At 39.1% G+C, this 144,179-nt stretch overlaps 2 protein-coding genes across 4 annotated transcripts; one reads left to right on the forward strand and one right to left on the reverse strand.

Moving 5' to 3' along the window:
• Positions 1–5,419: 5,419 nt before the first annotated feature.
• LOC122615323 lies at positions 5,420–111,551 on the reverse strand. 3 transcript variants are annotated; one of them, XM_043790365.1, is made up of 9 exons: positions 111,420–111,537; positions 39,262–39,342; positions 14,557–14,751; positions 13,884–14,502; positions 8,874–9,005; positions 7,025–8,821; positions 6,701–6,962; positions 6,015–6,622; positions 5,420–5,962 (listed from the first exon to the last, which is right to left on the reverse strand). In XM_043790365.1, exons 2-9 carry the CDS (start codon positions 39,279–39,281, stop codon positions 5,765–5,767), a joined length of 3,831 nt encoding a protein of 1,276 aa, XP_043646300.1. In that variant the 5' UTR covers positions 39,282–39,342; positions 111,420–111,537; the 3' UTR covers positions 5,420–5,764. The 3 variants fall into 3 exon arrangements, with proteins under 3 accessions (XP_043646300.1, XP_043646299.1, XP_043646301.1); XM_043790364.1 differs by having other exon boundaries at positions 13,884–14,751; XM_043790366.1 differs by lacking the exon at positions 39,262–39,342 and having other exon boundaries at positions 13,884–14,751; positions 111,420–111,551.
• Positions 76,935–77,755, forward strand: LOC122615324 (rho GTPase-activating protein 39-like). The gene is made up of 3 exons (XM_043790367.1): positions 76,935–77,277; positions 77,349–77,403; positions 77,475–77,755. Coding segments are annotated over exons 1-3 (189 nt in total). The 5' UTR covers positions 76,935–77,275; the 3' UTR covers positions 77,607–77,755.
• Positions 111,552–144,179: the final 32,628 nt, after the last annotated feature.

Consider the following 144,179-nt stretch of genomic DNA (forward strand, 5'->3'; position numbering starts at 1 on the left):
GATGCAAAGCCCAACCGCCCCAGAGGGACCATTGGCAGTCGTAGATATAGACATATATTTCATTAACAATACTTGTAACCTCACAATTTTCGATAAATTCACCAAGCTAGCGCAAGCTTACCCCCTTAGCAATAGGAATTCGATAAAAGTCGCCGATGCCCTACAACAATTCATAAGTCACTATGGCGCACCACAGAAAATAATTTTCGACCAGGGCGCGGAATTTTCCGGCAGTCTATTCAACGACCTCTTAACTCAATTCCAAATAACAGCTCATACAACTTCATTCCAACAATCTACGGGAAATGCTTCTGTCGAGAGACTGCACTCCACCTTAACCGAACTATACAGGATAATCATGAACAAAAGAAAAGAAGCACGCCTAGAACGCGATCATGTCCAAATACTCTCAGAAGCAATAGCAACTTATAACAATGCAATACACTCCAGCACTTCCTATACCCCTTGCGAGCTCTTCCACGGAAGAACTCACATATTCAACAAAACAATAACATTCGACAATCACCACGATTACCTTAAGAAATTAAACGAATTTAGAAAAGACATATACCCAAAAGTACAGGAATATTTAAACGCGACCACAGAAAGAAGACGGGCTAAATTAAACGAGGACAGAGAGACACCAATCCAAGTCGAGCCTAATGATAAAATATTTAGAAAAGAAAACCGTAGAAACAAGATAGCACCGAGATTTTCACTACACAAAGTAGATAGAGACAAAGGCATCACTTTCCTAACAACTAAAGGTCAAAAGTTACACAAACAAAAATTAGGAAAACAGTTAAGAAAACAGTGGAAGAAACATAAGATAGACAAGCACTTTTCAATAAATATATTATTAACAAGAAACAATCTAAAAAAATAAAAATCTGAAAAGGCACAAACATTTTTCATTAACGAACTTAGGGAAGTCAGAAATAACACATATTCATTATAAAATAAGATAAACTACAATATAGACACTGTCTGATAATGTAAACAAAGTAGTAGTTATTAGCCAGTAAACTAAACATTATCCCTAAACTGTTATTTCATAAAAAACAAATAATAATATAAGATAGATAATAAGTAAACAAAGTGTAACTTTAGCATAAGATATAACGCTTATAAAAACAACACTCATGTTTAACATTAAGATACACATTTAAAAAAAAAAAACTGTCAAATTCAAAATGTCGTCGGAGTTCGTGGCATACACCAACAACACGTCACCTAATCACCTTTCTCCGATCCGGCCATTCCCCTTATGGCCTTTCTCTTCGGACTGGGGGGGAGGAGTTAACATGCCCCTCTCCCCGGCCACAGGGAAACAACACCGACCCGGCAACAAAACCAGAGCCGAGGAGTTTTAACGAAGATCGCCAACACGAACTCGGTCGAAGAGACATTTTGCCTAAGCATACCACTTTTTGTAATAAAGAGATTGATTCTCGTTTCATACCCCGAACTACACAGTTGTTTTTTTGAAAGCTTTTCCTCCCCCGACCACAGGATTGTAACTCGAGCACTTGCTGTTGTTTGGTTTTTGCTGATGTTCAAATTAACGGCCTGCACCGGTTCACTTGATCTTTTAATTGTTTTGCCGTTTGTATTTTTAATTAAGCACTTTGCGGGACTCCGGAGACAATTCTGTCCAGGACATGGTGATGGGCCCTCCTCCGCCGTACGGATCTCTTGTACATTTTTACGATCTTTAACAGAGCCAGGAAGATCAGTATAGCAGCGATGAATTCCAGAGTATGTTGTACTCCCTCTATTTCCTGTTTGTGGTCGACAACTCACGGACTCACGGTAGCTAACGGCTGCCTCCAGGCAATCGCCTGGTGTACGTAAGCAATCTCCGACACAGTCGACCGGGTCCACACCACAGTCCCGTCGCGCAATCGGGTCCTTGCTAGGATTGTGCATGCCTGTTCGAACGCTTTTGGACTCGCCGGAGCAAGGCGTCTCAACCTAGCTGAACTTTGTCTCAGCTACATGTGTCTCATTTCGAAGACTTTCCTCGTCCCGAACGTTTCGACGTTGCGATCTTGCTCCTTGCTGACTTTCACGGCAGTAGCTCCCTTGTATTCCAATTCCTCTTGACTGTCCAGCTTCCAGCGTTCCAGCCACCTCTAACCGTCATTTAGCTTGGTACATGAAATAAACTTGCTTACTTTATGAAACATTTGGTATCGCAAAACAACTAATTATATGGCATATCGATTTTAAAAATACAATTACTTTGAAAAAGGGTCTATTATAAGACTTAACAATCCCCAATACAAAGCAGATATGATACTCATTTCCCGTAGGTGCAGCAAGCAATAGAACAACAACCTACTTGAGCGTAGTAACGGCTGTGCGACACAGAGAGGTCGGAGAAAGAGTGTTTGAGAAAGAGAGTTTGGAGAAACGAAATACGTACAGAGTTTGGAGAAACGGAATCTCTAGAGAGTTTGGAGAAAATTAAAAATATCGAAATGTGTAGTACACTTGATCAACTCTCCATTGAATTTGGATGCTGATTCTGGGCAAGTGCACATCTTTTTTGCTTGAAGTGTTTTATTCCCTAAAACCAGTTGAGTCTCCACCTCTAATCTATCGGAGGATATCATATAACACCCTCCTTTAACTGGTCCATCATATTGTACCAGATTACCGGTCTCTGAAAGTTGTAATGGAATCGAGTATACCTCATTTCACAAAGTTCGCGTCCCACGTTGGGTGCAATTTCGACCGGGAGCGTAAGTTCAAATATGGCTTCTGTGACACGTCCCAGAAGGCCTATGGTGAGGCGAATTATTTTCGCATCCAATACATAAGCATTTCGTCAAAAATTCTAACGTCAAAGACCTAAGTCGCCCGTGTCAAAACCGTCTCGCTCCCGCGTTTAGTGTTTTGTGCTGTTCTTGCAGACGAAAAGAATCGTTTTTCTGGACTGATTCCACTATTGTGCTGGCATGTTTGAACAAGCCACCTTGTCAAGGGACAACCTTCGTAGCAAATCGAGTGACTAAGATTGCTCAGCCAAAGGTCGCATGTGCGTTCCGAGCACAACCCTGCAGATATTGCAAGTCATGAAATAAAGGCTGAAGAGTGAACTTGGGCGGCATGGCCTTGCGAGGCTAAATCAGTCACAAGTCTCCTGGTCTGCGTCTGCCGAAGCGGTGTCAGACCTTGATCTCGAAAAAATATCTATGCGATGCCATTTAGCGTGCCCATTTAGGGACCTCCTAGAGCGGTTTTCAAATTTAGATCGCATGCTGCGAGTTATGGTTTATCAACCGGTGAAGATGTATCTCTACGTCCTATCCTACCGACTTGATCAGTAAATAAATCGCACAGAATTAACTCGTAGTTATTAGGCAAACTCAACGTTCCGACTATTCAGAGGAATTAAACTTTTGGCAATCCAAGAAACAGCTTCCCACGTCCAGTTATATTTGGATTCTGATGGCGTCATGAGGTCATGCGGTCGCTTGACTGCATCTGAGTCGTTATCCTAGAATGAACGTCGTCCTATCATTCCAAACTATTCAAGATTATGTTCACTTTCACTCACCGTATTTCCATAAATGGCGGAAATCAGCTTATCGCACCTGTCAAATTACCAAAATCTATGTGTGCGTCTTTGTGTGCTTCAGTACGAAGATCATTTATTTCGAGGCCTCTGACTTGACCACGTCGAAATTTCTCGGAGCCTTCTTAAGGTACGCGGCTAGAAGAGGGTGTCCTTGCCATGTCACTTCTACAAGGCGACGGGTAACTATAAATATACCCTTGAAGAATTATCCACTCTACTGTGTCGTATAGAGACATGTCTTAACTTCAGACCAATTCCCGCGATGTCAAAGGATTCACTGATATCATCGCGCTCTCTCCGGGACTCTTCTGTTGGGTGGACCTCTACTCGTCCCCGCCGATCCTCCCATCACTGACGAAGCCAGTTTTATCCTAAACCGGTGGCAGAGACTCAAAGCTGTTAGCTAGCTTATCGCCTCGAGATGGAAATACCTAGATGAGTTTCTGAAAAGGAGCAAGCGGCATATTCCAACCTGGAGCCTTTTGCAATCTAGGACATTGCAAGGCGGTCGGGATGATTACGCCAATTTTGTGTGCCAGTTTCAGGCGTCCCAAAACGAAGGAGGGAATCCATCCGCTTTCATATCCAAAGGGAATTCTTTATTTTTCTTTAAATGACCGCTGGCCACACTTTTCCTTAATTCACTACTTTTATGATATACTTGTGTGACAGCACGAATATTGAATAATAGCTGAAATAAAAAAACGGTTCTCGAAGACAATCTCAACCTCCTCGAAACCTCCGTCTTTTTCTACTGGGCATTTACATTGGCAATCACTCGGCCCTATCAAATCACATTCGGAGTCCAACGCTATACTTCATTTAATTTTTAAACTTATCTTACACACAAGGCTGTGTGCTGGTAAGGAAGGCCGTGTCGCATCATTACTAGTTATACCTGTTACTCGTAGAGTAAAATGGTATACTAGATTCGTTGAAAAGTATGTAACAGGCAGAAGGAAGCGTTTCCGACCATATAAAGTACATATATTCTTGATCAGGATCAATGGCCGAGTCGATCTGGCCATGTACGTCTGTCCGTATGACCGTCAAGATCTCAGGAACTATAAAAGCTAAAAGGCTGAGATTAAGCAAACAGATTCTAAAAACATTGACGCAGCTCATGTTTGTTGACCCTTGTCGGCACGCCCACAAACAGCCCAAAATTGCCACGCCCACACTTTTGAAAAATGTTTTGATATTTTTAAATTTTATTAGTGTTGTAAATTTCTATCGATTTGCAAAAAACTGTTTGCCAAAAATCTTTTTGCCACGTCCACGCTAACGCCCACAAACCGCCAAAAAGTGTCATTGTGGAAATTTCTCTGTCTCACATTCACTAGGTGAGTAAAGGGTATCAGATAGTCGAAGAACTCGACTATAGCATTCTTTCTTCTTTTATATATATTTTTGTTAAGTTCCATCTCCATGGAATTATGTCATATTTAATAAAATAAATAAATATTCGCATCGAGTTGTTCTGGGTATTTTGTTTTAATCCTTTCGATCGCTTTTTTCTGAGTTCCGTTATTGCGAGGTCATCAGATTTCCCTCTATTCTACATGGCCCCGGACGATGCGTTAAAGACAATAGCTTGTCACGTGATGAATTCACTTCAGTATGTATCAAGAAATATTTAGCAATGTGGAATAGTGAAATAACTTACTTGCATTTTAAGACAGACAGAGTAAAGACGTCCAAGTATGATTCGCGTTTGGAGCACGGTAACAGAGATTTCTTGAGCAACTATATTATTACGCTTTTAAAAGGTTACTAATTTTAAAGCTAAAAAAAGGAAAGTTTTAGGAGTCAAAAGTTCAAACAATAGAAAAATATAGAAAAAAATTGTAATTGGTACTGGGAAGGTGATATAATCAACAAATTTTGTGGATTTGTCCGAACGTACGGCAGCCGCTGTATTTACAGCCGATTCATTCGCTATCCCTGATTTTCTTTACAAGCAATTCTTAACAGTATAAAATATTTATATAATACAATTTTTTACAATAAAGTTAAAAAATGTTACTTAACACAGAATAAATACAATAAATGAAAAATACATTTTTCTTATTTGTATTCCTACGAAGTCATTTAAGTGTATCAATATATGAGCACATTAAATAAATCTTAGTGCTATTACAATAAGAATTATTTTGACAATAGGCTTATCACTTGGTATTAAGCTATTTTACGATCGTGATTATCAAAATTAAACAATTGTCGCTTCAAATTTTCATTTTTTGAAATGGTGTATGGTGAAAGTATGTTGGAAAACGGTTTAGTTGTTTTAGCCTTGGGAAGTCGAATGTTAAGTATGTCATGACTAGGCTGTTCCGACCCTTTGCTCCAAATGGGATCGATCCAAAATGGTAATTTCTACTTAAAAAGAAACATATTAAAAAAGATGTTGGATTTTTTAAGCTTTTACCTCTTTTGTTAGAGCCCCATGCTTCGTTTGCTCATAAATGGATCCTAGTGCGATGCAATTTCCCATGATGCAAGGACCGTCATTTCCATTATCTGATTTGGGAAAATTTAATGAATGGCGGTGATTCAAGTTTTTTTGACGTCTACGCCAAAGTTCGGATGGTTGATCATATGAAGTGTCAGCTGGGATAGCTGTTTCTGCAGATATGTTTGTTAAATCTCCTGCTCCTAGAGTGACATTTAGCTCGCTAGACGAGTTAAATGAACTGTTAAATAATTGAAGAGATTTCATAGAGTTTTCCTTGTTGCTGTAACTATTGGAAAGACTACCACTTTCCAGAGCTGATCCGATACTATTAGGCAACGATGAGATGGTTCTTGACGGAAAACGATTTTCTGGCAAATTAAGTAGGTCGCTATCGGCATGTAATGTTTGAAATGTAGAATAATTGTTGATTGTTGCGCTTCGTTTCTGGGGGGGCTGACTGATTTGAAGTCCATTATACTCGCCAATGTGACTATGAAAGCTCCGTTGTGCTCGATTTTTATAATATGGTTGATTCTGGGATTCCAGCGTGTGCTGGTCTATGCCAAAGGAACTTTTTCGAACTAGCGGGAGGGGTGGGGTTGGCAAATTACAATCATTAATTTTGATATTGTTTAATAGGACACCTAGATTTTACTTACGCTCACAGTTAGTATTGATGGAAACCTCACTTCTCTCTTGCGTTGGTCCGTTGTTAATCCTGAATAGTTCCTTATGTGCTGTAATCACTGAATATAGGTTCGGGAATCCGAATTCAAATGTGGTGCTAAGGCCACAGTTTAAACCATTCTTGATCTCATACAGATACATGCTTGGTCGCTGTTCAAGCATACGCACAATGGCAATTAAAAACCTCATGAAACGGGTAAGGCGAATGCACTGTATGCCACCATCATTGTATATCTGTAGTAAATAATGTGTGTAAATACGTTCTTAAAATACAATAAATTATATAATAGTGTTACCTCAATCGCATGTCGCATGGCTAAAAGAGCTGACTCTGACAGCTGGTCCTTATGCTTAGCATTGAAATCTCTAACTAAAGCGCTTTTGTGAATCGCTTTTAAAAATTGTTGAGATGGAGTTAACTTAACTTCTCCTCTAACGTTTGTTAAAGCTGGTACGCAAGTATCCCTTTCAATGACATACTTACACACCCTGTAGCAAAGAATACGAAACTCAAGATCGTTATTGTGGCAAATAAGCCAAATGGTCTGCTCTCTTTTTTTCAGCTCGACGTAAGGCAACAACTCTACTGCCATAGCCATATCCGAAACCCCCAAAGTTTTCGGCTTAATTTGGTAGCCATATTTCTTTTTGTGCATTATTAGCACCTGATCTAGCTTCATACATTGCGATGGGTTTCCTGTTGCATTGCGAATTAGGTTCTCACATTGTTCAGAGAAAACTCTTCTAGCCATTTTTGGCGAGAGAACAATTTTCTTGTCCTCATCACTTGTCAACTCCATTTCCACTAAACCATTAATTGCATCTAAAAGATCGGCTAGTTTTAGAAAGCCGTAGTCACTTAGACGACATTGATATGCAAAGTGATAATGATAGGAGCGTACAAACTTCTGAAATGAAATTGTGTACTGAAGAGCGTTTTGAAAGAGCTCGATCATTTCGCCAGCGAACACACACGTTTTTTCCATTTCACTGTTGGTCTGTTTGCGTTTTGGCATTGATATCAGAATATCTTTTCCGTTCTGTACAGTGCCTAAAGTTACGATATTGGAGCTTACTAAGCCGTCTAGAATGTCTATAAGGTCGCACACTCCATAATCAGTGATGTCAAAAGTCCTATTTTGGGTCTGCGTAAAAACTAACGGCAACTGCGAAAGCAGAACTGAGTTGTTACCATTTACGCGCAAAACCCGCAATAAGTCTGATGTAAACCTGCGTATTTGAATACGGTGGGTAAGCGTAATTTGACGATTTTCGCCGTCTCCCATAATTTGAACAACGTTTGACAATGCCTCAAACAGTTCGATTAATTTTGTATAGCCATAGTCTGCAACTCGACATTGCTTTCCGAAGTGATTGTGATAGGCTGGAATAAAACGGTTGAATTTCATAGTTGATTTTGGTGACATCTTTAACAGCTCTATAACTTCGCGGGAAATTTGGAAAAGCGGATCGGCTACTGTGTTTTTGAAATAGCTTCCACAATTCATGCGATCACTGGCAGTTAGGTTACATGAATTATAACTGGCATTAAAAGTTCCTGATTGCATTTCTTTGTTTATTTCTAACCATCCGAGAATTTTAATGCCAAAATTGTTTGCCCGAACTTGAATGCCCTGAACACAGCAGATCAAATGCTCCATGTTGACGCCATTTTCATTGGCCATTATTGATACATTAAGTACTTCTTTGATACAGTGAAGAAGGGTAGCCACTGGAATGTCGCCCGTATGTACCTTTAGGAGTGGATAAATTAGTTTCTGAATTTCCGAAATGCTCATGAAGACATTTGGTAGTGGCTCAATTTCCTGCTCGGCCCATCCTTTGTGCTGTTCCTTTTTAAAATGAATACTACAGTAAGGAACACTATGTTGGAGTCCTTCCATTAAGGGGGATATGTCGAGTGTGTTTACCAATTCAGGATTTAAGCTGATAAACTTTTCCTCATTGTTGTCCGAGTTAATGGTACATATGTCTTGCATTTTGTATAAATCTAAAACACTGATTGAGGTTTTAAAGCGCGACTGAAAGAGTTCTCTGAACTTATACATAGGGAGGGTGTTGAACGGGACATCCTTAAATATAAGCATTGTTAAATAATTGACTAATGAGGCCATTAATATTTACCTTTAGAAGTCCTGCGACCTGGCAGCGTAGTGTATTGACCTCTGTTAGGGAGGAATCGCGAGTATAACTGACCAGCATGCGCTTGTGACCAATCTTCTTACGGTGCAAATTAGAGACGACCTGCTTTGCGAACTTAAAAAAAGAGATGGTCAATGGAAAAAAGAGTAAGTGCCTACAAAAGGAGAGTACATCCTTAAACTAACTAACTAATTAAACATTATAAGTTCCACCTCTAAAAGTTAATAGATAGGAAACGAAGTTATCCTTTCTTTAATATTATAATTATTAATGGAATTAAAACCAAAAACAAGAGAGAATTTTATAGTTGAGTTCCCCGACTATCAGGTAGTAGATGTGCGAACAAGAAATTTTCTAATTTTTCTGGGACTTTGATATAAATAGAAAAACACAAACAATTAAATGAAAAAAACTTAAAAAGTGTGTCCGTGGAAGCTTTGCGCGGTTTCTAGGTACTAGAGTGGGCGTAGGAAAAAGTTTTTTGGCAAATCGATGAAATTAAAAAAAATTTCAAAACTGTGGGCGTGTCAGTTTTAGCCAGTTTGTTAGAGTAGGTTTGACAAACAATTTTTTTCCACATTTTATACGGACTGCTGGACAGACGGATGGACAGATCAACTCCGCTTTTGATCCTGATCAAGAATATACCTTATATGGTCGGAAACGCTTCCTTCTGCCTGTTACATATTTTTCAATGAAACTAGTCTACCCTTTTACTCTACAACGGGTATAACCAGGGAGATAGGTAAAGTCGAGATCCACGCATTTCAGCTTGTGAAAATGGGAAAGAGAAAGTTCAACATTTTTTTGGAATATCAGTTGAAATAGGAAAAAAAAAATAAAAAAGAAAAAGTAAAATCTTTCTACAATTGTTTGCGTAACAATGGTGAAAAAAAGTTTTTGGTCAAATCGATAGAAAATTAAAAGACAAAAAAATATCAAAACATTTTTTAAAAGTGTGTCCGTTGCAGTTTTGGTCGGCTTGGGGCAGTAGACTAATTCTACCCATGCGATTTACTATGTGTGATATGTAATCAGACTAATTCTGATTTGGGTGTTTCTCTTTTCTTGGTGTAAGTTTTAAAAATCGAATTTAACTATATCATATCATCTAAAGACGACATTGTTAAGCTATTGATCAGCAACATTAAAAGCTAACCACAAAAAAAAAGATGTATTTATTAAAAGTGTATTTGAACCTAATAAAACATAGGGAAACGCAGACTTCTTTAATTTTTTAGAGAAATAACACATTTTCCCACAAATGCAGATGTCAAATGCGGATGACCTGCCCGTTGCCAGTTACGTAACAAATCAGAGCGTAGGAACAGCTAGAAAAACCGAGTCTGTAAAAAGAGAGTTTTTTGGGGAACAGAGCCTGAGGATCGTTTGGATTGCGAAAGGAACAGGCCGTCGAAACTAAACAGGCGGAAGAGACCGAGCACTGGACAGGAGGTAGCGGCTAGCACAGCATTCCGGAGAATGTAGGAAACGGAGGTAAACGCGGAATGCAGCTGGATCAGAAATATTTGTGGGAAAATAAATGCACATCCCCAGAAATTTCCGAATTACGTATGGGAAAGCAACACCTGTCTAAGCAGATTCCGTATAGAGCAGGAAACGAAGTTGTCCGTTCCGCGGCAACTAAGGGAAGCCGTCCTGCGAGAGTTCATGACTCTCCATGTGGATAGTCGAAAGACAATAGCACAACTGGTAGCCCGGTACTACTGGCCGGAATGTAAAGGGACATAAGGACATTGTGCACGGCTTAAACCGAATCAGCGTCAGGCGGCGGGAAAATTGTTGACACAAATGCCGAAAGAGGTCTGGCAGCAGTCTGGAAGCATGAAAGCAATGGTTCTGCTGCAATTGGTTCTGCTCGACAGATTTTCTAAGTGTATGGAATTGGTGCCCATGCACCAAGTCACGGCTGAAACGTTACAGAAAGCATTTAGAGAAGTCGCGGGGTTGGGAACTCCAAAGGTTCACGGTCGGCGACCTTGGCCGTCGGTTTAGGCAATGCAAAAAGTGCACCAACAGCGGAAGATGAGCTTACGGCGTCCATCAAAGGGATTAAGATCCAAAGGACCCCTCCCCAGAAAACAGGCGATGGCAACCCCGAGAGGCCACTAAAGCAGACCGCCCTCCTCACCAGAGTACATCCAGCAAAACGGATCAGGACTCCGCTGCTGAAAATCGAGGCAATGGGAGCGCCTACAGCGCGCATCGCTCCAAAAAAGCTCCAGCGACCGGTAGATACACGCAGGAAGAAACCACCCGAGAGAGCGTAACCAGGGTGAAGGAGATGCCCTTATTGCTTCTTAGGTTATGCGCCTCTTCCCAAGAGAAAACGCAAAAGCTCATGGTAGACGTGAAAAAATATAACAATCGTAGACTGGCACTAAAAGATGGCAACTGCCGGCGAAAAAAACCAGTTAAAACCTTCTTTAGCAAGGAACAATAACTGTTTTGTTTTGTTTTAACGGGCGTGTCCGACGTCCACACCTCCCACCCAACCGACTCAGATGCACTGCCGTGTATTGTACGGCTCTATTCGGGATAAGTTATACGCGATATAGAAATACATAGAGAACAAGAAAAAAAAATGTGAAAATAAGTAAAATCTTGGTTGTCTAGTCGATGATTCCTACGCAGTGTAGTACGCTCCGCCGACCCCGCCTCAGTTAGGCCCGACGAAGCACCCGACACGGTCAACAACGAGGAGAACCTTTAGTTGGAAAAGTCAGGAAAGCAAGGCTGTGCACTCTAGCTCTCTCCCTTTAGCCAGCCATTTTTGGGAAGGCGTTCACCAAGTGCCTGACTAATGGCGTCTTCCCAAAACCTCTGGAAGATCCAGACCTCTCATGGTCTCATTTCGGCTTCAGGAAAACGCGGTCTCTGTCAACAGTGTGGGTGAAGGAGCGTCACAGCGTGCCCAAGGGGAGGTAGAATGACACGCGGCCATCAGCTTTTCTGCAGCGGTAACGACCGAGTTTAGGAGAGCTGACAGAATCAGGAGGGAACACGAGTAAGCAGATCCAACATTTCCTCTAAGCAATGCTTCACGGCCATAACCCTGAGGGTTCTGGATTTGAGTCGACAAAACCCGAGAATCGTGGGAGCCGGTCCACCGATTCTGCGTCAGGCCAAAGACGCAGTGAAGGGAGACATGCCGCGAGCAAGCCGGAATGCTGCGTTATACAAACTCACCCGAGACAGCGAGATCTGGAAAGCAGAGGGAGCAATAAAACTGTTTCTTCGTATACCAGCCATCAGAGTCAACATGCTCTACCATCTAGGATAGATAAGAAGATCACAGTCGTCGGAAGGGAAGGAATCGACAGGAGCCGACGGAGCATAACCAAACTACTATTTCAGCGTCAGGCCAAAAACTGAGTCAACGGGGATATTTAGCGATCAAGCGGGGTACGGAGGTGTAATGCACTCAGCGAAGTTAATGGGCCAAAGAGATAAAGGAAGCATTTAAACCGTTTATTCATCCAGCCCAAAGCCAGAGCAGGAGACGGGCACACACAGCAGAAGAGAACTTACATAATAAGCCAAAGAGACAAAGGAAGCATTCCAACCGTTTATTCATCCAGCCCGAAACCAGAGCAGGAGACGGGCACACACAGCAGGACAGAAGCAACCACGGAACTTAGATAATTCTGCAGGAAAGGAAAGAACAATGACAAAAATAAAAGGTTTTTGGGGCCTCAAGCTTATCGGCAAATAAATTTGTTTGTAGACACCAGTGTTTTGGACAGGGGGCGCCTCGTTCACAAGCCGCTCGAATGACACTGGACGATATTGTCGACAGCAGAAATACTAAGACCTTCGAGTGGCAACGCCGCACCAACGGAAGAAATCGGAAGGTGGCTATAATAGATGGATGTAGGAAAAAGAGCGGTGGTGAAGAAAGGGGCGCCTTCACGGAAACGATACCGAGCGGCAAATTTAAAAAAAATCAAAACATTGCCTTCAGAGTGTTAACCCAGGATATCAAAAACAGGTTTATTATCTCCGGAGTTACAACTACGCACAAATGTAGATGCGAACTGAAGAAGGTCGAGCACTGAGCGCCGAACAGTCGAGGAGAAGCAGAATACTAGTGAACAACATGAACCGCCTTCAAAGTCAACAAGGAGCGAGATCGCTATGTCGAGTTTCCGGAAAAAATAAGTCTGAATTGTAATACTGAGGTTTACGAGTATTAAGAAAAAGCACGGCTATGTTGAGACTCCTTACTACGCCACTAATCGAGACCAGACCCTGCGTTGGTCCGGCGAGTACGATAGTTCTTGAACAATCCTAGCAAGGACCCGTGCAGGAACCCAGATTACGTAACGTGAAACGGGCAGTTTTCCGGAGCGTTTGTGAGAGCCAAACAGGCGTGGTACTTGCGCGACCGGAAGAACAGACGTGGGGTTAACGTGTTGTTGTTTCGCACGGCGGTTCCCAAGACCCAGCTGTGAGCTACCTTGTCTCGATATACGACAACAATTCCTAGCCCAAGTGTATAGCAACCAGTAGCGCAGTCCGTAGCATCCAGGACGACAAGAGAGGCAAGGCAGCGGTAACGAGGCCGTCGAGCAACCCCAACCAGGTACGTCCACCCCATCTTGAGGCTTGGGTGGAACGATCGTATTTAGCTGGGCGTCTTGCTGCAGCGTCTTGCCACTATGGAGCAAGCCGGGCGATTGCACGAAGAGTAAGTGGAAACTCGGGAAAGGAGCTTGCGGCTAGCACTGCGTTAGCCTTGAAGCCCTGCACCCTAGCTTAGGAGCCCAACAGCCCATTACCCAAGCGAATAAGAATTTGGCAACGGACCAATCACTCAAATTGCAAAAAACGTAGGGTCAAACAATGAATCGAAAAATTAAGTCAAGAGTTCCTCGATAAGGAACCGTCACTTACAATTCGAAAATAAATATATTTATTTTCCTGTGGGACTTTAAAAAATATCTTTTTTGAATTAGCATTGACTCTTACGTAAAGATCAGGAACAGTGACTTTGGCATAGGAGCTTCCCTCAAAGAGAAGTGACACAACGGGCGTAATGGGCTTAAGCTGATTAAGTAGAAAGCTGCGTAGATGTGATTCGTCAAGCGAGTAATCCAAGTTGGTTATCTGCAAAGTTACCACGTCGCTCATTTCTGTAATCTTGGCAGAAGAATGACCTTCCTTATCTCCACCTTCTTTGCTGGTTGACCTTTGGATGGCCACCGCGGTTTTTGTAGGCCTGGAGCAAGGCAACAATACATTAGTCGGAATCGTATTAATTTTAATGTTGTGAGAGGCAATGTCGGCCATGGAGCAAGTGTTGCTTTCAGCGAATGAATTATCTAGAACTGGAGCAACCGATGACAATTTTGTCTGTTGCTGCGCACAGTGGCTTGTGGGCTGATAAAACGGAACAATCGTTTGGTAAGACGCTGCACCTTGTTGCTCTTGGATCTGCGTATGGCTGTTGATCAGGGGATTACACGACATAGAGAGAGCAGTTACCGAAGAGGTGTAGGAACGATTGTTATAGTACGGAATATATCGGTTGCGGCTGTTGAAAGTGGTGTTCGCCATGGTTCGAACATATTGGTACAGATTCAGGTGGCTGGGAAAAGATAAGAGTTCAGAAACTTTTTTCACTTGACTTTCGCCTACATACGGGCTATGGACGTGTGACCCAGTTTTATTAAAACGTGGTCCTTCTGCTGTTCCTGGATCCAAAGGGTTATTAAAGTTCGAATATAGGGCGGTGGTCGGCGATAATGTTGGTAGCTGTTGATGAAGCATGGGCTCGGAATGCTCCATTACGTAAAATAAGTTTTCGCCTTTTCCGTTTCTATCACACGGCCAGCATCTAGTACGGTAAACGACAACAAAACAAAGAAACAAGAACAATATATTAAACAACTATTTAAAATTTAGCTTTAAATCTATATAAATATAAAATATGTACATGTTTTTAAGTATTTAATTAAGTATACGAATCTGAAAATCTAACTTACATCGAAAGATGGTAGGTGTTATAAAACTCTTTGTGAAGCACTTAAATATCAAAAGTAAAAATGCCTAAAATAATATTTTGGTCAAGATGTGCGCAGTACAATACAAAACTCAAGTAGCGAGCCGTAAGGAAACTGCTTCAGGGATTGCAAAAGATTCGATATAACTTGGCTTTGTGGGTGTTTTAGTGGGTGTGGCCGCGATTTAAAAGGATCTCAAGATCTCGACGCTTATACTGACGAACAGATGGGCATATAGACGGACGTTGACAGATCGGCTTTGGTTTTGTATTTTAAATTAGTAAATTTGTATGAAAACTGTTTAAGTTTAATCTCACGGCGAATGGTAGGTACATAAAAGTTACAAATTTGAACGGCATAGAAAATGTTATAATTCATTATAGTTAGATAATGAATTTTAAAGGGTGGGCAAACGATAAAAACCATTTTAAAGGGTGGTAAAACGATTTGGTTTGAAAATATTTAGTTTTAAGAGGTGGCAAACAAAAATATTAGGATGTATCCATGAAGATATTCATAAATTCTTTCTTTTCATAGGAATTGGAAGAAAAAAATAATAAATTGAAAAAAATTAAGAAATATTTCAAAAATGTAGGCAGTCTTAGTCAGTTTGTGGGCCTTGTGGCAAATTTACAAGAAAAAATATAAATGAATTTTTTCAAAAGTGTGGATGTGACGGTTTTGGGGGGTTTGTGGGCGTTAAAGTGGACGTAGAAACATGGGACAAAAAACATCCGTCCGTCTGTCTGTCCGTATGAACGTCGAAATCTCAGGAAGTATAAAAACTAAAACGTCTAGATTATGCGTGCAGACTCCAGAGATATAGACGCAGCGCAAGTTTGTCGATTCATGTTGCCACGCCCACAAACCGCACAAAACTGCCTCGCCCACACTTTTGAAAAATAATTTGATACTTTTTTATTAATATTGTAAACTTCTATTGATTAACAGAAAAACCACGCCCACCCTAACGCCCACAACCCGCCCAAAACTAAAAATTTTTTGTTAGTAATGTAAATTTCTATCGATCTGCAGAAAAACTTTTTGCCACGCCTACAAACCGCCCAAAAACTACCACGCCCACACATTTGGAACATTTTTTAATTTATTTCATAGTTTTATTAGTGTTGCAAATTTCTATCGATTTGCCAAAAAACTTTTTTTCACGCCCACTCTAACGCCCACAAACCGCCAAAAACTGTCAGTGTTGGAAAGCCTCCATCGCACTTCCACTAGATGAGTAGCGGGGAACTCAACTATAGCGTTCTCTCTTGTTTTAATTAATCCCCATTCAGTTACATGAATTCATTACGGTGACTGCTTATGTACGGCGATTTTATTTGAAACATAATTTAAACAATATTTGAAACATAAATTTAATACGAAGTCAATAATAAAATCGGTGTTAGCCTATATATTTTTAGACAATGAGTAGAAACCAAGAGAAACGCACTTAGTTGAAGACTTATTCTTATTTGCCCCAGCCAATTTATTATTTGATACGCCATCAAAATATTTTCAGAAACAACTGGAAGTGTGTTAAATGATACCGCAACTTTAACTGTTGTGGCGATATTAACATCGTGCTTATTGTGTTTATTATATTATTTATCAATTTCAATCAGTATGCCAAAAGTATTTTGGCTATGCCCCCTCAAACGTCCGCAAACCGCCATTTGGAGTATGTCCGTTAAGGAAATAGCACTGTTGTGATAACGTGAAGATTACTGTGATCAGACGAGAGTGAAGACAGTGACCGAGAATTCAGTACTGCTTTTATTTCGTTGACGTCATGTTGGAATATGTTGACTTTACACGACCACGCTCATTGCGGTTTTGACTGTGGCTTCCCTGAGGCCGCCGAATTATGGATCGGAGCCCTTGGTGAAATGTTATTTCTTGATTGGAATAATAAGATTCAATGGCGTTTTAAACCCAAGAGTGAACTATCAAAACTCGAGACTCGAGAAATTTGTTACGCCATTCACGTATTAAAGGTTTTAACGATTTGTTCGTTGCTAGGTCAAAAACAAGAGAGAACGCTATAGTCGAGTTCCCCGACTATCTGATACCCGTTACTCAGGTAGTGGAAGTGCGAAGGAGAGTCTTCATCGCTGACAGTTTTTGACGGTTTGTGGGCGTTAGAGTGGGCGTGGCAAAATCGATAGAAATTTACAAGACTAATACAAAAATGAAAAAATATCAAAACATTTTTCAAAAGTGTGGGCGTGGCAGCTTTGGGCGGTTTGTGGGCGTCAGAGTGGGCGTGGCAAAAAGTTGTTTGGCAAATCGATAGAAACTTACGAGACTAACACAAAAATGAAAAAATATCAAAACATTTTTCAAAAGTGTGGGCGTGGCAGTTTTTGGCGGTTTGTGGGCGTTAGGCTGACGGCAGAGTGCGCGCGAGAAGCGAAGCGATGCGATAATATTGGGCGAGAACGAGCGATAAAGCTCTGCAAGCATTTTTAAGTGAAATCGCTCGAAAGATGTCAGAGTGAGAGCGAGGCGAGTTGCGAGCTCAAGCGATAAAGCGAGAGCAAACCGAGAGCGCAGTTGGCAACCTGCTTTATCGCTTAAACTCGCTCAGAGCGTACGATTGTTTTGTTCCGTTCTGTGCTTTATTTACCATACATGCGGAAAATGGATCCGAAAAAGAAATTATTATGCCGAATGGGAATTCAAAACACAATTTTAAATTTTTCTTTTGACGGTATTTCCGATACAAACAAACTATAATACACAATAAATATATTAAAAACATACCTCAATGTTATTATTAATTTTTGACAATGCAGTATAGGGTGTATAACAAAATTTGGCCAATTCTTCATCAAACGACTACTAATTTTATTTAATATATATCCTCGAAATAGAAATACGCGTATAGTTAAAGAACCTATCTGGGTAGTTTTGTAAATCATTGTATAAATTGTTAAATTCCCCTTTTTCATTTCTGTTGGTGTTAAGGGGGTGGACGCCGGTTTTTTTTTTAATAGAAAGTTTATAGTTGCGCTTGATGCGAAAAATTCTTCGACCGAATCCATCGCGTTCACATTCTCGCCTCGCTTTCACTCTGTCATCTTCTCGCTTAGCTCATTGCTTCTCGCTTCGCTTCGCATCGCTTCGCTTTGCATCTCGCGCGCACTCTGCCGTCAGCCTTAGGGTGGGCGTGGCAAAAACTTGCACTTTCTAGCTTTTGTAGTTCCTGAGATCTCGACGTTCATACGGCCATATCGACTCGGCTATTGATCCTGATCAAGAATATATATACTTTATATGGTCGGAAACACTTCCTTCTGCCTGTTACATACTTTTCAACGAATCTAGTATACCCTTTTACTCTACGAGTAACGGGTATAAAAACTGCTTAAATTGCAGAAACAACACAGAACTTCAGCACAGCCCAATCGACCGCAAATGCCCTACTTTCACATTAACATCCATTAAAACCAAACAAAAAGTTGACCATAAAACTGCCCAACGCATATATTTCGAAAGACACGGTTTCCAACTGAGAGACACGTGTGCCAAAAAACTTACAAACAGCACAAACCAGATGGCAACAAACACTCAATCACTGATTATTCACACAAATACACTCACAAACACAACCCAATCGCAGCATCAAAATTCGCACACCACACCCACATCAATAGCACAAAACATTTCATCTAAGACACCAACAACTGGACCAGCCAAAACAACTCTACTATCAAACCAACCGCTCCAACACCATCACCACCACGGCTGCGACAAACTAGAAGACATGGACACTGACCCCACACCTACCAGTCGTTGAACGTCGAAGTAGTGTTGCGTGAAGTTACACATTTGTCTTTTCTCTTAAACTTTGTTACATGAAAATGATCAACAAACTATAACCAATATTTAAATAAATATTACATACATAAATAACATTCGAACCAGAGAACTGCAAGAGTCGCTTTTTTTGGTTTTGTATTTTAAATTAGTAAATTTGTATGAAAACTGTTTAAGTTTAATCTCACGGCGAATGGTAGGTACATAAAAGTTACAAATTTGAACGGCATAGAAAATGTTATAATTCATTATAGTTAGATAATGAATTTTAAAGGGTGGGCAAACGATAAAAACCATTTTAAAGGGTGGTAAAACGATTTGGTTTGAAAATATTTAGTTTTAAGAGGTGGCAAACAAAAATATTAGGATGTATCCATGAAGATATTCATAAATTCTTTCTTTTCATAGGAATTGGAAGAAAAAAATAATAAATTGAAAAAAATTAAGAAATATTTCAAAAATGTAGGCAGTCTTAGTCAGTTTGTGGGCCTTGTGGCAAATTTACAAGAAAAAATATAAATGAATTTTTTCAAAAGTGTGGATGTGACGGTTTTGGGGGGTTTGTGGGCGTTAAAGTGGACGTAGAAACATGGGACAAAAAACATCCGTCCGTCTGTCTGTCCGTATGAACGTCGAAATCTCAGGAAGTATAAAAACTAAAACGTCTAGATTATGCGTGCAGACTCCAGAGATATAGACGCAGCGCAAGTTTGTCGATTCATGTTGCCACGCCCACAAACCGCACAAAACTGCCTCGCCCACACTTTTGAAAAATAATTTGATACTTTTTTATTAATATTGTAAACTTCTATTGATTAACAGAAAAACCACGCCCACCCTAACGCCCACAACCCGCCCAAAACTAAAAATTTTTTGTTAGTAATGTAAATTTCTATCGATCTGCAGAAAAACTTTTTGCCACGCCTACAAACCGCCCAAAAACTACCACGCCCACACATTTGGAACATTTTTTAATTTATTTCATAGTTTTATTAGTGTTGCAAATTTCTATCGATTTGCCAAAAAACTTTTTTTCACGCCCACTCTAACGCCCACAAACCGCCAAAAACTGTCAGTGTTGGAAAGCCTCCATCGCACTTCCACTAGATGAGTAGCGGGGAACTCAACTATAGCGTTCTCTCTTGTTTTAATTAATCCCCATTCAGTTACATGAATTCATTACGGTGACTGCTTATGTACGGCGATTTTATTTGAAACATAATTTAAACAATATTTGAAACATAAATTTAATACGAAGTCAATAATAAAATCGGTGTTAGCCTATATATTTTTAGACAATGAGTAGAAACCAAGAGAAACGCACTTAGTTGAAGACTTATTCTTATTTGCCCCAGCCAATTTATTATTTGATACGCCATCAAAATATTTTCAGAAACAACTGGAAGTGTGTTAAATGATACCGCAACTTTAACTGTTGTGGCGATATTAACATCGTGCTTATTGTGTTTATTATATTATTTATCAATTTCAATCAGTATGCCAAAAGTATTTTGGCTATGCCCCCTCAAACGTCCGCAAACCGTCATTTGGAGTATGTCCGTTAAGGAAATAGCACTGTTGTGATAACGTGAAGATTACTGTGATCAGACGAGAGTGAAGACAGTGACCGAGAATTCAGTACTGCTTTTATTTCGTTGACGTCATGTTGGAATATGTTGACTTTACACGACCACGCTCATTGCGGTTTTGACTGTGGCTTCCCTGAGGCCGCCGAATTATGGATCGGAGCCCTTGGTGAAATGTTATTTCTTGATTGGAATAATAAGATTCAATGGCGTTTTAAAACCAAGAGTGAACTATCAAAACTCGAGACTCGAGAAATTTGTTACGCCATTCACGTATTAAAGGTTTTAACGATTTGTTCGTTGCTAGGTCAAAAACAAGAGAGAACGCTATAGTCGAGTTCCCCGACTATCTGATACCCGTTACTCAGGTAGTGGAAGTGCGAAGGAGAGTCTTCATCGCTGACAGTTTTTGACGGTTTGTGGGCGTTAGAGTGGGCGTGGCAAAATCGATAGAAATTTACAAGACTAATACAAAAATGAAAAAATATCAAAACATTTTTCAAAAGTGTGGGCGTGGCAGCTTTGGGCGGTTTGTGGGCGTCAGAGTGGGCGTGGCAAAAAGTTGTTTGGCAAATCGATAGAAACTTACGAGACTAACACAAAAATGAAAAAATATCAAAACATTTTTCAAAAGTGTGGGCGTGGCAGTTTTTGGCGGTTTGTGGGCGTTAGGCTGACGGCAGAGTGCGCGCGAGAAGCGAAGCGATGCGATAATATTGGGCGAGAACGAGCGATAAAGCTCTGCAAGCATTTTTAAGTGAAATCGCTCGAAAGATGTCAGAGTGAGAGCGAGGCGAGTTGCGAGCTCAAGCGATAAAGCGAGAGCAAACCGAGAGCGCAGTTGGCAACCTGCTTTATCGCTTAAACTCGCTCAGAGCGTACGATTGTTTTGTTCCGTTCTGTGCTTTATTTACCATACATGCGGAAAATGGATCCGAAAAAGAAATTATTATGCCGAATGGGAATTCAAAACACAATTTTAAATTTTTCTTTTGACGGTATTTCCGATACAAACAAACTATAATACACAATAAATATATTAAAAACATACCTCAATGTTATTATTAATTTTTGACAATGCAGTATAGGGTGTATAACAAAATTTGGCCAATTCTTCATCAAACGACTACTAATTTTATTTAATATATATCCTCGAAATAGAAATACGCGTATAGTTAAAGAACCTATCTGGGTAGTTTTGTAAATCATTGTATAAATTGTTAAATTCCCCTTTTTCATTTCTGTTGGTGTTAAGGGGGTGGACGCCGGTTTTTTTTTTAATAGAAAGTTTATAGTTGCGCTTGATGCGAAAAATTCTTCGACCGAATCCATCGCGTTCACATTCTCGCCTCGCTTTCACTCTGTCATCTTCTCGCTTAGCTCATTGCTTCTCGCTTCGCTTCGCATCGCTTCGCTTTGCATCTCGCGCGCACTCTGCCGTCAGCCTTAGGGTGGGCGTGGCAAAAACTTGCACTTTCTAGCTTTTGTAGTTCCTGAGATCTCGACGTTCATACGGCCATATCGACTCGGCTATTGATCCTGATCAAGAATATATATACTTTATATGGTCGGAAACACTTCCTTCTGCCTGTTACATACTTTTCAACGAATCTAGTATACCCTTTTACTCTACGAGTAACGGGTATAAAAACTGCTTAAATTGCAGAAACAACACAGAACTTCAGCACAGCCCAATCGACCGCAAATGCCCTACTTTCACATTAACATCCATTAAAACCAAACAAAAAGTTGACCATAAAACTGCCCAACGCATATATTTCGAAAGACACGGTTTCCAACTGAGAGACACCTGTGCCAAAAAACTTACAAACCAGATGGCAACAAACACTCAATCACTGATTATTCACACAAATACACTCACAAACACAACCCAATCGCAGCATCAAAATTCGCACACCACACCCACATCAATAGCACAAAACATTTCATCTAAGACACCAACAACTGGACCAGCCAAAACAACTCTACTATCAAACCAACCGCTCCAACACCATCACCACCACGGCTGCGACAAACTAGAAGACATGGACACTGACCCCACACCTACCAGTCGTTGAACGTCGAAGTAGTGTTGCGTGAAGTTACACATTTGTCTTTTCTCTTAAACTTTGTTACATGAAAATGATCAATAAACTATAACCAATATTTAAATAAATATTACATAAATAAATAACATTCGAACCAGAGAACTGCAAGAGTCGCTTTTTTTGCCTCCCTAATCACACTCAACAAATTTGAGTGTCGGGTGCCACTCACACCGGTCACCGCGGGTACTTACAAACACCCGCTCAAAATATTCGGGTTTCTGCGAGCACCCTGGTGTCTGCGCAACTGGATGAAAGCGGCCACTTTACGTCGCGGGTGCCGATCACACTCGCCACTCATAACGACGGGTAGAGAAGGCAAACAGGCAGAAAAAGGCAAGTGCCCAAAAGGGATGAGTGGCAAAAACACTCATTTATGCCTCGGAAACACCCGGGTGTCTGGTAGACACTCGAGTGTCTGTGGTAACAAATTTACTGAAAAACGAAATAGATTATGCCCAAAATCTGTAGATAGCCTCATTGTTTTGCATTCTTTTTACAGAAATTTAAACAACACTAAATAGACATTTATTTTTTTATATATTATATTATTTGCTTCGTAAAAATTTTTGATATTTGCTTGCCATATTTCACTTTAGAAATGTATAATTTTTCTTTTTAAAATGATAAAAAATGATAAATGATAAAATGCAAGTAACAAAAGACACCCGGGTGTTTACCCGGATGTTTGTCATTGCTGAAAATAGAGTGTCTACAAACAACCCGGGTGCTGAGACACCCAGTGTTTAGCGGGAGCACTTAGAGTGCCGGTGGCTGGCTGCATTTCTCTGATTCTCTGAAAAACTATTAACAAATATAGCCACCAACAGATTTGGGGGCGTAGCACTACTAGAGCACAAGTCAATTCAAAACACACTCCTCAACATCAAAAGCGATATAGAAGCAATAGCCATAAATATACAATCTAAACTAAAACAAGAGAGAACGCTATAGTCGAGTTCCCCGACTATCTGATACCCGTTATTCAGCTAGTGGAAGTGCGAAGGAGAAATTTCAACACTGACAGTTGTTGGCGGTTTGTGGCCGTTAGAGTGGGCGTTGCAAAAAGTTTTTTGACAAATCAATATAAATTTTCAAGACTAAATCAAAAATGAAAAAATATCAAAAAATTTTTTTAAAATGTGGAAATGGCAGCTTTGGGCGGTTTGTGGGCGTTAGAGTGGGCGTGGCAAAAAGTTTTTTAGCAAATCGATAGAAAACTAATACAAAAATGAAAAAATATCAAAACATTTTTCAAAAATGTAGGCGTGGCAGCTTTGGGCGGTTTGCGGGCGTTAGAGTGGACGTGGCAACATGAATCGACAAACTTGCGCTGCGTCTATGTTCCTGGAGTCTGTATGCTTAACTTTCTAGCATATGTAGTTCCTGAGATCCCGACGTTCATACGGACGGACAGACGGGCAGACTGACGGACAGACGGACATGGCCATATCGTCTCGGCTATTGATCCTGATCAAGAATATATATACTTTATATGGTCGGAAACGCTTCCTTCTGCCTGTTACATACTTTTCAACGAATCTAGTATACCCTTTTACAAGTAACGGGTATAATTAAACATATTTTTCACATACATTTCTCCGACCAGACACAAACACATTTAATATACAACAAACACCCTTTCTAATTACGGGAGATTTTAATGGATGGCACCCATCCTGGAGCTCTCCAACAACAAATACACGAGGGAAAATAACTCAAAAATTCATTGACAATACGCAACTTATTCTGTTAAACGACAAATCTCCCACACTCTTTTCAACACACAATACTTACACACACATCGACCTCACACTCTGCTCTCCAATCCTAGCCCCCCCCGCCAAGTGGGAAATACTAAAAGACCTTCATTGTAGCGACCATTTTCCTATTATCACGACCCTATTCCTATCAACTAATACACAAAAATTCAGCATACCCTTTTTTAAACTAAAACAAGAGAGAACGCTATAGTCGAATTTTCCGACTATCTGATACCCGTTACTCAGCTAGTGGAAGTCCGCAGGAGAGTCTTCAACACTGACAGTTTTTGGCGGTTTGTGGGCGTTAACGTGGGCGTGGCAAAAAGTTGTTTGTTCGATAGAAATTTACGAGACCAACAAATTACTGAAAAAATATTAAAACATTTTTCAAAAGTGTGGGCGTGGCAGTTTTAGGCTGTTTGTGGGGTTTAGAGTGGGCGTGGTAACATGAATCGACAAACTTGCGCTGCTTCTATGTCTCTGGAGTCTGCATGCTGAATCTCAACATTCTAGCTTTTATAGTTCCTGAGATCTCGACGTTCATACGGACGAACAGACGGACATGCCCAGATCGACTCGGCTATTGATCCTGATCATGAATATATGTATATACTTTATATGGTCGGAAACGCTTCCTTCTGCCTGTTACATACTTTTCAACGAATCTAGTATACCATTTTACTCTACGAGTAACGGGTATAAGAAGCCAACTGGGAACAGTACAACGCGTAAACGTAAGTAAAGAAGCCGCCCAAAACCAATAGAATTATTCTTTATAGCGCAAACCTTTCCATCCCACAAACCTCACCAAACACACATCCATACAGGGTTCCTTGGTGGAATAAACACCTCGACCAATTACAAAAACAAAAACAACTTTCCTGAAAAAAATTAAACCGAACAATTACTGTAGAAAACATTATCGACTATTGACGCAAAAACGCAAAATTTAGGTTCGAATTAAAAACAAGAGAGAACGCTATAGTCGAGTTTCCCGACTTTCTCATACCCGTTACTCAGCTATTTGAAGTGCGAAGGAGAGTCTTCAACACTGACTTTTTTGGCGGTTTGTGGGCGTTAGTTTGGGCGTGGCAACATGAATCGACAAACTTGCGCTGCGTCTATGTCTCTGGAGTCTCTATGCTTAATCTCAACTTTCTAGCTTTTGTAGTTCCTGAGATCTCAGCGTTTATACGGACGGACAGACGGACATGGCCAAATCGACGCGGCTATTGATCCTGATCAAGAATATATGTACTTTATCTGGTCGAAAACGCTTCCTTCTGCCTGTTACATACTTTTCAACGAATCTAGTAAACCCTTTTACTCTACGAGTAACGGGTATAAAAAGGCAAATCGAATTCGGACTGTCTATTCTATGTAGACTGTGGCGACCGGCGTTGCCAACAACCAAGCATCGGGAGAGCAGCGACGGGAGAGACGCTACCGATGGCCTAGTGTCTGAGTGATTACTCCTTATTACTCCTGAGCGGACCGTCAAGCAGCGTGGATGTGCGAATACCATAAATCGGAATAAACGAACTGAATATATATATATATATTATCTATAAATCATAACGCGTGTTACTCTTAGTAAGCGGGTTATTACATTGGCGACGAGTGAAAAAATCGATAAATGATAATAACTAAAACTTTGGTAAATTTGATGAATTAGGAAAAAGGCGTGAAATTACGGTAAACGAGTGGCGTGATATAGGCTGTGCGTGAGTGTGTGTGTGATGGAACGTGCCTACCGGCATATACACACATAAAAATGTGGAAAAGAGGAGAGAAGGAATAAGCTGCGCGAGTGCAGATTGCACGTGGCCAACATAAAATGACGTTAAGCACAAAGCAGAATGAGTAAATGCACAATTTTTCGCTCACTCTCATCCAACACACATGCACTACGACAGATAGGCTGAGTGAAGAGATTACTCTTCGCAAGCTTAAGAAAAAGTGAGTTAGAGAGACACTCTCTAGCAACCAGGATATAAGAAAAAAACAGAGTGGGGAGTGTCCCAGATGTGGAAAATTCGGACACACACACAACGACCCATCATGTCCGGCAAGAAATGTGACTTGCAATAAATGCTCGAAGCCTGGACACTTTGCCAGGAAGTGCCGAACTAACTTGAACGACCGATTCCTTAAGTCCCAAAGGAATAACCTGAAAAGGCCCCGCACGTATATTCGCTCTGTCGAAGAGGAGGCCACCAGCTCCAAATTCAAAAAGGGCGAAACACATTGCTTTAAAGTGTCAAGTGAAGATGAAGAGGAGTTCATACGATGCCGAGTGGGAGGCCGTGAAATTTCTTTGATTATTGACTCGGGGTGCAAGTTTAACCTTATCAGCCACGCGGACTGGTCTCTGCTAGTGAAGAGACAAGCCACAGTCTTTGACGTAAGAACTCATATAGAAAAGCAATTCCGAGCCTATGCCTCTAATAAATTACTACGAGTAATGTATATTTTCGAGGCCCCAATTTCCGTTGAACCGGGTACCGAAGAGATTGCCTCATTTTACGTGATTGAAAATGGAGAACAATCTCTGCTGGGCCGAGACACGGCTATAGAATTAAAAGTCCTCCGACTGGGAAGAAACATTAACCGTATTGAGGAAATTGAGCCTTTTCCAAAATGGAAAAACATTGAAGTAAGCCTTTCCATAGATTATGATGTGAAACCCGTTCAACAACCAGTGAGACGAATCCCGGCAGCGCTCGAGGACAAAATCATGAAAAAACTGGATGATGCCCTGAGTCGAGATATAATTGAACCAGTCACGGGCCCGAGTGCTTGGATATCTCCCATCGTGCTTGCGTTTAAGGAGAACGGGGACATCCGCTTATGTGTCGACATGCGACTGGCAAACAAAGCAATCCTACGGGAAAACTACCCATTACCAACTTTCGACTGCTTTATGACCAGACTCAAAGAGGCTAAATTCTTCGCACGCCTAGACCTCAAGGACGCCTATCACCAACTGGCCCTTGATGAATCGAGCCGGGAAATAACAACTTTCATAACTCCAAGGGGACTTTTCCGCTATAAGCGTTTGATGTTTGGAGTAAATTCTGCTCCCGAAATTTTTCAACGCCTTCTCGAGCAGATGCTATCTGCGGTACCTAACGCCATGAACTTCATCGATGATATCATCATCTTTGGAGCAACTGACCTCGAAATCGACAGCGCCGTAAAAGAAGTATGCCAGATCTTCCAGGAAAATAATGTCCTACTGAATAAAGAAAAGTGCATCTGGAAGACAAGCAAACTAAAATTCCTCGGACATATTTTATCCGACAAGGGAAAAGAAGTCGACCCTGAGAAAATTGACGTCATCCGATCTTTCAGAGACCCAAAGAACAAAGAAGAAACGCGGAGCTTCCTCGGTTTGGTGACCTACGTCGGGAAGTCCATTCCGGACCTTGCAAGTCACACAGATCCTCTAAGAAAACTGCTGAAAACTGAAAGCAAATTCACCAGGGGCGAAGCCGAGAAAAATGCTTTCAGCAACCTAAAGAATCTTCTATCCAAGGTACCCAAATTATCATATTTCAATCCAAGGCATCGAACACGGGTGATTGCGGACGCCAGCCCGGTTGCCCTTGGGGCTGTGTTATTGCAATTCAAAGTCGACAACGAACCTTTAATAATTACCTTTGCTAGCAAGGCCCTGTCGGAGGTGGAGAAACGCTACTCCCAAACGGAAAAAGAGAGCCTAGCGCTGGTTTGGGCAGTGGAGAAATTTTACTACTATCTGGCAGGCCTGCACTTCGAACTCGTAACTGATCACAAGCCCTTGGAAGCCATTTTCAAACCAACATCCAAGCCCCCAGCTCGCATTGAAAGGTGGCTGCTGCGACTCCAGGCATATACGTTCACCGTTATCTATAAATCCGGAAAAGAAAACATATCAGATGCGTTGTCTCGACTCTGTCAACTACCGGCGGTAGAACCAATCGACCACAAGACGGAATACAGCATCCTTGGCGTCGTACAGAGCTCTATCCCAAGATCTATGACAATTCATGAAATAGCAGAGTCTTCCAAGAGGAATGAAGAGATTATGGATGCAATCAGTTGCCTGGAGAACGACTCCTGGAAGCCCGATAGTTCAGTGGGCTTCTACCCGTTTCGATATGAACTTTCAGCGGTTGGCTCGCTCCTTTTGAGGGGAAACCGTCTAGTCGTGCCAACATCTCTGAGAGTAAAAATACTGGAGTTAGCCCACGAAGGACATCCCGGCGAGACAGCAATGAAACGCCGCCTGCGATCCAAAGTATGGTGGCCACAAATAGACAGAGAGGCAGAAAAGTTTGTCAAAGCTTGCAGAGATTGTTGCCTGGTATCACAAGACATCAGGCCTCCCCCTATGGACAGGAATCCTTTTCCCACTGGCCCTTGGATTTGGGTAGCGTCGGATTTACTAGGTCCGCTTCCCAACAATGAATATGTTCTAGTCTTCATTGACTATTTCTCACGATATATGGAGCATAAGTTTCTTAAAACCATATCTTCAACGACCCTGGTAGAGGCAATGAAAGAGATCTTCTGTAGACTGGGATATCCTGAGCACCTACGAACGGATAATGGGCGCCAATATGTTAGCGAGGAGTTTTCTAACTACTGCAAAGCGTGCGGCATTAAACAAGTTCGAACCCCACCGTATTGGCCGCAAGCAAACGGGGAAGTTGAAAACATGAACAGAGCCCTTGTAAAACGCTTAAAAATAGCATACGCAAATGGGAAAAACTACAAAGAGGAAATCCAAAAATTCGTTCTTATGTACAACGTAACCCCACATGGAACAACAGGGTCTGCGCCCACAAAGCTGATGTTCAACAGAGTCATCCGTGACAAAATACCGGGCATTGGGGATATCTGCGAGAATACCTTAGACTCTGGAGAGAGAGATAAAGATATTATTGAAAAAAATAAGGGAAAGCAGGCAGCCGACAAAAGAAGAGGGGCAAAGGAAGTCGATATAGAAGTGGGCGACAAGGTGTTTTTGAAAAACGTAGTGTTCCCAAACAAACTTACATCAAACTTCGACAAGACGGAATTTACGGTTTTAGAACGACACAATAATATTGTGGTGATCGAAGGGGGTGGTAGAAAACTAACAAGAAATGTCTCACATCTTAAGAAAGTTCCAGCTAGCCAAACGTATCCAGCCTGCTGCCCAACGCCGCAACCAGATGACAGCTTACCGGAATCAACACCTACCCCGGAGAACGCAGTACTCCAGGCCACAGAAGGAAGCCTCGGGATCCAGCCACCCCTGCCGCCATTAAAGCTAAAACTTGTTAATAAAGGAGGGATGTGGCGACCGGCGTTGCCAACAACCAAGCATCGGGAGAGCAGCGACGGGAGAGACGCTACCGATGGCCTAGTGTCTGAGTGATTACTCCTTATTACTCCTGAGCGGACTGTCAAGCAGCGTGGATGTGCGAATACCATAAATCGGAATAAACGAACTGAATATATATATATATATATTATCTATAAATCATAACGCGTGTTACTCTTAGTAAGCGGGTCATTACATAGACTATCTCATAACGAAGTCAAAAATGCACCTCCCTCTTCACTCTTGATTTTTTAAGAGCCTTCGATCGAGTAGGAGTGCACCAAAAATCCCCAAAATAATCAACTACATAAAAAACTTCATGTGTAACCGGAAAATAACTATCCGCGACGGTCCGCATCGATCAAACTCATTACCCCCATTGAACGGATTCCCCCAAGGTTCACCCATATCCGTAATACTATTCGTCAAAGCTTTCAATAAACTATCTAACATCATATCCCTACACAAAGAAATAAAATTTAATGCATACGCCGACGATTTCTTCCTTATAATAAATTTTAATAAGAGCACAAAGACAAACTTCAGCTAGACAAGCTATTAAACGATATAGAAAATTGGGGCTCCTACTCAGGAACAACTCTATCCCTATCCAAATGCAAACACCTCCACATAAAAAAGCTTCTAGCTTCAAAGCGAACGGTCGTGTTTTTTTTTCTGCGCTCCGAATTTATTTTTGTTTTGCTAAATCCAGCGGTGGAATTTACCAAATTCTTTAATAATTCAATTTCGTAATCCGTACTAGTTAAAGTTCCGTTCGCTTCGCGAGTGAATCTTTTGTGATATGTGCATTATTTTAATAAATTAATTCAATCTGTTCTCTTTCTGTCTTTGCGTTTTGTTTACTCTCTTTTTCGTGCGTTGTCCGTAGTGCTGTTTGGTATTGTTTTTGTACTTAACTGCACGGTGTACCCGCTCTCTCGCTCTCCCACACAAAATCCTAAAGTGCAGACTGCGCTCTTGCGGTACATTTTCTGATTTTGTCTTTTGGTACAGTGGTCAAAACCCAATTAAACATGGAAACCAATGTTGTCTGCTTCCATAACAACTGCCGTCAGGTAATAAAGCCTGAGCAGTCAAAAATGACCTGTTGGCTATGTGATAGAATGGTGCACACTAAGTGCGCTGGTTTTAACGGCCGAACAAGTGATGACCTAGCTAAAGGCCCTAATCTAAAATACTGTTGTGATACTTGCCTAGGAGTTGCGAATGAAATGAAACTCTTTATGCGCCAAACTAAAGGTGGCTTGAATGGACTGATCAGCAGTTTTGGAATGGCTAGATATAGTTTTCGACGAGCTGATGATCTTCTTTCTGCACTTGATTCACAATTTATTAGCCTCAAACTATTAGAAGAATCTCCAAAGCGCAAGAAAGCCGCTGGTGGTAGGCTGCCTAAGGGGAAAGCCCCGCAACCTTCGCAAGTGATCAACAGGACTCCACAGCTGATCAGTTGACGATCGCAGCAAACCCTCAAATGTTGCTTAGATCGGCAGCTAAAAAAGATTCGGTGCAATCCAATCAATCGGTTGTGGAGGGAGTCCAGCCTGGGATTGCTACAAATTCCGTTTTGTCCGCACTGGTTTCTCAACCGGTGATGCCACCCGTCCCGAATTGTTTACCACCACAAAGGAATATTGAGTCCGGACTACCGGCACAAGTTGGCACTTCAGAAATACAACCTGCAGTGCCAAAACCCCTCTCGGTGGTTCCACTAAAGAAACAAATTTTTGTTTCTCGGCTTTCCCCTGATCAAACATCATCTGATGTACTGTCTTATATACAAGACAAAACAAAAGCCGACAACATAAAAGTGGAAAAATTTAACTTTTCTTATGCTAGGGACATCTCATCTTTCAAGATAACTGTCCCAAATGAGCTATTCTCAACCATATGTTCTGGTGATTTTTGGCCGGAAAGTATGATTGTGAAAGTGTTTGAAGCTAAGATTAACAAGAGAGAACGCTATAGTCGAGTTCCCCGACTATCTGATACCCGTTACTCAGCTAGTGGAAGTGCGAAGGAGAGTTTTTGGCGGTTTGTGGGCGTTAGAGTGGGCGTGGCAAAAAGTTTTTTGGGAAATCGATAAAAATTTACAAGACTAATACAAAAATGAAAAAATATCAAAACATTTTTCAAAAGTGTGGGCGTGGCAGTTTTTGGCGGTTTGTGGGCCTTATAGTGGGCGTGGCAAAAAGTTTTTTGGCAAATCGATAGAAATTTACAAGACTAATACAAAAATGAAAAAATATCAAAACCTTTTTCAAAAGTGTGGGCGTGGCAGTTTTAGGCGGTTTGTGGGCGTTAGAGTGGGCGTGGCAACATGAATCGACAAACTTGCGCTGCGTCTATGTCCCTGGAGTCTGTATGCTTAATCTCAACTTTCTAGCTCTTGTAGTTCCTGAGATCTCGACGTTCATACGGACGGACAGACAGACGGACAGACAGACGGACGGACAGACGGACATGGCCAGATCGACTCGGCTACTGATCCTGATCAAGAATATATATACTTTATATGGCCGGAAACGATTCCTTCTGCCTGTTACATACTTTTCAACGAATCTAGTATACCCTTTTACTCTACGAGTAACGGGTATAAAAATAGAAAAAAAGGGCCCGTGGGAATTAAACTTCCCACAAGTGGCCAGATCACTGCCCCATCCTCCTCTACTACTTCTACTTCTTTATCTTCAAAAAACTAAAATCTAGTCTTACTACCTGTTATCAAAATGTAAGAGGCTTGTGTAGTAAGCTAACTAATTTGTATTCTAATAGCCTTTCCTTTGCATCCCATATTATTGTGTTTACAGAGACTTGGTTAAAACCGGAGAAACTTAACTCTGAAGTTTTACACAGTCCCATCCCTCCAGGCGGGGAGGTGGAGTCCTAATTGCTGTTAGGTCTACCCTCACGTCAGAGGAGGTACTTTTTGACGAGTTCCGTAACTTAGAATTCTTATGCGTAAAGCTGTCATTTTCTGATAGCTATGTTTATATTACGTGCTCGTACATTCCGCCGTCTTCTGAATTTCCTGAATATATTAACCATTTGTCCGCTATTCAATCCGTTACAAACAGACTGTCCGATAGGGACCAACTAGTTGTCCTAGGTGACTTTAATATACCAGGCACTAAGTGGTCCACAGAGGAACAGTCAAATATTCTTCTGCCTATAGCACAGCATGACTTTATTGACGGCTTGCTTGACATATCGTTGTCGCAAGTTAATTCTATTCGAAATTCTCTTGGTCGTTTATTGGATCTATGTTTTGTTTCAAGTCCTGAATGTGTGTTTCTGACTAGAGTAGCACCTCTTAGTCAACCAGAAGATCCATACCATCCAACTTTCGAGGTGACAATCGACACAGGTACCGTAATAAAAGAAAGGCCAGATAAGTCAACCAAACGAATTCATTGTTTTCGTAAGGCAAACTTTCAGAGGCTAAATCTTTTTATATCTGGCTTTAATTGGTCCGATCTATATTCTTGCAACATAATGGCCGATGCCATAGATATTTTTTATACTGCAATTACACTGACGAGCAAAACTGTAACACGAGTTGCATATTCTAACTTCAACGGTCAGTATCTTCTCTCCTATTTTATGTACGATAATAATCTTAGTCTTGTTTTGTTGCTACTATATTTGACTATCGCTTGTGAAAATATGAAGCGATTTGATAATCTGGAATAAATATGCCGAAGCAAAATGTAAAAGAAGTCAAATGTTACAGTTTTGCACTGGGGTGATATACGTATTAAACGAAAATTTTTTTAAAAATTATTTTAATAATGAGTCCACAGCCCTTTTGATTTTTTTAGCTCCGTTATGCGATTTGGCATACTTTGGGTATACCGTAGCACCATTTCAGGACGAATAGCGTACCAGAGGTCCTTTGTTCTTTCCCACAGCTCCATCATTCTACTTGGAGGGCCTGCATATTTTGCCAGTTGGGATTTTACATGGCTCCACAAATTTTCTATGGGATACATATCAGGAGATTGCGGTGGCCACTTCAGCGATTCAAAATTTTGCTTTTCCATCCAATTGTTGACCAAAATCGATGTGTGTTTGGGATCCTTGTCTTGCTGAAATATGCATTTTTTAGCAGCAATACCCATATTTTGAATTACTTTTGGAAGATTTTGTTGCAAAATGTTTAAGTAATGTTCCTTCCGCATTATACCTTCAATTAACACCAAGGGACCAACTCCGTTTTTGTGTATACAGCCCCAAACCATTATTGATCCGCCACCTTGCTTCACGGTTTGCTTCACGTTACTTGGTGACTGGACTGTGGGATCTCTAGTCCAATACCAATAAGTTAAAGCAATCACAACAATTTGGTTTTTCAGGTTATATGGTCAGATGAAACCAAAATTAATCGTTTCGAGTCAGATGGACGCTCTTGGTATTGGACTAGAGATCCCACAGTCCAGTCACCAAGTAACGTGAAGCAAACCGTGAAGCAGAATAACACATGTTGATGATCTTGGTGTTCTTCTGGACCCTAAACTTAAATTTTCAGACCATATTTCGTCTATTGTCAATAAGGCCAGGGTTTTATAAAACGGTGGTCAAAGGAATTTGATGATCCTTACATGACCAAAACCTTATTTATTTCTCTAGTCCGTCCGATCTCGAGTATGGATCATCTGTTTGGAGTCCACAATATGAAGTTTACTCGGACCGCATTGAATCGGTTCAAAAGAACTTCTTACTTTTTGCCTTACGGCGCCTTAATTGGGATGCAAACCTTAGACTACCTCCCTATTCGAGTAGATTAATGTTAATTAACTTACCCTCCTTAGCTAACCGTAGAACGATGCTTGGAACAGTCATTATTTTTAACCTTATTCGTGGTGAAGTGGATAGTCCCGACTTGGTTAGTCGGCTAAACTTCACTGTTCCAAGCAGATTCACTAGAAATTACGTACCTCTAATTTTAAATCATTGTAGATCTAACTATGAGTTGCATGATCCCTACAGAGTTCTGACTATAATAGATTCTATCCTATTATCTCTAATTCTGACTCTCTGCCGTTTTTAAAGCGATCAATACTAACGTACTTAACGAATTCTTAGATATTACTACTACTATACATATATTTCCTCGTCCTTTACTGTCTTCTATATCGCGTCTATCTTCCCGCGATTCGAGCCGTAGGATACACGGCAGCGCCCCTCGGTCGGTTGGGCGGGAGGTGTGGCCGTGCGACTCGCGTCAAAAAAAAAAAATATATATATATGTAAGAAGCACCACTGTACTTACATGATATGGTGCAACAACATCCAAATTCCTACAGTTACTTCCTTAAAAATTCTAGGAGTGACCATAAACAACAAATATAAATAGAACACGCACATAAACTTACTTCTACCCAAACTCCACAATAAGCTAAATATAATAAAATGTCTATCTAGTCTTAAATTTAATTGTAACACGTATACACTACTTAATGTCGCGAAGTCAACGGTCATAGCCGAAATAGAGTATGGTTTGTTTCTATACGGCCATGCTCCCAAAAGCATTATAAACAAAATAAAAACACCATTCAACTCAGCATTCTGTCTAGCCCTCGGAGCCTATCGCTTTAGCCTAGAACTTAATCTACCCTACAAACCAGGTTTGTGGGCGTAAGAGTGGGCGTGGAAAACAGTGTTTTTGCAAATCAATAGAAATTTACAAGACTAATACAAAAATGAAAATATTTCAAAACATTTTTTAAAAGTGTGAGCGTGGCAGTTTTGGGGTTTGTGGGCGTTAGAGTGGAAGTGGCAACATGAATCGACAAACCTGCGCTGCTTCTACGTCTCTGGAGCTTGCATGCTTAATCTCAACTTTCTAGCTTTTATAGTTCCTGAGATCTCGACGTTCATACGGACGGACAGATGGACAGACGGACGGACAGACGGACATAAGGACGGACAGACGGACATGGCCAGATCGACTTGGCTATTGATCCTGATCAAGAATATACATATATACTTTATATGGTCGGAAACGCTTCCTTCTCCCTGTCACATATGTACATACTTACTACTTTAACGAATCTAGTATACCGTTTTACTCTACGAATATAGGGTATAATAATGGGGATTCCTGGACATTCAGGTATTAAGGGGTTATATATGTTGCGGTGCGGGAAATTGGGGAAAAGTTTGGATTTTTGTAGAAGTATGTAGCCATCTTTTTATGAAACTCTTGTTATTTGTTTTGAGTAGTAAAATGTGTAAAAAATCAAAAAATATTAATTAGCCACGTTATTACAATTCGCGCAAAACATGTTTTTTTGAAGAGGTGACTTCGTTGCCAATCCAACAGCTTAACTGAAAGCATAAAACCAAACCAATTTCATTAGTATAGCCTCTTGTAGTGTACTTGAACGATTCATTCGAATAAAAAAATTGTTTTTCATACGGAGACGATTTTTCAAAAAAGTCACTGTTTTTCATGTGACAAAATTTATTTAAAAATTCATAACGTTAAAATGAAAGTTTATACGAAATAATTGAATCGTTCAAGTACACAACCAATAAATTACGAACCATTAAGAAAAAAACATTAAAATCGGTCGAAAACTCGTTCCGCAATCCTAGTCACCGTAATGACGTTTTCGGAAAAACATAATTTCGAGATAATCGCGCTTAATCGCGAGACTTGACGCGCCAAGCCTTTGTAACGGAGCAAGATGAAACAGCTATAACTTCGCTTCTACTGCTTCAATCTTTGCGAAAATTTGGGATAACATTTTTAGAAACATATACTTTAAGATGAAAAAATTTTCGATTTTTTGCCCGACCGCAACATATTTAACCCCTTAAAGGAAATGAACTAGCTGATTACGCTGCAAAATCAGCAAGCAATATGCCACTTATCCTCACCCCAAACATAATTAACACAGATATAAAAAAAACATCTTAAGGCTGAACTTGCGACAAAAAAAGAAAACATAATAAACTGCAGTCAATGGTACCAATCAATTAATAGGAATAACTCAGACACCTGCGATTACCTTAAACAACCACGACAAAAGTAAAAACAAGAGAGAACGCTATAGTCGAGTTCCCCGACTATCTGATACCCGTTACTCAGCTAGTGGAAGTGCGAAGGAGAGTCAACACTGACAGTTTTTGGCGGCTTGTGGGCGTTAGAGAAGGCGTGGCCAAAAGTTCTTTGGCCAGTCGATAGAAATTTACAAATCTAATACAAAAATAAAAAAAAAAACTAAACATTTTTCAAAAGTGTGGGCGTGGCAGTTTTGGGCGGTTTGTGGGCGTTAGAGTGGGCGTGGCAAAACGTTTTTTGGCAAATCGATAGAAATTTACAAGACTAATACAAAAATTTTAAAATATCAAAACCTTTTTCAAAAGTGTGGGCGTGGCAGTTCTGGGCGGTTTGTGGTCGTGGCAACATGAATCGACAAACTTGCGCTGCGTCTATGTCCCTGGAGTCTGTATGCTTAATCTCAACTTTCTAGCTTTTGTAGTTCCTGAGATCTCGACGTTCATACGGCCGGACAGACGGACGGACAGACGGACGGACAGACGGACATGGCCAGATCGACTCGGCTACTGATCCTGCTCAAGAATATATATACTTTATATGGTCGGAAACGCTTCCTTCTGCCTGTTACATACTTTTCAACGAATCTAGTATACCCTTTTACTCTACGAGTAACGGGTATAATAATACGACTTTGACTAGGACACACAAACATAACCCACCAACACTACCTAAATCCAAATTCAATAACAATTGGCCCGTTTTGTCAAGGTGATATCTCAAAATGCCATATATTAAAATCATGACCATCCCTCCTACAAATCAAAAAAGCCATATATGGCAATGCTAACCCGCTTCCCACCTTCTTAGCAAACCCAACCCAGATAACATACAAAAACTTATAATTTTTCTCAAAACAACCGAATTATACCAAAAAATCTGAAAATAATAAGACAAATGTACATAACAAACACAGCAATTTAGCCCATTAACCATTAACTAGATTAAGATACAAACCCATTGTAAACCAACATAGCCATAGGCCCTGCAGCCAGTGCTATACCATTTAAGTTAGTTGTTCACACTATAATCTAATGCGTACACTTAATGAGTTCAATTCGGGTGTTTGAATCTAACTGACTCGCTACTGCGAGGGCATCGCCTTTTATTCATTCTTACATAGGTTCTTATCATCTAATTATATAATGCAGCGCTTGTAAGACGCTGCAGTCTGCGTTGGTCAATGCAGCTGAGATTTATCTTAAATCTATATTTGTGACCTATGACCGCGCTAATCACCTCCCACGTGCTCATATCTCTTAACACTTCGGCAATAGACCACTGCAATCGTACTTATCTGTAGTTGCCACTTATGTTGTCCCGTCCCATGTTTATTGCAGCCCATAAATAGAAAATATTTATAGTTTGTCTACTTATCATGTCTAAACACATCTTTAGACATTAGTTTACTTTTGAAAACTACTCTATCTATTACAATAAATAAAATAAATTTCGCCAATATCTCTCCTACATGTATTTTTTATACCCGTTACTCGTACAGTAAAAGGGTATAATAGATTCGTTGAAAAGTATGTAACAGGCAGAAGGAAGCGCTTCCGACCGTATAGAGTATATATATTCTTGATCAGGATCAATAGCCGAGTTGATCTGGCCGTCTGTCCGTCCGTCTGTCCGTCCGTCTGTCCGTCTGTCTGTCCGTCTGTCTGTCCGTCTGTCTGTCCGTCCGTATGAACGTCGAGATCTCAGGAACTATAGAAGCTAAAAGTTGAGAGAAAGCATACAGACTCCAGAGATATAGACGCAGCGCAAGTTTGTCGAATGATGTTGCCACGCCCACAAACCGCCCAAAACTGCCACGCCTACACTTTTGAAAAATGTTTAGATATTTTTTCATTTTCTTGTTAGTATTGCAATTTTCTATCGATCTGCAGAAAAACTTGTTGCCACGCCCACCCTAACGCCCACAAACCTGCCAAAACTGCCACGCCCACACTTTTGAAAAATGTTTGAATATTTTTTCATTTTTGTATTAGTCTTGTAAATTTTTATCGATTTGCTAAAAGACTTTTTGCACCGCCCACTCTAACGCCCACAAACCGTCAAAAACTGTCAGTGATGAAGACTCTTCTTCACACTTCCACTAGCTGAGTAACGGGTATCAAATAGTCGGGGAACTCGACTATAGCGGTCTCTCTTGTTTTTTCATTTGAAAGATCAAGCGCTCATGATGAAAAACATTTTATAAAGCGGTGATATCAACTTTTGTGAAAAAACATGTTTATGTTTACAAAGTAAATGTGTGCTAGTTTCTTTAAGAATGTTGCACGCGCGCTCTAACGCCCAGAAACAGCCAAAAATTGTTACGCCTACAGCTCTATTTTTTTTTTTAAATTGAGTAAGTGATTTTTTATGGACAAGAATTTGTAAGTTACAGTCTTAGCTGACCGAGCTAAAGATGGGCATCACCGGATCTTATTGGTTTCACCTAAAACATTTCAACGAATCAAAATAAAAGGTGGTAATAGAATACCGTGTCCAAGCGGTAAGCTTTTGTTCATGGATTTCTAAAGAAGTTAATTATCTTCCTGAACTGTTATTTTATTAAAACACTGTATACGAAGCTAACATTTACATTTACATTAAGTTTATAAAAATTACATTTCTTACCTATAGAAACTCTCACCCATTTTGTACGAATTTTAAAATTGTGTTCTTTTCTTTGTTAACCGTGGATTTTTTTTGATTTATCTGAAAAAAAAAACTGTCAGTAGTATCTATAAATTTGAATTTGTATTAAATCAAACAAAAACACCTGTTTAACTATGCATTTTGTGACGATTTTTAGAAACATTTACAAAAAACATTACAGATAACTGTACCTGTTTTTAATTCAAGCTAGAAAGATATTTCAACATTTTTTTTGGCTAAAAATTGTCAAATTTATTTATATGGCTAACAAACTGATTTTGTAGGTCTGTTCGCTACGATATATGAGCGGAAAGCTCACCAAAATTTATATTAAACGTGATCACCCAGTTACCATTAACAACACTTTGTAGTTCTTGATTCGTTGATCTCTGCCTGCTTACATTTTTAACCGTTTTTCCTTGATTTTTCAAAGTTCACGGTTTAACTGTTTGTATGGTCCAAAATGCAGTTTAGTTCCGTTCCTTCCTTGAAACCGTCACGAAGACACTTTCTGTTCTTCTGTTGTCTTGCTCTTATTCGTGCTGCCCATTCCGTTCCCATGAAGCCGTTCCTTGCTTCACAACCGCTCTTCTTCCGCCGTCTGGTTACTCTAGCTTTTCTCGATCGACTATTGCCACCTTCCTATATCTTCTGTTGGCACGGTGTTAAGCTCTGGCTTTGGGCTCGATAATTAACGGTTAAAATTTTTCATTATCTCTTCGTCCCATTTACTTCGGTAATAAGGGCTCTTGGCCCACCTGCGCTGAACTGGTCTGTCGATGTATTCTTCTTCCAATTCTGCCAAGATTTCTGCGAAATTTGGATTGTTTTCCGTTTTTGCGTAATATTGATTCCTTTAGCATGTTCTCTGTTTTATCCGACATGGATATGCGCAATCTCTGTGTGAAATATGCCAAATCTTAATTCTTAATCCAACTTCTACCCATACTGCTTGTTTTTTGTCAACTGCCGGGATATTCACGTTTTGAGCGCCAGATATAACCAACTGATTAAGTGGGTCTACGGTACCGTTACTTTCTTGAAATCGGCATCAGACACTCCCTTTTCTTCTGTCTCATTATTATACCCGTTACTCGTAGAGTAAAAGGGTATACTAGATTCGTTAAAAAGTATGTAACAGGCAGAAAGAAGCGTTTCCGACCATATAAAGTATATATATTCTTGATCAGGATCAGTAGCCGAGTCGATTTGGCCATGTCCGTTTGTCCGTCCGCCTGTCCGTCCGTATGTACGTCGAGATCTCAGGAACTACATATGCTAGAAAGTTGAGATTAAGCATACAGACTCCAGGGACATAGACGCAGCGCAAGTTTGTCGATTCATGTTGCCACGCCCACTCTAACGCCCACAAACCGCCCAAAACTGCCACGTCCACACTTTTGAAAAATGTTTCGATATTTTTTCATTTTTGTATTAGTCTTGTAAATTTCTAACGATTTGCCAAAAAACTTTTTGCCACGCCCTCTCTAACGCCCACAAACCGCCTAAAGCTGCCACGCCCACACTTTTGAAAAATGTTTTGAAATTTGTTCAATTTTGTATTAGTCTTGTAAATTTCTATCGATTTGCCAAAAAACTTTTTGCCACGCCCACAAAACCGCCAAAAACTGTATTTGCTGAAGACTCTCCTTCGCACTTCGAATAGCTGAGTAACGAGTATCAGATAGTCGGGGAACTCGACTATAGCGTTCTCTCTTGTTATACCCGTTACTCGTAGAGTAAAAGGGTATACTAGATTCGTTGAAAAGTATGTAACAGGCAGAAGGAAGCGTTTCCGACCATATAAAGTATATATATTCTTGATCAGGATCAGTAGCCGAGTCGATCTGGCCATGTCCGTCTGTCCGTCCGTCTGTCTGTCCGTCTGTCTGTCTGTCCGTCTGTCTGTCTGTCCGTATGAACGTCGAGATCTCAGGAACTACAAAAGCTATAATGTTGAGATTAAGAATACAGACTCCAGGGACATAGACGCAGCGCAAGTTTGTCGATTCATGTTGCCACGCCCTCTCTAACGCCCACAAACCGCCCAAAACTGCCACGTCCACACTTTTGAAAAATGTTTCGATATTTTTTCATTTTTGTATTAGTCTTGTAAATTTCTAACGATTTGCCAAAAAAATTTTTGCCACGCCCTCTCTAACGCCCACAAACCGCCTAAAGCTGCCACGCCCACACTTTTGAAAAATGTTTTGATATTTTTTCAATTTTGTATTAGTCTTGTAAATTTCTATCGATTTGCCAAAAAACTTTTTGCCACGCCCACAAAACCGCCAAAAACTGTATGTGCTGAAGACTCTCCTTCGCATAGCTGAGTAACGGGAATCAGATAGTCGGGGAACTCGACTATAGCGTTCTCTTTTGTTTTTTTTATTTGATGATCATTATTGATCACACACAAAAGGTCCAACTCACAAAATGCACAAATCAGGCTGTATTTGATCGAATGATGTGGCGTATGTTGACTTTTAGGGAATCGGTGGTTTGCGTCTTGTTGGCATAGACCTGCGACTTACAAAACCCCACAAGAACACCACAAATCGCACGATCTTGGTGGCCAGTTCAAGTCGCCTCCGCGAAACCATGTCCGGAAATTGCACGTGCAGAACATTCATCGTAGCGTGTGCTGTGTGGCACGTAGCACCGTCCTGTTGAAACCACATGTTGTCCAAAACCATATTCTCGATTTCAGGCTAAAAGAAGTTTGTTATCATCGACCGCTAACGCACACCATTGACGGTGACGGTCACTTAAGTTTGGAGATAATTAGTTTAAATGTCCTTCCAGGCATTTTGTACTTCAATAATGGTTTCATCTCTTGTCCTTGTAAAATCAGCTGATCGTTTATGCTTTATATACGACCACACATTTTCAATAATATTCAAATCTGGACTTTGGGGTGGCCAATCCAGCGTTTCCACTCCAACTTCTAACAAAAACTTTTTGATTCATTTGCTTGTGTGACATGGTGCGTTATCCTGTTGGAGGACGAATGCTTCCCCGATCAATTTATCGCCAGAAGGAAATGCGTAATTATTTAAGGTTTCTAAATATTTGTGTTGGTACATGGATCCCTCGATAGGAACCAAATCTCCTACCCAATTAAACGATACGCTACCCCAAAACATAACACTTCCGCCACCATTACTTACTTTTGGGGTAGCGTGTCGTTTAATGGGGTCTCCTACCCTACTACTACTACGCCTACTACTATTCTAAAATAAAATACCTAATTGTTTTCATCTATTTTCTGAATTAATTGAAAAATAAGGAAAAACATTACCATGCCCAAATACTTTTGCCGACGTGTGTAAATCTGAAAATTCATTGCCAGTTATGTTGACATGGCTGGGAATCCACAAAAGAGTGAGTTTTGGAAAGTGTCTAATAAGTGATGGTAATGAATCTGAGCAAATTATGTATATACCACGATTAGTTTTGAAGTGTCATAATGACTTCATAAATGGCTATTATTTCTGCTGTGTAGACGGTAGAAGAAGTTGGAAGAACTCCCATTTTTAAGATGCTAGAACTGGTTGCCACTGCAAAGCCAGTGAGATCCTTTATTTGTGACCCATCCGTGTAAAAATAGAATGTTTTATTGATACTGAGTTCGGTTTGGATTCTGGCAAATTCTTTTCTGAATGTTTCGGGGGACGTTTTTCTTGAGGTAGCTGAGGGAGGTATTTATGGCTTTTTGGTTCAGTGCCCAAGATGGTGCTTTTTGGATACGTTTTTCTTATTGATTTAATTGTAGTTTGAGGTGTTTTTGCGATAGATTAGTGATAAGGGGCTTTTGTCTAAAACGAGAGGCGCAATGTTGGCCTCGAACAGCAAATTTCGTGTTGGTGTTGAACGAAGGGCACCAAGAGCTACACAGCTTATAGCTAAATATAGAGTTGAGTTAACTTTATTTAGAAATATTTTTGGAGCAGTTCCGTAGGTACTATGTGGTACTAGTGGTTCTGATACTATAAAAGCTTTCCCCACAGAAATTAGTGTTAATGTGCTACAAAAGGCATTTTAAAATATTAAGCCGTTTTAGAGGAGCATTGACAAGATGGTCTATGTGTTAGTTCCACTTGAGTTAGTTGTTGAATATCAGGCCTAAAATTTTTAGTGAGGTTACATTGGGAAGTTGAAAGCTGTTATATGATTCATCTCATCTGCAATTGTGTTTCTTCCATTATTGTTTTGTTCATTTTAATAAGCAAGTTGACATCGACAGCATAGTATTTGTATTTCTTTTTGCAATGCTATCACCTCGACAAGATTTTGGTAAGCTATAAAAAGTAGTACCACTGAAAAATGCGATCCTCCCACAATTATCCCACAATCCCTACCATTATCGACGGGCAGTGTGTTGGAGAAATGTTTGCCAAATCGAACTTTTATCTTCCTGTTGGTCATCGAGCGAGATAATAGAAAGATTGTTCTTGGCTGCCAAGGTTTTCTTAAAAAGGTAGTATATGAAGAGAAGACTGTCCATAACTGATTTGCCTTTCCTTAATCCTGTTTGGCTTTTGTGGAGAAGTTTGTAGTTAGTTAGAAACCACCATAGCCTTCTAATCACAATTTTTTGTCAAACTGTATTAGGAGAGCTCTTTTGTCGGGTGTGTGTCGCGAGTTGTCTTGAATTATTTTAATTTTGTTTGCATTGAATGTTTGGGAGAAATTGCGATCGAGTGATTCAGATGACAGATTTTCGCAGAACAAGTCCGATTTGTTGATGGGTGATTTATTGGTTATGATTGCGTGGGTGATTTAGGTAATGAATTCGTGATGATTTAAAGGTGATCACTTCCGAAATAGTTGGTATATATTTTCCACTCTGCGTGTATTTCCAGCTCAGCTGAGCAAAGAGTGAGGACTATGTGTGCTCAAATGATCTCTTTTCGTTAACAGTTCGGCTGCATAATGAATTTTTCTATGATGACTCCTTATTTGTTGTTAATAAGGAAACCCCAGCTTCTATGCCAAGAGTTGAAGTCCCTAGTAACTAGCGTTTGCTGGTTTTTTGCTACTGCTTTTTTTCTACTGCTTGTAGATTTTTGCTATTAAAAGATGGATTTTGGTTAGAGGTAAGTGATGATTATATACGAGGGTCGTTTGATAAGTCCGTGACTTTTTGAATAAAATATATTTTTTTCGTCAAAGAAGCGTTTTATTTCTCAACATAATCTCCTTTTAGCTCTATACATTTAGTCCAGCGTTTTTCCAATTTTTTTATTCCTTCCAAATAATAGGTTTTCTCAAGGCCCTCAAAATAGTCGTTTGTTTCTGTGATGACCTCTTCATTTGACCCGAATCTCTTACCGCCGAGCCATTTCTTCATGTTTGGAAACAAAAAATAGTCACAGGGGGCTAAATCTGGAGAATATGCTGGATGGGGTAGCAGTTCGTAGCCCAATTTATGAAATTTTGCCATGCTGACTACACACGTGTGCACCCGTGCATTGTCCTGATGGAACGTTAAAATTCACGAGATCGTCTGCTTTCAATGCCTATAAAACGCAAACCAAAAAACGCAGCTTTCTCAAAATTTTACAGTCAGCTGTTAATCGATAACTGCTGACAGGAGCAGTGTTGTATTTAGAGCAGGTGCGCGGCAAATACAAAAAGTCACGGACTTATCAAACGACCCTCGTACATTTTTTTCTTTGAGAGCATATCTTAATGCAGATTACACCGAAATCAGTGGCGAGGGAAATTTCTTTAAACTGGATTATCTTGTGAATAAGTATTCCAACACCACCATAATAAGGGGATGAGTTGAGTGTGAGAAAGTTGTGAGTTTGTGGGTAGGATAGGGTGGATAGGGTATATTGAGTTGAATCTAAGATAAGTCTCTTGCAAAGTTAATAATCCGATGACATCTGAGTCATCCGGTGACATGGAGTTGACATCGTTCGTCTTGTCATAGCGTGTAAGTGCATCTGAAGATAAATTCTTTTTTAAAGTGTTTACTTGTTGTTATTCTTTCGCCTTAAGTGGGGTTCTCGCACGATTAGATAAGTTTTTGGGCAATATTTTAACGGCGGAGTTGAGAGAGGTATTTGTAGGTGAGATGGAAAAGTGTTTGGTTTCGCTTGTGGTATTTATACCCGTTACTCGTAGAGTAAAAGGGTATACTAGATTCGTTGAAAAGTATGTAACAGGCAGAAGGAAGCGTTTCCGACCATATTAAGTATATATATTCTTGTTCAGACTATTGAGCCGGTCGATCTGGCCATGTCCGTCTGTCCGTCCATCTGTCTGTCCGTATGAACGTCGAGATCTCAGGAACTATAAAAGCTAGATAGTTGAGATTAAGCATGCAGACTCCAAAAGAATAGACGCAGAGCAAGTTTGTTGACCCATGTTGTTACGCCCACTCTAACGCCCACAAACCGCCCAAAACTGCCACGCCCACACTTTTGAAAAATATTTTGATATTTTTATATTAGTCAGTTAAAGATCTATTGATTAGCAAACAATTTTTTTGGCACGCCGACTCTAACGCCCACAAGCCGCACTTCCACCAGCTGAGTAACGGTTATCAGATAGTCGGGAAACTGGACTATAGCGTTGTCTGTTGTTTTGTTCTTTAGTCTTTGTGTCTTTTAAATAATCTTCCTTACTGAAAACCAATCGTGTTTGGAAGTACAATTAACAATATTTTAATAACAGACCAACCATATTTTAAGAATTGTGTATTATTTTTCTCAAACTCACTGTATCGGTCGCCTAACTCAAAATTTTCTGCAAGTATCTATATATATCTATTTATACATAGATGTGTAATATCCGCACAGGAGTCGAGAGCCAGGCAGAATTTCATCGAACTGTTGAGGCTCAAAGCTCTAGGTTTTTACGATTCGACCACAACTAGTCAACCGCGAATATCTTCCTAGGGGGTGGGCGGATGACTTCCATAAAGTGGATGGACTCATATCCAATTCCTGTGCTTGATGGTGGATAGAATTATTCCGCTCTTCTCTAATAAAATAAAACGATGGAATAGAAGAGAATGTTTGGGTGTTCTAGCGGCTACTAAAGGCTAGATATTACTAAGTTGGTATTTTTTTGGGGGACATGTCATAATAACATGTCATAAATATCGAAATCATAGAATCGTCCGGTGCTGGATACATCTGTCTATCGCTTAAGTCAAACCCATTTGCATCCGTTCTATTTCTTCTCAAACGATCTGCACAACCAAATAGTTTTGTTCTCCAGTTACCATATTTTAATTGCGACTGTTAATATTCGTAGAAAATCAGTAAAGTCTACGGTTTTGGTTTTGACTTGTTCTTAACCTTTTGCTGTCTATATCCCAGGATGGGAAAACTTAATTCAATGACTGCTTTTCGGGAAATAGATACATTTTTTTTAAATTAACGAAATTTTCCTCAGAAAGTTTCCCATTACAAACTTTTTACCCCAGTCGAACAACCGGCATCCATGTGGTTACCTAGCCTCTTTCAAGCGCTTCCAGCAGAAACTCTGCCGCCAAACTAAAATTGATGAGTTTCGAACCCTAACTAATGATATGTATTTACTAAAAAGTAAGAAATCTAGCTACCAAATTTTATATATTCAAATATTGAAGAAATATATTGTATATATTTCTTTTTTCTATACACTAGTGCTAGTTAATATAATTATATGTTCCACAGATATTCCGATATTATTATATACCTTATTATATTATTAATATATCTTTATAAAATTTATTACTCATGCTTACTGTTCGGAGCAGATCACCACCGCCTAATAATAGATGTACAACTGTAGCTCTTCGAGTCTCTCTTTTCGCCCTTCTTTCTTCTCTCGCTGAGAAGAACGCTGTCGCGTTGTCTAAGCTAAGCTACTTTGTAAGCTTATAGGTTTATATTTTAAAGCCAAGCTTTCGCTTAGTCTGCATCTCCGAATAAAATAGAGCATACAAATATGTACATTAATATAACCTATTTGTGCATTCTTATTAATTATAACCCTAGGGGTGGCATATTGATTGTCTTCCCTATATAGATTGGGTGACCCCGACGTGATCTCAGTTTTTACCGGAATTTGTAACTCGGTCTTGTTATTGTTTAAGGTATAAAATGCACAAAATAATCGGAATGTTTGAGAACAACATAACTACTCCAGGTGACAGCCACACAAGTGGAAATCCACCCTCGGCTAATCCCGAGGCTAGGGCACGGATTCTGAAGGCCCTAACCTGCCCCGACGGCGGCTGACTTGGCCGTTGGATTAAGGGGGTCGTCTACTCTCGCTCTCAAATTTTGGGCTTCTAATTCAAAGATAGATTGCAAAAACACTACACATGATATTTGAACAAAATTCTTTTTATCTGATAAATTAATACTTAAACTCAAAGAATATAAAAACAACTGGATGAAATTGTCGTGAAATTTTCAATTTGCGCGTCGTTGAATGCACCACTGCCTGTGCGACGAGGTCAAACGAGGTCAATCTAAAAAGTCAATAAAAAATCAAACAAAATTTTTTTCAAAAAAAGCTTGTGTCATGCCATAGCCAGATGTTTTGTGTATAAGTGACGCTTTACAGATTTAGGATGTTCTTCTATAGATTCGAAGAAATCTTGACGACCGTTTTGAAAAACACTACACTTGTTCTGATGAAAAATGTGTAATCTGGACGGCCCAGATGGATTTCGACACTATTGAAGGGATTTACAAAAGGAACCACTTATGTTCCTTAAGCGGAATTTCGATGGGGGATCCGCAATGAATTGAGAAGCGTTCACTTCTTCTGGAACGCTTGATTTGGCTTTCACAAGCTCACGAATGAATAATGCAAAATATATATCAGTATTGGAGGAGCGTCTTCTGCCATTTTTTGAGCAAATTGGGGAAACAAATCGTTTTTATGCAAGATAATGCATCAATACACCGGAGCAGAGAGACCCAGCGCTTCATAAGTGGATTGGCCAGCGTGCTCCCCGGACCTAACCCCATTTGATAACATCTGGGGTATCTAAGCAAGGCGAGTTTACGCCAATAACAAACAATTTGAGAGCGTCCAAAGCCTTTAATCTGAAATATTGGCACAACGCCTAAGAGGCTTTTTGAAGTTTCAAAGGCTCAAGGTGACCCGATTAATTATTAAAAATTGTTTAAAAATATTTATAAAAATAAAAAACTATTATAATCTAACAAATTGGCATGTGTCGTATAATTTTGATACAGTTGCAGGCATGACGAAAATCGGGCTTTTGTGATTTTACTGCTGATTGCAAACGAAAGATGCAATCAGAGATAAAAAGATATTTTAAGCAGAACTGATAAAGCTTTCATCCTGCATACTAGACTCTGTTGTACTATGCTTCCCCAACGACCTACGAGGACTGTCGTATAATTCTGGGCAGGAGTGTATATATCGAAATGACCTTCTATCAAACGCAGCTGATCAGCGGGCACGGCTGCTTTCGCTATCTGAAGCGCACAGAGCACGTTCTCTTCTCGTGTAGAAAGTTTGCTAGCGAGAGGAGATTCCTGGAAGCCGTACTGAGCAGCAGACTGAGTGCGGATAACCTGTCCCATTCATGCTGCAGGGGGAGGTGGATTGGCAAGCAGTCAACAGGTTTGCCGCAGCGGTAACAACCGAGCTCAGGAGAATTGAGAGAGCCAGAAGGCAACACGAGTGAGCGGATCCAAAATGTCCTCGCAAAGCAATGCTTTAAGACATACCGCGGGGGCTTTTGGATTTTCCCGCCCAGTGTTTTTATACCCGTTACTCGTAGAGTAAAAGGGTATACTAGATTCGTTGAAAAGTATGTAACAGGCAGAAGGAAGCGTTTCCGACCATATAAAGTATATATATTCTGGATCAGGATGAATAGCCGAGTCGATCTGACCTTGTCCGTCTGCCCGTCTGTCTGTCCGTCCGTATGAACGTCGAGATCTCAGGAACTATAAAAGCTAGAAAGTTGAGAATAAGCATACAGACTCCAGAGACATAGACGCAGCGCAAGTTTGTCGATTCATGTTGCCACGCCCACTCTAACGCCCACAAACCGGCCAAAACTGCCACGCCCACACTTTTGAAAAATGTTTTGATATTTTTTCATTTTCTTATTAGTATTGTAAATTTCTATCGATCTGCAGAAAAACTTTTTGCCACGCCCACCCTAACGCCCACAAACCGCCCAAAACTGACACGCCCACAAACCGCCCAAAACTGCCACGCCCACACTTTTGAAAAATGTTTAGATATTTTTTAATTTTCTTATTAGTATTGTAAATTTCTATCGATCTGCAGAAAAACTTTTTGCCACGCCCACCCTAACGCCCACAAACCGCCGAAAACTGCCACGCCCATACTTTTGAAAAATGTGAAATTTTTTCACATTGTTGTTTGTCTTGTAAATTTAACTCTATATACCAAAAATCTTTTTGCCACGCCCACTCTAACGCCCACAAACCGGTCAGTGTTGTAATTTCCCCTCGCACTTTTACCAGCTAAGTAACGGGTATCAGATATTCGGGGAACCCGACTATAGCGTTCTATATTGTTTTTTTTTTTCATTTAGCAAGGCGAGTTACAGTAATAATCAGTATTAACCGGTTGCCTACTTTTTCGTACATTTCGAGCTGTGAAATAAAATTATTAAGAAAAGTGTATCGCATTTATCTGCGCATATATCGGCGACGCTTGTTACCTCTAAAATTTCATGGTAAAAGTAAAGGGTGTTTCGTGACTTTGACGCGTTCGGACATTTTATTTTATTTTTTCTCGTAATTGAAAAAAGGGGCTCATGTTGCCGCAAATGAACTCGATTAACTTTTATTTAAACGCTGATTCGGTTAATCAGTTTGATGAAGCTGACTTACTGGCGCGAGTGAAATTGATCAATTCCCTAAACTTGGCGTTTGATTGACATCGTTGGGTAAATTGGATTTTGCGGAGACCTCGAGTGACCATCGGATTGAATTTTCTCCAGTTTTCATGGATGTGAAGGCGAAACTAAACCGAGGAGTAACTGCTTATTGCAAGTCGCCATTGCTGGCTTCAACCGCTGCCAATTCAACATCTATTGACATTACTAACAATGCGAATCTTTCTTTTCGAACTAGGAAGTCTAGGCTGCTAAATCTGGAATTTTCATGGATCCTAATCTGATTGGTCGGGTTTTCTCGCAACTTTCACCACGGTCATTGAAAATGAAAAATTATAATATCTACGGTCGAGTTTAGGCGACGTGGCAATGGAAACCATACGGTCGCTCAAACCCTCGAATGCCAATTATTAAAAGGCTATAAATAAATTGTTTAATCGATTTGATTATAAAGTTTTTAAATTTCAGGCACACGTTCAGGCAATATTTGGTTTAAAAGGTGTCGAGAAGGGATCATCAAAGGGTCTTCGAAATCTCTGTGATTGCATGAATTCGGATCTGCGGGCAATTCAAACCCAATAAATTTTGGATGGACTTTTGATTGGAATCGGCAATCGAAAACTGGATCAGAGGACGCGGGAAAAATGGGAAGAGGATTCATCAATCCATGAGCTGTCTACCTGACTACTATGAAGTCGTTTTTGGTGAAAAGCTGCAGGATGATGAAAAACTTGGAACAAGCCTTGGTAAACACCGAGCCAGCAGGTGGGCAAAAACTTGCACAAATATAACCAAAGTTCTCTTATTGCTTCTGGTACTAACTAAAATCAACCGTTATGTTTATTTTGCGATGCGAGGGATCATTTATTTAAGTTGCACCTTGGCCTTCACTGTTTGCGCAAGGGGCATAGTTTGCAGCAATGCAAGTCGACTCACTGCAGCTATTGTCGCATGAAGCACCACTTATTATTGCACATTACTCATGACCCAACCGCACCATCCACCTCATTTTCAAATCCGTCATGTGACACAAACTTGAGCCCTTAGCCATTGCAATCTACTTTATCAACATAAGTATCAATCAAGTATCATGCTCTCATTCAGCATAGCAACCAGATCATCAGTAAGCAAGCCAACCACCAAAAACCTCAAAGCCGATCGATTACGTGTTGCTTCCAACTGATATTATCTACGTAAGAAATAGAATTCTGTCACTTATGCCTGGCTAAGCAATTTCATAACATCTAGCTTAGCTAGTCAATTGAGTTTAAATCATAGAGGATCGCAATCCTCGATTTCTGGGAACGGAAAATCTTCCATGATCTCTTATAAAGCAGTCGATATTCTTGCCTAATCACGTGATGCAAGCTATCGTGCTTCATTCGCAGGGGTTGTGATTTACAGTATCACGGATTATCAGCCCCATTTCAATATAAATGCAACATCATGGAGGATACAACAAAACATTTCGCTCGCAGATCTTTATTTCAATTAATTACAACATTTTAATTGGCGCAGGCTGTTTTTCGAAAAAATTTCTTTGGGACAAATTCATTTGGACAGGACGTTGACCACTTTTCAAAACACCAAACTTGGTTAAATAGTATTTGGAGGGATGTCGAGTATGCGAAATCATAACACGGTTTTAGCAGCCATCATCAAGGATCCTGCTAATCATTCTGATGATGACACACCGCAAAAGTAGACCGATTTTGGGAAATGGGAGACAACTTTGTCAAAGACATCTTTGTTGCCGGAAGACTTGCGATGCTAGCAACATTTTACTGAAAAGTGCACTCGACTTGGTCAATACGCTGTTCGCCTCTTGACTACATCACAATTAAAATCTCCTGTTGCCTGGCTCAATGTCGTTTTAGGAGTTTGGAAGCTAAGCAGGATAAAAATCTAGCTCTAAAAGCTCAGTATCCAGCATTTTTACGGGAATATACGGATATCTCTTATAATGAGATGTAATTTTCAGTTTAAAATTTTCGTAGAGATTTCTATGTGGATTATTTAATCTCTGGAGAGGACTTAGTTGATAAGGTGATAGAAATTTATCGTCATGCGAAGGATACCATACCGTAAATGGTATTCGAATGAATCAGCAGCCCTGGAAGAAGAATCTGACTGCGACGAGAAGCAGTCAATCAAATTTCACGATGGATCGGATATTGCCAAAGGATTGGGATTAGTCTGGGATCCAGCTTCAGATCAGCTTCTATTCAATTTTCTCAAATACCGTCCAATTTTCGACGAACCAAGCGGATTGCACTGTCAAAAATGGCCAAATTGTTTGATCCACTTGTTTTGATAACCCCAATTGTCACAATAACTAGGATCTTTTTGCAATCTCTATGACGTGCTAACGTAGATTGGGATGACGCATATCCACAGCCAATTCTTTCGTCATGGGGTGAGTTGACCTCTCAGTTATCGGACGTACAGAACTAAAAATTTCCAGGACTAATAATGCAGCCTACGACTTTCGTTGAGTTGCATGGATTCTGCGATGCTAGCATATCAGCTTAGGAAGCGTGCTTATACTTGCAATAGGAGACTTTTCGAAGCACTTGTATTGGCTAAGCTAATCGTATCGTCAAGGAATCCATAGATTGCGCCTTTCATTGCTGGTCAGGCTCATCTATTGTGTTTGCGTGGATTGGCTCAAGCATTCTCTTTGGACTAATGGGCCTCTATTCCTTTCGCAAAGCTCTTCGAATTGGCCGTCCCTGTTTGCTAGATTTGCTAGAGCGCCGTTCTGCGGCTTTAATTGGAAGCGTTTATATAGACAATTTATCAAACTTCAAATTCCTCGTATACATTCGACGTTTAATTTCAAGTTGCAGAACTAAAATTATGCCATTAAAATTACGTCTTTCATTAAAGGAGATCAACCCGGGAACTGTTCTTCTTCTGAGGAGAATGCAGCAGATTCACTTGGCAAAGGAGTATGGATTTCCTAGCAAGGGCAAGCCGTTTCCACAGAAGAGGAAGCTGGTTTTGTTTAGGCCTTTTCTCGGTTCCGATGGTGTTACGACGGTGTATTCGTGCCTGTGTCCTGGGTAATGACTCATGCCGAGGGAAGGGCATCCGATGTTCAGGCACCATGATGCCAGCGTAGGCTCGTCGATTTTGGGTCGTGGGATCTTGGTAAGCCCCTCACCTCAACATAACGAGAATAAATATTAGTAGTACCTGAAAAAGTTCGTACCGTTCGTCAGTCAGCAGTCCTCACTGCCCCACAAGCTGTAGCTTAATCGTAAAACGATCGGGCAATGTTTCGGTCACGTTCCCTCCCCTTCATGCGTCCGCATGCCTGATGGATCGTCGCGGGCCGCGACCTTTTGTCAAGGTTGTCCGTCAAACGATATGTCATTGTTTTTGACCTACTCCACTTCTCGCGTCAGCACCTCTTCTGGAAATGTTTGCCTACTCATTTTGTTGTAGTTACAATAATAGCATAAATTTATTGAGTAATAGATCGTTGGCTAGTGCCATGTAATACAAAAAGGCTAGCATACAAAAATTATGTTAAGTTGGCTATAATTATTTTAGCGCACCAAGCAAGGTGCGCACATCAACAAAAATTGTTGGCTATTCACGACTATAAACGTCGCTCTGAGGGCTCTTGTTTTTGCATAACAAAAGCAAGGCGGATACTCGCCGCTGAAAAGTAATTTTTATTTAAGACAATATCGAACAAAAAAATATTTGAAATAGAAGAGGCTAACAATAAAATATTTTTGCTTAAACCTGACACCCTTCGGTTACCATTGTTACAAAAATATACTTATATTTACTAATGGTGTAAAAAAAAAATGAGCACCAGTATATATGTATATATATGAATATAGAGAAAACTCGGGAACAGGGTTCCGTCAATCTTACCCCACTTTAATCCGGAGCGATGACGCGTTGGATCCTGGGTGTTACTATATATATATAGTGATATAGTTATACATACATATACCTTCGTGCACCAATTAATTGTAACCGAACAAAGATAAACAAAAATACAGTAAGTGAAGTATGCATATATATGAATGAATGAGTTGGTTTTCTTTTTTTTTTGGGGCACGGTTTGGCTGCTATTCGAAAAGTCTACGCTGTTGCCTGTTTTCGCTGATATTCACATTAACGGCAATGCACCGGTTCACTTGTTCTTGTATTTAATTGTTTTGCCGTTAGTATTTTCAATTAAGCACTTTGTGAGAATCCGGATGAAATTCTGTCCAAGTTATGGTGATGGTCCCTCCTCCGCTGTACGGATCTCTTGTACATTTTCACTAGCTTTAATAGAGCCAGGAAGATCAGTAAAGCAGCGATAAATTCCAGGGTATGCTGCACCCCTTTTTTTTCCTGCTTGTGGTCGGCAACCTCCACGGTGTTGATCACATTTGCTGTGTTGTCGGAGGCTTTAGACTCCTTGCCGCCCATCCTGAGAGTTTTGTGGAACTATGGTCTTCCTTCAAAGTGCGTTCCTTGTTAGTCCTGGATTCTTCCAAAATAGGTCCTGTTATTTTAAAGGTTGATAGCGTCCTTGCTTCTTGAGTCCTTGATTCTTCCCGGCTATAGACTGACGGATAATTGCCCGGGTATTTGACGTATGGATGATTACCCGGGTGCTGACTACGGGTATTTTCCCCGGGTACTGACTGACTATTTTATCTGTGGGCCACGGTCTTTTTATACCGGCATAGAGCTTTTTCTAATCTATTGGTCTTCTATGAAAAGTGTTCCCACCTAGGAATCATATTTCTAACTTTCCCCTTTTTTGGGAGTCAATACCCCTTCGGTGAAGTGTGCACAGAACTGGTGCTGACTTTCTTTTCTTTCTGCAATCCATTGCGGCCGCTGACCGGGTCATCGGAGACTCGTTTATTGTCGACTTGCTTTTTCTTTGTGCATTCCCACTGAGTCAACGCGATGATGGTACGCCTTCCCCTGTTTTTAGATTCTGGTTTTGAATCTCCAAAGTCTTACGATCTCACGAAAAGGGTGTACGCAACAAGCTCGAAGTGATTGATGCGGTTACGCATGGAATGACTTCGCAAAAGAAAACCGTACGCCATTTTCTTTTATTTTTGTTTTTTAGTAGCTTGTTCTCATTATGCGCCATAAACGTGTGGCTTCGGCCCACCACACTCTGCTGACCGCGCTAGCTGGGCTATAATTTCGTTCCCGGCTGTGATCTGTTTCTTAGGAACTTTTCTGCGCCTTTTCCGATACAATTTGCGCTAGCTCCGGTATCCAGCATCGCCAGTATTTCTTCTCCGTCAACAAAGAATCGTTTTAGCAAAGAATCGGTTGTCATGTTGCACGCTTACTACAGTGTCCACCATCCCCTGTGTACGGCCGCTGGATACTCCTGCTCTCGTTGTTCTAGAGTCTTATGGGATGGGTAAGTTTGCCTAGATTGGATGGAATTTACGGGTTTGAGTTCCTGGTCCGCCTGTTTTCCCCGGTTTGGCCTGGCGGACTCCGCGGAAAACCCGTCCGCCTAGCGTCTCGTGGAATCGAGACGTGCATGGATTCTTGTTTCCGGGGTGTTGACGGTAGAAATCCACTCCGTATCCACACGTATAGCAAATCATATCGTGCAAAGAGTTTCTGCACCCAGGCGCTGTTCTGTTGGACTCGCGGCTGTCTAACGGTCTGCGTTGGAATTCTTCCACAAGGACACCATCGGGAATACGTCCTTGCCTCTCTGAGCGTTGGATCTCAATCTATTGCGGCCGCTGACCGCGTCATCGGAGACTCTTCTTTGTCGCATTCCCACTGAGTAAACGCTTGAACTACGATACTAGGCATCCGATACCAAAGAATCATCCACTCATGTTTATTATCATGAAAAATATTGGCATGCAGGACCGCAACGTTGCTTGCCACATTACGGCAAAGGTTTTGGCCAATTGGACTATTGTGGGCCACTCTATCATAAGGCAGAGACCAGAAACAAGGCTCCCCATAAGAGCCATATCGCCGTCTTCGTTTGCTTTTTCACGCAGTTGTTCACGATCACGGCGGATTCTTTCATCGAAGTGCTGACAAGATTCATCAGTCTTCAAAGCAGTACCATTTGGATTGACAATGCTGTAAACTTTTTCGGTGCCACGCACTTCGGTGGTATATGTGAGGCTGCTGTTAAGTCGGGTAAATATAACTTGTACAGAGTGGTCGGTGATTTTATCTTAATCATCGATGAATTAAGAACTATTGCGTATGAGATTTCTGCCATCCTTATCTCTGTCCAATTTTAGAAAATTTTGAAAGTCTTGTGGTGCTAACGCCGGCGCATTTCCTAAAGGGTTCCAGCTACACAAAATTTCCTGAGCCTGAGCAGATGGCAATGGGTGACCCAGATTCAACAGCTACATTATGTTGACAACTCATAAAGTGTCTTCATCGATCAACGTTACAAAATCTTAATCTTCGAACTTTTCGCTTGTCCAGGACGTTCCTTGTCTTCCAAGTCAAAAAGTCCACATTTAAACCGCGCAATCCACTTTTTGCATGTTTGCTCAGTGAGAGCATATTCACCGCATACTTCACTAAAATACGATAACTTTCCGAGTCACTTTTCTTCATGTTAAAATAATAAAGTACCAGTCCCCTCAAAAACGATTATTCAGGCATGTTCAAATACTGCACACTTATTAACTTAATAACGAAATGTCATATTGTAATAAAGAATAATAATCAGTACTGAAATTCCCTGCCCGGAATTTTCCTCGCGAGTGTTCGATAAAACAAAAACATATCTTACAGGCTTATTCTAGCAAACTTTCGCATACAGGAGTCAAGCCGAATTCTGACGAGGCTCTGCCTTTATATTTGTAGAATTTTTTCGAAGTGCTTTACAGCAGTGGCCGAAAATGAGAAAGTGAGATGAGAAGCTTAGTATAGACTTCTGAATACCGTTCTAAAAGTTGATGGGATATCTATATATTTTTAAGTGTATATTTAATTTATATTTGTTTATTTACAGATTTAACCTTTTGTAAGAAATTAATCCGTCGCTGTTTAATAATTTGCCTATGTAGTTCTAACTACAAGGGATCATTATGGTCGGAAATACCCTTCACCCCTTTCCCTTTGCATTTGCATTCGATTGTGGAACGTGCCAAGTGGTGTTTACATTTATATAAATTTATAAATTAGCATAGCTTATTGCATTCCAAACTACATGATTTTGCGAAGTCTATAAAATATATATAGTGACATATCCATAAGTCCCTAAGACTTAAGCACATGCCTACACAATACACATACAACATGTACACCCAAACACACTCTACACTACTCTGGATGTTCCCAACAGATACCAGATAAGAATAAGACTGTCATATGATCCTCAAGACAAGGTTGAGTGGAAAAACCCAAACTCCTGATAAGTCACCCACTGGTAGACTAAACATCCGTTGCCTAATTTAAACACTCGTTTAAGCCCTGCACCATCGTCACGTTCCCACGTTCAAATTTCGGACTCGCAATCCCGAAAAACAGAAGTATTAGATTGCAATAAACAAAATTATAAGAATCTAAGAGCACTTGTATCCAATCGCGAATGCACTTGAATCCAAGAGAAATGCAAAGATTGATCAGATCCCTAAAGTCTAAAGTCCATATTAGAAGAGTAATTATTAGAGTTCAGTTTGAGGCCTAATTATAATCGGTCGGTGTTCTTCTCAACAATAAATATTGTAATCATTCAGTAAAATAAAATTTTATTTTTTTTTACATATGAGTATTGCGATTATTTAATTGGCGCAGTCGGTAGGATCTGTTAAATAAAGAGTCCTTTTAGTACGGTACTGATCCATTGAAGGATACGCTATACAACTAACTATCCAGGATCGGCAAATTAAAACAGTGATTCTAAAATTATTTTGAGATCCGCAAAAGAATCTACGTAAAAGTAGTATTCAAGAAAAAATCCCGTGTCAGTAACATCTGCAAAACAATTTAAAATGCGGTCGGAAACAAAATTAATTAAAAATTTTTAATTCCGTCATTTAAAACCAAATTTAAAATAAACTCCGTGTATCCAGAAACATTTACAAATTCACCATGCCAGTTCCACAACTTTCGGAAACCCACCTAAATAAATTAAATCAATCAAGTCAAAGAAATGATAGAACAAGGGATCGTTCGCAAATCGAAGTCCCCTTATTGTTCTCCTATTTGGGTGGTCCCCAAGAAGGCAGACGCCTCTGGGAAACAAAAATTTAGGTTGGTAATTGATTACATGAATCTCAACGAGATAACTGTTAATGACAAATTTCCCATTCCTCGTATGGATGAGATATGGGATAAATTGGGTAGTTGCTAATATTTTACAACCATTGATCTAGCTAAGGGATTTCACCAAAACCAGATGGACGAAAACTCTGCAAAAACTGCTTTTTCAACTAAGCATGGGCATTTTGAATATACACGTATGCCTTTTGGCCTGAAAAATGCTCCAGCTACTTTTCAGAGATGTATGAATAATCTTTTGGAAGATTTGATCTACAAAGATTTTTTAGTCTATTTGGACGATATTATTATTTACTCCACTTCATTGGAGGAACATATTTTATCTCTAAAGAAAGTCTTTGAGAAACTGAGAGACGCCAACCTGAAGTTGCAGCTAGACAAATGTGAATTCATGAAAAAAGAAACTGAATTCCTGGGACATATAGTCACAACAAATGGCTCAAGGTGGAAAAAGAACCGAACCAACAAATTGCGATACTGATATTCAACCTACAGCAGTTTACAGAATACATAGAAGATATCGAGTTAGGTATGCAATTAACCAGATTAGGAATCTTTAACCCAAAATTACTAAAACACGATTATTTGAAATAAAAACATCAACTTGGCTCAAGACAGACACAAACGAAATTTTGAGTATATCCCACGTTCCTAGCGAGATCAATAAAGTTCCGATATTTCAAATAGTTCCGTACCCAGATGAACATAACTATATTCTAACCGAGCAAATATTCGATAAATTCTATATATTCAACAACCAAGAATTTCATAAAGATACAGATAAATTAATATTCGACAAATGTGTTGTTGGACTTATCAAACAAGAGCAAACTCAGTGCATATACATTAAAACCCATCGAAATTTTCAAATAAATTATATAGAACCAAATATACTTTTAACATTGAATATTCCTGAAACATATGTCAACCAAGACATTATTATTCCTGATATTAATATCAGGAAACAACATCATTAATGTTAAAAATTGTACCATGCAAATAGATGAATTCCTAATTTCTAATAATCTGGCAGATTTTACACAAACGATTTATATCATTAACAATGTTACAAGAACCAATAAATCACTTACAAACAAGAGAAATGATAAGATTCCATGTAAAACACTACAGCTTTTTCCAAATTATATGCATTACAACTTTTGTCATCATAATAATTAGTTCGACTCTGTATTTAGCATATAAGCTTAAAAATATACCTAAGAAAATTATTGTTAAATATTGTAAACAAAAAGAAGAAATTAATGTCAAGGAAAATATTCAACCAGAAAGGAATATTATGATATATCCAAATTTAACGACTTGAGAACAGGCCAAAGTCAATGATTGGGAGAGTGACATATCCATAAGTCCCTAAGACTTAAGCACATGCCTACACAATACTACACATACAACATGTACACCCAAACACACCCTAAACTACTCTGGATGTACCAAACAGATACCAGATAAGAATAAGACTGTCATCTCTAAAGAAAGTCTTTGAGAAACTGAGAGACGCCAACTTGAAGTTGCAGCTAGACAAATGTGAATTCATGAAAAAAGAAACTGAATTCCTGGGACATATAGTCACAACAAATGGCATTAAACCAAACCCAAGCCCTTTTCTCTAACAACTGACGCGAGTAATGTAGCTATTGGTGCAGTGCTATCACAGAACCATAGGCCCGTTTGTTATGCCAGCAGAACGCTGAACGAACACGAAATCAACTATGCTACTATTGAAAAAGAATTGTTAGCTATAGTTTGGGCGACAAAATATTTCAGGTCATATCTATTCGGCAGGCCATTTGAAATAATGAGTGATCACAAGGTATGGCTCAATAATATCAAAGAGCCGAACATGAAATTACAAAGGTGGAAAATCAAACTTAATGAATTCGATTATAAAATAAAATATCTTCCAGGCAAAGAAAATTATGTCGCGGATGCTCTTTCCCGCACAAAGATAGAAGAAGTCATGGTTGGCGAAGTCGCAAACAGCGCAGACGCAACTATACATAGTGCTAATGAAGATAATTAAAACAAGAGAGAACGCTATAGTCGAGTTCCCCGACTATCTGATACCCGTTACTCAGTTATTCGAAATGCGAAGGTGAGTCTTCAGCACATACAGTTTTTGGCGCTTTTGTGGGCGTTAAAGAGGGCGTGGCAAAAAGTTTTTTGGCAAATCGTTAGAAATTTACAAGACCAATCAATTTCTTCTCTAGACAAATAGAGATAGAAAAAGGCGACAGTGATACAAGAAGTGTAAGCCACTTCTTTCAAAAACTAAAGATTAAAATAATCTATAAAGAAATGACACTTGAACTCGCCAAAACATTTATATGTGTGCACCAAGAAAAGCGCAATTTACTTCCATATTGATGAGGATTTTCTGATCTTCCAGAGGGTCATTACCGAAATCATAAGCCCTAACAATTTCACAAAACCATTAATTGGTTTAAAGAAAAATAATATTACCCGGATAGTCAAAAACTAATACAAAATATTATCAATGAATGTGAAATCTGTAATCTGGCAAAAACAGAACATCGAGACACAAAATTGACATATGAAACAACACCAGAAATATTTAATACAAGCAAAAATACGTAATAGATTTTTATCTCACGGGAAACCAGATCTTCCTATCTTGTATTGATATTTATTCGAAATTTGCCTCACTAGTTGAAGTAAAAAGTAGAGATTGGCTAGAAGCGAAAAGAGCCATTACTAAAATATTCAATGATATGGGAAAGCCACAGGAAATTAAAGCGGACAAAGATTCAGCTTTTATGTGCATAGCTTTGCAAAACTGGATAAGATCCGAAGGCGTACAAATTTCTGTAACAACCAGCAAAAATGGTGTATCTGATATAGAAAGATTTCGCAAGACCGTAAATGAAAAGCTGAGAATCATCGGTAGTGAAAAAAATATTGAAGACAGGTGTACAAGATTCGAAACAATCTTATACGTCTATAATCATAAAACTAAACATAATAGTACCAAACGATCTCCGGCAGACATTTTTCTATATGTAAACAGCCCAGACTTTAATGTACAACAAAACAAAATCGATAAGATCGAATATCTCAATAAGAATAGGCATGATTTTGAAGTTGATATAAAATATAGACAGGCTTCACTCGTAGAGAGTAAAATCACCAATCCATTTAAAAAGACAGGAAGGATTGAACAAGTTGACAGTAAACATTTTTAGGGCAGGAAAGTCGTTCATTGTAAATCAAAATTCAAGAAACAAGAAAAGATTAATAAGAGCAAATACGATAATTCCAGACCAGCCAAAGAAGCGCAAAGTAAGCAACATATTTCTAATAATGCGTAGCTGCATGTTACCACTCATCACCATGGTCAAATGCAGCAATATCGAAGTAAGCCCAATAAGTGCGAAGAATGGATATCATATATTCCAAACCGGAACGATGGAAATTCCAACCAGCTACGAATACCACTATTTGAGTATAAACCTAACAAAGACAATGCTTATGTTCGAAAATCTAGTAACCGAAGCAAACGACTATCCCAATGTACCTCAGATACCATATTTAGTAGATAAACTAAAACGGGAAATAAGTGGATTAAAAATGATTAACCGAAACAAAAGAGGTCATTTGAACGTAGTAGGGAAGGCATATAAATACTTATTTGGTACATTAGATGAAGTCGACAGGGACGAGCTAGAGGGAAAAATTAATAACATGTCAGGACTCCGTGAAAACCCATGATCTAAACATAATTATCGACGTAACCAACAGCGGTATAGATATAAATAATAGGCTCAAGGTGGAAAAAGAACCGAACCAACAAATTGCGATACTGATATTCAACCTACAGCAGTTTACAGAATACATAGAAGATATCGAGTTAGGTATGCAATTAACTAGATTAGGAACCTTTAACCCAAAATTACTAAAACACGATTATTTGAAATAAAAACATCAACTTGGCTCAAGACAGACACAAACGAAATTTTGAGTATATCCCACGTTCCTAGCGAGATCAATAAAGTTCCGATATTTCAAATAGTTCCGTACCCAGATGAACATAACTATATTCTAACCGAGCAAATATTCGATAAATTCTATATATTCAACAACCAAGAATTTCATAAAGATACAGATAAATTAATATTCGACAAATGTGTTGTTGGACTTATCAAACAAGAGCAAACTCAGTGCATATACATTAAAACCCATCGAAATTTTCAAATAAATTATATAGAACCAAATATACTTTTAACATTGAATATTCCTGAAACATATGTCAACCAAGACATTATTATTCCTGATATTAATATCAGGAAACAACATCATTAATGTTAAAAATTGTACCATGCAAATAGATGAATTCCTAATTTCTAATAATCTGGCAGATTTTACACAAACGATTTATATCATTAACAATGTTACAAGAACCAATAAATCACTTACAAACAAGAGAAATGATAAGATTCCATGTAAAACACTACAGCTTTTTCCAAATTATATGCATTACAACTTTTGTCATCATAATAATTAGTTCGACTCTGTATTTAGCATATAAGCTTAAAAATATACCTAAGAAAATTATTGTTAAATATTGTAAACAAAAAGAAGAAACTAATGTCAAGGAAAATATTCAACCAGAAAAGAATATTATGATATATCCAAATTTAACGACTTGAGAACAGGCCAAAGTCAATGATTGGGAGAGTGACATATCCATAAGTCCCTAAGACTTAAACACATGCCTACACAATACTACACATACAACATGTACACCCAAACACACCCTAAACTACTCTGGATGTACCAAACAGATACCAGATAAGAATAAGACTGTCATATGATCCTCAAGACAATGTTGAGTGGAAAAACCCAAACTCCAGATAAGTCACCCACTGGTGGACTAAACATCCGTTGCCTAATTTAAACATTCCTTGCTTAAGCCTTCGCACCATCGTCACGTTCCCACGTTCAAAGCTCGGACTCGCAATCCCGAAAAACAGAAGTATTAGATTGCAATAAACAAAATTATAAGAATCTAAGAGAAATGCAAAGACAATTAAAGTCAGCAACTCAAAAGCTCTCTCTCTTCATTTGATCAAATCCCTAAAGTCTAAAGTCCATATTAGAAAAGCTCGAAACCGAGGCTTGAACGTCAATCAAATTAGAGTAATTATCAGAGTTCAGTTTAAGGCCTAATTATAATCGGTCGGTGTTCTTCTCAAGTATTGCAATTATTTAATTATATACATATATGTATACAACATGTAAAGTGCAAAAAAATGTAAAGTGTAAAAAAAAAAACGGATTGAATGATTTTATTATAATAATAATATTAGGCACCCCCAATTTTTGATTCAATTTTGATTGATATGTAGAATATTTGTAATTTTGTAATCTCCAGGAGCCAGCGGAGAAGGGGCTGGCCCACGCACTAACATGCGTAAAAAATATTGCAAACAAACATAAAAAAATTAAGTAAATTCAAAATAAACAAAAATTAAATTTAAATTAAATGTGGAATTTGTTTATGTTTATTGGGAGATTCTGTATTTTACAAGGAGAATTTACAGGTATTTGTACATGTTCCAGGGGAAAGCGCAAGAAATTCGTGAAGAATTTCCAAGGAATTCTAAGGGAGAGCGCACAGAATGCGTGTGTAAAACACAGCTGATTTTATCGCGGTCGTAGAGTGTTCAAAGGGATCAACATAGCCATGCTCGAGCACAAGGACATCTGGGGCTCTGCAAAAGTTAGATTTTGTACTTTTCTTTTACAACTTTTTCAGGTGATCGAGAATATATATATATATTATAGCATCAGAAATGCTTTTTCTACAAGTCGAGGAACAGGAATTCACCGCTTAACAACTACAAAGAGTCTTGATTGCGATTATAGTTAAGTAAAAAAAACGAAAAATAGTGGTTCTTGAACCACGGTAAAGCGGAGGGCGTGGCCAAAATGGTATTAGAATATCGGTAGAAATTGGAAAGTCAAATGATAAACTTAAATAAAATCAACACATTTTTCATATACATAAGTAGGCATGGCAGTTTTCGGCAGCTTGTGGGCGTACCAAAAAAATGTAACGATATAACAGATATAAGATAAAGACAAATAATATATCATTAGAAGTGTGGGCGTGCAACATCGGAAAATTCGCGCTGTTTCTATGTCTCTGGAATCTACAGGATTTATCTCAACTTTCTAGCTTTCAGATAAAAATATATTAAGAGCTAGTTTCATACGTTTATGAGCGTATACGAATTTAAGGAAGATTACATGGATATGTTTATTGTACATGCCAGCCCATTAATTCACTGCTTTAAATACAGAAAGGAATAGTACTGTTTATTGTACCTTACAATAATAAATACTTAAGACAAACGACTAATAAACAGATCTCCCTACATCGCAAACTTCAAACTATTAAAATTTGGAATAGAATGGCAGGACATAGTCAACGAACTCAGACGCATGACAAATTCTTGTTTCATGTTCCACTGACTTTAGAATTAATTCCTAACCATACTAGGCAAAATGAAATTATTCATCAAGTAATCCGTTTGTTCTCGTTAACAGTCAAAAGGCATAACTTATATATACAACTAAGAAGGATCCTTGGGGTTCATCATGCTACACTGTAGTAAAAAGAAATAGAGAAACCAAGACCGTTAGATCCGCGCAACCCACATATACGACGGCGATTGTGTATCAGTTGTCCCCAACAGTGCACATGCTGCCACATCACCGATCAGAATACTCCTGGAACCAATTTCAAAGGTTAAGGTATGTAAGGCGGGTAGCTCTTCAGGAAAGATTAGAGCACTGGAACAACGTCGTAGTAATATTTATCTGGGAGTTAGTGGCCGGATGAACATCTATGCGTATATCCTACTTAATTTCCTAGCAAAAAAAAACATACTGTAAAAATCTATAAAAAAAAAGCCAATTAACCACCAAGATTTGGTGAAAAACGCATGAACGAAAAAACTTGATGTTTGCAATACATAGCTCCATGGAACTTCAAGCAATGTGAAAAGGAATACCGACTTCAAAATGCCTTTATATCATTTTCCTCAGGCGTAACGAGAAGTACCAGTACTACAACTAGTGAAGTAAAAGCCATTTACATCCGTTTTGGCCATCTAACAGACTTTATTGTGAGAGAGACGACGGAGAAAATTTTGAGAGACTACATCACAACTGCCTGAGTCGGACAAGTTACATCTCTTACAGAAGAGCAGGCTGTTTTTCGTCTTCTGTGCTTCAAATTAATAAAACCTTTTCTTTTATTTGTCTTTGTCTTGTTTTTGTATGCACTACGCTGTGCACCCGCTCCCTCGCTCTTCCGCACAAAATCGAAAGTTTTACTAGCAACTAGCTTGCAAGATTTCCTTTTGTGTCTTTGTACAGTGGTCTGAATCGTAAGAACATGGAAACAAATGTTGCCTGCTTCAAATACAAATGCGGTCTTGAACAGCCAAAACTGACATTTTGGCTGTGTGATAAAATGTTTCACACTAAGTGCGCTGGTTTTAGCGAACGCACAAGTGATGGCCTAGCTAAGGCCGAAAACTACAATAGTGTTGTAACGCTTGCCTAGGGGTTGCGAACGAGATGAAACAGGAAACTGATAGTTAATCGGCAGATAAAAAATATTTGGAGCAATTCGATCAATTAGTTGTGGAGGGATTAAAATTTGGGACTCTCCTTTGACCGGACGCCAGAGGAGATATTTCTTGATGAGTTAGGCATCGATAGCTCTGTGCTCTTACATTCCGCCATCTTCTGAACTCACAGAAAATCTAAATCACTTGTCCGCTATCGAATCCGTCTCAAATAAGCTGTCCAATATGGACAATTCGTAGTTCTAGGTGATTTTAACATAGCTGGCATACATAACATTGTGGTCCACAAATCGAATATCCTTCTCCCTATAGCATAACATGACTTTATTAACGGCTTGTTGTCACAAGTTAATTATATTCGAAACTCTCTGGGTCGATTATTGGATCTACGTCTTGTGACAAGTCCTGAAACTGTATTTCTGACCAGAGAAGCACCTCTTACTCAATCTGAAGATCCATATCATCCTACTTTCGAGGTGACAATCGACGTCGGTACCGTAATAAAAAACCAGAGATGTCAACCAAACACATTCATAGTTTTCGCAAGGCAAACTTTCTGAGGCTCATTTTAAATTGTTTCGATCTTTACTCCTGCAACAAAAAGGCGAATGCCATACATATTTTTATACCGCTATTAAATAATTTGTTAACTCTTGTGTTCTGATGTACTATCCATCAATCTCCACCCAACATCCTTGGTTTAACAAAGAGTCGACACACCTAAAAACGTACCGGTTAAGGTGCTCGGTTAACGTTTATCGTGCTTAATGCTCAGTGTTACAAGAACTATACAAACCGTTGCAAGCTCAAGTTCGAGCAGTTTTATAATTTCCTGCAAAACAATGTCTTACCCTTACCCTCGCTATTTTTATACCCGTTAGTCGTAGAGTAAAAGCGTATAATAGATTCGTTGAAAAGTATGTAACAGGCAGAAGGAAGCGTTTCCGACCATATAAAGTATATATATTCTTGATCAGGATCAATAGCCGAGTCGATCTGGCCTTGTCCGTCTGTCCGTCCGTCTGTCCGTCTGTCTGTCCGTCCGTATGAACGTCGAGATCTCAGGAACTATAGAAGCTAGAAAGTTGAGACTAAGCATACAGCCTTACTCATACGCGGTATGATCTCAGGAACTTTAAAAGCTAGAAAGTTTAGATTAGGCATGCACACTTCAGATACATAGACGATCGATTTATGTTGCCACGCCCACCCTAACGCCCACAAACCGCCCAAAACTGCCACGCTCACACTTTTGAAAAATGTTTTGATATTTTTTTATTATTATTGTCAATTTCTATCGATCTGCAGAAAAACTTTTTGCCCCGCCCACCCTAACGCCCACAAACCGCCCTAAACTGCCACGCCCTTACTTTTGAAAAATGTTATGAACTTTTTTTACATTTTTGTTCGTCTTGTAAATTTAACTCCATTTACCAAAAATCGTTTTGCCACGCCCACTCTAACGCCCAAAAACGGAAAAGCTAACTCAAATAACTTTAAATATCCTCTAATCCTGTTTTTCCATTTCGTTGAGAATTTCTCAATGTTTTTATTGAAGCTTACCTGCAAGTCACATATAGCACATATATATTTTGATTTGTGCATTATCCAAATAAATGATTCATTTCAGTTTCCTTTGTGCTATTTTTATACCCGTTACTTGAAGTGTAAAAGGGATTCGTTGAATAGTATGTAACAGGCAGAAGAAAGCGTTACTTGATGTACTTTTTACCGTTCTCTTTCTAGTATTTGTTCTATTTACTTTGTACTGTGGTCCGAATTAAAACAAGAAAGAACGCTATAGTCGAGTTCCCCGACTATCTGATACCATATTTTCCATACGTTGTTGACTTTTTCTCCTTTTAAGATTACTGTTCAAGCTAACTGACCCAAATTAAGCTTTCTTTATAAAAAATCGAACATCTTGCCTCGTTCTCTTTCATCGGAATGCGGAGCTTGCTTAGCAAACGAACTAAATTGTATTTTTTTATTTTTTTGAATCCCATATAATTGTCTTTTCATAGACTCAGACAACGTCCCAAACGCTCAGCAACACCCAATAATACCCCCAGGTAGCATTGAAGTGATGATGCCCTTACTCCAACAAAGTTTAGAGAAATTTATGTCCTTTGTGCAAATTACTTTGTAAGATGTTATGAGAACCCAAAATACGTTGATCCGCCATAAGGGCTTCGCTTAATAGAAGCAGGGAACACCAATGGGGTCCCACAGTACAAACTTGAACTGACACAGTTCCTTAACGCCAAAAACATCGACATCATGTTGGTACTGATACGCATCTAACAAATAAAAACAACTTCTACATTCCTGGATACCAATTCAGTTTTACAAACCACCGAGACGGCAAAGACCATGGTCACTGGAATACTAATAAGAGCAAGAACACGAGAAAGAATACCTACACTTCCATTAGCGCTCAGGCTCGAAACGGCCCTATAGCTAAAGACAAATTCATGGAGTACTTAAATTATTAGGAGAGCGCTTTCTCGCCGCTGGCGTCTATAACGCAAAACATACCTACTGGGTATCTGGCCTTTTTACCCCTAAAGGTAACCAACTTTTTAATACAAATATTAAAGCAAAGGGAAAGTTTAACTAAGTATCCCCGAGAAGAAATACATACTGCCCAGCGGACCCTAAGAAACTCCCCGACTTCAACGACTTTGCGATAACCAAAAGTATTCCAAGTCATCTCATCACAGCTGAGTCGCCGCCAGACTTTTCTTGAGATCACTCCCCTGTCATCTTTAATCTCCCAGAGCAGCCGCCAGCTGTTGAGAAACCATGCAGGCTTACAAACAAAAAAACAAACTGGGCTAAGTTAAAAAAATATGTCTGTTCTCACACTGACCCCCCAGGTTTAATAAGCTCCGATAAACACAAACAACCTAAATGGCTCTCTAGTATCAACTCTACCGGCTACAGCCTCAGCCCCATTAGACCTGACAGTACCTTGAAAATAAATACAATACAACAAACAGAGACATAGACAATCGGTATCTTTCTCTTTGTCTTATAACAGGTGTGTTTGGAGTATTATACGACATATGCGTATATGCGTATAATGTTTGGTAAACGCTGTGGTTTTGAAGAAAAAATGAGATTATAATTTGCATTAAAGTTTTGTCTATAATTTGTTTAATGGTGTATTTTATACATTGCTGATAATGTCTTCATATGCCCTGTGGACTTTAAATAATTTGTTTAAGGCCATTTTTGCATCAATCCAATAAGTAGCTTTTGTCTAATTTATTAATTCATGGTCCTTACGGTGGCTGCATAAATCATGTTTACTTGTCTGTGCGCTTGAGTGGGATACAACTGTAGTAAGAACTCGTATTCAGTTATGTAGTTGCTGATTTTGTGGTATTTGTTGTGACGTAGGGTTTCCCATTCTTGTATTTTGCTTTTTCACTCACAAATTAAGTGTGATTAATTAACTGCAAGAAACGTAGTTCTTTTACGGATCTATTTTTTCTCTGATTATAATAAACTAGTCGGTTCTTGCTATTCTTATCTTGATCAGTACCAAAAGTTTTGAAAAAGGATATGAGATCCGGCCGACTGCGCTAATTACGTTTTCAAGCTAAAGTCTGTATTTTCGGAGTGTGGAAACGTGTTGATAGCGCGGCGGCTGCTTGCTGTTAATGCTTAGTTTTCTGTTTACGTTATTTGTTATTTTCCATTCTTATTAGACTCGTTACTCGTAGAGTAAAAGGGTATACTAGATTTGACAAAAAGTAGATGGAAGCGTTTTCGACCATAGGCCAGCGCCTATATAAAGCGGGCAGCTTGCCGTGTATCGCAACTCAGCTGCCGACTGCGATCGGGTAAGCCTAGTTGCATGCATCCAGTAGTCAACAGCAAAGACGGTAGAACCGGATCAGTAGATCAGGTTCTGGTATTAAGTCGAAGTTAGATACTCGTAGTAATTTTCTTTCTTCCCTCTACCCCCGGCTCGGAACGATCTCTCGATCTCTCCCGCGGCTTACCTAGCGGTCCCCGAATTAGGGCTCTCTCGCTCTTGCGGCTGACCTATCGGTCCCCAAGTGACTCTCTCTCTCGCGCGTTTGACCTAGCGGTCCCCAAATTAGGGTTCTCTCGCGGTCCCCGATTTAGGCTTAAACTACACGCTTGCGGCTGATCTAGGGGTTCCAGGCCGGTTAACCGCTCATACAGCGACAGGCACGAGAGCGCCTGTTCTTCTTTCTCTTTCCAGCTCCCAAGACGACTCGGAACAACTGGCGGCGGCCATTCATCCTCTCGCCGCAGAACGACGCTTCCCCGCTGAAAGCCATCGATTTTTCTGCGTCAAAACCAGCGGCTGTTTTTAATAAATTTGTATACCCGTTACTCGTAGACCAAACCAGCCAAAACTGCCACGCACACACTTATGAAAAATATTTTTATATTCTTTCACATTTTTGTTAATCTTGTAAATTTCTCTCGGTCTGCCATAAATCTAACACTCTAACGCCCACAAGCCGCCAAATACGGTCAGTGTTGAAATTTCTATTTAAAGCACAGCTCTTACGCACAGCTGAGTAACGAGTATCAGATAGTCGGGGAACTCGACTATAGCGTTCTCTCTTGTTTATAATTATATTTTGTAAACCTAATTATTACAACTACGTTCGCTTCAAGAGTGCATCTTTTTTAAACAAAATAACTAAGTCTTCAGTTTTCTTTGAGGCAAGAGGCTTGCAAAGCATGCTAACTAAACTGTATTCTGAAAGACATACAAAAATTCATAGTTTTCGCAAGGCAAACTTTCTGAGGCTCAATCATTTTAAATTGTTCCGATCTTAACTACTGCAAGAAAAAGGCGGATGCCATACATATTTTTTATACCGCTATACCGGTAGCCGATCTATTTGCCAAGTTTTTTCAAACATATTCCACGTTACCTCATTGCGAAGACGCTTACTCTTACGCGGTATCAAAGTCGAATTGTATATGTTATCCCACTCTAAACGAAAGCTCACTGCTTTACGATCTTCAGCGTGTTAAGACAGTCTATTCGCCAGGCCCCGACGGAATCCCCGGCTGTGTGCTTAGATTTTTTGCCTTGTGCAAGCCTCTACTGAAATTGTTTACTTTATCTCTGGAATCTTCGCAGTTCCCCAATATATGGAAGGAATCCTTTGTGATCCCTCTCCATAAAAAAGGGAACTTATTAGATGCATGCAATTACATAGGAATCTCTAAATTGTCGGCTATCACTAAGCTTTTTGAAAATGTTATCCCTCCTCATTTGCAGCACCTTTGTAGGTCAATTATATCACCAAGTCAGCATGGTTTTTACAAACGCAGTTCAACAACCACAAACCTTTTGGAGCTAACTTCCCTTGTTTTACGGGGCTTCGAAAACAATCTTCATACAGATGTCATCTACACTGAATTTAGTGAAGCATTTGACTATGTTAATCATTCTCTTCTAGTAAGGAAACTTGATTTATTAGGGTTGCCTGTTGATCTTCTAAATTGGATTTTAAGTTATCTGAATGGCAGGACGCAACGGGTCCTATATAAATATTCTCTTTCTTGTATTCTCCGAGTCACATCCGGTGTCCCACAAGGAAGCTACTTAAATAGCTCTAATGGTAACGTTAGGACCTTTTAATGTGTGCTTCACCCTAAATGTGTGCTCTTTGGCCAGAATAACACGGGTTCATGATCTTGGTGTTCTTCTGGACATTAAACTAAAATTTCTAGACCATATTTCTTCTAAAGTCAGTAAGGCGAGGTGCTTGGTTATATAAAATGGTCAAAGGAATTTAATGATCCTTACATGACCAAAACCTTATTCATTTCACTAGTCCGTCCGGTTCTTGAGTAAGAATGACCTGTTTGGAGTCCACAATACGTAGTTCACTCGGACCACATTGAATCAGTTCAAAAGAACTTCTTACTGTTTGCCTTACGACGCCTAAATTGGGATAAAACCTTATATTATCTCCTTATTCCAGTTCCTAATGTTAATAAATTTACCCTCCCTAGATAGCCGTAGAACGATGCTTGGAACAGTCTTTGTAAGCTTATTCGTGGTGAAGTTGATAGTCCCGAAATGGTTAGTCGGCTAAACTGCTCTGTTCCAAGCAGATACACTAGAAACTACGTACCCCAGTTTCAGTTCTATTACAAAGGTGTTCCACAAAGGAGCCACCTTGGTTCGCTCCTTTTTACATTATTTATTAACGACCATTCCTTAGTAAGAAAACATTCGAGTGTACTCATGTCGAAGACGATGTGAAGTTATGCCTCCAATATAAGGACATTTTTTGTCTTATGGAATTACAATCCTATCTAGATGGCTGTAAGATATCGTACTAGATATAATGGCTTGAAGTGTAAAGTTATGACCTTCTGTCGTGTCAACCCAAGACACGCGACTTACGCGCTTAGTGGGTGCCCTTTGAACAGAATAACTCGGGTTAATGACTAAAATGTTCATATTTTTCAATTTTTTTTGTTTATAGTCAATAAGGCCACTGGCTTGGTTTTATAAAAAGGTGGTCAAAGGAATTTGATGATCTTTACATAACCAAAACCTTATTCATTTCACTAGTCCGTCCGATTATTAAATATAGATCACCGTGCCAAATACGTATTTTACTCGGAACGCATTGAATCGCTTAAGGGGTTCGTCTACATTCGCGCTCAAATTTCGGGCCTCTTCTTCAAGGATGGATTGCAAAAAAACTACACATGACATTTGAACTCAAATCAAATAAAAAAAACCGGATGAAATTGTCGTGAAATTTGCCGTTTGCGCGTCGTTGAATGCACCACTGTCGGTGCGACGAGGTCAAACGGTCGTAACGATATTTCAGCTTCACAACCTTGAAACAAACAAATTTTTTTTTTAACATAATTTTTGAACGTTGACTATGGCACGACACAAATTTTTTTTCAAAATTTCACAAAATGACAGCTATTTGAAAAAAAAATTGAGCTTTCTGACCGAAAACAATCTAAAAACAAGAGAGAACGCTATAGTCGAGTTCCCCGACTATCTGATACCCGTTACTCAGATGGTGAAAGTGCGCAGGAGAGTCTTCAACACTGATAGTTTTTGGCGGTTTGTGGGCGTTAGAGTGGGCGTGGCAAAAAGTTTTTTGACAAATCGATAGAAATTTACTAGACTAATATAAAAATGAAAAAATATCAAAACATTTTTCAAAAGTGTGGGCGTGGCAGCTTTGGGCGGTTTGTGGGCGTTAGAGTGGGCGTGGCAAAAAGTTTTTTGGCAAATCGATAGAAATTTACAAGACAAATACAAAAATTAAAAAATATCAAAACCTTTTTCAAAAGTGTGGGCGTGGCAGTTTTAGGCGGTTTGTGGGCGTTAGAGTGGGCGTGGCAACATGAATCGACAAACTTGCGCTGCGTCTATGTCTCTGGAGTTTGTATGCTTATTCTCAACTTTCTAGCTTTTATAGTTCCTGAGATCTCGACGTTCATACGGACGGACAGACAGACGGACAGACAGACGGACAGACAGACAGACGGACGGACAGACGGACATGGCCAAATCGACTCGGCTATTGATCCTGATCAAGAATATATATACTTCATGTGGTCGGAAACGCTTCTTTCTGCCTGTTACATACTTTTCAACGAATCTAGTATACCCTTTTACTCTACGAGTAACGGGTATAACAACTATACAAAATCGATGTTTTGTAAATAAGTGACGCTTTACAGATTTTGGATATCTTCTATAGTTTCGAAGAAATCTTGACGACCGTTTCGAAAAACACTACTTTTGGGAAAACGCGTTTAAAGATAAATGATACGCTTCTGAGCGATGTAAATAGGCATTGCGGGCCATGTTTGAGGCTCTAGCTCTCGTAAACCAGTATGCTTTCAATCAAATCCTTCACAGGGCATGTTTTTATACCCGTTACTCGTAGAGTAAAAGGGTATACTAGATTCGTTGAAAAGTATGTAACAGGCAGAAAGAAGCGTTTCCGACCACATGAAGTATATATATTCTTGATCAGGATCAATAGCCGAGTCGATCTGGCCATGTCCGTCTGTCCGTCCGTCTGTCCGTCTGTCTGTCCGTCTGTCCGTCTGTCTGTCCGTATGAACGTCGAGATCTCAGGAACTACAAAAGGTAGAAAGTTGAGATTAAGCATACTGACTCCTGAGACATAGACGCAGCGCAAGTTTGTCGATTCATGTTGCCACGCCCACTCTAACGCCCACAAACCGCCAAAAACTGCCACGCCCACACTTTTGAAAAATGTTTTGATATTTTTTCATTTTTGTATTAGTCTTATAAATTTCTATCGATTTGCCAAAAAACTTTTTGCCACGCCCACTCTAGAGCCCACAAACCTCCAAAAACTGTCAGTGCTGAAGACTCCTTCGCACTTTCACTAGCTGAGTAACGGGTATCAGATAGTCGGGGAACTCGACTATAGCGTTTTCTCTTGTTGGTTATGTCTACATTAGAAATATGCCAAAAAAAATCGATTTTTTCAAACCGCGAAGGTAGACGACCCCTTAAAAGAACTTCTTAATGTTTGCCTTACGGCGCCTAAACTGGGATGTTGAGCTTATATTACCTTCTTATTCCATTAGACTAATGTAAAAAAATGTAGCTCAAAGAAGCTTGGTTCAGTAAAATAGAATTTTTGAAATTGGAAAACTGAACACGTTTTCCCACAAATTAGTTTTTTTTGCCGACATCCAGATATGGAATTTCCAAAATAAAAATATTGACTTTATTTTATTTTTTTTATCGCATAACATCGTTTGACCACGTTTGCCCACCCTTTAGATTTTTGAAACTAGTTTTAGTTTAAAAAATATAACCCACTTAAGAATTGATATATATAAATATATATATATTATAAATATTGAAAATATATGTATATATATTATATACATGGGCCCTATGCGCTTCGCCGCATGCAGTCTTAAAATTCAATGACAAATTCCTAGAATTTGTTATATGAAAGTCATTTATTTTATTTGAAAATTGTTATTTTCAATCCAAAACATTTGGATAAACTGTATTTTTCGTTTGTCCATTTGGAGCGAATACAAATAAAGAGTTTGAACAGGCTACGTATAGCTGCCCATGAGAAAAACACGGCTCTTCCAAATTCAACCCGCATACTTGAAGCGTTTGTCCTTGTGCCTTATTGATGGACATGGCAAATGATAGACGCACTGGGAATTGCAGTCGCTCAAATTCAAACGGCATGTCTGTTGGTATCAACGGAATACGCGGTATGAGCACCATTTCTCCTTTCGTTTTTTCAGTCAATATCGTGGCTTCAATTAAATTCCGCATCAATTTTTTTACAATTTCTAAAACATAGGAAGTCATTCTTCTCTGCTCAATTCGTTTTATTTAATTTATGAGAAAAACTTTATTTGGTTCATAAATAAATTGTAACAGCAGGCATTTGTTTTTGAGGTGGTAAGTTGAACTGTGTTAATTATGTGTACCGTGCATTTGAGGTTAAACTCACCACTTCCACCTTCTTCGACTTCCTCATCCTCATCCCCCTTCGTCTTCATCAATTAGAAGATACACGAGCCGAACGCAATAAAGCAAGAAGACTAAAGCAATAATAATCACGCAGGTTTTCAGAAGAAGGAGGTGGAGGAAGACGAAGAATGAAGAAGAAAAAGGTAGAGGATGAAGAAGAAAAAAAGGATGAAGAAGAAGGAAGAGGAGGAAGACGAAGAAGGAAGAAGAAGAAGAAGATGGAGGAGGAAGAAGGAGAAGGATTAAGAAGATGGAGGAGGCATAAGGAGGATGAAGAAGAAGAAGAAAGAAGGAATAAGGAGCATGAAGAAGTCAGAAGAAGAAGGAAGAAGAAGGAGGAGGAAGAAGAAGGAAGAGGTGGAAGACGAAGGAGGAAGACGAAGAGGAATAAAACGGTGAATTTAACCTCAAATGCACGATCCACATCATTTACACAGTTCAACTTACCACTTTATTGAATCTAAAATTTCATTGATTTAAGCTGCAGTGCCATTTCTGAAATATAGGATGTCATTTTTCTCTGCTCAGTTAGTTCTAGAGTGCTATTCTCTTTCATTCAATGTTGTGCTTTTGGAAATCAAATTGGATATTTTATTCCACGTGCAACGTTAGCGGATCAGGCAATGCGTGCTTGAAGTATTATTTCCTGTGGCGATATGTCCAAAAATTGACATTGAACATAAACATCCGTGTTCAATTGCACAATGATCAATCTGCAGAACGGTTTTCGAAGCAATTATTAGAAATCGGAAGTGACAAAGTTCCAAATACAAATAGCTTGATCACTTTGCCAAACAATTTTTGTACAATTCTACAATCTAAAGGCGAATTAATAAAAAGCGTTTTTCCAAATATAATTCAAAGTTACAGAAATCACGATTGGTTACAGAACGAGCAATATTGTCACCAAAAAATGTACATGTCAATGAAATCAATTTTCACATTCAAGAAAAATTTCCAGGCGCACTGACATCATATAAATCTTTTGATAGCACAATGAAAGAAGATGATGCAGTGAATTATCCAGTTGAATTTTTAGATTCCCTAGAACCGCCTGGTATGCCAGTGCGTCTATCATTGGCCATGTCCATCAATAAGGCACAAGGACAAACGCTTCAAGTATGCGGGTTGAATTTGGGAGAGCCGTGTTTTTCTCATGGGCAGCTATACGTAGCCTGTTCAAACTCCAAACTCTTTATTTGTACTCGCTCCAAATGGACAAACGAAAAATATAGTTTATCATATAAAATTAATGACTTTCATATAACAAATTCTAGGAATTTGTCATTGAATTTTAAGACTGCATGCGGCGAAGCGCATAGGGCCCACTAGTTATATATATATATTATACATAACTCTTTTAATTTGGTGTTTCGTATTGCAGTTATGTCAATCGGCACCGCGATCCATCGTTTGGAGGTTAGCAAGTGGCCTATCCATGTGCAAATTTCACACTACGCAACTGTGTGCTGTCGCCGCTTGGATCGCATAGGTAGCAGTGGACGCCGAATGGCCAAAAAACCAACTTCATACTCGAAAATGTTAAAAACAATTATAATATTTGCTCGATCCTCAACTTTTAGCAACAAATCTTAAGGAACAGCATGTTTGGGAACACGCTTTCTGAAGTGATGGATCTTCAAAAAGATAAATTTCCTTTCCGCAAGCTGCCCTGGATACAGACCACATTATCAGAGCATGTATGTTATTGGTTGCCTTGCTGTAATTCGCGTTAAACCTTTATGTAAATAAATATTTTTCTTTCTTTAAGGTGCTTCTGCTCAATAAATAAATCCGAAATAAATCAGCTGGTATACGGTTATACGGTTGGTATAGACATTCGGTTATTCAAGAAAATTAATGGAGCTATAAATTTATGAATTATCTATGATTTCAGGTTCTAACGTATCTAATACATTTCCTGCAACAGTTTGCCATACCCGAAGTGGTCAGTTGCACCAAGATGGACTCCTCGAATCTGGCCATGGTGTTTGCGCCTTACGCTGTACGTCGGAGGATCCCAAAGTGATTCTGGAGAACGCTCGGAAAGATATGTCCTTCATGCGCACTTTAATTCAGCATATGGACACGACGCACGTGGCCAATCTGGTCTAATGGGCTGTTGACCATCAAAATCGGCCAACGACCTACCTACCAACCTATCAATTCTATAAAATATGACCCATTTAAGAATTGAGCGTTTGCCCATGTCTCAAAAATAAATATTTTTATTAAATAACGTTTGCCCACCCTATAAAATAGTTGTTATCGTTTGCCCACCCTTAAAAACCAGAATATTTTCGTTTGCCAGCCCTTAAAAAAAAGATTTTCGTTTGCCCACCTCTTAAAACTAAATATTTTCAATTAAAAACGTTCAAATGTTTGTATAAATGCATGTATTTTCTGTAAGTTCCCTGCAGTTCCACAATTTATCGCTACGAAAAAACAACATAAAATCATTGGCTACGCCAGCAGAGCCAAATGCTTTGGCTGCACAGCCGACGTTCTCCCGTCTCTCTCGCGCGCGATCTGTCTCCTAAAAATTTAAAGCGATGTTAATGCCCTTGATCATTTTTCATATTTCAAACAAAATCCTCCCATTTTCTTTTCTAGCCGAGTGCGCAGCCGACAGTCGGCATCGTAAGAAATATTAAATTTGTGAATTGTTTTAAGACATGTTCGTATACATCATACTAATATTTATTATATGTTTAATTGAACATGTAGTCCCATTTGCCAAAGCAACTGAAACGTTTGGCTTAAACTCCGTTGTACAAGAAGATGCACAAGACTCCGCCATTTTATAGATACTTTATATTTATTCTTGCTTACACTTAAATCCTACATTTTTATTAATTTAATATATTGATTAAAAAATTTCGATGTTTCAATAATGAAACGTTAATAAAAATAGGACAAGAAAAATCCATAAAGAATTAATTTAAAGGTGATGAAAATTTGTTATTATATTATTTTATTATTTATTATTTAGCAGTTGGCTCTGCTGGCGTAGCCGATGATTTTGTGATGTTTTTTCGTAGGGATGAATTGTGGAACTGCAGGGAACTTACAGAAAATACATGGATTCATACATATGTACATATAGTGACATATTCATTTGTTCATACGAAATATTCACTCTTCATATAAAAAAAAGCTAAAGCCGATCTTTTGGAAAGCTTCACTCTCCAAAAGCCTCATAAATAACATTCCCCCAAGATACGAACCGCTTAACGGTAACGAGCTTAATGATCTGGTAAGCTTGACATATAAAGCTAAGTAGAACTTAAAAGGCTTATGTTAATCCTCTGTAAAAGGTTTGCTGGGCCGAAAGAATACATTTGTAAATTAGTTCTTAACTGACCTCTGGTGAAACTTATTCAAATAAAGATCATAAAAAGGAAAATATATTTTTTTCATCTATTACCAAAAAAGTTTATTGGCGCAGTCGGTAGGATACTGAAAAAAGTCCTAGTAAACTCGTTATCCTTTGACAATCTAGTGAAATGAGGAAACTTGTACGGCCAGGTAAGCTTTTCTGATTGTACTCGCGAATTGGCCGCAACAAAGTGATTTCGGTTCGTTTAAAGTGACTAAAATCGATATCCGCACAAGAACCTGTGCGATCGGAGTTAATTTAAAGACCTAATTTTGTGGACCGCTTCGTGAAGTGAGACCTCCACTAAGGTGTAATACAATTAGCATTAGTTACAGTTAGCATTAGAGAATGACCGAAATAATATGGTGGTTTATACACAAGCCATGGCAACCACTATAAAAAATACAATTCAACGCTCACTCCCCGATAGGTTGTTCATGACCTCAGCGAGGTATGACATTTCAACCGTTCAAAACTTAAGACAAACCGCCCAACAAGAAGGTCTATACGAAGACCCAATTTCAAAAACATTCGATAGTCAGCCAAAACTTAACCTTACACCTATAAACATACAAACATTAACCAAATCAAAAACACTCACCCCAACCAACGATTCATTCGCCCCTTTATTCCATCAAATCCTACACAGACCCAAAACACTAACGTAAACAATCAAACTCCTTTTAGACAAATTCCTCCGACCAGACAACAGCAACTTAATCAGTACAGAAATTTATACAACGGATTCAGAACAGACTTACTTCATGACCGTCAAAACGACACCAGAAACTACTATCAGCCCCCCCCAACAACCAAGAGTGCCAAATAAGCGTTTTAGAGAAAGCAGCGAGCAATCGCGTATGCAGACAAATGAAAATTTTCACCAGCACGAATTAGATTACGATAACGAAACTGAACACTACATTAATAACGACGAACAGTTCCACGAAGATCAATTACAGAATACTCAGACAGAATTGTTTACAGATCAGCAATATCAACAAGCTGAAAATTTTCCCATACCAGCCGGGGATCCCACCAATACATAGAGATCATGTTTAATAACCACAGATATAGATGCATAGTTGATACAGGCTCTTCGAAAACTTGATGAGCTCAAATCTTTTCCCACCTTCAAGTTAAAGATAACCAAATAAGTGTCCGAAGTATGACAGGCTATTCTAAATTAAATAAATATGTAAACCTTCCAGCCAACGGTCTTTTTCAACAAACGCAAAAATATTCATTCATTTTCACTTTATTATCATATTCTGTTAGGAAGAAAAATACTAATGGAGAATAACGGTTTAATTGACTACTCTCGGAAAGAAACAATAATTAACGAAAGAACATTCATTCACAAAGAACTAGATCCATGTGATGAGAACTCTTCGAAAACTTAAATGCACTCTTACAAGAAAACAACTTTACATAAGAAATAAACTATGCCATGGACAACAACGTAGACTCAGAACACACATACAGACTAGAACATTTAAATAGTGAAATAGTGAATACAGACTTACAAATTTATTAAAAGAGTTCAATGACATTCAATATTGCAAAAATGAAAACCTTACATTCACAAGTATAATACGTCATGATATAAAAACCTCTCACGAAAACCTAGTTTACAAAAGACCATACTCGTACCCGTTTGCCTACGAAGCAGAAGTAAATAAGCAAATTGAGGAAATGTTAAAACAAGGCATTATACGCGAAAGCGACTCCCCTTACTGCAGTCCAGTCCATTATGGATTGTCCCCAAAAAGATGGATGCCTCTGGCAAACCGAAATTCAGGTTGGTCGTGGACTTGACTATCGAAATCTAAATGAAATAACAATAAATGATAAATTTCCGATTCCTAACATGGACGAAATACTAGGCGAATTAGGAAAATGCCAGTATTTTACGACAATTGACTAAGCAAAAGGCTTTCATCAAATCGAAATGGACCCTAAGTCTATACCAAAAACGGCGTTTTCGACCAAACATGGTCACTATGAGTACACTCGCATGCCATTTGGCTTAAAAAATGCTCCTGCAACCTTCCAACGGTGCACGAATTACGTCCTAAAAGACCTCATAAATAAGCATTGCCTTGTTTATTTAGATGATGTGATCATCTATTCAACATCTCTGAACGAACACCTAGACACACTGAGGAAGGTTTTTGAGAAAATTAAAGAGGCCAATTTTAACTCCAATTGGACAAATGCGAATTTTTAAAAAAGCAAACAAATTTCTTAGGTCATATTATAAGTCCAGAAGGCATTCGACCTAATAAAGAGAAAGTTAAGGCAATCGAAAAATTTCCTCTCCCAAAGATACCAAAAGAAATCAAATCTTTCTTAGGCTTATGCGGATACTACCGTAAGTTCATTCCAGACTTTGCAAAGATTGCAAAACCTCTGACAATATTTATAAAAAAAGGAGCTAAAATATACACAAGAAACGAAGAATACAATCTCGCGTCAAAATTGAAGAAACCATGGTAGGCGAAGAAGAAAATATTTCAACAGCAGCAACACTACACAGTTCATCAGAAAGCAACGAAACCTACATTGAAATTACAGAAAAACCCATAAACTATTTTGCAAGACAAATTGAATTTATAAAAGATACCATAGACCAAGTAGAGACAACGAAATAATTTTCCAAAATAAAACTGACCATCAAATACACTGACATGACCCTGATCAGGCAAAAGATATCCTTATTAAATACTTCTTAAATAATAACAGCGTTATTTACGTGGAAAACGATAAAGATTTTTTAGTTTTTCAAAAAGCATATCGAGAAACCATTAACCCACATAGTAACGTGAAAATTCTGAAAAGTATCATAATGTTAAAAGACATAAAATCTTATCCTGAATTTAAAGAATTCATTATTACTCAACATTTCAAATTGTTACACCCTGGTATTGAAAAAATGATACGAATATTTAAAGAAACTCACTATTTTCCCGATTATATATAAACTATATATAAACTATTTTCCCGATTATAATAAACTAATTAAAAACATTATCAATGATTGTGAAGTCTGTAACCTTGCAAAGACAGAACATAGACCAACAAAACTAGTTTTCGAAATAACTCCAGAGACAAATAACCCACGCGAAATTTAAGTTATTAACTTGTATGCTATTGACAACGAACAGTATTTATCTTGTGTAGACGTTTATTCAAAATTTGCTTCACTTATTAAAACAAACAGTAGAGATTGGTTAGAAGCTAAACGAGCCCTTACTAGAATTTTTAACGACATGGGAAAACCACAGAAAATTAAAGCAGACAAGGACTCCGCGTTTATAAGCACTTCTTTAAAAACTTGGCTAAACAACGAAGACATACAAATAGATATTACCACAAGTAAAACAGGAATAGCAGACATAGAACGCCTTTATAAAACCATAAATGAAAAATTAGAATTATCAATACTGAAAACAATAGAGAAAATAAAGAAACACGAATGGAAACAATTTTATACATATACAACCACAAGACTAAACATAACACAACCGGACAGATACCGGCTAACATCCTTCTTTACGCAGACACACCTACTTATGATACCCAGATGATTAAAGAAATAAAAATCAAAAATCTTAACAAAAAACGACAGGATTTCGAAATCGACACAAAATTTAGACAAGCACCCTTAACGTGCGCAAAATCAAAGAATCCCTTTAGAAAAGCAGACAGAATAGAACAATTAGACGAAAAACATTATAACGAAAATAATAGAGGTCAAAACGTTATTCATTATAAAAGCAAATTTAAAAAGAAAAACAAAGTTAATACTTGCAGCAAACCGACACCTCCCAATCATCGGACTCATAATCACCATAATAACTTGTATTGCGACACACACTACAGCTGCTGCAGCAGGAACAATCGAAATCAACCCAATAGAAAACAATCAAGGATTTATCTTGTTTGAATCTGGTACAATACAAATCCCCATCACCTTTATGCATCACTGTCTCACCATAAATATTACAGAAGTTGAAGAAACATTTAATAGTATAATTAAACAATGTCAAGAATTAAAAAATTTCACACAAATTAAATATTTTACTGAGAAAATGGAAAGAGAAATAAATGGCATACGCATCTCAAAACGAAACAAACGAGGACTGGCTAACTTTGTAGGTTCCACATTAAGATATCTTTTTGGCACACTAGACGAAGACGACAGACAACATATTCAACAACAAATTTCGACTCTATCACAAGACACAGTACAGGTCAGCACTCTAAACCACGTTATTGACAGTCTCAATAATGGCATAGAAATAATTAACAACCAGTCCAATTCTTTGAAAAAAGAAAAAAAAATTAATCTATTAATATTAAATATTGAACATTTTACCGAATATATCGAAGACATTGAAATGGATTCACAACTAACACGACTAGGAATATTTAATCCTAAACTACTAAAACATGACAATATTGGCAACATTAATTACAAAAATCTGATAAACATAAAAACCAAGTAAAACCACTAACAAAAATATCGAAAAAGAAACAGAATCAAAAACAGAAATAGCTGAAATTGCAAATCCAGTACCACACTTATATCCAGAAATAATCGCTTGAGGACAAGCTAATATCTAAAAGGTGGGGGAGTGACATATTCATTTGTTCATACGACATATTCACTCTTCATATAAAAACAAGAGAGAACGCTATAGTCGAGTTCCCCGACTATCTGATACCCGTTACTCAGCTAGTGAAAGTGCGAAGGAGTCTTCAGCACTGACAGTTTTTGGCGGTTTGTGGGCGCTAGAGTGGGCGTGGCAAAAAGTTTTTTGGCAAATCGATAGAAATTTAGAAGACTAATACAAAAATGAAAAAATATCAAAACATTTTTCAAAAGTGTGGGCGTAGCAGCTTTGGGCGGTTTGTGGGCGCTAGAGTGGGCGTGGCAAAAAATTTGTTGGCAAATCGATAGAAATTTATAAGACTAATACAAAAATGAAAAAATATCAAAACATTTTTCAAAAGTGTTGGCGTGGCAGTTTTGCGCGGTTTGTGGGCGTTAGAGTGGGCGTGGCAATATGAATCGACAAACTTGCGCTGCGTCTATGTCTCAGGAGTCAGTATGCTTAATCTCAACTTTCTACCTTTTGTAGTTCCTGAGATCTCGACGTTCATACGGACAGACAGACGGACAGACGGACAGACGGACGGACAGACGACGACAGACGGACAGACGACATGCCAGATCGACTCGCTATTGATCCTGATCAAGAATATATATACTTTATATGGTCGGAAACGCTTCCTTCTGCCTGTTACATACTTTTCAACGAATCTAGTATACCCTTTTACTCTACGAGTAACGGGTATAAAAAGCTAAAGCCGATCTTGTGGAAAGCTTCACTCTCCAAAAGCCTCATAAATAACATTCCCCCAAGATACGAACCGCTTAACGGTAACGAGCTTAATGATCTGGTAAGCTTGACATATAAAGCTAAGTAGACCTTAAAAGGCTTATGTTAATCCTCTGTAAAAGGTTTGCTGGGCCGAAAGAATACATTTGTAAATTAGTTCTTAACTGACCTCTGGTGAAACTTATTCAAACAATGATCATAAAAAGGAAAATATATTTTTTTTCATTAAATCTATCACCAAAAAAGTTTATTATATAAACGTTTTTCATTGAAAATATTAGGTTTTAAGAGGTGGGCAAACGAAAATATTTATTTTTAAGGGTGGGCAAACGTTTTTATTTTAAGATATTTAGTTTTAAGAGGTGGGCAAAGGAAAATATTTTTGTGTTTATGGGTGGGCAGACGATAAAAACTATTTTTAATGAATTAATATTTAATGAAAATATTTAGTTTTGAGTCATGGGCAAACGCTTAATTCTTAAATGGGTTTATTTAACTAAAGGGTGGTCCAGTTTTCAAATTTTAAAAATTCAATTTTACTGAACCCAGCATCTTTAAGCTAATAGATTTACCCTCCCTAGCTAACCGTTGAACGATGGTTGGAACAGTCATTTGTAAGCTTATTCGTGGTGTAGTTGAAGTTCTCTGTTCCAAGCAGATACACTAGAAACTACTTACCCCTAATCTTAAATCATTGTAGATCTAACTATGAGTTGCATGACCCCTACAGAGTATTATGTTCTGACTATAATAGGCTTTTGGCCTATTATCTCAAATCTTGATTCTCTGCCGCTCTTAAAGCAATCAATTCTATATTTTTTAAAACATAATTAGATCTTACTAAAAACTTACTAATATTTATACATTTTCTCGTTTCTCTACTCGTTTCTATATTGCGGGACCGGGTCAGCTTTCTCTTTCAGCAATCACATCCGACCCAAACAAATATCTACGAAGACCCTGGGTCACTTCGGAGCCGCCCAAACCCCGACCAACCGCCATAAAATCAAAATTAATTTTATACGTCCTTAAATCAAGAAAATGTAAGATTTTCTTTTCATGATACCAACGAGTACACCGGCCTTATTTTAGTTAACGTAAGCATAATTCGTATGTGCTCTTTAACCACGGTGCCGACGTACTAGGTCCAGACCAGGTCGTTTAAGATGTTCGAGTCCACAGGTTCGAGCAGATATAATGGTAACGCAGTTGCGATGGTTGGCGTATCTATCGTTTGTTTGTCGATCCGGAACAGCTGGAGTTAGGGAAGTAACCGGAAAACATAAACCGATGCTGTCGACGTACTAGACTAATGAGCCAGGTCGTTTGAGAGGTTGAAGTCTTTATGGCTTTCTATGACTATTTTGGGCGGGGGAAGATTTTTAGTTTCTTTGACCGACGCCGCCGAAGCAGTCTAGGGAAATACTGTTGTGGATTCCGAACGTAAGGCTACCGCGGGTGGTGGATTCCGAGCGTATAAGTTAAATAGCAGTAGGTTGATGATTCCGAATGTAATTTTCCGATGACTGCCGGGACAGAGTTTTAGGCATACACTTTTTATAGACGAGTCAGTTCCACGTAGAAACCTCGTAAAAGCTCCCTATGAAGAGGAACCACTGTTTAAGGTGGCCCAGATCCAATACGGTATCTTGTAAAACCTTCTAGGAAGTGGAAAACGAGGCCACGATGGCTAGGTGAAACCGTGACAGGGCACCCACCAACAACCCTCCGGTTAGTTGTTTGATTTTATGTTTGAGACTTAAAACCTGACGAATTTTGTACCAAAAAGCGTCTTATTGATCGCACCATCAACCTTTTTATCTCATAATTATGAGAAGTAATCAAACACAGACAACAAAGCGAGGAATAAGTACGCCTCGGCAGCAGCGACGAAACCTGAGTTACAGGAGCCATCACACTACCCTTAGAAGGGGAAGACAAAACCAAAGACTTGGATTTCCACATCGTCTGACGCAACGATTCCATTTTTGAGTCGATTTTTGGGAAACATTTGGCTTGTGCAACGCCGTACAAAGACTAACGCCGACTAATGGATAAAGCTATTCCGGCAGCGCTACGCGACCATGTATTCGTGTACCCTGACGACGTGTTGATCTGTTCACATACTTTTGAAGAGCACCTTGTGATGTTGTATACAACGCGCGATCAATAAATGTAGACAGAAGTAAGGAGGAGGATGCATCCGCACTGACGACGCAAAAATATAGACTTTAAGCTGTAAAGGGAGAATGTATACAAACAATTGAATTTTCGCACTGATGACGCTATCAACAACGACAGTGCGTGAAAACTCTGGGTTCCCTCCGAACTACGATCTGATCTATCTTGGAGAGCACACAATGCCATGACTGCAGGGCATGGGAGATTACACAAGCCCCTATCAAAATTTGTTATGGTAGGAATGTCGGTGGATGTGCAAAAGATAGTGAAGGAGTGCGAAGTATGCAAGGTCGGCAAACCCATTAACAAGAATATCCGCCCACCTATGAGAGAATAACAAGTAACGTAACGAGGCGGCCAAAGGACTTTATGGGACCATACCCACGAACCATAGCTGAGAATTCCGTTATTTTTGTATGCCTTGACCATTTTTCGAAATTTGTCTACTGCCTATGAGACATGCAGTTGCAATAGAGGTAGTCAAATTCCTTGAATCAAACATTTTTCTTCTCTAAGGAGTGACAAAATTTATACACTCTTATAATGGAAAACAATTTACTTACCTAATGCACCGCTATGGCAATCGACATATTAAAACCGAACTCTATTCCCCAATACCGCTGAAAGGCGAAACTGTCCGAACGAATCAGCGAAGTTGCAATTAACAAAACCATGCAATGTTTGGAATGCGGATGATCACCCACGGCTCTGCAAACCCGGTGTTACGAGAAGTAGGCGGCATACGATCCGTAAACCCAGAGTTAAGCCTACCGGATAAAATGTAACTTATATGGCATGAGGAAACAACAAATTTTTTTAAAGATAAAAGTGTAATTTAAAACTTTTTTTAAGGATTTTGTAATTTATATCGCTGCGGACAAGGTAGATTGTTTAAAAAAAGTTGGCCACAATTTAGTCTGAAATCTATAGATCAAACATTATCTTACTCGGGAGGGTTTTTTCGTCCTCTATAAACTAACAGGTTTTTGAAATTCGTTAATTAATTAAAAATCAACAGACTCCGAAATTTAAAATTCGGGATTTTCCCAAAAAAAAATCGATCTAATTCCCGATAAAAAGTGTCAAAAAATGTTTCTTATATCATTAGTCTATAAAAAATTCTTTTTTATGCTCATTAAAATGAATGCTAGATGATGAAAATCGGTTCAATAGTTCTTCCACAATCTCATCATCATCTCTTCCACAATTTCAAGAATAAGCTTTTGCCCTTAACAGGACACACCAATGGGAAAGGGCGGTGCAGTGTATCGGGCAAAAACAGTGACAGTAACAGCAGTGACTTTTCCAAACAAGGCACCTGAAGCGTGCCACCGAAAACATTCATACAAACATAAAAGTGGGGTATTTTTGACGGAACACTGTTCATATATGCATATATTCTCGTGCCAATCTTATCTGTATACGTATATTTGTGTAGTAATGATAACCCAAGGGTGTCCAGTATAAAAGAAAATATTTTATGGTTAGCCTCGTCCAGGCAATATATTTCATTAATAGACATAAAATGTTCCATGTTCAATATTGTTTAAATAAAAATAACTTTTCAGCGGCGAGTATCAGCCTTGTTTTTGTTATGCAAAAACAAGAGCCCTCAGGGCGACGTTTGTAGTCGTGAATCACCAACAATTTTTGTTGACGTGCGCATCGTTGCCCGGTGATGAATTCCATATTCCTCGCTCAAAACAATTATAGTCAACTTATCATAATTTTTGTATGCTAGCCTTTAATTTTTCTGTATTACACATGTCACTAGCCAACAATTTATTAATAAATAAAATTATGCTATTATTTTAACTACAACAAAATGAGTAGGTAAACTTTTCCAGAGGGGTGCTGACGCGGGAAGTGGAGTAGGTCAAAAACGATGACATAACGTTTGACGGACAACCTTGACAAAAGGGGATCGTATTGCGCGGCCCGCGTATTGCTGGTGGGGCAGTGAGGACTGCTGACTGACGAACGGTATGAACTTTTACATGAACTACTAATATTTATTCTCGTTATGTTGGAGTGGTGAGGGGCTTACCAAGATCCCACGACCTAAAATCGACGAGCTTACGCTGGCAACTTTGTGCCTGAACATCGGATGCCACGCCCTCGGCCTTAGTCCTTACCCAGGACACGGGCATCCTTTCCAACGGAAGGATTTGTCATATTTATTAAGGCATAGTGTCAATAGGTTCAACGAACTAGATTTCTGTATTGGGAGATAAGGGCACCCAAATAGACATATCTTTTAATGCCATTATTAATGTGACTATTTATAGTGCACGCTTACTAACTCTTTTACTATTTATCATAAATTAAAGTCCCAACTTCTGCAACCGAGAACTCGAGTAAATGGTTCAAAATAGAAGTACGACTTTGGGATAACTTTTGTTTGTCATCCTTTTAAAATCGTAGGTCCTTTGGTTTGTCAGTAGAAAAATTAAGTTTTTGAAAAATTCGCTGCCGACGTACTAGGCTAAGGAGCCAGGTCGTTTGAGAGGCTCGAGTCTTTACGGCTTTCTATGACTAATTTTGGGCGGGATCGATTTTAGTTTCTTTGCTTCACTCTGCCTGCGTACTAGGCCAAGTAGCCAGGTCGTTTGTGAGGCACGTGCCCAGGGAAATAGGAAAACTGTTGTGGAGTCCGAACGTATCGGTCAAATAGCAGCAGGTTGTGGAGTCCGCAAATATCGGTCAAACAGCCTGATTTTCCGACGACTGGTGGGAGGAGGTTTTCGGACATACACTGTCTTAGGTGGACCAGTTCACATATGGAGCTATTGTAAAAGCTCTCCAGGAGAAGGTGGGCCAGCTCACATATGAAACCATAGTAAAAGCTCCCCAGGAAAAGGTGGGCCAATTCACATATGGAACCATCGTAAAAGCTTACCAGGAAAAATGAGGGCCAGTTCACGTACAGAACCATAGTAAAGGCACCCCCGGAAAAGGCTGGCCAGTTCACGTACAAAACCTAGTAAAAGTTCCCTAAGCAGTGGAAGACGGAGGCATTTTGGTCGGGTGTAACAATGTCAGGGCAACGACCAACATCTCCGGGTAGTTGTTTGTTTTTTTTGGGGCTTAATTTGGGGACGAGTTTTTGACTGAGGAGAGACTAATTATTGGCGTAACAGCACCCCAGCTTACCTATCTTATTTTAACAGTTGTAGTCAGCAACGTTCACGGTAGATCGTGTCATATATTTAGCTGCGTACCAAGCAAAACAAAAAAACATGTCTTAAATAGAGCAATTCAAATCCGTAAATGAAGGGGGCAAAAAAAGAAAGTGTTGTTTCAACCCTCCACCGGGAGAGTAACCCGATCGCGAACACAAGAAGAGAGTCGTGCACTCAAATAAACGCTCTAAAGAAGAGAGTGGCTGAGTTGCAAGCCGCACAAACCTTTGCGGAACAACCAAGGATGGCCCCACCACCTGAACTACCCAGAAATCCCACGGATAGCTTTTTGAGGCATCAAGACACCCCAGAACAAGTGTCGCAAGAGTGTTTTAACATGCATCGACTGAGGGAGCCCAGACGAACGGCCACTCCGCAGCAGATACCTGAACAATGCGTAGCAGAGACCAATCACCAATTTCACCCCGAGTTAGATCGTAGTCTAACGTTTCAAGCGCCAGCACCAAATGGTCGGCTAGATAAATGGAACTTAAAATTTGTCGGAACCGGCCGCGGTATGACTGTAGAAAGTTTTTTTTTTCCTTGTGGAAAGGTTACAAGAATTATATGGAATAAGTCGACAGCAAGTGTTCAGAGAATTTCATAGTCTGCTGATCGCCGCAGAAAGCAAGTGGAATTGGCAACTAATGGAGGATCGAGCTGAAGATCACCAGGGAAATTAAACGGGCTTTTTCCACAACTGGAAGTGACTTACGAGTAATGAGGGTCAAAGAATTAATGGAGAGGAAACAAGGCGTGGCAAAAAGTTTTTTAGCAAATCGATAGAAATTTACAAGACTAATACAAAAATGAAAAAATATCAAAACATTTTTCAAAAGTGTGGGCGTGGCAGCTTTGGGCGGTTTGTGGGCGTTAGAGTGGGCGTGGCAACATGAATCGACAAACTTGCGCTGCGTCTATGTCTCTGGAGGCTGTATGCTTACTCTCAACTTTCTAGCTTCTATAGTTCCTGAGATCTCGACGTTCATACGGACGGACAGACAGACGGACGGACAGACGGAAATGGCCAGATCGACTCGGCTATTGATCCTGATCAAGAATATATATACGAGGGTCGTTTGATAAGTCCGTGACTTTTTGTATTTGCCGCGCACCTGCTCTAAATACAACACTGCTCCTGTCAGCAGTTATCGATTAACAGCTGACTGTAAAATTTTGAGAAAGCTGCGTTTTTTGGTTTGCGTTTTATAGGCATTGAAAGCAGACGATCTCGTGAATTTTTTGTTCCATCAGGACAATGCACGGGTGCACACGTGTGTAGTCAGCATGGCAAAATTTCATAAATTGGGCTACGAACTGCTACCCCATCCAGCATATTCTCCAGATTTAGCCCCCTGTGACTATTTTTTGTTTCCAAACATGAAGAAATGGCTCGGCGGTAAGAGATTCGGGTCAAATGAAGAGGTCATCACAGAAACAAACGACTATTTTGAGGGCCTTGAGAAAACCTATTATTTGGAAGGAATAAAAAAATTGGAAAAACGCTGGACTAAATGTATAGAGCTAAAAGGAGATTATGTTGAGAAATAAAACGCTTCTTTGACGAAAAAAATATATTTTATTCAAAAAGTCACGGACTTATCAAACGACCCTCGTACTTTATATGGTCGGAAACGCTTCCTTCTGCCTGTTACATACTTTTCAACGAATCTAGTATACCCTTTTACTCTACGAGTAACGGGTATAATAATAGATGCTCGAATGTCCGTTGAGTTTAATACGGATGGCATTAAAGTATTCAAGGACGGTAACTTGGTATTTGTGAGTATAATGTACCGACTGTTAAATTCAATTGAAATAGTAAAGTATACACATCTGTAATATCAAATGATGCAGAGTATCGCATGTGGCATGAAAGATTGGGACATATAAGTGTAGGAAAATTCTTAGAAATTATACGAGATGGCATGTTTGAAGATAAACGTACAAGTAAATAGTAGTAAATTATGTGATCAATCAAGACTAAAATTTGAAAAATACAAACATAAAGAAAATATTGAACGCCCATTATTTGTAATTCCGATTACACATTATAGTGTGACGTATTTAATAACTTATAAATCGGACGTGTTTTTTGTATTTAAAGATTTCCTAGCGAAGAGTGAGGCTCATTTCAATCTAAAAATGGTTAACCTATATATTGATAATGGAAGGGAATATCTCTCTAATGAAATGCGTGAATTTTGTGTAGAAAAAGGTATCAGCTATCATTTGACGGTTTCTCATACCCCACAACTAAATGTTGTTGCAGAGCGGATGATTAGAACAATCACTGAAAAAGTTCGTTCTATGATTAACTGTACTAAACTAAATAAAAGTTTTTGGGGTGAAGCTGTTTTGACAGCAACATATTTAATTAACAGGTCCCCAAGTAGAGCTTTAGAAAATATGAGAAAAACACCATTTGAGATGTGGCATAAAAAGAAGCCGGTTTTGAAATATTTAAAGATATTTGGCTCGACAGTGTATGCACTAAATAAAGTGCGAAAGCGAAAATTTGACGAGAAATCGATCAAAACTATACTTGTCGGATATGAGCCAAATGGCTATAAGTTGTGGAATGAGAACTCGAGAAAATTTATGACAGCTTGAGATATAGTGGTGGATGAAATGAACATGAAACATGTGACTTCAAATGAAAATGACTCTGTGGAAGAACATGATGTTTTCGACCAATTTTGTGATTCTCCAATTGAGCAGAATGAAGAGTTGAATTTTCCATTGCAGGAAAATTGTGAATCTACGGATTCGAAGTCTGATGAAAATCTAAACGAAAATTCCACTCGAGAATACCGATCCAGTGGCTGAAACTGGTGATGAAATAAAAGAAAATATAAATCAAGAAGAAATTAGACGCAGTGAGAGAATTAAAGGCAAACCAAAGTTATCATATCGATTTTTAGAAAAGTGTCTGATGAATACTCAAATGTGTTCAAATGATATTCCAAATACATATGAAGAGATTAAAACTCGTGATGACAGAATCTTGTGGGAGGATGCCATTAAAGATGAATTGAATTCTCATTTTGCAAATAATACATGGAGCTTAGTGCAAATGCCTAAGGATAACAATATAGTAGATTGCAAATGGGTATTTAGTATAAAACAAGATGAAAATGGTAATTTACTTAAATATAAGGCAAGATTGGTAGCCAGGGGATTCACTCAAGAATATATGATGGATTATGATGAAACTTTTGCAACAGTTGCACGAATTTCTAGTTTTAGATATCTTTTAGCTTTTTCAAATCAATATAATTTACTGATCCATCAGATGGATGTCAAAACAGCTTTTTTAAATGGAACTCTGAAAGATGAAATTTATATGAAGATTCCAAAAGGTTTAAGCCAGTATGATGGAAATAAAGTATGTAAACTTAATAAAGCCATTTATGGTCTAAAACAAGCTGCCAGATGCTGGTTTGAGATATTTGAAAGTGCATTAAAAAATTTTGGATTTCAGAGCCTAGAAGTAGACAGATGTATATATATTTTAGGTGAAGGAGATATACATAAAAATATATATGTACTCTTTTATGTTGACGATATAATAATTTCTACTAGTGATTCTGAAAGAATGTCTAAATTTAAAACATATCTTTTAAATAAGTTTCAAATGACTGATCTAAATGAAATACGATATTTTATTGGCATAAAAAATTGAAAGAGAGAGTGATCAAATTTGTCTCAGTCAATCTGCATATATTAAAAATGTTTTAAAGACATTCAATATGGAAGATTGTAATCCAGTTGGAACTCCTCTTCCAAGCAAAATAAATTATGAGACTTTGCAAGTGGAGGAGTCTTATGATGCACCATGTAGGAACTTGATTGGTTGTTTAATGTACATAATGTTATGTACACGACCGGATTTGAGTACATCGATGGGCATCTTAAGTCGATATACAAACTACAATAATAGAGAATTATGGCAAAGCCTTAAAAGAATTTTAAGATACCTAAAGGGAACTGTAAATTTAAAGATATCATATAAAAGGAATTTAAATGTAAATACAATTCTTATTGGGTATGTTGATTCTGATTGGGCCGGGGATGAGACTGATAGAAGAAGTACTACAGGGTATATATTTGAAATGTTTGAAAATTGTTCAATTTGCTGGAGTACTATGAAACAAAAATCAGTTACTGCGGCATCTACCGAAGCTGAATATATGGCCTTATTCGAAGGAGTAAGGGAAGCATTATGGTTAAAATCATTAACAAATGAAATGAAATATCAAACACCATTTTATTCGAGAACAAATTGAAAACAAACTAATTTTCGTTGAGTATCTTTCCACAGATTCCCAATTGGCTGATGTTCTGACAAAGCCACTACCAACTGCCAGATTCACTGCACTGCGAGACCAACTGGGGTTGGCTGAATGATGAAATTAATCAGAATGAGAAAAATGAATTTTTATATGAAGTTTGAATGTGTTATTTATTTTATAACCATAATCAAATCAAAACAATTGCTGGTCTAATCATTGCTTTGTTTATCTAACTGAATCTTGAATGATGAAAATAATCTGAAGGAGCAGAATTATTTTTTTATAAAGTTTAAATCTATTATATATATGTATATATTCATAACCAAACAAAAACTATTGTTAGACTAACTATTACTATGTTTATTTAATTGAAACTTGTAAAATTTGAAAAGTGTAAATTATTTGATTGAACTGATTGGGTTTTACTGGGTTTTCCCAATTCTTTGCAGCAAATGCTGTTTCAATAAAAGTAGCCCCAGAGAAAAAAGAAAAGAATAAGAATACAGCCATTAGAAACGCACTCGTCTGAAAGTAATTTTTTTATTTTTTTCATTATTAAATCAGTTTGTATCAGTGTGATTTTTGAGGTGGCGTGTTGAAAATACAAAAGTCACACTTATGCAAATCTGTGTGTATGCGATAGTGATGGGAGATCTTGGAGAGAACGCGCTCTATTATAGCTCTCTTTGTTCTCTCTCGTTGTTGCCTCTTTAACTATTATTATGTTTATTTGATTGAAACTTGTAAAATTTGAAAAGTGTAAATTATTTGATTGAACTGATAGGGTTTTACTGGGTTTCCCCAATTCTTTGCAGCAAATGCTGGTTCAAGAAAAGTAGCCCCAGAGAAAAAAGAAAAGAATAAGAATACAGCCATTAGAAACGCACTCGTCTGAAAGTAATTATACCCGTTACTCGTAGAGTAAAAGGGTATACTAGATTCGTTGAAAAGTATGTAACAGGCAGAAGGAAGCGTTTCCGACCATATAAAGTATATATATTCGTGATCAGGATCAGTAGCCGAGTCGATTTGGCCATGTCCGTCTGTCCGTCCGTCTGTCCGTCTGTCCGTCCGTCTGGCCGTCCGTATGAACGTCGAGATCTCAGGAACTACAAAAGCTAGAAAGTTGAGATTAAGCATACAGACTCCAGGGACATAGACGCAGCGCAAGTTTGTCGATTCATGTTGCCACGCCCTCTCTAACTCCCACAAACCGCCCAAAACTGCCATGCCCACACTATTGAAAAATGTTTTGATATTTTTTCATTTTTGTATTAGTCTTGTAAATTTCTATCGATTTGCTAAAAAACTTTTTGCCACGCCCACTCTAACGCCCACAAAACCGCCAAAAACTGTATGTGCTGAAGACTCTCCTTCGCACTTCGAATAGCTGAGTAACGGGTATCAGATAGTCGGGGAACTCGACTATAGCGTTCTCTCTTGTTTTTTATTATACCCGTTACTCGTAGAGTATAGATTATAGATATAGATTCGTTGAAGAGTATGTAACAGGCAGAAGGAAGCGTTTCCGACCATATAAAGTATATATATTCTTGATCAGGATCAATAGCCAGTCGATATGGCCATGTCCGTCTGTCCATCTGTCCGTCGGACGGACAGACACGTCCGTATGAACGTCAAGATCTCAGGAACTACATAATGCTTATTCTTAAGGTGGGAAGACATGTTTGAAAAGTTTCCACTTATTTTAATAATTCGAAGAGTTTTTACTTGCAATCCCGTTTTTTATATCAGTGTAATTGGATTTTATGTTCATTTTAACACGTGCACGTACACGTGCTTTGAAAATCAGAGTGAACGAAGGGAAAATATCAAAAAAGTATCAATAAAAATATCGCAATATCGATATTTGGGCAAACAAAATATCTCGATATCATTTTTAGAAAAAATATCGATGTATTGATAATTTGATATATTATCAGCAGCCCTATAAAATACTTTAATAGCTAATATATACATATGTAAGTACAAGACCAAACGGTGCGCCGATTAGTTAATGCCCGGAAAGATCTAAGAAAAGGCCCCTTACAAGGACATGGGACTTTAGCCTAGTTTTCCTTCACCTAAAGCAAATTAAACTATGGTTTACTCTTTACCGCTTAAAAACAGGAGTAATGCGGACTAAATATTTTCCGTCAAAATTGGTTAACTAGATACAAAATATTTTGACATCTGGGGAATCCAAATGCGCTGTGTGCTGGTCTATGTACAGGTGTTGGAGGTGATCTAGGATAGCGGTGCCAGCGAACAGATAGAAGTGAAAGAATATAGAATATAGTCAATCATTAGGCATTATAATTGATCACACTTAGCCTAGAGCAGATGGTTGGGCTTTATTAAAAACTGGGCTATGGCTGCAGCACTTGGCGAATTCAACCCTCTATACATGAAATTGGATTTATATTATTGTCAAATTTTAGCACATAATTTGAAAATTTCGTTATTACCATAGAAGGGTGGGACACTTTGTCCTTGTTAGATGCGTTGTAAGTTAATATGCTTTTAAATGGAGGGGAAGGAAAAGAAATGGCAAAGCAAACAAAAGAGCGGAACATGAGCACTCAATTTATCATGCAAAGCTGCAGACGAAAACGTGGAGTGCTTAAATTACGGACAGTGTTAAAGCTCCATCAGGAACGAGCTGTTAAAAAATACACAGCTTTAAAATAACAGTAGTTTTCTCGGGTGACAACCGACAGTTTGAAGCTCCTAGCTGGTACCGTCAATGTCCGTTTACCAATATACATACATACATATAGTGACATATCCATAAGTCCCTAAGACTTAAGCACATGCCTACACAACACACATACAACATGTACACCCAAACACACCCTACACTACTCTGGATGTACTCAACAGATACCAGATAAGAATAAGTTTGTCATATGATCCTCATGAGTGGAAAAACCCAAACTCCTGATAAGTCACCCACTGGTAGACTAAACATCCGTTGCCTAGTTTAAACATTCCTTGCTTAAGCCCTTGCACCATCGTCACGTTCCCACGTTCAAAGCTCGGACTCGCAATCCCGAAAAACAGAAGTATTAGATTGCAATAAACAAAATTATAAGAATCTAAGAGCACTTGTATCCAAGAGCAAATGCACTTTAATCCAAGAGAAATGCAAAGACAATTAAAGCCAGCAACTCAAAAGCTCTCTCTTCATTTGATCAGATCCCTAAAGTCTAAAGTCCATATTAGAAAAGCTCGACACCGAGGCTTGAACGTCAATCAAATCAGAGTAATTATCAGAGTTCAGTTTGAGGCCTAATTAAAATCGGTCGGTGTTCTTCTCATAAAATAATATTGTAATTATTCAGTGAAAATAAATTTATATTTTTTTTACTTATGAATATTGCGAGTATTTAATTGGCGCAGCCGGTAGGATCTGTTAAATAAAGAGTCCTTTTAGTACGGTACTGATCCATTGAAGGATACGCTATACAACTAACTATCCAGGATCGGCGAATTAAAAACAGTGATTCTAAAATTATTTTGAGATCCGCAAAAGAATCTACGTGAAAGTAGTATTTAAGAAAAATCCCGTGTGGTCAGTAACATCTGCAAAACAATTTAAAAAAAAAAAACCCGTGCGGTCGGAAACAAAATTAATTACAAATTTTTAATTCCGTAATTTAAAACCAAATTTAAAATAAACTCCGTGTATCAAGAAACCTATACAAATACACCATGGCAGTTCCACAACTGTCGGAAACCCACCTAAATCAATTACTGAATCAAATTAAAGAACTGAACTACTACGATGGCACACCTGGCAAACTGTCTGTGTTTGTTAACCAGGTCCAGCAGCTACTTAACCTATACCCTACCCAAGATGCCAGGCAGGCACATGTTATCTACGGAGCAGTAAAACGCTTACTAGTGGATGCAGCATTGGAGGTCGTGACCCAAGAAAGAGTAAATACATGGCTGGATACAAAGACGGCCCTGGCGATGGCATTCAAGGACCACAGGCCCTACATAACACTAATAAGACAACTGGAGGATACATCATACCACGGAAGCATCTGTAAGTTCATCGAGAAGCTCGAATCACAATATTGGATTATGTTTGATAAGCTAGAATTAGAAAGCGACCCTGTCGATAAATCAAATTACACTGAAATGTTAAAAAGAACTGTTAAATCCGTAATAGATCAAAAATTGCCGGATAGAATTTATATGTCATTGGCACGCAAAGATATCGATACTATTTATAAATTAAAACAAGCTTCAATGGAGCTTGGCCTCTATGACGCTAGTCCAGAGAATCAGCGTTCTAATAGATCAGAAGGGAACAGACGCAGGAACAGGGGAAATCATAGTCAAAGCTATAATCAAAGATATTACAATAATAGAAATCACAATTACAGCAATTATTATCCTGGAATGAATCAGAATAATAATACGCAACCTCGAAATCCGAATCAACCTACGAATAATCAAAATCAGTATTCCACTCATCTAATACCGGTTAGTCAAAGGGGAAATTATAACACGTTTAGAAGGGAGTTAACACAAGCCCAACAAAACAATCCTTTTAACAATTCCCTTAATTTCCAAGCTTCAACCTCAAATAATACTAACGGTCAGCGGCCGATAAAAAGGCAACGCGAGAGTCAAAGTGGCCAAAGCAGAATGGATGTAAATTTTCATCAAACTGCCTCGGACACTCAAGTGACACAGGAGGACGTACCAGTCCCCATGTGCGAATAGGTTATCATAACAAAATTTACAAGGGAATGATCGACACAGGCTCATCAATCAATATCATAAGAGAAAATTTTGAAAATTTAGAAGAACAAAAAGAAGATTTAACAGTGTATACCATTAAAGGGGCAATAAAATTAAGGAAAAGCATAATAATGAAGCCCACTTCAGTATGTCCGTCTGTTCAGAAATTCTATATCCACAAATTTTCCGACAATTATGATTTCCTGTTAGGACGAAAGTATCTAGAGGATACGAAAGCTAAGATCGATTATGATAACGAGACGGTAACTCTAGGTTCAAGAATTTTAAAGTTTTTGTATGGAGAAAAGAAGGGCGAGACCGCATCTAAATGCCTCGACCCACAGCAAAAGGATGATTCTGCTCCAGTGGAGGAAATCAATCCAAAAATGCAAAAGGTTAAGACCACACCTAAGTGCCTTAAACCAAAGCATCAACAACAGAAGAAGGAGACCGCATTACCAAAATGCCTCATTTCAAAAGTTGTTAGTGACACAGTGGACAATGATGTAACACATCTCGATCCCATGTCCGTTGACAACGATATAGTCAACTTCGCGATCAACAATGAGTTACGCGAATGTAACGAGTATAGACTCGAGCATCTAAATGTGGAGGAAATTGAATGTTTAAAGAAGCTTCTATACGAATTTAGAGACATTCAGTACAAGGAAGGCGAAAATTTAACCTTCACAAGTACAATTAAACATGTCATCCAGACTCAGCATGAGAATCCAGTATACCGTAAACCTTATAAGTACCCCCAAAGTGTTGACCAAGAAGTCAACAAACAAATCAAAGAAATGATAGAACAAGGGATCGTTCGCAAATCGAAGTCCCCTTATTGTTCTCCTATTTGGGTGGTCCCCAAGAAGGCAGACGCCTCTGGGAAACAAAAATTTAGGTTGGTAGTTGATTACAGGAATCTCAACGAGATAACTGTTAATATCAAATTTCCCATTCCTCGAATGGATGAGATATTGGATAAATTGGGTAGATGCCAATATTTTACGACCATTGATCTAGTTAAGGGTTTTCACCAAATCCAGATGGATGAAAATTCAATTGCAAAAACTGCTTTTTCAACTAAGCATGGGCATTATGAGTATACACGTATGCCTTTTGGCCTAAAAAATGCTCCAGCTACTTTTCAGAGATGTATGAATAATCTTTTGGAAGATTTGATCTACAAAGATTGTTTAGTCTATTTGGACGATATTATTATTTACTCCACTTCATTGGAGGAACATATTTTATCTCTAAAGAAAGTCTTTGAGAAACTGAGAGACGCCAACTTGAAGTTGCAGCTAGACAAATGTGAATTCATGAAAAAAGAAACTGAATTCCTGGGACATATAGTCACAACAAATGGCATTAAACCAAACCCAAACAAAACTAATGCAATCACAAATTTTCCGTTACCTAAGACACCTAAACAGATAAAATCATTTTTGGGATTATGTGGATTCTATCGCAAGTTCATTCCTAACTTTGCCAAGATAGTCAAACCCATGACCCTCAAACTAAAGAAAGGTGCTGTAATAGATATCAAATGTAAAGACTACATCGAATCATTCGAAAGACTAAAGGTTTTGATAACTTCAGATCCGATATTAATCTACCCTGATTTTTCAAAGCCCTTTTCTCTAACAACTGACGCGAGTAATGTAGCTATTGGTGCAGTGCTATCACAGAACCATAAGCCCGTTTGTTATGCCAGCAGAACGCTGAACGAACACGAAATCAACTATGCTACTATTGAAAAAGAATTGTTAGCTATAGTTTGGGCGACAAAATATTTCAGGTCATATCTATTCGGCAGGCCATTTGAAATAATGAGTGATCACAAGCCATTGGTATGGCTTAATAATATCAAAGAGCCGAACATGAAATTACAAAGGTGGAAAATCAAACTTAATGAATTCGATTATAAAATAAAATATCTTCCAGGCAAAGAAAATTATGTCGCGGATGCTCTTTCCCGCACAAAGATAGAAGAAGTCATGGTTGGCGAAGTCGCAAACAGCGCAGACGCAACTATACATAGTGCTAATGAAGATAATTTAAATTATATATCCATAACGGAGAGACCAATCAATTTCTTCTCTAGACAAATAGAGATAGAAAAAGGCGACAGTGATACAACAAGTGTAAGCCACTTCTTTCAAAAACTAAAGATTAAAATAATCTATAAAGAAATGACACTTGAACTCGCCAAAACTCTCATTAAGGAATATGTGTGCACCAAGAAAAGCGCAATTTACTTCCCTAATGATAAGGATTTTCTGATCTTCCAGAGGGCATTTACTGAAATCATAAGCCCTAACAATTTCACAAAACTATTGAGATGTACCACGAAGCTAATTGATATATTAACTTATGCGGAATTTAAGGATTTAATCTTAAAGAAACATAAGGAAGTTTTACATCCAGGTATAGAAAAAACCATTAATTGGTTTAAAGAAAAATACTATTACCCGGATAGTCAAAAGCTAATTCAAAATATTATCAATGAATGTGAAATCTGCAATCTGGCAAAAACAGAACATCGAGACACAAAATTGACATATGAAACAACACCAGAAATATTTAACACAAGGGAAAAATACGTGATAGATTGTTATCTCACGGGAAACCAGATCTTCCTATCTTGTATTGATATTTATTCAAAATTTGCCTCACTAGTTGAAGTAAAAAGTACAGATTGGCTAGAAGCGAAAAGAGCCATTACTAAAATATTCAATGATATGGGAAAGCCTCAGGAAATTAAAGCGGACAAAGATTCAGCTTTTATGTGCATAGCTTTGCAAAACTGGATAAGATCCGAAGGCGTACAAATTTCTGTAACAACCAGCAAAAATGGTGTATCTGATATAGAAAGATTTCACAAGACCGTAAATGAAAAGCTGAGAATCATCGGTAGTGAACAAAATATTGAAGATAGGTATACGAGATTCGAAACAATCTTATACGTCTATAATCATAAAACTAAACATAATAGTACCAAACGATCTCCGGCAGACATTTTTCTATATGCAGGCAGTCCAGACTTTAATATACAACAAAACAAAATCGATAAGATCGAATATCTCAATAAGAATAGGCATGATTTTGAAGTTGATATAAAATATAGACAGGCTCCACTCGTAAAGAGTAAAATCACCAATCCATTTAAAAAGACAGGAAGAATTGAACAAGTGGACAGTAAACATTTTGAGGAAACAAACCGCGGCAGGAAAATCGTTCATTATAAATCTAAATTTAAGAAACAAAAAAAGATTAATAAGAACAAATACGATAATTCCAGACCAAATACACAACATATTTCTAATAATGCTTAGTTGCATGTTACCACTCATCACCATGGTTAAATGCAGCAATATCGAAGTAAACCCAATAAGTGCAAAGAATGGATATCTTATATTTCAAACCGGAGCGATGGAAATTCCAACCAGCTACGAATACCACTATTTGAGTATAAACATAACAAAGACAATGCTTATTTTCGAAAATCTAGTAACCGAAGCAAACGGCTATCCCAATGTACCTCAGATACCATATTTAGTAGATAAACTAAAACGGGAAATAAATGGATTAAGAATTATTAGCCGAAACAAAAGAGGTCTTTTGAATGTAGTAGGGAAGGCATATAAATACTTATTTGGTACATTAGAGGAAAAAATTAATAACATGCCAGAAGACTCCGTGAAAACCTATGACCTAAACATGGTTATCGATGTAATCAACAGCGGTATAGACATAATTAATAAGCTAAAGGTGGAGAAAGAACAGAACCAACAAATTGCGATACTGATATTTAACCTACAGCAGTTTACAGAATACATAGAAGATATCGAGTTAGGTATGCAATTAACCAGATTAGGAATCTTTAACCCAAAATTACTAAAACATGATTATTTGAAACACGTAAATTCGGAGAAAATGCTAAAGATAAAAACATCAACTTGGCTCAAGACAGACACGAACGAAATTTTGATTATATCCCACGTTCCTAGCGAGGTCACTAAAGTTCCGATATTTCAAATAGTTCCGTACCCAGATGAACATAATTATATTCTAACCGAGCAAATATTTGATAAATTCTATATATTCAATAACCAAGTATTTCATAAAGATACGGATAAATTAATATTCGACAAATGTATTGTTGGACTTATCAAACAAGAGCAAACTCAGTGCAAATACATTAAAACCCATAGAAATTTCCAAATAAATTATATAGAGCCAAATATACTTTTAACATGGAATATTCCTGAAACAGTTGTCCATCAAGATTGTACAAACAACAAAATATTAATATCAGGAAACAACATCATTAAAATTAAAAATTGTACCATGCAATTAGATGAATTCCTAATTTCTAATAATCTAGCAGATTTTACACAAACAATTTATATCACCAACAATGTTACACGTTTAGAACCAATAGATCACTTACAAACAAGAGAAATGATAAAATTCCATGTAAAACATTACAGCTTTTTCCAAATTATATGCATTACAACTTTTGTCATCATGATAATTAGTTTGACTTTGTATTTAGCATATAAGTTTAAAAATATACCTAAGAAAATTATTGTTAAATATTGTAAACAAAAAGAAGAACATCCGCACCTTGCAACTAATGTCAAGGAAATAATTCAACCAGAAAACAATATTACGATATACCCAAATTTAACGACCTGAGGACAGGCCAAATTCAATGATTGGGGGAGTGACATATCCATAAGTCCCTAAGACTTAAGCACATGCCTACACAACACACATACAACATGTACACCCAAACACACCCTACACTACTCTGGATGTACTCAACAGATACCAGATAAGAATAAGTTTGTCATATGATCCTCATGAGTGGAAAAACCCAAACTCCTGATAAGTCACCCACTGGTAGACTAAACATCCGTTGCCTAGTTTAAACATTCCTTGCTTAAGCCCTTGCACCATCGTCACGTTCCCACGTTCAAAGCTCGGACTCGCAATCCCGAAAAACAGAAGTATTAGATTGAAATAAACAAAATTATAAGAATCTAAGAGCACTTGTATCCAAGAGCAAATGCACTTTAATCCAAGAGAAATGCAAAGACAATTAAAGCCAGCAACTCAAAAGCTCTCTCTTCATTTGATCAGATCCCTAAAGTCTAAAGTCCATATTAGAAAAGCTCGACACCGAGGCTTGAACGTCAATCAAATCAGAGTAATTATCAGAGTTCAGTTTGAGGCCTAATTAAAATCGGTCGGTGTTCTTCTCATAAAATAATATTGTAATTATTCAGTGAAAATAAATTTATATTTTTTTTACTTATGAATATTGCGAGTATTTAATTATATGTATGTATATAGCACGAGTCCTAACCGATTCCAAAGTAATTAGAAAATTGGGAAAAGGGAACATAACCATTAGAACAAATTACCGCAACTTTACTTTGCAGAATGTTTTACACGCACCAGAAGTTAAAGAAAATTTCATATTCTTTATGGGGGTGTACAATACCTTTTTGAAATAACTATATTGTCTAACACGATGGGAAAATGGTTGTAAAAGCGTGAAAAAAAATATATTGCTTGAGCTCTAAAGCAAAAGGAATATATTTTGCAGTACCATGCAGACCAGTGAAAGGTGTTGGCATAAGAGAAATTATCTTTAAAATTACTCAAATTAAAGGAATGGTAAAATATTTGATGGTTTAAGGAATCTATGGTGTTCAGTTCTCAGTAGGGCTAGGCAAACTTCACCGCAAAGGGTTGAGTCTAAGAAGTTTGTTTGACATCTACGGAATTCCAAAGAGTATTTGTTGTGAAATAAAGTGTTCTTAAACGGGACGAACTATTTAATGCATCAATGTGATTAGCATACGATTTTAAATTCTTAGTACCAGAAGCGTCATCGCGGGACTCAGTCAATGTTCTTATAATTTAGTTCCAGCGCGATGGATTTTTTATTATAAGAAGAGGAAGCGAAGAGATTCCCGTATGGTAGCAAAGAGAATTAAGACTTATTTAGTGTTACCGATGGGAGATAATCCGCGTAGACTAGTAGAATAGTAGACTGTCTATTTATTTGTAACAGGCCAGGTACCAGGTTTGTAGGTAACTATCACTACCTATCTAATCTATGATTTCTAGTCTGTTCAAAACAGAATGACGACAAATATATCATAGTAATTAATAAGATTCAACACCTAAGCAAGTAGATCAAATGCTACTAATGGCTATCCAATTAGTTTTAATTTTATACCATTTTCCAAATGAAAACGGCATTGATCTAGTAATGCGACTTTTGAATTCAAAGACCAGGGGAATCATGATTTTTCGGTTTATTATTTTAGAAATATTCAATACCCAATAATTCGATACATCTATCTTTTTTTTGTTATTTAATATTTCCAAAATATTAAATCAAAAAATCCATCAATGATGTATCGATGTATAAAATTTTGTAATATTTGTTAATATAATGTTTCATATGCTTAGGCTGTCTAAATTGTTACATATGTACATCACTACAAATACCAGCACCCCTCACCCTTTCATAAGATGCACGCGTTGCAATAAGACACCACATCCTTTGCAATTAAAACACACATCAATACATTATTGGAATTATTGGAAAACAGTTTCAATAAATTATGAATACGTGTTAAAAAAAATGTCCGACTTTTTGAATACTAGCCGAAAAAGGAAATTAATATATTTCATCCAAATTGGTTTACAATTTTCGAAGTGCTGCTGACCATGAAAATAAGATGTGCTTAGCGCTGAATTCGTGTGCAATTTGTACGTACATCGAATTCAGCGTTTAGCTAATCTGGTCCTATGTATGCCAATGTGTGTAGTGTATGTATATTATTTTCTCATGCAATACTCCCGCGCGAAATGCAGTTACTGTAAAAACTTGTTTAAATTATTTGTTTTAGGTGAAGGAGATATACATAAAAATATATATGTACTCTTTTATGTTGACGATATAATAATTTCTACTAGTGATTCTGAAAGAATGTCTAAATTTAAAACATATCTTTTAAATAAGTTTCAAATGACTGATCTAAATGAAATACGATATTTTATTGGCATAAAAAATTGAAAGAGAGAGTGATCAAATTTGTCTCAGTCAATCTGCATATATTAAAAATGTTTTAAAGACATTCAATATGGAAGATTGTAATCCAGTTGGAACTCCTCTTCCAAGCAAAATAAATTATGAGACTTTGCAAGTGGAGGAGTCTTATGATGCACCATGTAGGAACTTGATTGGTTGTTTAATGTACATAATGTTATGTACACGACCGGATTTGAGTACATCGATGGGCATCTTAAGTCGATATACAAACTACAATAATAGAGAATTATGGCAAAGCCTTAAAAGAATTTTAAGATACCTAAAGGGAACTGTAAATTTAAAGATATCATATAAAAGGAATTTAAATGTAAATACAATTCTTATTGGGTATGTTGATTCTGATTGGGCCGGGGATGAGACTGATAGAAGAAGTACTACAGGGTATATATTTGAAATGTTTGAAAATTGTTCAATTTGCTGGAGTACTATGAAACAAAAATCAGTTACTGCGGCATCTACCGAAGCTGAATATATGGCCTTATTCGAAGGAGTAAGGGAAGCATTATGGTTAAAATCATTAACAAATGAAATGAAATATCAAACACCATTTTATTCGAGAACAAATTGAAAACAAACTAATTTTCGTTGAGTATCTTTCCACAGATTCCGAATTGGCTGATGTTCTGACAAAGCCACTACCAACTGCCAGATTCACTGCACTGCGAGACCAACTGGGGTTGGCTGAATGATGAAATTAATCAGAATGAGAAAAATGAATTTTTATATGAAGTTTGAATGTGTTATTTATTTTATAACCATAATCAAATCAAAACAATTGCTGGTCTAATCATTGCTTTGTTCATCTAACTGAATCTTGAATGATGAAAATAATCTGAAGGAGCAGAATTATTTTTTTATGAAGTTTAAATCTATTATATATATGTATATATTCATAACCAAACCAAAACTATGGTTAGACTAACTATTACTATGTTTATTTAATTGAAACTTGTAAAATTTGAAAAGTGTAAATTATTTGATTGAACTGATTGGGTTTTACTGGGTTTCCCCAATTCTTTGCAGCAAATGCTGGTTCAATAAAAGTAGCCCCAGAGAAAAAAGAAAAGAATAAGAATACAGCCATTAGAAACGCACTCGTCTGAAAGTAATTTTTTTTATTTTTTTCATTTAATTTTAAATCAGTTTGTATCAGTGTGATTTTTGAGGTGGCGTGTTGAAAATACAAAAGTCACACTTATGCAAATCTGTGTGTATGCGATAGTGATGGGAGATCTTGGAGAGAACGCGCTCTATTATAGCTCTCTTTGTTCTCTCTCGTTGTTGCCTCTTTAACTATTACTATGTTTATTTGATTGAAACTTGTAAAATTTGAAAAGTGTAAATTATTTGATTGAACTGATTGGGTTTTACTGGGTTTCCCCAATTCTTTGCAGCAAATGCTGGTTCAAGAAAAGTAGCCCCAGAGAAAAAAGAAAAGAATAAGAATACAGCCATTAGAAACGCACTCGTCTGAAAGTAATTATACCCGTTACTCGTAGAGTAAAAGGGTATACTAGATTCGTTGAAAAGTATGTAACAGGCAGAAGGAAGCGTTTCCGACCATATAAAGTATATATATTCGTGATCAGGATCAGTAGCCGAGTCGATTTGGCCATGTCCGTCTGTCCGTCCGTCTGTCCGTCCGTATGAACGTCGAGATCTCAGGAACTACAAAAGCTAGAAAGTTGAGATTAAGCATACAGACTCCAGGGACATAGACGCAGCGCAAGTTTGTCGATTCATGTTGCCACGCCCTCTCTAACTCCCACAAACCGCCCAAAACTGCCATGCCCACACTATTGAAAAATGTTTTGATATTTTTTCATTTTTGTATTAGTCTTATAAATTTCTATCGATTTGCCAAAAAACCTTTTTGCCACGCCCACTCTAACGCCCACAAACCGCCCAAAGCTGCTACGCCCACACTATTGAAAAATGTTGTGATATTTTTTCATTTTTGTATTAGTTTTATAAATTTTTATCGATTTGCCAAAAAACTTTTTGCCATGTTTGAAAAGTTTCCACTTATTTTAATAATTCGAAGAGTTTTTACTTGCAATCCCGTTTTTTATATCAGTGTAATTGGATTTTATGTTCATTTTAACACGTGCACGTACACGTGCTTTGAAAATCAGAGTGAACGAAGGGAAAATATCAAAAAAGTATCAATAAAAATATCGCAATATCGATATTTGGGCAAACAAAATATCTCGATATCATTTTTAGAAAAAATATCGATATATTGATAATTTGATATATTATCAGCAGCCCTATAAAATACTTTAATAGCTAATATATACATATGTAAGTACAAGACCAAACGGTGCGCCGATTAGTTAATGCCCGGAAAGATCTAAGAAAAGGCCCCTTACAAGGACATGGGACTTTAGCATAGTTTTCCTTCACCTAAAGCAAATTAAACTATGGTTTACTCTTTACCGCTTAAAAACAGGAGTAATGCGGACTAAATATTTTCCGTCAAAATTGGTTAACTAGATACAAAATATTTTGACATCTGGGGAATCCAAATGCGCTGTGTGCTGGTCTATGTACAGGTGTTGGAGGTGATCTAGGATAGCGGTGCCAGCGAACAGATAGAAGTGAAAGAATATAGAATATAGTCAATCATTAGGCATTATAATTGATCACACTTAGCCTAGAGCAGATGGTTGGGCTTTATTAAAAACTGGGCTATGGCTGCAGCACTTGGCGAATTCAACCCTCTATACATGAAATTGGATTTATATTATTGTCAAATTTTAGCACATAATTTGAAAATTTCGTTATTACCATAGAAGGGTGGGACACTTTGTCCTTGTTAGATGCGTTGTAAGTTAATATGCTTTTAAATGGAGGGGAAGGAAAAGAAATGGCAAAGCAAACAAAAGAGCGGAACATGAGCACTCAATTTATCATGCAAAGCTGCAGACGAAAACGTGGAGTGCTTAAATTACGGACAGTGTTAAAGCCCCATCAGGAACGAGCTGTTAAAAAATACACAGCTTTAAAATAACAGTAGTTTTCTCGGGTGACAACCGACAGTTTGAAGCTCCTAGCTGGTACCGTCAATGTCCGTTTACCAATATACATACATACATATAGTGACATATCCATAAGTCCCTAAGACTTAAGCACATGCCTACACAACACACATACAACATGTACACCCAAACACACCCTACACTACTCTGGATGTACTCAACAGATACCAGATAAGAATAAGTTTGTCATATGATCCTCATGAGTGGAAAAACCCAAACTCCTGATAAGTCACCCACTGGTAGACTAAACATCCGTTGCCTAGTTTAAACATTCCTTGCTTAAGCCCTTGCACCATCGTCACGTTCCCACGTTCAAAGCTCGGACTCGCAATCCCGAAAAACAGAAGTATTAGATTGCAATAAACAAAATTATAAGAATCTAAGAGCACTTGTATCCAAGAGCAAATGCACTTTAATCCAAGAGAAATGCAAAGACAATTAAAGCCAGCAACTCAAAAGCTCTCTCTTCATTTGATCAGATCCCTAAAGTCTAAAGTCCATATTAGAAAAGCTCGACACCGAGGCTTGAACGTCAATCAAATCAGAGTAATTATCAGAGTTCAGTTTGAGGCCTAATTAAAATCGGTCGGTGTTCTTCTCATAAAATAATATTGTAATTATTCAGTGAAAATAAATTTATATTTTTTTTACTTATGAATATTGCGAGTATTTAATTATATGTATGTATATAGCACGAGTCCTAACCGATTCCAAAGTAATTAGAAAATTGGGAAAAGGGAACATAACCATTAGAACAAATTACCGCAACTTTACTTTGCAGAATGTTTTACACGCACCAGAAGTTAAAGAAAATTTCATATTCTTTATGGGGGTGTACAATACCTTTTTGAAATAACTATATTGTCTAACACGATGGGAAAATGGTTGTAAAAGCGTGAAAAAAAATATATTGCTTGAGCTCTAAAGCAAAAGGAATATATTTTGCAGTACCATGCAGACCAGTGAAAGGTGTTGGCATAAGAGAAATGATCTTTAAAATTACTCAAATTAAAGGAATGGTAAAATATTTGATGGTTTAAGGAATCTATGGTGTTCAGTTCTCAGTAGGGCTAGGCAAACTTCACCGCAAAGGGTTGAGTCTAAGAAGTTTGTTTGACATCTACGGAAATCCAAAGAGTATTTGTTGTGAAATAAAGTGTTCTTAAACGGGACGAACTATTTAATGCATCAATGTGATTAGCATACGATTTTAAATTCTTAGTACCAGAAGCGTCATCGCGGGACTCAGTCAATGTTCTTATAATTTAGTTCCAGCGCGATGGATTTTTTATTATAAGAAGAGGAAGCGAAGAGATTCCCGTATGGTAGCAAAGAGAATTAAGACTTATTTAGTGTTACCGATGGGAGATAATCCGCGTAGACTAGTAGAATAGTAGACTGTCTATTTATTTGTAACAGGCCAGGTACCAGGTTTGTAGGTAACTATCACTACCTATCTAATCTATGATTTCTAGTCTGTTCAAAACAGAATGACGACAAATATATCATAGTAATTAATAAGATTCAACACCGAAGCAAGTAGATCAAATGCTACTAATGGCTATCCAATTAGTTTTAATTTTATACCATTTTCCAAATGAAAACGGCATTGATCTAGTAATGCGACTTTTGAATTCAAGGACCAGGGGAATCATGATTTTTCGGTTTATTATTTTAGAAATATTCAATACCCAATAATTCGATACATCTATCTTTTTTTTGTTATTTAATATTTCCAAAATATTAAATCAAAAAATCCATCAATGATGTATCGATGTATAAAATTTTGTAATATTTGTTAATATAATGTTTCATATGCTTAGGCTGTCTAAATTGTTACATATGTACATCACTACAAATACCAGCACCCCTCACCCTTTCATAAGATGCACGCGTTGCAATAAGACACCACATCCTTTGCAATTAAAACACACATCAATACATTATTGGAATTATTGGAAAACAGTTTCAATAAATTATGAATACGTGTTAAAAAAAATGTCCGACTTTTTGAATACTAGCCGAAAAAGGAAATTAATATATTTCATCCAAATTGGTTTACAATTTTCGAAGTGCTGCTGACCATGAAAATAAGATGTGCTTAGCGCTGAATTCGTGTGCAATTTGTACGTACATCGAATTCAGCGTTTAGCTAATCTGGTCCTATGTATGCCAATGTGTGTAGTGTATGTATATTATTTTCTCATGCAATACTCCCGCGCGAAATGCAGTTACTGTAAAAACTTGTTTAAATTATTTGCATAGAGGCTTAACCATTTATTATACATCTTAGAAAAGGGCAATATATTCATAAGAGCTATCTGAAAATCATTAAAGATAATTTTTAATTCATTTTGGTACTATAATCATTGGCTTCAAACTAGCTATTTAGTCATTAAATTACTCTTTTAATCATAGCAAAATGTCGATCTTGTTTGATCTTTTGTTTGAACTTACCTGTATGTATATGTACTAAATATATAATTTATGACAATAAAACTAAAAAAAATACTTTTAAGACAACACGGCACATGCGAAGCTTAGACTTTGTTGTCCCTTAAACAACTGAGGAAGCTGCATACGTGGGTAGAAAGACTTGTGTGGAGGCTGGAAGGCAGCGAGAATAGGCACTGGAAGTTGCCTGAATAGTCTAGGGTTAATGAAACTGTTATTTTGTTTTATACATTAATTTTTTTGTTTGAGTTTATCAAGTGCGTAGTATCTTAAACATGCACTCCGGCCAACAAAAAATCTAAATTTAACATTTTCATCCTTTTATAAAAAAAAGGTTCACTTGTCAGACAGACTTGCTATATAGACAAACGTGTTGAGCATTGTTTGCGTTAATCTAAGCAGTGTTTAAAATCAGGCAAAAATGACAAATTTTTAAAGAAAACTACATTTGCAAGACACTATTTTCATGTATCTCGTTACTCGTTCTCGTTATTATACCCTTACTCGTAGAGTAAAGGAGATTCGTTCAAAAGTATGTAACAGGCAGAAGTAAGCGTTTCCGACCACATTAAGTATATATATTCTTGATCAGCATCAATAACCGAGTCGATCTGGTCATGTCCGTCTGTCTGTTGGTATGAACACCAAAATCTCAGAAACTATAAAAGCTAGAATGTTGAGATTAAGCATGCAGACTCTAGAGATATAGGTCCATGTTGCCACGCCTACTCTAACGCCCAAAATTGCCACGCCAACGCTTTTGAAATATGTTTTAATTTTTTTTATAATTTTTGTAATGTTTTGTAAATTTCTATCGATTTACAACATTTTTTTCCCACTCTAACGCCCACAAACCGCCCAATGCTGCCACGCCACGCTCACACTTTTTTTTTATATTTTTTTAAATTTTTGTTAATTTGGTACATTTCTCTCGATTTTCCAAAAATATTTTTGCCACGTCCAGTCTAACGCCCGCAAACCGCCAAAAACTGTCAGCTAGTACAAATGCGAATAAAAAATTTCAATCTTATTCGCACTTCTACTAGCTGAGTAACGAAGGGTATCAAATAGTTGGGGAACTCGAATATGGCGTTCTCTCTTGTTTTTGAGAATACAAATTTGGAAATCTGGATTTAATTTTATTTCTTTCGTCTAATCCAATGGTGTAACACAAAATATATTTATCGCAATTCTTAAATGGATCTAGCAAGCAATTTTGGAAACACATAGTTTGTTTTGCTTAAATATTTATAATTAAATAGTTGTTTAAAATTCCCTTTAAAGCCCATATTTGCGTGTAATTAACGCTCATAAAGTTTTATATTATTACTACATAAGCCCAACTTTCCTGAATATTTGTTCCAAATTTTCAGACCTGTTCCTGTTCCTGTTTCTTTTCTAAATAAAGTTTTCCTCTGTTAACTCACGAAACAATCTCAAGGAAAATTTTCGCCAAGCGAAAGAACATTTAACCCATTTTAAATTTTACCGAACAACTGGTAATCAAACAACTACTTCAGAGAATACTAATCTTCGAAAGCTATTCTGAACGAAAGCGATTTTGAATTTAAAGTAGCTGCAAATAAGTATTTGTGATTTCTTGTTTACATTTTTACCAAATAAGGCTCTAAAATACTTTAGACAAGGGCGCAATCCTTTTTATTGACAATTTTAAAGATGTATTCCAGAAAATATGTATTTCACATACACGGAAGATTGACCCATAATATCAAATTCACTTCCGAAAGATATGAAACAAGCCTGTATCCACCAATCGATGCTTATATATGTATATTTCGTTACGTGCATAATAGTGCCAATGTCCTGAAAATGGACTTGGTCCAAAGGATAGGCATCCGATGTTAAGGGAACGAGCGTAAGCTCATCGTATTCGTTTCCGTAAAAAGTTATTTATGAACATGGTTTATCTTGGTAGTGTTCATAATTCTTGTGCAATCAAAAAAAATATATTCCAGTATACAAAAACTACAGGACAATAATATGTGTTTGGAAACGAGACACCCTGTATGTGCGCGAACAAGACAGCAGATAAAGGGCTGCTGTTTACATTATGCTTTATCCGCCGCTTCAGCGGGGCTTATCAGCGAAATCAACGCAAGCATCCCAACGCTCCGCGAGCTTGTCCAGTACTTTTCCATAATTTCTAACTCCTAACTGTAACTTGTTTACATCTTAGGCTAGCATACTCGTCTGGCGATCCATTTGTTCTGCGAATAGGCGTGCGTCGAACGCACGCACGATTTTCTATTCTCGGTCTCGCCGCCAAAAGCGCTGGCGTTACCCGAGGACGCGCACATATCAAGCTTCGCTCTCGTCACTCGTCAACTAACTCCGGCTTAGGTTGAAGAGTCTTCTGAAACTTGCTTCTATTTGCCGCACCACGCTGTCATTAAACTGAACAGCCTGACTACCAAGTGTCGCTTTTAATGGATCTGTAAGGACCAGCTCTGGAGTATAGCTCAATGACAGACTTCATATTGGTCCACCGATTCAACGCGATCTTCTTGGCGTTTGTCTACGTTTCCGGCAGCACCAATATGTAGAGAAGATGCTTAGCAAAATTCAAAATTTGTCCTTTATATCAATTTATATCAATCTAGAGGAATTCGATGCGACCATTTCTCCGGCGATAAGAGAATTCTTGGTGCAATTATCAAGAATTTATGATCCGCGGGACTGGTAGCTCCGGTCACAGTTCTGCTCAAGCTCATCTTCCAAGAAAGCTGGACAAGTGTCCTGCAATGAGACGACCCGATTTCTAAAACTCTACGCACGCGCTTAAGAGCCTTGGTAGAGGATTGGCCAGCACTCACGCAATGACAAGTCCCACGGTATATTGCGTCACCATTACGAGACGTTCAGCTGCATTTGCCGACGCATCCACACACGCCTTTGGGGCGGTGGTCTACGCTTGAGTTGCAGTTGGATGCAATTTTCGAGTTACCCTTGTTGCCGCCAAAACTTGGGTGGCCCCGATCAAACCCGTAGCGATTCCACGTCAAGAGCTAAATGCTGCCTTACTTCTCTCTCGATTGCTTACTCTTGTCAAAACGGCACTAACAATTCCTCTTTCCAGCACGAGCCTCTGGACAGATTCAGAAATTGTGCTACATTGGCCTTCAGCTCCCCACGTCGTTGGAACACCTACGTTTGCAACCGAACGGCTGAGATCCCGAACGACTTTCCCCGCAACTGCTGGAACCATGTTCGCGCGGAAGACAATCCGGCTGATTGTGCTTCTCGAGGACTTCATCCGTCAAAGCATCTGGAGCATCGACTGTGGTGGAAAGGTCCGTCTTGGCTGGCCTCACCGACCTCTGAGTGGCCACCTTTTACAAACAAGTTCAGCGTATCTTCAAATTTCGATGTCAGCATGGAGGAACGAGACATAAAGCCCTCAACTCTAAATAACTTTCCTGACGAAAGTATCAATGAGTTACTTATTCAAAAATTCTCAACCTGGACGAGTCTTATAAGGATAACTAGGCATTGTTATCGCTTATTCACACTCTTCGATCTCATCAAAGGCACTTCATATAGAGGTTGTTAGTGCTCTAACTCCAAAGGCTTTTATCGCAGCCTTTCAACGATTCATCGCCCGCCGAGCCAAGCCTTCTGAACTTTATTCGGACAACGGAACCACATTTCATTGGCCATTCAAAAAGCCAAAGAAAAGGAATTGGCGGGATTCTTCGCCAATGAAAGGATTTCTTGGCACTTTATACCCTTAACTGCTCCCCATTTTGGAGGGAAGCTGGTGTTTGCTTAATTAAACTCCATATGAAACGGATTCTTGGATCCAAGGCTCTAACGTTGGAGGATCTCTCTACTGTTCTGACCCAAATAGAAGTTATCCTGAATTGTGCCCAAATGGAGATAATTCTTTCGATCCACTGACGCCACTGACGCTCATTTTCTGACTGGATCTCCGTACACTGCATTGCCTGAACCTTGTCGTCTGGATTTGCAAAGAACTCGATTGGAGAGGTGGAATCAGTTGCAAGCCATGGACCAAGGTTTCTGGAAACGGTGGCATAATAGCTGTAATCTCTTCAGGAACGCACAAAATGGCATTTGGAAACCGACAATCTGAAGATCGATACATTGATAGTACTCAAGGAACCTAATCTACCACACTTTAAATGGATCCTTTGACGGATCTCCGAAGTTCACGCAGAATTAGACGACACCGGTAAAGACTGCCCACGGCTCATATAAACGCCCTATTGCCAAAATTGCTGCGCTGACTTTGCGCATGCAATAACAATTCTTATATTCGCCGCTTGAGAGTGAACTTCAATTATAAAAATATAAATTATTAAAAATTAAATTTTAGTCAATGAAATGGCATTTCCTGGAAAAGGCAATAAACAAAAAGTAGATACGTGAATTTATGTATTTTCAAAAGATATAAAGAAATTCTGGGAACTGTGTTCCGTCAAACTAGACATAAAGTTTGAATTATACATATACTCGTATATATACGTGCCTGAACATATTGTATATTAAAAAACAAGAGAGAACGCTATAATCGAGTTCCCCGACTATCTAATACCCGTTACTCAGCTAGTGGAAGTGCGAAGGAGTCGTCAGCACTGACAGTTTTTGGCGGGTTGTGGGCGTTAGAGTTGGCGTGGCAAAAAGAATTTTGGCAAATCGATAGAAATTTACAAGACTTATACAAAAATGAAAAAATATCAAAACATTTTAAAAAGTGTGGGCGTGGCAGCTTTGGGCGGTTTGTGGGCGTTAGAGTGGGCGTGGAAAATAAAAACGGGTATAAAAACGTAGTACACATGTTTGCAAATCGCCAGCGCCTAATCATGCGCGCATTGGTATATCACTGCTCTGCAGCGCTGTTCTAGTCTCTCTTTTCGCCCTTCTTTCTTTTCACGCTAAAGCTGTCATGTTACCTATTCAGCTTAACTACTTTTGTAAGTTTATGCCTTATATTTTAAGCAGCTAAAACACATAATGCCATTCAAGGGTGATACAGTAACCCTCTACACATTCTTTAGCAGAGTGAACTTCGTAATGTCACTCTAACAAACAAATGATGTGCGACAACAGAGAATCCTACTTGGAGCCACCGAAAGGAACTTGGACGGACACGTAACACGATCCTTGGGACTTCCAAAAATTGAAGATTGGCCTTCTCTTAAATTGAGACTAGTCACATAAAAGCCCCAAACACCAAACTACAAATCTGAAAGCATTCGGCAAAGAAGCAGATTTTCTTATTTATGTTCAAGCGATTAAAGATTCCATTAAAATACTTATCAGAAAACTACCAATACAATTATTCACTATTTAAGCTCATAATATTACAGACTTAAGATTGTTAATTACTATTGCACAAAATGAGGGAATTTATAAAAAAGTCCTTTCCCACAACATTCCAAAAAAACACAAAAACCCCAGACAGCAAATTTTAGAGGAAATACATACCCTCAACTACAACAACCCTCCACATCTATTAATACTAACTTCCCGATTACCAAATGACTAAGACCATCGGACAGTAAACAAAGATGTTTATGATGTTGCGATTTCAAGACGCGCACGAATACAAACAATTTAAACTAACTAATTATTATAAACCATAGTATTATTACGACTATATTAAAGGGAAGAACAATTTTGTTGCATTATTAATAATTCAAGTTAAAGAGTATCATTATAGTGATGTTACTCAACATAGTGCAGAAGAAAACAATAGCAACCATCTTCAGTTTACAGAAAAACTATTTCAAAAACCAAATAACTTTCATCAAATCCGACAAAAATAAATAAAAGCATTCAACAATATTCCGTAACTCTATTAGCACAATTCAAAATGATGTTATGCCACTTGAAAAGACCAAACAAATTTTACTTGATCATTTTATATTGATTGGCAGAATCACCAGACAGAAAAATAATACACTGTGTGTACACTGCGAATTTAATTAGCGACTGAAGTTAATGAAAGAAGAAACAAAAGATCATTATATAGAGTCTGGATAGTTGTATGCGTATACTTGAGCGTCGTAGATGTCCCACATTGTGTGGGTTTTTCCCACATAAGCGTTTTTCCTATCCCACAGGAACTAGTGAAATATCCCACATTGCCACAAAATGGGAACGAATCTTTTTTTATGAATTTGCCTTTGATCGAATCCAAAAATAAGAATTCTGACGAAGTGTCGACTCCGAATCGTTGAGTTGAAATTTTCAAACATTTGTCTGAGGAGCATTGTGAATTCAAGCAATTTGCTAAAATAGTGGAATTCGTCCTGTGCTTGCCCGCGACATCTGCATCTGTTGAGCGGGTTTTTTCTAAAATTACCAACACAAAATCCACATTGAAAGTGGACATAAGTTTCTGCATTCAAAACCTGAGCTATTGCGCCAAATGGCTGCTGATAAGTACAACGTCAACCCAAAAGCGGATGAAACCGGCAATAGCAATAACGATGATTCGGATAGTGATATGGACACAGATTAAATATAATTCACACGAAATTCTGTTTATAATCCATTATATGCTCTTAAATATTCGTTTTCATTCAAAATAAATAAAAAAACATAGATCCCACATTCGATACCACATTTTCATTTCAAAATCCCAAAAAATTTTCCTTTTCAGTGGAAATTTTCCCACATTTCAGTCGACAGAATCTACGACGCGTGCATGGGTCCTAGAGTATAGAAATACAGGGATCATTTTTTCAACACCCTTCCTCAATGCATGCATTTTTACAAATATTATAAAAACAAATTTAACATTTTTGTAAAAGCTCCATGCTTATTCTTTGCAAAGTTTTTAGTCAAGATATCTGCCAACATTTCATTCGTGCATATATACTTTAACAAAACAACCTTTCTTTACACCGTCCCTTACAAAATGATATCGTATATCAATGTGCTTTGTTCTGGAATGGTATACAGGATTTTTGGTTAATGCCTGTGCGCTTAGATTGTCAACATACACGATGATCGGAGTATCGTTGCCTCCACAGCCTATTTCTGAAATCAACTCGACCATAACCTCTTTAAATGCTGCTGTTCGAAAATATATGTACCCACTGTAAGACTTGCGGTCAATCCTATTACCTCCACAATCCGCGTCCACAAATCCACAAAAAGGTTGACCGCACTGTTTAGCTTCATTTCAACTGTTGATGCAAGGTATCTAAGAACATGCTTTATGGCAACGATATGTTCAGCATGCGGATTTTGGTTCCGTTGAGCCCGTTTTGACACCGAGTGTACGATGTCTGGTCTTGTTGTAATAGCTATCCACATAAGCTCACCAAAAACGGATTGGTAAATAGCAGGTTTAACTTTCTGGCACTGATCGCTTGTGCAGTCAATCTGGAATCCTGCATCCGTCTTGCAATCCTCGTTGCCATGGGTACGCAATAAATCCTAAGTATATTGTGAATGACCCAACGTAATCTTTCCAAGATCGGCATCTCGCTTTATTTTCATTCCCAAAAAATGGTTTAGAGGACCCTCGTCAATGCACTTGAAAGCCTTTGAGATTCCGGTCTTAACCTTAGCCAAATCCTCTTGAGTCTGGCAGGCTATGAGAATATCGTCTAAATATACATGGATTAGAGGCAAATTACTCTTTCCGCTTCGTTTGTATAGACATAGTTCGTTGTCACAGTCAATATAACCCAACTCATTCAGAACACCATTAAGCTTCTCGTTCCATGCCCTTCCTGATTCTTTGCAATTAAGTATCTTTCCGGCTACCTCATGTAAACGGTCTCGCTGAGATCGCTATTGAGGTACGCGGTGAATAAATTCAGCCAATCGACAAACCGGCGAAAAAGTTTCCAAATAATTACCGCCGAACTGCTGGGAGCACCCCTATGCCACCAGTCGCGCCTTGAAGCGGTTTATGTGGCCGTCTTTATCGCGCTTTACATTGAAGACCCACTTGCATCCAATGGCTCGCTGACCCAAGTGCCAAGTGTGATTGACAACTAGTGTATGGTGCTATCTCTTCATGGCCTCACGCCACTCTGGCGCATGTGTACTGCTCAAAGCCTACTGTTGACTGAAATTGAACCGTTTTTCGGAACCAGAGAGCTCAGGATATTAAATTGCTTCTATGGACGACCAGGTTTTCCGGTACGGATCATTTCGGCCGTCCAGGTCCTCTGCGCTCAATTTAATTCATCTCCTGTACATCAGGTACTTCCATATCTTTGTCTTCAGCATTCTCGTAATGATCGGAACTACTGCCGTTTTCTGCAGTATTAGACTCATCCTGCTGGTCAGGTTCCTCTAGATCATTTGGCACTGAATAGCCTTTTGATGGCACATGATGTTCGTCGGACAGGACGTCTCGTTTCTCCATCCCTTGTCGAGACGATGCATCATACAAACGGTATCCTTTGGCTAATACCGAGTAACCAACAATGATGTACTCCTTGCCTTTGTGTTAATACTTTTTGCCCTTCCTCGGACCCTTGTCCAGAGCAACTGCAAGACATCCGAATGCTCTGAAATGGTTAACACTGGGTTTTTTACCCGTCAATGCTTCCGTGTGCGTTATGCTTTCAACTGCGCTGGTAGATGATCGGTTTCGTAAATAAACCGCTGTGTTTACTGCTTCGGTCCAAGATGCATCGCCTAGTCCCACATGGACCATAAGACACCTTGACATCTTCACCAGCGTCCGATTAGCTCTTTCGGTAACTCCATTTTGCTGGGAAGTATATGCTATTGTTAGCTGCCGCGAAATCCCGTGACATCTGAGATATTCATCGAACTGATTATTGACAAATTCTCCTCCGTTATCGCTCCACAGACATTTGAGCCAACCAGCCTCTTAAACTCGATGAACTTCGTCAGCACCTCTTTCTTTCCACGTAGAAAATATACAAAACTCTCCTGCATTTGTCGTCGATAAAGGTCAGAAAATACTTAAAACCTCCCAGAGATTGCGTCGGAAAAGTTCCACAAACGTCTGAATAAATTATTCCAATAGGTCCTTAGCGCGTGAGCGTGTACAAGCCTGTTTAAATCTAGACGTCCCCCTTTCCTTCAGCTTGCAGGAAACCAGCATCGGCCAGTCCGATCTGTTTAGTGTGCTTCTACAAGTTTATGAAAATTGATGAACTTCTTTTTTTAACTTTACCTAAGCCTGCAGTGCTGTGACAAAATTCTTTATGTAAGCCAACTGAGATGTCTTAACTGACACTTAAAGTAATTGTTGCCAACGCCTTTTTATCCAAGGCAACTTGTTCAGGAACATTCGACTCCGTAACCTCACCAGAGGTAACGCTCCACAGCCGGACAGAAAAGTAATACGCTGCTGAATTTTATTACCGACCGAAGGTAATGAAAAGAGAAACAAATTAAGTATACAACATTTATTATACCATATTCGTTAGACTGATATTAATATATAGAATAAGGATAGTTGTATGCTTATGCTGCATTGTGCATTGTTTCTAGACTATAGAAATACTGGGTTCCTATTTTCAACATTTTATTCATGGAAACATTACCATTTATTTTGAGAGCAATTGCCACGTACATCCTTTTTGTAAGATCACAAGACTTTGAAGATTCATAACCAGAATCTAAAGCAGGGGAAGGGGTACTATCATCGCGTTGAGTCAGACGGATTGCGACAAAAAAATGCAAGTCGACAATAACCGAGTGTCCGATGACAAGTTCAGCGGCCGCAATAGATCGCAGAAAAAAAAACCTACTCCAGTTACGGCCACCGTTCACCGAGGGGGAACACTTTTCATAGAAGACCGATAGCTCAGAAAAGCTCTAAGACGGTATAAAAAGACCGTGGCCCACCGATAAAATAGTCAATACCAGATCAATAAGGCAATACCCGCAAAGACTTGAAGTGAATACCCGTAAGTCAATACCTGGGTGAATACCCGTGAGTCTATACCCGGGAAGACCCGAAAGTGAATATCCGGAAGACTACCCGAAAGCCAATACTCGAGAATCAGTAGTCGGGACTCAGTCTCCGAGAGCCCTTTTACTTCGAGACTTTATCATCGCGATTCAAGTGAATACTGCCTTAAAGCGCTAATAACTTCGGGGAAAGGAAAAGTGGCGAGAGGAGCGAGGACTCCATCAACCCGCAGGATAACAGGGCGTAGTCTGGAAGGATCCAGGACCAATACAACGAACACGCTTGAAGAAGAACTACTACAATCCTACAGAAGTCTCAAGATGGGTGGCGGTCTCAGTACAGCAGCGACGGGATCACCACCACAGCCTAGAACGGATCGTATCTAGTATCCCGTAACACCAATTGTGCATAGCGTGGGAATCGGAGTTCGCTCAACAGATATGAGCAGTGTATCGGGCAAAAACAATCCGTCAATGAAAACTCGCCCGCCTACAACCAAGCATAACAAGAAAGCCGGGCAAACAATTAAACAATTAATAAGTGAACCGGTGCATTTTTGTTTTTTTGTGGATATCAGCAGAGACAAAAATAACAGCAGTGACTTTTCCAACCAAGTGCACAGTTAAAGTAATCAGAGAATCGGGTAGCAGCTGAAGCGTGCCACCGAAAACATTCATACAAACATACATATATATATAACGGGTGTTTTTTTTAGAGGTATAGAACTTTAAGTTGGCATTACTGTTCAAGATGGCGACCGATTTAACAGCTGTCAAGTGATTTATTCTCAGTTTGGTTTGGCAATTCGTCATGAATAGACTCACGCCTGAACAACGCTTGCAAATAGTGCAATTTTATTTCGAAAATAATGGTTCTGTGCGGAATACGTATCGCGCACTACGTCCATTTTATCGTCGACAAAATCGTCCATCAGAGCAGTTAATTCGATTAACCATGGACCGTTTTCGCACCGCGTTTACTCTTATTGATAACTCGCATCCCCAGAGACGCCGTACGGTGCGTACAGAAGAAGCTATTGCTGCTGTAGAGCGTAGCATTGAGGAAGACCCGAATGAGTCCATCCGCCATCGAGCACAGGAATTGGATCTGTGTCCATCCACTTTATGGAAGATTTTGCGGAAGGATCTTGGTTTGCGTGCTTACAAAATCCAACTCGTGCAAGAATTGAAACCAAACGATCATCAAGCAAGGCGTAGATTCGTCGAATGGGCCCAAAACGAGATTGCTGTTGTTCCCGATTTTCATAAGCGAATTTTGTTTAGCGATGAAGCGCACTTCTGGTTGAATGGCTACGTCAACAAACAAAACTGCCGCATTTGGAGTGAAGCTAATCCTCAAGTGTATGTCGAAACACCGTTACATCCAGAAAAACTGACTGTTTGGTGCGCTGTATGGGCTGGTGGAATCATTGGTCCGTACTTCTTCAAAAACGATGATGGCCAGAACGTTACAGTCAATGGTGATCGGTATAGAGCCATGATTACTAACTTTTTCATTCCTGAATTGAACGACCATAATGTCCAGGAGCTGTGGTTCCAACAAGACGGCGCAACGTGTCACACAGCTCGTGCCACAATCGATTTATTGAAAGACACGTTTGGTGACCGCCTAATTTCACGTTTTGGACCTGTGAATTGGCCTCCAAGATCTTGTGATTTAACACCGCTAGACTACTTTTTGTGGGGCTATGTAAAGTCATTGGTCTATGCGGATAAGCCACAAACGCTAAACCATTTGGAAGACAACATTCGCCGTGTTATTGCCGATATACGGCCAAATATGTTGGAAAAAGTCATTGCAAATTGGACGTCCAGATTGGACTACATCCGAGCCAGCCGTGGCGGTCATATGCCAGAAATCATATTTAAAATGTAATGCCACAAGATTATCTTTCATGTCAATAAAATTCATGTCAATCGAATAATCCATCGTTGTTTTATTGCAATTTAAAGTTCTATACCTCTAAAAAAACACCCGTTATATGTCTAGATAGACGACTTTTACTTAGTGTATATTCTTTTTCTGTTTGTGTATATTACGTTAATCTTTAGTTTACAAACTATTGGTGCACGAATGTATGTGTATATATAATCCTATCAGTAGCAAACACCCAGGATCTAACGCGTCGAGATCTCATCGCTCCGGATTAAAGTGGGGTAAGTTTGACGGAACACTGTTCCCGTGTTATGCAATATTTTCATATATGCATATATTCTCGTGCCAATTTTATTTTTATACGATTAGTAAATATACGTATATTTTTGTAATAATGATAACCGAAGGGTGTCCAGTATAAAAGCAAATACTTTATGGTTAGCCTCGTCCAGGCAATATATTTCATTAATTGACATTAAATGTTCCATGTTCAATATTAGTTAAAGAAAAATAACTTTTTAGCGGCGACTATTTTTGTTATGCATAAACTAGAGTTCTCAGATTGAAGTTTGTAGTCGTGACTAGCCAACAATTTTTGTTGACGTGCTATACTCCCCGCTCAAAACAATTATAGTCAACTTATAATAATCTTTGTATGCTAGCCTTTCATTTTTCTGTATTACACATGGCACTAGCCAACAATTTATTAATCAATAAAATTATGCTATTATTTTAACTACAACAAAATGAGTAGGTAAACTTTATCAAGAGGGGTGCTGACGCGAGAAGTGGAGTAGGTCAAAAACGATGACATAACGTTTGACGGACAACCGTGAGAAAAGGGGATCGTATTGCGCGGCCCGCGGCAATCCATCAGGCATGCGGACGCATGAAGGGAAGGGAATGTGGCGGAAACATTGCCCGATCGTTTTACGATCAAGCAACAGCTTGTGTAGGGCAGTGAGGACTACTGACTGACGAACGGTATGCATTTTTACAGGCACTACTAATATTTATTCTATTTATGTTGGAGAGGTGAGGGTCTTTCCGAGATCCCACGACCCAAAATCGACGAGCTTACGCTGGCAACATGGTGCCTGAACATCGGATGCCCCTCCCTCGGCCTTAGTCCTTACCCAGGACACGGGCTCTAATACGCCGACGTTAGAGAATTGGCGCCCAACGAAAGGATTTGTCATATTTATTAAGGAATAATGTCATTAGGTTTAACGAACTAGATTTCTGTATTAGGGCACCTGAATAGACATAACTTCCATCTTTTAATGTCATATTTAATTTGACTATTTATAGAATATTTGACTTAGGTATAATCAGTTATTAACTCTTTTACTATTTATCATAGATTAAAGTCCCCAATTTCAGTAACCGAGAACTCGAGTAAATGGTTCAGAATAGAGGTATGACTTTGTTTATCATCCTTTTAAAATCTTAGGTCCTTTGTTGTGTCATTAGGAATAATAATTTAAAAAAAATTCCATAAATCAAAAATATGGAAGGTTTTCGTTATTGTAATATCATCTAAGTGCCGATTGATTAATTTGTGGGTGTCTCACACTTCTAACGTATTAGGCCAAGTAGCCATGTCGTTCGAGAAGGTTGAGTCCAAAGAAGATAGGAGCGCAGATATAGTGGATAAATGGTTTATTTGTCGATCCAGTACAGAGGGGGGTGGGGGAACTGACCGGAAAACGTAAAATCATCTATGACTAATTTTTGGCGGGGGACGACTTTAGTTTCTATGGTTCAAGCTGCCGACGTACTAGGCCACGTAGCCACGTTGTTTGTAACGCTCGTGGCCAGGGAAATAGGAAAACTGTTGTGGATTCCAAACGCATAGGTCAAGCTACCGCGGGTGGTCGATTAAGAACGTATCGGTGAAATAGAAGCTGGTTGTGAAGTCCGTAAGTATCGGTCAAACAGCCTGATTTTCCGACGATTGGCGGGATGGGAATTTCGGACATATGTTCACTGTCTTATGTGGACCAGTTCACATATAGAACCACGTAAAAGCTCCCCATGAAAAGGTGGGTCAGTTCATATATGGAACCAAGTAAAAGCTCCCCACGAAAAAGTGGGCCAGTTCACATATGGAACCAAGTAAAAGCTCCCCAGGAAAAAGTGGGCCAGTTCACGTACGGAACCTAGTAAAAGTACCCTAAGCATTGAAAGACGGTGACATGTTGGCCGGATGGTAACCACGCCAGGGCAACGACCAACATCTCCGGTCATTTTTTTTTTTTAGGCTTAGATACCGGACGAGTTTTTGACTGAGGAGAGACTTATAAATGGCGTAACTGGACCCCAACTTACCTATTTTATCTGCGTTCATGAACATCAGATGCCCCTCCCTCCTTAATACGCCGACGACACCCAATCATCATAGAGTAATTTACCACCTATACTTTAGTGTGTTTTTTATTTATTAATTACACATAAAACAAGAGAGAACGCTATAGTAGAGTTCCCCGACTATCTGATACCCGTTACTCAGCTAGTGGAAGTGCGAAGGAGAGTCTTCATCACTGACAGTTTTTGACGGTTTTTGGGCGTTAGAGTGGGCGTGGCAAAAAGTTTTTTGGCAAATCGATAAAAATTTACAAGACTAATACAAAAATGAAAAAATATTAACACATTTTTCAAAAGTGTGGGCGTGGCAGTTTTGGCCGGTTTGTGGGCGTTAGGGTAGGCGTGGCAACAAGTTTTTCTGCAGATCGATAGAAATTTACAATACTAATAAGAAAATGAAAAAATATCAAAACATTTTTAAAAAGTGTAGGCGTGGCAGTTTTGGGCGGTTTGTGGGCGTTAGAGTGGGCGTGGCAACATGAATCGACAAACTTGCGCTGCGTCTATGTCTCTGGAGGCTGTATGCTTACTCTCAACTTTCTAGCTTCTATAGTTCCTGAGATCTCGACGTTCATACGGACGGACAGACAGACGGACAGACGGACGGACAGACGGACATGGCCAGATCGACTCGGCTATTGATCCTGATCAAGAATATATATACTTTATATGGTCGGAAACGCTTCCTTCTGCCTGTTACATACTTTTCAACGAATCTAGTATACCCTTTTACTCTACGAGTAACGGGTATAAAAATCAATCATCGCGCCGAGAAACCGCGATTGATGCATTAAGACGGAGGAAGTGGTTAAAGGAAATATGATTTACTTTCTTTTGTCTGCTTAGTTAGTTAGTTAAACTGCTAACTGGGCCCAAAAAGGTGTGTGTCATTTTTTTCTATGTTTTTTCCATATTAATTTTAGCCGAACCCAACGAGGAAAGCGCTTTCGCCGTTATGAGTTCCAGCAACAACAAGTATGCAGAGTGAGTGAACACCACTTTTTATTTGGCTTTTCTTTACCCCCTTATTTCCTTTTGTCTTAGCGCCTCTCATGCCAAACCTCTCAATTCTTTTTGGGCTAAATGTACTTGCATTTGAAAATGTTTAGTGAAGGAAGAAACTGACTTAACGCAATGCATTATGTCTCTCACTGGAACATCAGCTACGAGAGATGATCGAGTATTACGATCCACATTGGTAGGCGCGGTAACTCAAGTTGAAACTCTTAAAGAAACCTAACGAAACGTATATATTAATTGCAACCCCCATACTCAACTTTATCTTAGACTCTATTTTTAAATTATTTTATTATTATTATATTACTTTATATTTGATTTCCTGAATATTGTTTACTTTTTTATACTTTTCTTTGTATGTGAGTTTAAGGCTTAATGTTAAAAGAAAGTAAAAGAGGAAATGGATTATGAGAAATGGAATGGAAATTGTTAGAATATATGAAATGCTTATTATGAATTGCAACGAACTTCATCCATGGGACCATGCAGGAGCGGAAAACGTGGAATATAAGACTTTAGAAAGCGTTACAAAAGGGATCCCTGATCAGCATGACATCTGTAGCGGTAGCTGTAACACCATTGCTGTCGTGCTTTCATTCATGATTCTTCATTTCAATCCCCCTATATCCTCGATACTTAGTCCGTCTGTACTCGTCCGATAGCACGCGAAAGTAAAATGAGATATTATATAGCTGACGACCTGGTAGCACTGTGGTTCTTGTTATATATCCCACTCCCGTTTACTGACCAAGCCAGAGCCGCGTGCACCATAGCTAGCTACCCTCCAAAACCTCAAATATATTAATATATATTATGCCGATCGATTACGTGTTGCTTCTTATTGCTATTATCTATGCACTTATGCCTTGCTAAGCAATTTTAAATTTTGGATCTCAGCTAAAATTTATAACTTCTCGCCTAACTAGTCAACTGAGTTTAAATCATAGAGGATCGCCATCCTTGATTTCTAAGAACGGATTATCTTCCATGATCTCTTATAAAGCAGTCGATATTCTTGCGCAATCACGGGATGCAAGATATCGTCATTCACAGTATCACGGATTTTCATTCCCATTTCAATACATCATGGAGGATACCACAAAACATTTTGATCGCTGATCCTTATTTCAATCAATTACATCGAATTGACATTTTTATTGGCGCTGGTCTGATTTTGGAAATAATTTCCATGGGACAAATTCATTTAGACAGGACGTTGCCAACTCTTCAAAACACCAAACATGGTTAAATAGTATTTGGAGGGATGTCGAGTATGCCAAATCATAAATCGGTTTTAGCAGCCATCATCAAGAATCCTGCTAATCATTCTGATGATGACACACTTACTACAATAGTAGACCGATTTTGGAAAATTGAAGACTTAACTTCGTCAAAGCCATCTTTGTTGCCGGAAGGCTTGCGATGCTAGCAACTTTTTAATAAAAATTGCATTTGACTTGGGAATAGTCAATACTCTGTTCGCCTCTTGCCTACTTCAGAATTCAAATCTCTAGGTGATTCCTATTGCCTGGCTCGTCGTCGTTTCAGGAGTTTGGAATCTAAGCTGAATAGAAACCCAGCCCTGGTAGCCCGGTATTTAGCCATTTTACGGGAGTAAATCGATCTAGGACACATGTCTTTTGTAGCAAAGGAACTATCGGTAAGATGGACGGCATGAGAAACTTCGAGTCGTGTTTGATGGATCTGCTAAAACGACTTCTGCTAGCTGTCGTTCAGACATATGTTCGTAGAGATTTCTATGTGGATGATTTGAGATGGATCAGTTGAGAGGGTAAAAGAAATTTTTCGTCAGGTGAAGCAGCTACTGTGAAGAGGCCACTTTCCAATCCGTAAATGGTGTTTGAATGAGTCAGCAGCCATGGAAGAAGAGTCTAACTGCGACAAGTAGCTGTTAATCAAATTTTACCATGGATCGAGTATCGCTAAAGCATTGGGATTAGCCTGGGATCCAGCTTTAGATCAACTTCTATTAAATTTTTCCCAAATACCGACCAATCATAGACCCTCCAAGCTGATTGCATTGTCAACAATAGCCATATTTTATGATTCAAATAATCTAATAACTCCAATTGTTACAATTTCTAAGATCTTTCTGCAATATCTGTGGAGTGCTAACTTGCATTGGGCAGACGGCTTGCCAGAGTCAATTCTGTTGTCATGGGGGGAGTTGTTCTCACAGTTATCGGTCGTACAGAACTTAAAATTTTCACGATTCGTGCAACCTATTGCTTCCGCTGAGTTGCACGAATTGTGCGATGCTAGCATACCAGGTTATGGAGCGCGCTTATACTTGCGATCACAGGCGTTGCTAAATTACGGCAAGGGTTCTGGTCGATTGGAGGCCACAAGTTCGCTGCCAGCGTCATCCATAAATGCGTTCGTTGTCTAAGAAAGAAGCTCGTGACTTGGAAGCACTTGATAGGGAGCCTGCCAGCAGAACGAGTGCAGCCTTATCCAGCACTTCATACTACAGGAGTGTACTATTGTGGGCCATTTTATCATAAGATAGAGACCGGTAACAAGGCACCCCATAAGTTCTATATCATCGTCTTCGCTAGCTTTTCCACGAAGGTGGCTCATTTGACAGTTGTCCAGGATTTTACGTCGGATTCTTTCATCGCAGCGTTGAGAAGATTCATTAAGCTTTGAGGCAGTCCGCGAACCATTTGGAGAGACAATGCTACCAACTTTGTCGGTGCAAAGAGCGAGCTTGACAAACTTCGACAGCTACTTTTGAGTAAACCGCACACCGCATTGACGTCTGCTTAGCTGATGGGAGTTCGGTAGTTTATGAGAGGCTGCTGTTAAGTCGGATACATTTCAATTCAACAGAGTCCTCGGTGCATTCATCTTAGCCATCGATGAATATAAAACTCTTGCGTATCAGATTTCTTCCATCCTTAACTCCCAACCACTCTGTCCCATTTCAGAAAATGCTGAAAGTCTTGAGGTGCTAATGCCGGTGCATATCCTGAAGGGTTCCAGGTACACTGAGGGAGGACAATATTCCACCGTTGAGATGGCAGCTTAAGTGCATGCAGGAAGTCATACACGGCAGGGACGGCGTCATCAGAGTAGCTATGGTTCGTACAGCGATCAATACAGGCGTCGCCAAACTAGCTGTTCTGCCCATCGATTCCGATATAGTTGAAACCGTACCTCTTTCAACAGCGCCAGCACCTAGTTATGCGCGCATAGGTCTACCACTGCACCTGCAAAGTTTCTCAAGTCTCTCTTTTCGCTCTTTTTTCTTCGCTCGCTAAAGCTGTCGCGTTATCTATTCAGCTAAACCACTTTTGTAAGCTAATGCTTATGTTTATATTTTAGAGCTAAGCTTTCACTTAGGAAGTCTGCATCTCCGAATAAACCAGAGCATATATGTATATTAATATTACCTATTCGTGCGTTCTTTTTAATTATAACCCTAAGGGTGGCATATTGGTTGTCTTCACCATAAATAATAACTATATATGAAAAATGTTTCATTCCATGAACGAAATATTAGACAAGTTACGGAAATGTCAATATTGTACAACATTAGATCTGGCTAAAGGGTTCCATCATATGGAAATGGATCCAGACTCATTTCAAAAATCTGCATTCTCCACTAAAAAGGGTCATTATGGATATAAGTACTAGAATACCCTTTGGCCAAAAATAACGCACCTGCTACATTTCAGCGTGGTATGAATAATATATTACTCAACATTACCCATTGTTTAGTATATTTAGACGATATTCAATAGCTGTTGCAAATAATAAATAGCCGAAGAAAGTTGAAAGGACAGACAGCCGAATACAGCGCCCAAGCTTAACGTAGGTAGATAACAAAGAGAACAAGAAAAGAGCGCCGTACAGATAAATGCGTGCGAGAACAGCGGTTTGCACTATGGGCATCGCAACTGCTACAACTGACTATTTCGGCTTACAATATTAAGAGTATGAGAATAGTCTACTGCACAGTTTTGGCGGCTGCATGACCCAACATCCTCCCCCCGTTGGAAGCTTGGCTTCCAACAGAGTCCTCAAGGGGAAGCAGACACAGCTTGTTCACTACCCACCTTATTACTCCAGACGCGGTCCTCAATTCTGCAACTCGAGCGACGCCGTCTCCGCCAGGAATAAACTGCATGACTCTCGCCAAAGGCCATCTCATTGGGGGTAGATTCTCGTCCTTAACAAGAACGACGTTGTCCACGGCTACGCCAGGCTTTGGGGTGCGCCACTTGGAGCGCTGCTGGAGCAACGTCAAGTACTCTTCCTTCCATCGCGACCAAAAGATTTGCTGAAGAAAGGAGATGCGCTGCCAAGAGTCAAGCCGATTATAGTTTAGGCCCGTTATATCTGGCTCGTCAAACGACGAAGGCGGACCACCATTGAGAAAATGCGCCGGAGTGAGGACGTCCAGATCGGCAGGGTTCTCTGAAATGGGAACTAAAGGTCTGGAGTTAATAACTGCCGAGATGTGGCACACCAGCGTCCTCAGCTCGTCGAAGGTCAGAACCGACGTACCCACAGCGCGGTAGAAATGATGTTTGGCCGTTTTCACCGCCTTTTCCCAAAGTCCACCGAAATGGGGCGACCGTGGAGGGATGAACCGCCAGTCAATCGTCTCCGAAAGGCAAAAATTCTGAACGGAGCCTTGATGCTCGCTGCTGAGAAATAACCTTCGAAGTTCCAGAAGTTCATTCTTGGCGCCGACAAAGTTGGTGGCGTTGTCTGACCAAATTTGCTTCGGCTTCCGCCGGATGCATATGAACCTCTTGAATCCGCAGAGAAACGCAACTGTCGAGAGATCCTTGATCAGCTCCAGGTGCACTGCCTTGGTTGCAAAGCATATAAATACGCAGACGTAGCATTTAACCGCAGTCTTGTTGCGAGTATCCGACTTGTGAAAGAAGGGTCCACAGAAATGTATACCAGCAACCTCAAAAGCGTGAGATCCTTCCAAGCGCTCCTTGGGAAGGTCCGCCATTATGTGCTCTATCAGCCGCGGCTTAATCCGAAAACATCTGATGCATCTGTTCACGGCCTTGGTAACCGTTTTCCTCCCCCCAATAGGCCAATATTGGGATCGAATTGCATCCAGAAGAGCTCGAGGTCCGGCATGAAGATTGCTTTCATGGTAATGAGAAATAATTGCCAGAGTCACCGGATGGGACCTTGGAAGGATTTTCGGGTGGCGGCCATCAAAGTCCAATGACGAATTCCGGAGCCGACCGCCTACTCTAAGAAGTCCGAATTGATCCAGGAACGGCGAAAGCGAGGATATGGGACTAGACGAGGAAACTCTTCCCAGCGTTTTTAGGGACTGCATGTCCTCCCATAACTGCGCGCGCTGCACCAAACGCAGCATCATCTGAGTACGCTCTTGAATGTGTGCGACGGTGAGCCCAGGATGACGAATTCCATTACAAAATTTGTAAATGTACGCAAACACTCGTTGCAGTGAGGGAAAAGATTTTGCAAATTTGGAGCTAGCAATTACATCCACGTACGGCGACTTTACGATGAACACACTTCGACGAAGCTCAAGCACCGATTTGTCAGGACAAACAGCTGTTGGCCAATCTCTTTCAGGCTCCGTGACATAGGCGGGTCCATGCGCCCAGAGTGACGATTCGCTAAGCTCAGACGGCAGGGATCCTCTGGATAAGATGTCAGCCGGATTTAACGCTGTTGGAACATAACGCCAAGCCGTGACATCTGTCAGCTCCTGAATGGCAGCAACCCTATTTGCCACAAATATGTTGAACCTGGCGGGCTCATCTCGGATCCAGGAAAGTGCCACCATCGAGTCGCACCAACAATGATTTTAGCCAGAAGATCCGCACCACAAAGCTCCAGCTTTGGTACTGTTATGGTCTTCAACGGAGCAAATGGCTAAAACTTTGATTCCCTTTAGAAACCACATAAACGCAGGCTCCATAGGCACCAATGCTTGCATCACAAAAACCATGCACCTCAAGACCAGACTCTGCGCTAAACACGAACCAAGGGAAACTAACATGACTTATTATTTCAAAACTGCGACATATATCAAGCCATTTTGTGTTATGAGCTTCCGGGAGGCTTTCATCCCAGGACAGCTTTTCCTTGCAGAGCTGCTGCAAAAAGATTTTACACCTTGTGATTACAGGACCGACCAGGCCGAGAGGATCGTAAAATTTAGCAATCGCAGACAAAACAGAGCGCCTGCAGGGTCTCAATGGCGACTGAAAGGCAGATAACGAAAACAATAGCTGGTCGGAGGCGGGATCCCAAGCGAGACCTAAAGTTTTGGTAAAATCGCTACCATCTTCAAACTTCATGAATGACTCCTTGTCCTTGGCGGGCTGGAGGGTGTCAGCAACAGCGGAATGTTAGAGCACCATTTCCTTAGCTTGAGCTTGCCCTTCGCAAGAATGCCAGCCGTCTGCTGCATTATGCTGATAGCATTCTTTACCGTGCCGGAGCCGGAGATAAGATCATCCACGTAAAAATCGCACCGAAGGATTTCTGATCCAATGGGAAACGCTGCCTGCTCATCGATTGATAACTGCTGCATAGCCCTTACGGACAAGAAGGAGGCTGGTTTGGTGCCGTAAGTAACTGTGTCGAGTTTGTATACTTGAAAGTCATCGATCAGGGAGTCCCTCCATACAATGCACTGCAAATAGCTATCTTCTTGCGAGACCCTTACACATCGGTACATTTTACATATGTCTCCTGTAACGGCAACTGGGTGTGAGCGAAATCGAATTAGGATGTGAAATAGCTTGGGCTGGATGACCGGGCCAGCCATTAACACATCGTTAAGCGAGTAACCAGTGGAAGTGGCAGCTGATCCGTCAATGACAACGCGAAGCTTGGTGGTAGTGCTAATATCGGCACGAGCTGACCTCGGAAGCAGGCACAGGCGACATATGTCCCAGATGACGATATTCGTTTATGAACGCCGGATATTTAACCCTCAAGCCAGGGTGCTTTGTAAGCTTCCTCTCCAGCGACAAGAATCTCCGCAAAGCCTGAGGATAGGAATCTCCTAAAGAATCCAAATGGAGTTTTAGCGGCAACCGTACCGAGTAATCGCCAGCTGGCAATCGGGTGTAATTTTTAACAAAGTGGGCCTCGCAATCTAGCTCCTCCTTAGTGGCTTGAACTATTGGGCCGGAACAATTTTCTACCTCCCAAAAGCGCTACAGAAGCGAATCAAGTCCAACATCAATGCTGTTTTCCTCGCTGGCTAGAGAAGGAACGCGTGACGCTATTAAGGCGCTACCACACGGGCGCGCGCAGCCTCCAGACACAACCCAGCCCAGACGAGTTTTTTGAAGCAGTGGCAGTCCTGGCAACAACTTTATCTGACCTACGCACAGCAGCTCATAAAACAGGCTAGCTCCTATTAACAAGTCAACACGCTGAGCTTTATGAAATTCCGGGTCGGCGAGCTGCAGGTTTTTTGGAATCTTCCAGTCCCCAATGTCCACATTAAAACTTGGCTGGCGATCCGTGATATTGGGAGCGATAACTGCTGTTATGCTCGTTGAGAAATCCGAAGCGACAGACCGCATCGCAATTCCTACCGAGAACCCATCAGTCGCGAAATTGGAATCCCCGATTCAAGTGACGGAGCCGGACGACCTCGACCTCTTAAGTTGCAGTTGATTTGCAAACCGAGAGGTGACCAAGTGCAGTTGAGACCCAGAATCTAACAAGGCCCTGCAGGGAACGAACAGTCCCGACCGATTCTGCACTAGAACGGTTGCAGTGGCTAGCAGCACAAGGTCACTACCGAGATCCTGGGCAATTAGAGTAGAATAAGTCGAAAGCGGGGCAGAAGGCTCAGTGTGGGAGCTTGAAGACACCGGAACATGTGGCTGCGAGGAAGGCGGACCATCTAGATGGAGCATCGTATGATGCCTGATGCCACAGGTGCGGCAGCGGCTCGAGCTGCATTGCCGTAGCTGATGACCTGCCTTTAGGCAATTTAGGCAAAGTGCTAGTCTCTTTGCCTCGCGCAGACGATCTACTGACGGTAAGTCTCTAAATTACGGGCAATAATATATGGCATGCTCTGCACTATGGCAAAGCATGCAACCAAGAGCATTTTGGGTGGTAGCAACTAGCGTCGAACGATTTCTGCCCACCTGAACTCCTGGCGCATAGGTTGCCATGGCGCAATCCACGGCCTCCAAAGTCCTACATCGCTGCTCCAGGAATACAGCCATCGATTCCCACGACGGAATAAGGTTGACAAAGACCGGATCCTCCAAGCGCTCCTCCCACTTAGCTTGGCTCGCCGCATCCAGCTTTTGCAGCAGCACTTGCACTATGATGCAGCCAGCGTTTTGCTCAGTGGTGCCCAAACCCTTCAACGCACGAGTGTGAGCGTTAAACTTGTCCGACAATTCCCGAAGCGATGCCACTGAACCATTCCGTACTACCTTTAGACCAGAATCTCGGTGATGTGCGCCTGAAAAACGAGACGCCGATTATCAAACCTTTTTTGAAGCAACTCTAAAGCCGCTTCGTAATTGCCGTTTGAGATTTCCAATGATCGGATAGTTTCCAGCGCCGAATCCCTCAAACATGACCGCAGATGTTGAAATTTCCCAATGTTGGAGAGGTCCGGATGGCTGTCGATTATGCTCGTGAACACGGAGTAAAAATCCGCCCAGTTTGCGTAACCTCCGCCAAACGTTGGCAGCTGCACAGGCGGCAACGGCCTCGGCCGCGGCTGCGTCTGAAGACCACTACACTGGTGGGGCACAACACCTTCCGCAAGCGTTGAATGCGGCGCGAAATGCACATTGCGTTTGGCTATAAATAGCCGAAGAAAGTTGTTTATTTTCCGATAATGTTTATTATGTTAATTGTTTACAGCAGCTAGGGCCGACCAAGAGCTATATCGAATGCACAAGTTGAGTCTTTGCCGAAAAACGAAGAAGTGACAATTGGCGGGACAGACAGCCGAATGCAGCGCTCAAGCTTAACGTAGGTAGACAACAAGGAATGAGCGCCGTACAGATAAATATGTGCGAGAACAGCGGTTTGCACTATGGGCATCGCAACTGCTACCACTGACTACTTCGGCTTACAATATTAAGAGTATGAGATTAGTCTACTGCACAGTTTTGGCGGCTGCATGACCCAACAGTTGTATTTTCAATATCCTTAAAAGACCACATTCAATCTCTTAAGTAAGTCTTCAAAACTTAAACTGCAATTCGATGAATGTGAATTTATTAATCGCAAAACATACTTTTTAGAACACATAATCACAACTGAACTATTAAAGCATATTCTAATAAGGTTCAAGCTATTTAAGATTTCAAAATCGCAAACAAATTAAATCATTTTTGGGCCTTTGTAGTTTTAGTCGTAGATTTAAAAAACAATTTGCGAAAATCGCTAAACCAATGTTATAATGGAGCGTTTAAAAAATTGAAATGAAAAGACAACAAAATTGAGGACGTATTCTGAAAATAATAGTTACAACTGCAGCAACCGTGCACAGAGCACAATAAGATAATGGTGTATGCATACAGATTACCGAACGAATATCAACTTATTTAATTAACAACGAACTGACTCACTATTTTAATAAAACTATTAATGAAATAATTTTACTGTGACAATGTACACTTAGCAAAAGATATAATTATAAAACTAATATGTGGTGATAATTTTGTTATGTATATTAATAATGCCGCAGATGTTGCAATTTTTCTACGAGCCTATATGGAATTTATTAAAACAATTACTGGAATGATAATAATGAAAACTTCTGTATACTCCCAAATATGCAGACTTCCACGAAAAAATATTAAAAATACATGATTGAAAATACTTATAATTAAAACGATGCTCAGAAACTTATTCAAAATATCATTAACAAATGTGAACATATGCAAAGCAGAGCACAGAAAAAAATTGCTCTGTAGTTTTATTGACCAATATACATTTTTAAAAGGCATCAACATTTGCTCAAAGATCATTTTCGTTTATGAAACAAAAACCACAGATTGGATTGAAATCAAAAAATTTTTCTAAATATTTTTTATATGATAGGTAAACAAAAATCTATTAAAATTGACCAAGATCCCGGGCTAATATCTAAATACCAAATTGGTTACAAAAACAGAATATTAATATTGAAAATACTACTAGCAAAAATGGTTTTATCAGCAATTCTATTTGCAATTATCAGCAAAATATAAGAAATCTTAAATCTCTTCCACATGCTACAGATATATTAATGAATATTACAATAGGCACTTTTGTTTATAATCATGAAAAAAACTGTAGCACAATTATTTATTTATAGTCTAAAGATCTGTCATAAATAAAATACTTAATAACATAAATAAAAACCGCAATGAACTAAGGTTAAAGACTGAAGAGGCGTCATCCAGCAGACCTTAGGACAAGAGGGAGGCAAAGAACGCGAGTGCTTCACCAATAGCCCAAACTAAATCAAAATTATTATTCAAAATTGTAATTTTATCATTGCTATTATGTTTCCATGTTATGGTATGAATGCTGTAGTCGAATTTCCTGACTATTGTAGCATATCTACCCTATAAATATACTAAATTAATGGGTACAACATATCTTCAAAACATTGTGATACTTTGCCACAATAAACATAACGTTCAAGTACCCAAAAGACCACCAAGTAATATGATCTAACGCTTATACATAAGCCGATCGCGGAGCGTGGAAATACTGAGCATGCACTTTGCAGCTCAAGTGGTCAGACCATACATGACATATGCATGCCTTCTGCATACATATGTATATGTATATGGAACTATATATGTATAAATGTAGGGATAATACAAATTAAGTTTATTATTTTGGGTATTGTTCACGAAGTTTGAAATTAATAATTATAAAAATGAAAAGAACTACGACTCTCGCACTAATAAACGCATCGACTCACTTCGTTAAAAATTCTGCAGCGACTGAATTACTTCAGAGACACCATGGGAGAGAGAGACTGTTGGCAATGCTGTTAGGAACTGGCTGATATAGGAAACAGTGTGTGCACTCCCAAACATCTAGGCTGCATGATAATGCCAACTTACTCCAATCCCACAATCGGCCATCCTGAATATTCATTCGCCCCTGAATGAACTCCATTTTTTATATATTCGGCTGCAGTCGTTGTTATTTTAGGCCCTTCCTGATTCCCTTCCTTTATTTCTTCATAGCGACCGTGGTTTAGTTTTTTTTTATAATTTTATACGGACCAAAAAATTTTGGCCGAAGTTTCATTCCTGTTCCATACTGTGTTCTCTTAATGGCTACCAAATCTCTATCTTCATATTCATTTTCAACCTTTCTTTTCTCATTAAAGTTTTTCCTATTCTCTTGCTGCACTTTTTCTATGTTTTCCTGTGCTTTCTTTCGAATCTCTTCCCTCTCAACGTTCAATTCTTTTAGTTCTAAGTCGTCTATTAGGTCTTTTATATCATTCAGCTTAAGTCCCATATTCAATCCTGTCAAAATTCTAAATGGGCTATATTTAGTGGTTCGAGGTGGAGTATTGTTTATGATTTGTTGAACTCTGTCTACGTGGCGATACCAATTTAGTGGGTTTTCTTGACACATTTTGCCGAGCATCGGGATGACAATTTTGTGTATTCGTTCGACTTGTCCATTGCCTCTGGGAATACCTGTCGCAATGTGGAGTAGTTGAATGCTTTCGCGATTGCAATGTTCAGTAAAGGATCCTGAAGTGAATGCGGTTCCTCTTACCGTAACTATTCTGCGAGGGTTCCCAAAAACTGCTGCTTGCTTCTCGAGTTTTTCTATAACCTCATCTGTTCCTGTTGACTTTGTTGGATAAAGCCAAACAAATTTAGAAAAACCATCCACGACTGCTAATATGTGGTTATACTTCTTTTTTGTATCGGTAAGTGGGCCAACGTGGTCGATGTGGTAGGTTCCGAGTGGTTCTTGAGCCTTGTCGATCGGCGATAGTAATCCCTCCTTTTTTCCGCGCTTAGAGTCAATGATCAGGCACTCTACACATGCTCTAACCACTCTTTCTACTTTAGGCAGAATTCCTGGAATGTAATAGGACTTCTCCAAAATATCTCTGGTTTTTTTAATTCCGAAGTGACCCTCTTTGTGTGCTGTAGCAATGATTTCATCTACCATCGGTTCGGGAACAACTATCAGCTCATTTACTGGATCCTTGCAAAGGATATTATTTTTTATATAAAAATCTTCGTGCTCCTTATTACTTGCCAATATAACTTTGACGGCTTTTATCCAGTTGTCCCTGTTCTGTGCTTCGATCAAGCGTGATTTTGTGGAATCCGCTATAAGAAAGCACGACAAACGGCTGAGTGCATCTACGTGTCTCATCTTCGTTCCGGCTCGGTGCTCCACTTTATACTCGAATTCCTGCAATGACAATGCCCATCTTGCAACTCTAGGAGGCAGATCGTCTTTTTTGATGGTCATTGCAAAAGCGTTGCAGTCTGTGACCACTTTGAACGGCTTTCCCAACAAGTACACTCTCCATTTTTTCAACGCATTCACAATGGCTAAAACCTCAAGCTCATAGGAACTGTATTTCTCCTCACAATTGTTTGTGTTGCGGCTCATAAATTCAATCGGGTGAAATTGCTGATCATCTGGGTCCTTCTGCATCAAAACGCCGCCAAAGCCATATTTACTCGCATCTGTGTGTACTTCTGTAACAGCTAAAGGGTCAAACAGTTTCAGTACTGGTGCTAATACCAATAGTTGTTTTAAGTGGTTGAAGGAAGCGATACCCAACTCAGTCATCACGAGGTTCCTATCGTTCTTCTGATTGCCTTCCTTTCGAAGCATGTCACTCAAAGGCTTTGCTGCCAAGGCATAGTCTTTGATAAAGCGTCGCATGTATGACGTTAAACCCAAGTACCTCTGCAAAGCTTGCCTGCTTTGAGGGATTGGAAAGTAAACAACAGCTTTGATTTTCTCGTCAGTTGGGGATATGGTTCCATTCTCAATCGTATAGCCTAAGAAGTTGATTCTGCTTTTCAAAATCCGTGCTTTCTCCCACTTAATTCGCAAACCTGCCTTCAATACGATTTCCAAAGCCTTGATTCCATCGTTCTCGTCCTTGCTTGGTACGATTATATCGTCCATGTATACTACGATTGTCTGATTTTGAATGAGTTCTCGCAAGACTGCTGAAACATAACGACAAAACACAGCTGGGGAATTTGAGATGCCAAATGGAACATGCGTAAATTCATACTGTCCGTTGTGAGTCACGAATGCTGTGAACTTCCTTGAATCTTCGTCGATCGGCACGTGGAAAAATCCGTTCATCATGTCGAGAGTGGTAAAGATTTTCGACCCCTGCAATCTATCCAGAACATCGTCTATCAGGCTCATTGGAAAGTTGTCCTTCTTAATTTTCTGGTTAAGTTTCCGATAGTCACAACAAAATCTCTTCGATCCATCCTTTTTTGAGACTAGTACCACAGGCGATGCATACTCTGAGCAACTTGGTACGATTATTCCCTCTGAAAGCCAGTCTGGCACTTGCTTGTCTATGAAACCTTTGTTCTCGTACGAAGTTCGTCGTGATCGCTGATAAACGGGTACATCGTCTTCCAATATGATCTTCATATTAACTGGAGACGCCAATGACTTTACTGGTTTATAATCTTTAACTAGATTTTCTACCTTTAGCTTCTGACTCTTTTCCAGGTGAGATAGATCGATTTTGTCGAGCACGGAGGACTCATCGATGATCTCAGTGACACGCATTCCTTTGAATGCCGTAGCGAAATCCTTTTCTTTTTCTTTAAATAAGACCCCCTTCGAACTGAACACGACATCGATACATTGGAGCACATCATTGGAGCTCATCAATTCATTCTGTTTTACTACGTGAAAAGTTGAGGTAAAGCATACGCCATCCGCCTGAAGGTTAATATCAAAGCATCCTATTGTCCTTAGCTCACCTTTGCCAATGCCTCTTAGATGTTTAAATACAGGCTTCAGCCTTAAATCTTCAAAGCTTCTGAAAATATCCTCCCTCATCAAGCACAAGTCGCATCCCGAATCGATCATCGTTACGAATGTCAAACCATTTGCTACTATCATTTTATATATTGAGCCTTTTTCAACATTGACTTCCAGGACATTCGCTTTCTCATTCTTGACGACATTATTTCTCTTTTCCGCGCAGTTCTTGGATATGTGCCCCTTCTGGTTGCAATAATAGCAAACTACGTCGCCCTTACAATCTCTGGCAATGTGGCCTTCACTGTTGCACTTAAAGCATTTTCTCTGGCCATTACTCTGTCCTTGTTTCACTGCCACCTCTTTCTTAACAATTTCCTTATTAATTCCTTTTCCCTTTATCTTTTCGTAAATAGAAATTTCGTCCTTTAGCTCTCTGATAGTTTTTGCGCGATACAGCCCAGCCTTATTTATCCTGCCATCCGGTATGCCTTCTACAACATAAGAAACTAAGCTCTCCGCATCAAGATTTATCGATTTGCTGATCTCCATCATGCTGTACAAAAACTCAATGCATGTCTCTTTTGGTTGTTTTTGCCTTTGCCGCAGAAGCTTATGAATCTCAGCCGAGCATAATTTTTTGCCGAACTCATCTTTTAACGCGCGCTGTAACTCGACCCGCCCTCTAATTCGGTTTGTGCTTTTGATATAAAGCTTGGCGGCTCCGGTCAAAAGTTGTTTAGCATAGATAAATCTTTGCAAATTGTCCCATCCTACGGTTACTGCAACGTCTTCGAACTCAGACAACCAATGATTGACGTCTTCGTGGTCTGAGCCAGAAAATGATGAAATGCTGTTTTGGACATCGCGTAGAGTAAATCTCGAGCCTACGTGGTGACTAACATCTTGATAATTAGATGAACCCGAAACACTTACTGCATCCTTATCTTCACCGCCCGCATCTATGTTCAAATAATCTGTCCTGCAAAGCGCTCTTTCGCCCATTGGTATCCAAACCTAATTCCGTTAATTTTGCTTTTAAAAAAGACACGGTCAATTCGAGAATTTGTCTAGCATCCATGTTAGTGCGTAAGCCGTTTACAAATTAATTTAAATGTTAAACAATGAATTCAAAAATATTAAACAATGTTAAACAATTTTTAAAACCAATTTGTTAAATGCGCAGCCTCTCGCTCACCCAATCAGTTGTTACGACTCTCTTCCGCCGCACTTCTCGTCTCTTCAATGTCGTCGTATTTAAGTTCTTCTGCGTTGCGAAATTCGTCTTCGCCGTAACCTCGCTCCGTATTGCGTTACAGATCACGTCGTCGATTGCTCTTACGTCGCCGTCGCTGCTCCTGCTTTTCGTTATTTCGTAGTTTTGTTCAAAAATATGTACTCATATACTCGTCGCTGTTCAAAACTAGTTGTTGCAATATTGCCAGCTCCAAGTCTTGCCTCTATTTGCGTCTCTGCTGCTGTTTTTATTTTTCGTCGTTCCCGTCGAAATGCACGTATTTTTTCACGCCGTCGATGCTTCTCTTGTTTTTGCGTCGTATGATCTCCTCTACTCGTTTACTGTTTCCTTCTTTATTTGGTTTGTCGTTGTCGTTGTCCTCTCGTTGTCGTTATCCTCTCGTTGTCGTTATTCTCTCGTTGTCGTTATCCTCTCTTTGTCGTTATCCTCTCTTTGTCGTTATCCTCTCGTTGTCGTTCTTGTTTCGACACGTCTTCAAAATGCCCAAGAACTTTCATGTGCACGTCGAAAGACTTTCTACTAGTCTCACCGTTGTGTCGTCGTTGCAATCGTCACTTAAATATTCTTTCAAAGGGTCTCTTCTTTGTCGAGGAAAGATCCAGAATTTGCTCCAGTTTTGCTTCGTCGAATTGTCGCACGCCAGTTTCTCTTCTCATTCGTTCTCTCAAATTCGTTAGTGCTAATGCACTTTTATTAATTATACCCGTTACTCGTAGAGTAAAAGGGTATACTAGATTCGTTGAAAAGTATGTAACAGGCAGAAGGAAGCGTTTCCGACCATATAAAGTATATATATTCTTGATCAGGATCAGTAGCCGAGTCGATCTGGCCATGTCCGTCTGTCCGTCCGTCTGTCTCTCCGTCTGTCCGTATGAACGTCGAGATCTCAGGAACTACAAAAGGTAGAAAGTTGAGATTAAGAATACAGACTCCAGGGACATAGACGCAGCGCAAGTTTGTCGATTCATGTTGCCACGCCCACACTTTTGAAAAATGTTTTGATATTTTTTCATTTTTGTATTAGTCTTGTAAATTTTTAACGATTTGCCAAAAAACTTTTTGCCACGCCCACTCTTGCGCCCACAAACCGCCAAAAACTGTCAGTGCTGAAGACTCCCCTTTGCACTTCCACTAGCTGAGTAACGGGTATCAGATAGTCGGGGAAGTCGACTATAGCATTCTCTCTTGTTTTATTCTTTGAACGATCCCGGACGAGCCCCCAATAATTTGTAGGGATAATACAAATTAAGTTTATTATTTTGGGTATTGTTAACAAAGTTTGAAATTAATAATTATAAAATGAAAAGAACTACGACTCTCGCACTAATAAACGCATCGACTGACTTCGTTAAAAATTCTGAAGCGACTGAATTACTTCAGAGACACCATGGGAGAGAGAGACTGTTGGCAATGCTGTTAGGATCTGGCTGATATAGGAAACAGTGTGTGCACTCCCAAACATCTAGGCTGCATGATAATGCCAACTTACTCCAATCCCACATATATATTAATAAGTACTATATATACGGGTCAGCTCAGCCCAAGTTCAGCGCATAAGAAACATTCGAATAAAGTAACTCTAACTGAGCAGACGCTTTGACTGTGAAACACTGAACCTTCTTTGGGATCCGTGACAGGACGTCAGGACCTCAGGACGCGCAGCCCACGATACAAAGGGACTTGCCAACGTTAGAAGAAGCTCTGCAGCAAAACCCTGCAGATGGACCACGGCCACTCACAATAGCTGAGTACCGGGCAAGGCAATAAAGGAAGGAACCAAAGAAGCACAAACGCTCCGGAAAAAGGGTGAAGCTACTACATTATCGCCGATTGGTCAAGGAAATGACCCAGTTGTCCAGAGACGAGACGTCCCTGCAACGCTACAAAGAGCGTCTGGAAGACATTGAGAACAAGCTTTCGCAAGGTGCGAAACAACGCAAACGGGCGGCATAAATAAATGCCAATGACCCAATTTGCCTTAATTTTAATTTCTAAATCCAAGCCGAAGCAGGAAACCGCTGCTTGCGGCTTTTTACTAACAATTTTTTTTTTTTTGTATTATTGTAAACAAATATGTGAGCCAACCACATTTATTAACAACTAATATTTCCAACTCTGCAAAATTTTTTTTTTAAATGACAAAATATAACACTTTTTAATTCTTAAACGTAAAAATTTTTATTTTTGATTTTCTAGAAGAAGAAAATCATATAATAATAATGAGAAAAACTCATAAAAAGAAAATCTCACATTTTCCTTCAAAAAACGTTTCATTGATCAAGCGTGATTTTGTGGAATCCGCTATAAGAAAGCACGACAAACGGCTGAGTGCATCTACGTGTCT

The sequence above is a fragment of the Drosophila teissieri genome, chromosome 2R, assembly GCF_016746235.2.
Source record: "Drosophila teissieri strain GT53w chromosome 2R, Prin_Dtei_1.1, whole genome shotgun sequence".
In the NCBI taxonomy this organism is placed as follows: Eukaryota; Metazoa; Arthropoda; class Insecta; order Diptera; family Drosophilidae; genus Drosophila; species Drosophila teissieri.

Bases quoted from the DNA above. Each gene is read 5' to 3' on its own strand.
- LOC122615323 (XM_043790364.1), bottom strand. From the start codon at position 39,281: ATGGGTGAGAGTTTCTATAG. The intron at 8,822-8,873 runs GTAAATATTAAT...CTTATATTTAAG, and splicing joins AGGTCGCAGGACTTCTAAAG to GATGTCCCGTTCAACACCCT. The intron at 6,623-6,700 runs GTAAGTAAAATC...CCCTCCCGCTAG, and splicing joins CATCAATACTAACTGTGAGC to TTCGAAAAAGTTCCTTTGGC.
- LOC122615324 (XM_043790367.1), top strand. The intron at 77,404-77,474 runs GTTGGTATAGAC...CTATGATTTCAG, and splicing joins AGCTGGTATACGGTTATACG to GTTCTAACGTATCTAATACA.